Source organism: Brachionichthys hirsutus, chromosome 4 (assembly GCF_040956055.1).
Source record: "Brachionichthys hirsutus isolate HB-005 chromosome 4, CSIRO-AGI_Bhir_v1, whole genome shotgun sequence".
NCBI lineage: Eukaryota > Metazoa > Chordata > Actinopteri > Lophiiformes > Brachionichthyidae > Brachionichthys > Brachionichthys hirsutus.
Window position 1 is genome coordinate 14,505,836 of NC_090900.1, and position 137,405 is coordinate 14,643,240.

At 46.7% G+C, this 137,405-nt stretch overlaps 15 protein-coding genes across 16 annotated transcripts in view; 8 read left to right on the forward strand and 7 right to left on the reverse strand.

Annotated features, from left to right (window-relative positions):
• Nucleotides 1-744: 744 nt before the first annotated feature.
• Nucleotides 745-12,085, reverse strand: LOC137917880 (endophilin-B2-like). Of its 2 annotated transcripts, XM_068760608.1 has the most exons (12): nt 11,953-12,085; nt 10,587-10,728; nt 10,025-10,036; nt 9,514-9,642; nt 9,104-9,237; nt 8,316-8,408; nt 5,913-5,975; nt 3,782-3,805; nt 3,454-3,543; nt 3,034-3,134; nt 2,078-2,261; nt 745-1,787 (listed from the first exon to the last, which is right to left on the reverse strand). In XM_068760608.1, the coding sequence occupies exons 1-12, from the start codon at nt 12,013-12,015 to the stop codon at nt 1,680-1,682; spliced, it is 1,143 nt and encodes a 380-aa protein (XP_068616709.1). In that variant the 5' UTR covers nt 12,016-12,085; the 3' UTR covers nt 745-1,679. The 2 variants fall into 2 exon arrangements, with proteins under 2 accessions (XP_068616709.1, XP_068616710.1); XM_068760609.1 differs by lacking the exon at nt 10,025-10,036.
• A 767-nt stretch (nt 12,086-12,852) lies between these two features.
• dph7 (diphthamide biosynthesis 7) lies at nt 12,853-17,553 on the forward strand. The gene is made up of 9 exons (XM_068738323.1): nt 12,853-12,984; nt 13,721-13,854; nt 13,922-14,009; nt 14,595-14,689; nt 15,037-15,194; nt 16,271-16,343; nt 16,415-16,480; nt 16,585-16,757; nt 16,901-17,553. The coding sequence occupies exons 1-9, from the start codon at nt 12,853-12,855 to the stop codon at nt 17,272-17,274; spliced, it is 1,293 nt and encodes a 430-aa protein (XP_068594424.1). The 3' UTR covers nt 17,275-17,553.
• A 12-nt stretch (nt 17,554-17,565) lies between these two features.
• mrpl41 (mitochondrial ribosomal protein L41) lies at nt 17,566-18,463 on the reverse strand. Its single transcript, XM_068738324.1, has 2 exons — nt 18,383-18,463; nt 17,566-18,143 (listed from the first exon to the last, which is right to left on the reverse strand). Exon 2 carries the CDS (start codon nt 18,123-18,125, stop codon nt 17,718-17,720), a length of 408 nt encoding a protein of 135 aa, XP_068594425.1. The 5' UTR covers nt 18,126-18,143; nt 18,383-18,463; the 3' UTR covers nt 17,566-17,717.
• A 2,358-nt stretch (nt 18,464-20,821) lies between these two features.
• pnpla7b (patatin-like phospholipase domain containing 7b) lies at nt 20,822-38,080 on the forward strand. Its single transcript, XM_068760924.1, has 32 exons — nt 20,822-20,903; nt 22,763-22,842; nt 23,298-23,392; nt 24,548-24,688; nt 25,154-25,313; nt 25,405-25,485; nt 25,839-25,967; nt 26,134-26,214; nt 26,331-26,436; nt 26,515-26,598; nt 27,602-27,681; nt 27,820-27,969; nt 28,165-28,242; nt 29,709-29,914; nt 29,992-30,123; nt 30,260-30,383; nt 30,952-31,141; nt 31,226-31,375; nt 31,494-31,557; nt 32,708-32,876; nt 33,299-33,481; nt 33,598-33,716; nt 34,040-34,196; nt 34,289-34,405; nt 34,503-34,572; nt 34,795-34,911; nt 36,134-36,282; nt 36,435-36,587; nt 36,667-36,807; nt 37,157-37,241; nt 37,689-37,819; nt 37,896-38,080. Exons 1-32 carry the CDS (start codon nt 20,822-20,824, stop codon nt 37,899-37,901), a joined length of 3,810 nt encoding a protein of 1,269 aa, XP_068617025.1. The 3' UTR covers nt 37,902-38,080.
• An 857-nt stretch (nt 38,081-38,937) lies between these two features.
• dhfr (dihydrofolate reductase) lies at nt 38,938-43,339 on the reverse strand. Its single transcript, XM_068738506.1, has 6 exons — nt 43,215-43,339; nt 43,017-43,066; nt 41,744-41,849; nt 41,424-41,547; nt 39,720-39,835; nt 38,938-39,647 (listed from the first exon to the last, which is right to left on the reverse strand). The coding sequence occupies exons 1-6, from the start codon at nt 43,304-43,306 to the stop codon at nt 39,566-39,568; spliced, it is 570 nt and encodes a 189-aa protein (XP_068594607.1). The 5' UTR covers nt 43,307-43,339; the 3' UTR covers nt 38,938-39,565.
• A 1,742-nt stretch (nt 43,340-45,081) lies between these two features.
• On the forward strand, nt 45,082-47,477 carry LOC137918171 (phenylethanolamine N-methyltransferase-like). The gene is made up of 3 exons (XM_068760925.1): nt 45,082-45,253; nt 45,532-45,742; nt 47,030-47,477. The coding sequence occupies exons 1-3, from the start codon at nt 45,082-45,084 to the stop codon at nt 47,475-47,477; spliced, it is 831 nt and encodes a 276-aa protein (XP_068617026.1).
• A 2,216-nt stretch (nt 47,478-49,693) lies between these two features.
• On the forward strand, nt 49,694-50,934 carry LOC137918172 (phenylethanolamine N-methyltransferase-like). Its single transcript, XM_068760926.1, has 3 exons — nt 49,694-49,865; nt 50,010-50,220; nt 50,487-50,934. The coding sequence occupies exons 1-3, from the start codon at nt 49,694-49,696 to the stop codon at nt 50,932-50,934; spliced, it is 831 nt and encodes a 276-aa protein (XP_068617027.1).
• A 599-nt stretch (nt 50,935-51,533) lies between these two features.
• On the reverse strand, nt 51,534-57,778 carry gtf2h2 (general transcription factor IIH, polypeptide 2). The gene is made up of 15 exons (XM_068738322.1): nt 57,762-57,778; nt 57,110-57,263; nt 56,968-57,045; nt 56,820-56,856; nt 54,944-55,030; nt 54,799-54,849; nt 54,405-54,459; nt 53,953-54,058; nt 53,794-53,884; nt 53,519-53,714; nt 53,316-53,379; nt 53,128-53,231; nt 52,608-52,710; nt 52,497-52,536; nt 51,534-51,879 (listed from the first exon to the last, which is right to left on the reverse strand). The coding sequence occupies exons 2-15, from the start codon at nt 57,163-57,165 to the stop codon at nt 51,769-51,771; spliced, it is 1,179 nt and encodes a 392-aa protein (XP_068594423.1). The 5' UTR covers nt 57,166-57,263; nt 57,762-57,778; the 3' UTR covers nt 51,534-51,768.
• Nucleotides 57,779-58,030: 252 nt separating this feature from the next.
• Nucleotides 58,031-72,194, reverse strand: LOC137918173 (MARVEL domain-containing protein 2-like). Its single transcript, XM_068760927.1, has 15 exons — nt 72,171-72,194; nt 69,870-71,139; nt 68,647-68,682; nt 68,396-68,574; nt 67,565-67,736; nt 67,425-67,475; nt 65,889-65,978; nt 63,237-63,313; nt 62,385-63,090; nt 61,289-61,456; nt 60,462-60,568; nt 60,074-60,178; nt 59,140-59,311; nt 58,906-58,947; nt 58,031-58,806 (listed from the first exon to the last, which is right to left on the reverse strand). The coding sequence occupies exons 2-15, from the start codon at nt 71,115-71,117 to the stop codon at nt 58,708-58,710; spliced, it is 3,252 nt and encodes a 1,083-aa protein (XP_068617028.1). The 5' UTR covers nt 71,118-71,139; nt 72,171-72,194; the 3' UTR covers nt 58,031-58,707.
• Nucleotides 72,195-74,145: 1,951 nt separating this feature from the next.
• Nucleotides 74,146-76,535, forward strand: sdf2l1 (stromal cell-derived factor 2-like 1). The gene is made up of 3 exons (XM_068738860.1): nt 74,146-74,414; nt 75,523-75,719; nt 76,251-76,535. The coding sequence occupies exons 1-3, from the start codon at nt 74,237-74,239 to the stop codon at nt 76,527-76,529; spliced, it is 654 nt and encodes a 217-aa protein (XP_068594961.1). The 5' UTR covers nt 74,146-74,236; the 3' UTR covers nt 76,530-76,535.
• A 21,703-nt stretch (nt 76,536-98,238) lies between these two features.
• Nucleotides 98,239-116,234, forward strand: top3b (DNA topoisomerase III beta). Its single transcript, XM_068738442.1, has 18 exons — nt 98,239-98,419; nt 104,213-104,344; nt 105,028-105,134; nt 105,219-105,293; nt 105,642-105,838; nt 106,110-106,266; nt 106,350-106,463; nt 106,869-106,959; nt 107,251-107,405; nt 107,487-107,592; nt 108,464-108,610; nt 109,939-110,112; nt 110,412-110,540; nt 111,458-111,607; nt 112,210-112,310; nt 114,059-114,260; nt 114,911-115,098; nt 115,681-116,234. The coding sequence occupies exons 1-18, from the start codon at nt 98,350-98,352 to the stop codon at nt 115,954-115,956; spliced, it is 2,571 nt and encodes an 856-aa protein (XP_068594543.1). The 5' UTR covers nt 98,239-98,349; the 3' UTR covers nt 115,957-116,234.
• LOC137917996 (interleukin-17A) lies at nt 99,837-102,790 on the reverse strand. The gene is made up of 3 exons (XM_068760739.1): nt 102,776-102,790; nt 102,511-102,686; nt 99,837-100,059 (listed from the first exon to the last, which is right to left on the reverse strand). Exons 1-3 carry the CDS (start codon nt 102,788-102,790, stop codon nt 99,837-99,839), a joined length of 414 nt encoding a protein of 137 aa, XP_068616840.1.
• Nucleotides 116,235-117,299: 1,065 nt separating the features above from the next.
• ppm1f (protein phosphatase, Mg2+/Mn2+ dependent, 1F) lies at nt 117,300-125,598 on the forward strand. Its single transcript, XM_068761074.1, has 8 exons — nt 117,300-117,463; nt 119,433-119,612; nt 120,739-120,869; nt 121,316-121,518; nt 121,602-121,790; nt 122,336-122,479; nt 122,823-122,916; nt 124,015-125,598. Exons 2-8 carry the CDS (start codon nt 119,434-119,436, stop codon nt 124,398-124,400), a joined length of 1,326 nt encoding a protein of 441 aa, XP_068617175.1. The 5' UTR covers nt 117,300-117,463; nt 119,433; the 3' UTR covers nt 124,401-125,598.
• A 659-nt stretch (nt 125,599-126,257) lies between these two features.
• LOC137918174 (alveolar macrophage chemotactic factor-like) lies at nt 126,258-127,162 on the reverse strand. The gene is made up of 3 exons (XM_068760929.1): nt 127,108-127,162; nt 126,409-126,538; nt 126,258-126,333 (listed from the first exon to the last, which is right to left on the reverse strand). Exons 1-3 carry the CDS (start codon nt 127,160-127,162, stop codon nt 126,258-126,260), a joined length of 261 nt encoding a protein of 86 aa, XP_068617030.1.
• A 3,950-nt stretch (nt 127,163-131,112) lies between these two features.
• The window catches only part of mmadhcb (metabolism of cobalamin associated Db), a 6,977-nt gene continuing 684 nt past the window's right edge, over nt 131,113-137,405 (forward strand). The window contains exons 1-7 of the mRNA XM_068738637.1: nt 131,113-131,213; nt 132,236-132,307; nt 132,582-132,708; nt 132,775-132,965; nt 133,895-134,003; nt 134,970-135,100; nt 135,356-135,442. Of these exons, the coding sequence (XP_068594738.1) occupies nt 132,293-132,307; nt 132,582-132,708; nt 132,775-132,965; nt 133,895-134,003; nt 134,970-135,100; nt 135,356-135,442 (660 nt within the window). The 5' untranslated portion in view covers nt 131,113-131,213; nt 132,236-132,292. The remainder of the gene's footprint in view (nt 131,214-132,235; nt 132,308-132,581; nt 132,709-132,774; nt 132,966-133,894; nt 134,004-134,969; nt 135,101-135,355; nt 135,443-137,405) is intronic.

The window sequence follows — 137,405 nt, forward strand, 5'->3', positions numbered from 1 at the left end:
GCAACTTGTGGAGCCCTGCCCCATGCATGGCACAGGGGATAGTGCAGTTGCGGGTTGGATTCCTCTCTGTGTGGCGCTCGCATGTTCCCCCCGTGTCTGCGTGGATCCTCTTTGGGTTCCCCGGTGTAATTTGCTCTGTATGTACGTCCTGAACGGAGGCATGTTGTCTCTTCCTGTCCAACTCAAACCGGACGGCGAGCAGGCCGGACGGCTGCAGTCCACAATGGGACTTCATGGTATGCTTCCACCGAAAGTGTTTTTCTTTTTATTCCAATATATTTTAGGAGTGCGAAGGTTAATTATCTAGTACTTAATAATAAAAATATAAAAGGCAGCAGTATATTCGTTAAATCTCAGTCCTAGAGCTTTATCTCTCAAACTCACCAAACCAGAGGTCCGGATGTTCATGGCAGGAAAAGCTGCTCTTTTCTAGTGCTGATAAACATGAAGTACCAGCGTACTACAGATCCGTATTGTACAACACCCTTAGGTACCATCGAACAGTTCGATTGATTATCAGGATGGCATGCCGAGTGGTGCGATTGGTTTTCCAGCTATACAGACGGCCTCCTCCTCGAGGTGAAGTCAAATGTGGATTCGGATGGCGGCGCTGATCCACATCACTCGTGTGACGTCTTCTGAGTAGGTGTACTTTTTTTTTACCAACGACGTACCTGAACACGCCTCCAAAGCTTTATACGGACGTGAACAGTGGCTGATGAAATGAAACAATCTAACATTCGATCAAATCAGCCACATTTTATTTCGTCATCTTGCTTAAGGAACAGGCATTACACATTGTGATAAATCATTAACGCGATATCAGGCAGAACAGAATCAACAAGTGAAACAACTTTAGAAGCAGCGTTGTGAAACGAGCACAGAAGAGGACGTTTATCTCTTAATTATGAGAATCACTGCTGGGCTCGCTGGCTGCGAGAACGCTAGCCGCTCCCTTACTTACATTTACGTCACGCTCATTTCACAAAACATCAGGAGACGGTGACGAGATCTTAGTTTTCACCGCATCGGATCTCACATCCAATTCTCTCTCACGTGCGCACACACCTTTAGCCGGGCTGTAGCACATGCAGCAGGTGAAGCAGTGAGACGGAACAGCAACACAAAATGTCCGACAATCACAAACACGCAAAGGCGAGCGAAAGCGACACATGCAGACGCTGGGAGTTCATTCCCGTCACCTTAAGGCAGTTAGGAGGGGAGTGTCTAACGTTCACGGGGACATCTTCAGTCTTCAGGTACGTGAGGTCAAAAACTAGGAAGTCTAATCGGACAAACGGTTACAGATATGCATAATAAATAATGAGTTATTCAGCAGTCATCATAACAATAACAGTTCAGTTCAACCAACCAAGGAAACGCCACCGACAACTGTCGGGGTGCACAACGATAAATAGGAATGTTGACCGTCCCGAATGGGGAAGTGTAACAATATTTGCTGGAGTATACTCCAGTGTGTTCTGAGCGTACTTAACTTAAAACATCTGTTAGTGGTTTTTTTTTATTTATGATCGAGTTCTTCTGAAGATTACAGGTTAGTAGGAAATTCATTTCAGTGAAGTAAACATTCACATGGCTTCAGCGGTACCAACTCACACACATCCCGTGTGTGTGTGTGTGTGTGTGTGTGTGTGTGTGTGACACTGTATTAATACGCTTTAGCTGAGCAGCTCCAGGTATGTCACGGGCACTTTTCCTTTCTGGTTTCCTCGCTCTCCAACCAGCCAATCAGAGTCCATTCCTGGCACTGTGTAAACTGTAATGAGCTGCAACACAGAGGATATGGAGCACCAATGGGAACAAAGAAAGTACACGCACCCACAGGAAGCATAAAACCGGCCGAAAAATAAAAACGACCTTGTGAATAAGACAGAAATGAAGTATCAATGGCCCTTATAAAGAATAGCTGATAGCTCACTGGAATTGATAAGGGAATCATTTGCAAAGATGTCAAACGATTCCAAGGCATTGAAACAGGACAAGAGCTGGTTGTCGGTTCCCATCCCTAGCCGTACGTTAAAGACCAGAGCGTGGCAGGCTGGTAACGCAGCCTTACCTCATCAGCCAAAAGGGAGAGCTCGCTCGAGTCAGCCGCATCGTAATCGTAAAGGACCTTCGCCTTGCGGGTTCCGGTAGCCGGCGCCTGAACTTCTTCGATGGTCAGCGTGTCCGTCTCCACGGGGCTGCTGACTGTGTCTGATGCAGAGTGAACGGAGTTCAGGGCAAAAGCATTGGGAAGCCTGAGAACGGCAAAACGGGGACATACGACGGTCAGCACACAGAAAGCCAGTCTGACGCTTATGTTATCATTTTAATTAAATTATGTAAAATGTAGTATCAAAAACATGTATTTGGAAGGGGGAGGGTTGAAACAAACACTTACACACAAAAAAAGCTCCTTTTACTAACAAGCGCTGATTAAAAATGAGTTGATTTTAACCAGATTTCTATTTAATTCGTGTTTTTCAGTGAAAGTTCTTGTTTTTTTTTTTTACTTGGCTTTTTGACAGACCAAAGAGAAACGTTCTTGCTGAGGTCCTCTGGAAGAAGCTTCACTGCTATTAAACATTTAAGTTACATGCAATGACAGAGGAAAGTAGATCTATTTGCACTTTAACCCACTTCTCCAGAATATCCCAAAGAGTCCACAACCGAGGTTCCGCTTCACTGGCAAACCCTCGGGCGCCTCAGGGGGGGGAAAGCGGTGCAGCAACACCGCTTACAGCGCAGGCGGGGAGCTGCTGACCTCGACGGAGAGACTGTCTCTCGGCTGGCCTGGGAACACCACAGTACCCCCCCCCCCAGAAGAGCTGGAAGAGGTGCCTGGGCTAGAGCTCGAGGAAAGTCTGGAAATCAGACTGTTTCCTCCGCAACCGGGCCCCCGATAAGCGGAGGAAGTGGATGGATGGATGGATGGATGGATGGCTCCACAGAATAAAACGTTTACAATGAATACTGAAGATGACGCTCCAACTGAGGTCCTCATCAGAGGTGTGACGTTCTGGTCGTTACCTTCCCAGCTCCTTCTGGAGGTCTTGCATGTGGAGGTGACACCGTTTATAGTACGCTGCTTGTGCCTCCACAAACTCATGCAGGCAGCGCAGGTGGTTCACCTGTAAAAAGACAATTCAACAGTCGGGGGGGGGGGGGGGGGGGGGTCAGATTTCAGCAAGAATACACAAAAACTAGGGAATCATACATGAATACAGACTTTGACCTTCTTAAAGGGTGGTAGGAAAGGAAAAACAGTCCACATACGTTGTGATTATCTTTCTTTAAACTTCCAATTTCTTATTTATTTTCTTAGTTTTTTCCAAACTACTGAAGCACATACCCCTCCAATCCTTACAGACTGAAAACATAACCTAATAAGGTAATTATACATCTCTGCAAACTGCAAAAGCAACGTTGAACTCTGCGTGACCCACATACATGAGTGCTGCTGATGCCCTCCAGAAGCAGCCGGACGACCTCTGCCTGGCGGTCGAACTCTGTTTGGGCAACACGGAGCTCGTGTTCGGCCTAAAGCAAGAGAAAGAACAACAATGATGCCGATCCTTCGTGCTGCTCTGCGTGCGTGCCAGATTCCACAGAGGCCACAGCTGAATCTGGAGACACGCTGGAAAACTATTCCTGCTAACATAAATGTATGTGAGAGTACAGTCCAAGACATTCAAACACATCCTCTAGCAACGTCGGCGATGTCCTCGGGGGGCGCGGCCTCGAGAAAACGATGACACGAAGAACGTGGTGGACTTACTTTTTCCACTTCCTCACTCCAAAGCTGATCAGTCATCACATGCAGCAAAAGAGGAAAAGAGAGTTAATATTTCAGAAGCTCGGAGATCCTGAAACAGATGAGGCAACGTATTAATATTGGCACAGAAGCAACCCCTCTGCAGCGGCAGGCTTAAACATGTTTAAGGTACGGATGTAGTAAATACTGCGTTTCAGAATACTATTAAAAATGTGTCTATATTCAATCTGCTTATATATCAAAGAAAAAAAAGATTCAGGTTTCCACAAAATGCATGAATCGTATACAGATGCATAAAATCCAATGAACTCTTAGTATCAATTTCACCACATTGGTTCCTTTTATGTAAAAAAAAAGTCAACATCTGCAAGAATGAAAGTCATCCTGACGCCCCGTCCTACAATTTGAACGACCCGTCATCTTCCCCTTTTCAGAGTAAACGCTCAAAAACAAGCTCTTTATTTTTTCATGAACTCAATAGACACCTACAATATGTAAATGTCTTCTTCAGCGATGCAAACGTTACTGGCTAGCGTGTCTTTCACGGCGGACCGCGGTAGCGTTTCATCTTCCCTATTGGCTCTGCTCATCTCTCCTATTCTGACCAACCCCCTCTGGCTTGGAAAAGAATCAAGCGATAAATTCCACCCCCAAAAGTTGGTACTTCGGCCTTTTGGTATTTAGGGAACGTTACAAACTTATTTCAACTCCTTCAAAGGAATAATTTATTTCAGCATCTTTTATAGACTGCACTTTAAGGCATGATAGACGCCTGATAATCTTTAAAGACCTGTTCAGCGATGTTATTCTTTGTAGCTTGGCAGATCTTCCCAACTCACATCTATTTTGCTATGTGGAGCAGAACTTTGACATTTAAGCAGCATTCCACATGAAAGCTCTTGGAAACCGGAGATAGTCATCACGACTCTCTCCGGATCAACCCCCCCACAGCCCCCTTTTTTGTCCACCAACGTTGCACATATTAAGTGTCTTTGTAATTTATTGTAATTTATGTAATTTATTGTCATTCATTGTCATTTTGCACCGGTGGTGTAATTTAGTTTAAATTTATTGTTAGTTTGCATCGGTGGTGTAAAATCATTTTATTTTTCTAATGTTACTTTGCATCAATTGAGTAACTGAATATTGCTTTTATTTTTATTTTATTTGTATTGTTAAATGTCGATGATTTATGTACTAAGGACTTTCAACGGAGACAAGACCGCAAGGGCTTTTTTGAAATGCTCCTCTTAGGCAGGATGTGTGACTGTATTTGTACTGTAATACATGCCACTGTTTGACTGTACTTGTACTCTAACATTCTATCTAATAAATATATTCATCATCATCATCACCAGTGGAATAAAGGAAGTAACAGAAACACTGTTTTCATTTGCAAATGCCTGCCTTCTTTCCTTCCTTTTCCACGTTTGTTTTCCACAGAGCCTTCACTCAGGGGGTCTAGGAGCGGGGGGTGCTTGTACAAGTACACAAACTACACATTGCTGCATTTTAGAAACGGGTACAGGACCCAATTTCAAACCGTAAATACACTATATACAGTACATACATTTTAAGTGTACAGTAATAGTTAGTGTTGTAGTCGAGACCAAGACATTTTCCAGACTATAATATATATATATATATATATAATTTTTTTGAACATGGGTTTTAAACTTTGACATTTTGGTGCTTTGCCAGCCAACTTGCCGTAAACTTTCACAACACAGAACCTTCAGCAGAGCAGAGAAAGCCAGACAATGTTCTTCACAGAAGTATTAATTCTCCTGAGCAGCCAGAACAAGTTTCCTCCATAAAATTACAGCATAAATAAACGAGGAATAATTTCTGCTTCCTCTCAATGTGCCGATAAAAGTCTGATTCGATTCCGAGACAAGACCCTTAAAAAGTGGTCTGGAGACCGAGACCGATCTCAAGAACTACAACACTAGCAATAGTCCCCATGCAGAATACTCATAATCTATAGAACAAATGGCTCGTTTGTACACGGTTTGTATCCGTTATAATTTGCGTTGACCAGATGTGGACTAACTTGCTTGGATGTCTTTGTGGAGTGACAGTAAAGGCTTTCTGTCCTCCTACCTTGTGAAGTCAAACAGAACGGCCTCCTTACCGCAGAGGCGCTGGCAGACAGCACGTAGTTGCGAGGTCTGGTCTCCTGAAAATCTGGAGCCACCTACAGAAACAGTGAGGTGAAGAGCAGCATTCAAACTATCGATACGCAAGCAGTGTCCAGCCGTCCCTCGCTACGTCGCCGGTCGCTTTCCGTGGATTCACTGCGTCGCAGACTTTCTTGCCGAACATATGAATATAAAGCAGGAATCTGCGGTTGCTATAAATGTTTACACCTCCATTATTTTATTGATAACAAGCATTTTATATTCTAAAATTTTTTTTTAATGAAATATACGCTACTGTTACTTTATTAGTATTTACACGTGTGGGAAAGGGCAATGCAGTAGCGGCTTGGGTTGCTGACGGTGCAGGGAGGGGTCATAAAGGTCAAATACACGTTCCTGCCTCGGATTTTAATCCAGGCTCAAGTCATTAACATCGATTTCTGGACATGTTTTCACGTGCGCCAAACGTGCTGCCAGAACTCAGTGGCCGCTAACGCTCCAAGGAAATAAAAGATTTCTTCATAGACTTGCAGAAAGGGAAACTTTTAGCTTCTTCATTCAGCCTCAGGTGCCTATCCCAATTGACCTTGGGCAGGTTCATTATTCATGTGAAAGTGTACACACATGTCTTTGTCAATTGCACAAGATTGGAGAGTTGTTTGGCAGTTAAAAGCTGCACGTTCTTACATTAGGTGTGTCTGGAGCCATAAAAGGAAGGTGATGCAACCCAAAGTATGTAAACATCCTCTGAGTCATCCCACTCACCCACTGTAAAGAGCACAGTCAGCGATAACGCGCCGCGACAGCTTCAGTGCTAACCTCCTGCACTTTACCACACACATGCACAGACACCAGTTGGCAAAAGTCTGACTTCAGTCAGCAAAATGTTTTATGTAATCATCATCACACCTCAAGCCCTGATGAAAGTCAGACTTTTGATTTTGTTTGACATGCAAACAAAAAAACCAGACAAGCTGAAGTGGAACTTTCCATTTAACGTGAGGCGGCGGTTACGTAATGAGCAGCGTTAGACAGACACACAGACAAACAATCTGTCTGTGTGTCTGTCTGTCAGCAACGTAACACAAAAGGTTATGGAGGGATTTCTCACCAGAAACAGATCCTTACATTTTGGTGTTGATCCAGAAGAGTTTCTGGTTCACTTTGAAATTTTCATCAACATTGCAGTCGATGGAGCTTCAAAATGTGTTCCTCAGTATCTCAGTTGATTATTGACCGATGTTTAGTCATGTGGGGGGGGGGGGGGGGGGGGGGGATCTCTATCTCACCACCGAATCCAGATCAGATCCAGAATGAGGTCAAGAATAAAAAATATTTTAACATTAAAACCTCATTTCTGGATTAAAACATCAACTCCGATTCACTTTGACTTTTCATGGTTGGTGTATAAAGACACCAACCATGTGTAGGAATGGTTCCTTGTGTAGGAAGGAAGGCTGACGCTGGGGCAGCTTTGGATGTAGACCTGCTGCCACCTACTGCCAAACAAAGACATTATCATCATGATTCCGGGTGGAGTCGCTTCCTGAAGGTTTATAGTCGGGGTCGTTTGTTGATTACCGTATTTTCACACCCATAGGACGCGCCTAAAAGTCTTGGATTTTTTTCAAAATGTGCCGCGCGTCCATTTGTACGTTTGAAATACCGAAAAATCAGCCGTTAATGAGACGGCGCCGAATCAAGAGGTGCGTCATAAGGTCGTGAAAACGACGGTACTTGATCTTTAATGGTTTTTCCTGCAGGGCTTTAGTTTTGTTTGCTTTACTGGACTACCGTTCGCTCTTTGTGTGTCTCTCTCGTCATACGCAGCTGATGATTAATACGGCCAAACAGCTTTAGAGCATTCTGAAATACATTTGCATTATATATGAATTTAATGGCAAGGATTAGGCTCCAGTTTAGGTTTACTGACAAACCAAATAGAAATCTAAACATTTATTTTATCTATAGAGGGCCTTTGTCCTTTTTGCTAAGAAATAGTAACGGTATCCCACAATGCAACGCCATCGGCCATTTTGAAAGGCTTTGTTTACACTAGAGACTTGATGTCATACTCCGATAAACTACCATTAATGCTGGTCGTGTGCGTATAACGTTTTTACCTTGCAGTATAAATGCAAGATTCATTATTTTCTTGTCACCAGTAAGTGAACTAGCACAGAAAAGTAAGTGAAAGGAAATGAGATGTGGAAAACAAATCAAAGTGCGCATCACACTGAAAGCCTTTAAATGCTATAGAATACTCACGTCACCCTCGCACTGAAAAGGTGATGAATATAGAGACAGTTAGTCACTAGAGGGCTTCTAATGTTAGAAGGGTCAGAGCAGCGGGGCTGGGGGGGCTGGGGCTGGGCTGGGGGGCTCGGAGAACTCACCGAAGCCTTGGCCTCAGCCACCTTAGCCTTCTTCAGACGTGCTTTACAGGCATCCAGGTCCAAGCGAAGGTTCTCCAGGAGACGTCGTTCTTTCTGAAGTTCAAACAACGACTTAGTTAGGGACCGCTGAGATGAGAGTGACGCTAGCATGGTGCACCCCCCCCCCCCCCCCCCACTCTGTGAAAGCACAACATATGAACCATATCCCCAAATATCACGTTAGATGATTGTTTGGTTCCTTTATTTTCGCTATTTTAGCATAGAACCATCTCTATGACTTGAAAATTGTTTCTTCACTTTTACAATCCAAAAACATGCCTGGTTGGGGGGGGGGGGGGGGGGGGGGCACAAAGCTGCGGTGTCAGATCTAGGGGGATCATATCTCTCATAATGAGGTTTCTCATCAAGATTTTCTGCTACAGCTTAGAGTTCATGTTTCCCTCAATTAAGAAACTTCTCAGGAACTGGCTTCTAGAAGAGGACTGGGGGGGGGGGAGGGGGGGGCAGGTTGGAAATATAAATGATCAGGCTTCCTGTGGGAAAATGTTCAAAATAAGATGGCATTGTGACAAGCGCTCGAGCTCAAAACGAGAGGATTACCATTTCACTGAAGGCTAATATAAAACTCCAATAGCTGACTAACCAATAATAAAGTATTAAATAGAGACCGACCAAAACCCAAAGCGTTCCAACGTGTTTTACTGGAATGAAACATCGTCCAACAAACGCGTCGACAAGTCAAACCTCTGTTAAACGGTCTTTATCGCGGCGGCAGAGCAGACACTCACGGAAATGGTCCTCCAGTCTCCTTCCAGAAAGTTCCTGAGGGGGGTAAGATAGCTGATGGCCGTCGTTTGGAAGAACTCTCTCTCCGAAGCTCCTAATCTCTTCTCACATTCCCCCACCTCCAACAGAGTGCTCCCTGGAAAGACCCGTCCACCACAGCCATGTCAGCCCTTTGCTCTCTGCAGCACGACAGTCTACAACGGAGCATCGCAATGCATCCAAACTGAAACTAGACACTGCATTAAATCCGTTTGCATCTCACAAGTAGCGAGTAAAGGAGAGGACAACTATCCTCGCACCGTGAACTCGAGTAATTGATCGCCTATGTAGTTCCTTGCAGCAGCTCTATCGGTCAAAGGCCAGAGAACGCCGACAGCGTCTTGCTCTCTTCCTGGAGTGGGTGCAGACTAACCATAAGGAGTTTCACCCCCGAACTCCTTGGCTGCGTCCTGCATATATTGACCCAGCAGCTCTCCATTAGTATTTCTGGAAGGAGCCTTCCGGTCCAACTTCTCGTAAAGGAACTCTTCGATTCTGGCACCTGCAGATACAGACAAGAGTTTTAGTTTGTTTGGAGACCAACGAGTACTTATGGAGATTACCTCACACCCAATGACATGAAACGGTTACTGAAAGAACCGCAGGGGGCCCTCATAAGCCCACGCGGTCCAGGATGAATCATAAAAACATCAAAGGACACACAAACGTAAAAGGCTGTTAAACGGAGGGAATCGGTGGACTCATTCCCTGCTTGCAACATTCAGCACCGAAGTAACAGTACAGTTGTGAGTCTCTGCACATTTAAAATACATTTTGCAGCCATGAAAACAATGCTGTGCTTATTTGAGCTCTGTAGTGATAGTTCAAATAAATGAAAGAACATACTGTGGTATGTCAGTGAAGCAGGGAGGAACAATACTCACCAGTGTGGTCGACTGTAGCATGGAGAATCAGAAAAGAATGACACGTTAGAGCTCCCCGTTCCCCAGCGTGCTGCTCCGAAAAGCTGCAAAGTATCCGATCTGTTTGCTTCCTTCCACGTGTCGCGGTCCTTGTAGTATTTCATAAATATATAATATTTATATTATATATATTTATATTATTTTTTGCCTTTGTCCTATTTGTGAGCGCGTCTCATTTTTTAAAGCCCAGTGTGTGACAATTGAATTTAGAGGCATTCTCCTCGCCCTACTACGATATACACAATTTATCAGAAAAATACTTTATAATGGACATTATGTAGTACTGGAGGGGGTTGGAAAGGTTTGCAGACTTACTGTCAGTATACGCGTGTATATATAAACTACTGCTAAATGATAACCCTCTAATCAGTCACTTAATATTTCCTTTTGTAGAGTCGACATTTACTTTGTAAACAGGAATAGTAGTAGTTCTGCTGGATATATAAATACTCTAGAACAGTCACATGTCCCCCGGCCAACCAATGAAATCACTGTTTTAGGAAACAATCAATTGGTGACATACTTGGGTTGGGCTGCAGCAGAACCTCAGTCTGCCTGAATACTTTCTCGGTCCAGTGTTTGGTGCTGTCTGCGCGGATCATCAGGTTCTCCAGGTGAGCGTCCAGCTCCGTCTTCTCTGCCTGGCCCAGCTTCTCCTCTGTGAACTGAAGCAGAGCAAGGAAGCCTTCACATGCTTTGTGGAAGCGAGTTACGAGGAGCCCGCTGGAACAGTCTGAAACATTAAAACAGTCTGAAACATCAAAACAGTCTGAAACATTAAAACAGTCTGAAACATTAAAACAGTCTGAAACATTAAAACAGTCTGAAACATTAAAACAGTCTGAAACATTAAAACAGGCTAAAACAGTCTGAAACATTAAAACAGTCTGAAACATCAAAACAGTCTGAAACATTAAAACAGTCTGAAACATTAAAACAGTCTGAAACATTAAAACAAGCTAAAACAGTCTGAAACATCAAAACAGTCTGAAACATTAAAACAGTCTGAAACATTAAAACAAGCTAAAACATTAAAACAGTCTAAAACAGTCTGAAACATTAAAACAGTCTGAAACATTAAAACAGTCTGAAACATCAAAACAGTCTGAAACATTAAAACAGTCCGAAACATTAAAACAAGCTAAAACATTAAAACAGTCTAAAACAGTCTGAAACATTAAAACAAGCTAAAACAGTCTGAAACATTAAAACAGTCTGAAACATCAAAACAGTCTGAAACATTAAAACAGTCTGAAACATCAAAACAGTCTGAAACATTAAAACAGTCTGAAACATTAAAACAGTCTGAAACATTAAAACAGTCTGAAACAGTCTGAAACATTAAAACAGTCTGAAACAGTCTGAAACATTAAAACAGTCTGAAACATTAAAACAGTCTAAAACATTAAAACAGTCTGAAACATTAAAACAGTCTGAAACATTAAAACAGTTTGAAACATTAAAACAAGCTAAAACAGTCTGCAACATTAAAACAGTCTGAAACATTAAAACAACCTGAAACATTAAAACAGTCTGAAACACGAACAGTCCTGACGTCACAATCCAGTGGAGCGGTGCCACACACCACACAACTCGTGCTACAACATGAATAGTGACACTCGTGATGGCCATAATGACGTCAGCAGTGGTTTCACTCCTCTTCCTCAAAATCACAAACTGGCACAAAATTAGTGAAATGACTACAGAATACAAACAGCCGTTATATTCAGTCACTAATTGTTATTATTTCCAGTTTGAATTTATACTGTGTCAAAGTGACACAGCTGCTAGCTAACCCTAACATCAACAGCTAGCAGCCGGATAAAGCTGCTAGCCGACCGAGAGAGCTGCTATCGAAAATGTTTCAGGAGCTCGTTACGTTACGTTACCTGGACAGCCCGTGTGAAAAACAGCCCAGCACCCGAGGCTAATTTCTTTACGTTAAAATCCATTGTAGTTCTGCCAGCAAGCTAGTTTTGTTGCACTATTCGACACCCGGAGCAGTGATGTGACAGAGAGACGTGACCGCCTACGTCACAATTCACGTGACTATCACGGCGGACGCCATGACGTCACGCGGAGTGTAACGCGTCAATAATAATGATTCTTAATAATGCCGATTAATACTAGCGCATCTTTAGTAAGTGGCTGTAGCAGTATGGCTGCCTTTGAAATGTACAATGCGTCACGTTGGTGACTGAGGAACCATTAAGGAGTGACAGAAAAACAGGCCTAAGAGGAATTAAACCTAAATGCTGGCAGGATTACAGAGACACAGGAAGACACTGTTACAATACTGTAGACCAAATCAGGCTGGACACTAAGATAGACTTTTACTTAAATGTTCAGGTCGTTTAATAAAGTATTTAAAAGAGACGGGAATATGAGATAAACCGTATATCATCTATTACGCCTCCGGTCCGGCAGGTGGCGCCAATGCTCTGAATCGAAGAAGAATGCGTCCTTGTGCTGCGTAGTGACGTAAACATGCGTGAAGGGGCGGGGTCAACACTGGCTCGTATGTGAGTTTTGTTTATGAGCGTTTCTTTTGGGGACATTCACGATTACAAGAAGCTTAATTGGACTTTGGAGATTTAATAGATCGACCGGATGTCGCGTTAACCACATTAAGCGTCTCAGTGTTGACAGTTTACGCTGCGCGGGGTTACAGGCGTTAATTACAGCTAGCTAGCTAACCGAGCTAGCTAGCACATAATAGCACCATTATAGGGGTGACGTAGTTAACGCGATGCGGACTCTTTAGCTGCCGGATCCGGAAGCAGACGGCGATGGCTTCCAGGTCGAAGACCCGCAATCTGCAGGTGTTCGACACGGAGCTGAGTGCGGACGCGGTGGAGTGGTGTCCCGTGTCTCCGGACAACGACGTCCTGGTCTGCGGGACGTATGAGCTGCAGAAAGGGGTGAGGTTTCATAGCAGGCCGACCCGAACCCGAACCCGAACCTGGAACCAGCTAGTGTGGGTGGATAGCCTTGCTCAGTGGCACTTCGACCGACTCGAGTCCGCAATTGCAGCTTTAGTGGCAAGGACAAATATGAGACTAGAAGAGCGCAGACCTCCCCCAAGCCGCTCATCCCCCTCCTAACTGGACCCACACGGTGATCCGGATCAGCACCAGAAGGTTCTAGATTGTTCTTGGTGTGTTTTTAACACCAACCATGAAAAGTCAAAGTGAATCAGAGTTGATGTTTTAATCCAGAAGTTGGGTTTTCATGTTTAATGACTTCCGGATGGCGCCTCCTACGGTCACCCTGGTGCTCTCTTGCACTGCGTGGTGACGCTAGTTTACTGCTGCTAGTACACATCTGTGTAACCACTCCAGCTGCTGCTGGTGTGTCTGTACTTGTATGGTTTTTGTATTTTGTCATTCATGTTACATGTAGCACGACTTCACCGAGAAACGTTCCTAGTCTGTGAACCCTCACTGACAATAAACCACTTCTGATTCTGATTCTGATTCTGAAATGTAATATCTCTTCCTAACGACGATCCAGAATACATTTATTTCTCATGCTGTCTAACCCGAACCCCTTTATATGAATGAGTGAATGCTGTAGCTAACACGCACGCTACTAACCGTGCCGTCGATAGATAACACGGCTTGACTCTGACTGATCTGTGTCACATTCCTCCTCCAGACGGGGGAGGGGCATGCAGCCGCCAGCCGGACGGGTCGTCTGTACCTGTTTGAGTTCAGGCGAGAGGCTCAGGTCGGCCCTCCTCTCAGTGAACTGCAGCGGATGGAGACGGCAGCCATTTTGGATTTGAAATGGTCAGAAGCCAATGTTTCCCTCTGGAGCTGCTGGTGTCGCTCCCCACTGATCGACTCGTGTTCTCAGGTGCCGTGTGCCGGTTTCGGGGCGAGCCGTGCTGGGAGTGGCGGCCGCCACTGGAGAGCTGCAGCTCTACACTCTGTCAGACAGTCAGGTGAGAGGTGTGACCTCGCAACAATCCCCCGAGATGTTTACACCATTCTGTGCTTTGATCTTTGAGTGGATTCATCAAGGCCATATTAGAGCCATCCAAAGTTAGAGCGACTCCTTTTTAGACCGTCTGGGCACAAAGCCTGGTGTGAGACGCACAGACTTTAAATTTGGTCTCACTATGGGACAGGGAAGCTCCCTTCTGAGCCACACTGAGGAAGAGGAGGAGGAGGAGGAGAGGAGGGGTGCAGAACATGGTTCTGATTTATAGCTGAGAGGATGCAGAGTGAACGTTCTCTGTGATGATCGGTGAGTGTCCAGCAAGTCGGCATCAAACGGGCAACTTCCTCAACCGACTGTTTATTTCTAAAGTTCATGGCTCCACCTCTTGACCTAGCGACATCACGATACCTTCAGGGCGCACAACATCGCTGCCCACCAGATGGGGCTGTTCTTTACCTAACGGTTACATTAAACAATTGAAAATATGCAAATGACCCTATCGGCCGCTTCGTTCCCTGCTGACGCGGATCGTCTGGTTTGCTGCAGCTCGAGTTGTTCGTTGCTCATGAATGCTTGTATCCAGCAGGCCGGGGGCCGCAGCCTGCAGACGCTGAGCAGCCTGAAGGTGGGGGCGGAATGCTTGGCTCTGTCCTTGGACTGGTCCGCCGGACGGCTGGACAGGTAACAGAAGACAGAAAGCAGACCCCAAGCTGCCACCGTGTCCATGTCCCAACCCAGCACTGACCACAGGCTGTAGTTCTAGTCTGTAACATTTACAGTGTCCATTTAAATGAAGGAATCCTCCAGTTTGTGCTGTTAACTTCCAACGTCCCAACAAGGACTGAGGTTTTACCCAAACCACAAACGAGATCAAAGCCATCCTGAAAGAAAAGGAGAGGGCGACGGGGAGGAGCTTAAGTTACAAATCGGCGGCACCAGTTCAACCCCCTTCGGTCCAGTCGGATGGGGGCCCTTTCATGCTACACCGGCAGGTCTGGTGACTGAGTCGTACGTCCTGTGTTTATCAGCAGTGACCTGCGGGTGGCGTGCAGCGACTCTGCGGGTGGCGTCGGCGTGCTCGCCCTGGCTGAAGGCGCCCTGGTGTCCCTGTCCCGGTGGAACGCCCACGATTATGAGGCGTGGATCGCAGCCTTTTCCTACTGGGACACTCAGCTGGTTTATTCAGGTGACGGAAATAAAATGATGAATTATAATGTGTCACATCTGAAGCAGCGTTCGGACAAGAGCTTCTAAGTCATGAAATGTCACTTTTACGTTTACAGAAACTAGCGCTGAGAGTGGCGGTGAATAGAAATGTGAAGTTTGGTGCCCTGGAATCCAAATGACACGGATCCACGCTAGATGTTCGGACGTGTAATTCATCAGCGGAGATTATTTATGCAGCGCTGCAGCGAGCTTTCGTGTCCCTCGGAATCAACGGGGAAATATTTGTGTGTTTAAGACGCTTTAGCAAAAGTAGCTCTGATCATTTTACTTCATAAGTATTCTGTGTACGTAATAACCGAGACTAAAGCATGTAGGTCACGTCTTAAAGCGTGTGCCGGTGGCGTGGACGGACCGGTCCGCCCAGCTCGGACATAGAGGTCAGGCAGGCAGATAAATCGAGCTGCTCTTTGACACAATGAGATGAGGTATGTGTGGAATCAGATAAATCTCAAGCTGTGGCTGAACCAGAATCATGAGGAAGTGTGTGTTCATATATTTAAATGTCGTTTTGGGTGGAAATGGGCCCTAAATGTACGTACATTTGTATATATGTATTTTAATGTGTATAGTTTTGACTAGATCTGGGTAACATTCAGCTTCATGTGTCTAATTGTATAAATCCGGTTTTTCAGGAGTCTCCAAATATGATTCGGCTTTAGAGACTTCAACAGACACAATTTATGAAGTCTCCGTTGCATTCATGGCAAACCTGCCACATTTACCCAGCAGTGTAAGCAGCGTAGACTCGGCTAGTCGAGTTGGGAAACATCACGTTTGTCCCAGGAATGTTTTATTGCATGTAGAAACAGGAACTAGGGTCACAGGTGTGACCTTAAGAGGTGAAGGTGGCGACCCCGGACGGATGGCAGCGCCAGCTTTGAGCTCGTTTGACAGTCAAAGACGTTGAGTTACTGTTTACGCGCTCATTGATTCCTCGTTTTTGATTGGCAGGATTTATTTTTATGTTTTCCCCCCCCCCATTTAATTTTGCATGCTTGTATATACGCCTCTACCATTTCCTCTGTGCGCGTGTAGGCGGTGATGACTGCAAACTAAAAGGCTGGGATCTCAGGGTTGGTTCCTCGACTCCCCTTTTCACGAGTAAACGGTGAGCATTTGGCGTTCGTTTCGTCTGAACCTCCATTTTTGGCGTGTCTCATGTCATCTGCTCTCTTGAAGGCACTCGATGGGCGTGTGCAGCATTCACAGCAGCCCCCATCGGGAGCACATCCTGGCCACGGGCAGGTAGGGGTCCGACCGAACTGTGCACGCTGCCTCGCTTTAGCTCCTCTGCTTCCTCCTGCTCGTTCTACGCTTCTGATTGAAGTCCCGTAACCTCCGTTCTGCAGCTACGACGAGCAGGTTTTGCTGTGGGACGGTAGGAATATGCACCGGCCTCTCAGCGAGAGTCCCGTGGGCGGCGGGGTGTGGAGGCTGAAGTGGCACCCGACGGATCAGCACCTGCTGCTGGCAGCCTGCATGCACAATGGCTTCCATGTCCTTCACTGTGAGCAGGCTCTCGGTTAGTATGGAGGAAGGTCCGAGTCAGTAGAGAATAAATACTACAGTATTTAAAAGGTATTAAAGTCTAGAAACCTGCTTGGATCCAGCGTAGCTGTAAACGTGGTGAAACAATCCCCCCCCCCCCTCCTCGTGTCTGTCCAGGTGGAGGGGGAGGAGCTTGTCCTGTGGTGGCCTCGTACATCCTCCACAACTCCCTGGCATACGGCGCTGACTGGTCCCAGCTCTCCCTGGGGGCTCAAACGCCCCCCCCACCCTTCGGAGTGGAACCAAAGGAAGGTCTCTCAGGCGGCGGGGGCCACTTAAAGATCCAGTACGAGTCTCCCACCGCCGGCTTCGACACGTCCCTCGAGGATGATGCGGGACGATACGTCCCAGAGGCCATTGCAGCACCTTCTGCCCCCCCCAGCGGCTCCTGTGAGGATGCCCCCTCACTGTCCTGTCTGCTGGCCAGCTGCTCATTCTATGATCACATGCTACATGTGTGGCGCTGGGACTGGACCCCAGAGCGGGTCTGACCCGACGCTGGGAACGTCCTGGAGTCCCCCCGCCTCACTTCCCTGCTAGGACATCAGGACATGCAGCCTCATGGGTGGTGCGGTTAGCAGGAGCTAATGTAGCGTTGGCAGTTTCTCCCAAGCCCGGATAAATGCAGAGCGTCGCTTCAGGAACGGCATCCGGCGAAAACGTTGCAAAGATTGAACATTCAAATCACCATAATAGTAAAATCCTAACGGAGCGGCCCGGGGTCACGACCCATGAGACGCTGAAGAGAATATGAGGAGTGCCTTTTTATACAGGAATTACACTTTGATCAATAAAGTTCATTTATTTTGAATGTTGTGTTTAAACGACTTGGCTAACACAGACTAACTGATCGCGCATTGATGAGCGCAGTTTAAGGAACACAACTTGCGGTGCTTTGAGACCAAACGTGACTCAGCAGTTTAGCAGACGCCTCTCAGCGCACGTAGCTCTTGGGATAGAGCTTGAAGAGCTTCCCGTCCTGCGTGGGCTCGAACCCGTAGCGCTCCAGCTGCTCCGTGCTGAACTTGCCCTCTTCGCAGTCCTTCCTGATCTGGGGGGCCACGGCCTCGGCGAACAGGGTCTGCGCCGTCTGGGGCCGCGCCGATCCTCCCGGGGCTCGATAGGACACGTAGGCTTTGAGTTTGAACCCCTGCAGGTCGGGCACCACGAACTCCGGGATCATTGCCCGCACGGCCACGAACTTCCCGCTGGGGAGGTGCGTCCCCGCGGGCCGCGCGCCGCGGCCTTTGTTGTGCGACCTGGATCCGCGCTTGCTGGTGAACTCAGACATCCGGTCAGCTCCTCTGGTCAGCCCCCTCAGCAGGGTGGACAGCACCCCCATGGCGCCTCGGAGGGCGACCTGCAGGGGGGGGCAATACGTGATCAATCAACGTTCCGGTGAGTCCGACCGAGCCACCGTCCGAACTGCTGAGACGAGTCGCGCTATTTGTTCATAGCGTGTCGAGCTAACCGCGTCGCAAACACGTTTAGGTGCTTCCTGAAAACGCGCTTATTGATTATACTCGATATCGGAGATACCGCGTACGTTTTAAAACACCGAAACATTCAAATGTAGTATAAATACTCCGGAATTCTCACCTTGAATCCGGCGTCAGGATCTCCACAAGCTTCCTGGGTTCACAAGGTTGTGCTCAGTGATTGGCTAACAGGCGGAAGCCTCCAACCAATCAGCATGTGGCATTACTCGCGGCGTGGGAGCGGAAGCGTGGCTTCATATCACCGATAATTTACCCTTCAAAATAAAAGCTTCAAATTCACTGTCAAATGTCTAAAATATAAAATTAAATGTTTTTCTCCAGAAGATCGTCTGAATTATGTAGACACGTTAAAGCGCATTCTAGTTCTGCCCCCTTCAATAGGGGCATCATCATATCGGACTCTCTGCTCGTTGTGGTCAGGACGACTTTTATTTTGATAGCCGCAGCAGGACAGGCCACCCGGATTGTTCCCAGTCTTTACTTTGCGTCATTCTGTGACTTTCAGCTCTGCGCTGAACTTTTGGCGCATGAAGGGTACGTTGGAAATGTTTTCAGGGTCTTCAGTCTGGAACTGGAGGCTGTTTGCTTTATTCTAGGCTGTTTCCAATCGGTTATCGGTTTGATTGATCCTCTGATTGGACACCGAAAATTAATCTGTTGATATTAATTTAGCCAGTTCTTACGTTTGATACGACATACGGGCTCTTCCCGTTCTATTTCCAGCGGCGACGACATTAACATATTAAAGTAAGCAGTCATTTTAATTTGCTGAATTAACAAACGCGACTAAAGTTCTGGTGAAATAAAAAATAAACCGGGAATAGAAAGCTATTTATTCCGTGAGTTAAAATGTCTGTTGGTCTCTCAGCGTGGATTTCATGACGAGTTTTTTATTATTTTTATTTGTATTGTTAAATTTGTATTGTTAATTGTCGATGATTTATGTACTAAGGACTTTCAACGGAAACAAGACCGTAAGGGCTTTTTAGAAATGCTCCTCTTAGACAGGATGTTTGACTTTATTTGTACTGTAATACATGCTACTGTGTGACTGTACTTGTACTCTAACATTCTATCTAATACATATATTCATCATCAATATATTCATCATCAGTTCAGTCGGGAAGCGTCATGAAGGTTTTAACGCTGAGAGACCAGATCTGAGACCAGATCTACCCCTGAGACCAGATCTACCCCTGAGACCTCCTACCTGATACTACAACTACCCCAGGCGTGTCCGGTTACTGCGACTAATGGCTGCATGTAAAGCTTCATTAAACCACGGCTTTACTTTGATGCTTATATTAATCATTAATCACTAATCATTAATCATTAATCATTTCTTTCGTTCTCAGAGGTCGGCTGCTTCCAGCAGACATGGAGAACGATGAAGAGGACGGATGCAGTTTATTTCCAGTATGTCATTTCTCCACGCCGCTCCTCGCTCTTTGTCAGAATGTTCATGTAACACTTATAATAATAATAATAATAATATGCTTCTTGGTTGTTATTATAATAATAACATGGATTGCACAGACTTTGCTTTATCTTTTTATTAGTTATCAGTCTGGAGGCCTGTGTTGAGTTGAACAGAAGATTTCCGTTGGAAGCAGGAATACTAAATACACCTTTTAGGGGGACAGAAACGGAGATAGTCATCACGACTCTCTCCGGATCAAACCCCCCCTCCTTTTTTTTGTCCACCTATGTTGCACGTATTAATTGCTTTAGTAATTTATTGTAATTTATGTAAGTTATTTATTGTCATTTTGCATCAGTGGTGTAATTTATTTTAGATTAATTGTTAGTTTGCACTGGCGGTGTAATAACATTTTATTTTTGTTTTTCTAATGTTACGTTGCATCAATTGCGTAATTTAATATTGGTTTTATTTTTATTTGTATTGTTATTTGTGGATGATTTATGTACGAAGGACTTTCAACGGAAACAAGCCCGCAAGGGCTTTTTTGAAATGCTCCTCTTAGACAGGATGTTTGACGTTATTTGTACTGTAATACATGCTACTGTGTGACTGTACTTGTACTCTAACATTCTATCTAATAAATATATTCATCATCATCATTAGCCGGTCGTGGCGGCTGAACGCCCTCTGGAGGACCAGAGAGGCGTTGAATCATGGGGAGCCTGCAGCAGCCATTAGCGGCAGCGTTCTCTGATACTTGATGATGATGATATTAGATAGAATGTTAGAGCAGTACAAGTACAGTCAAACACCCTAAGAGGAGCCTGGTCCGGAGTGTCCCTCAGGACCAGGCTCTGGGTCTGCCCACATTGTTGGAAGGAAGTGATGGCTTCCAGTGGACTTTAGGATACTGGGGCCACATAAATCAGAATCAGAATACTTTATTGGTCCCAGAGGCAGATTGATCAGCAGCGACTGTGTCTGTAAATCCGGTCTCCCGGAGCACAAACGGGTGGACGGGCCGAAGAGGCGGTTCTGATATGACAGATGTGTTCTACACACGACTGGATCCTTCAAACGCTTGTAACGGTCTCTCTGCTCCTCTTCCAGTGGGCCATGGTGCCGATCGGACTTCTGACGGTTCTGTCCGTCACCGGAGTCGTCCTGTTCCTCCTTTACAGAAGATACAAGCTCTCAAGTGAGTGCCCGGAACGTTCTGGACTGTTCAAGCACGCATTTATCTTCAGATTCGTTTTCATCCAGATCCTTCCTGCAGTGTTTCCATAGTCCTGCTGACAGACAGACAGACGGATGCCATTCAAAAACATAATCCCCTTGGTGGAGGTATTGAATTAAAAAAGCTAAAACAGGAAGGACTAGTTTAGCAGTGGAGAGCACAAACCTCCGCCAAGCTGCTCATTCCCCTCTGAAGTGGATTCACAGCAAAACGTATCGTCTTATTTTTATTTAGTTTACATTTTTAGATTCAATGAACGTAAAGCTTTAGCGATTGAATTCACAATGATGTCATTCGTTTATGGTCAATAATCAAGCGAGATATTGAGCTACACATTTTTGACTGCAATGTTACTGAAAGATTCAAACTGATCCAGAATCCGGGATCTCTTCTGGATCATCGCCGAAATGCAATCGGCTGTTCCCGGTGACGTGAAAATGTCTTCAAGATCCGTCAGTAACATTTTGAGTTATGTTGCTAAGAGACAGGCAGAAAGGTAGGGAGCAGGTTCTCCCCGTGTCCACGTGGGTTTTCTCCGGGTTCCCCGGTTCCCTCCAGTGACGTGCAGTCACTGGAGGGAATATAAAATCATATAAAAATCATGTATTTGTATTATTAAAAATAATATAAAAATAATATAATATATAATATAATATCGGTGATATTATATTATATATTTTATGATTTTTTCATTTTTAATAATACAATTAGTGCGTCACGTGTTCTTGTGCTCAGCGGCATTAAAATACTGCAGAATGAGGCCATGTGTAATACAGCCTCCAGCCCATAGGAGACCCGTGAGTGATTCAGCACTCATCAGCTGATCCGCTCGTTCGAGACGGGCTTGTAAACACGGAAGCGCTGGCTGTCTGGATGTCTGGACGTCAAGCAAGAACCCGTGTTTTCTGCTTTTCTTGCCTTCTTTTCTCAACTTCTGACGATGTCTGGACTCGGATGGGATATTGCGACATGAAGAATTTACCGAGAAGCCTCCAAACAGGAGCAGCGACCGCGCGTATTCATGGTCCAATTGCGGGACCGATTCGAGCAGAACCGCGGCGGACTGGGCCTGACAGAGAGTCCATTAGATGGGAACGAGTGTTCTGTAACGTTCTGGAGAACATAAGCTGTCAAATGAAGCCCAGCTTTTCCTCCATCGCTGGCATATCTCTGCCGTTCCGTTCCGTTCTCTCTCTCTCTCTCTCTCTCCGCAGCCCCAGCAGGACAGGGACACGCCCCCTCACCCACACACAGACGCGTCTCAGAACATGTGTTTAACAGTTAAACATCAGTTAAACTTTAACTGATCAACACACACGCACCCACACACATCCAACGCTGCACGCACACTGATACGCAGGGTTGAATAATTTTATTAAATCTCTTGTAAATACGCAGATTATGTGTGGTCTCCCCTTTTTGTCATAAACTGATGAGCCAGGTTTGTGACAATATGTAAAAAATTCCAGTACAAATTTTTAAACAAAACACGTTAAATGTTGCCAATCAAATGATGAACAAGCTGTAGGTTCATTTATTTGTAAATCTGACTCTGCCTCACCAGACATGAACCTCACCGCACGTCACTGGTTCCCTCCCACCCCCGAAAACATAAAATGTATGTGAATTCATCACTCCAAATTGTCCGTAGTGCGTAAAATAGCTACGTTATTTTGTTACTCTTGGATTTGAAGCCCTTCAAACCCGGATGGATTCCTCCAGGCAGGATTCATAGCGTAGAACCGCTCGGCGCTGGAAGGAGCGGAAACGGTCCGTTGGGCGGCTTGGAACAGGTCTAACGGCGTCTTGTGGCGTTGCAGAGGGAGACGCCGGCATTCCCCGCTATCGCTTCAGGAAGAGGGACAAGGTGATGTTCTACGGGCGGAAGATCATGAGAAAGGTCAGTGGAGGACGAGGCCAAATCCTTTCATGTAATGACTTTTACATGTCATTTATTTGAGCTCACACAAACACTCCATCCATCTGTTCCTGGCTCCGCCCCTCTGGCAAATTGTAGAACCCATTGTGGCCCGCGAGTCAAAGAAGGTTGCCGACCCCTGGATTAGATGATGCTCCACACTCGGCCGTTAATAATCACGCGGCGTTTCCTGGCGCCCTCGTAATGTGCCGTTGAACGAACCGGGAGTTGGACGTGCACGTTCGACCGCGCCCTTCTCTAGACCTCATGTAGTGGAGCTAGATCATTCATACGCCTGCTTCTTGGGCAGACCTTCAGACCTAGCGGTAGCGGTAGCCGCTGCCTGTCTTTGTGGGGGGGGGGTTGCGCTTTGAGTGACTCCTTTTATAGTGTTTTGGTAATATTTTTAACTACAAACCGTGTCTTTCCTGTCGCAGGTTCAAACGTTGTCCTCGGCCCCCGTCTCTAATTCAGACTCCTCTCACCGGCAGAGAGCAAGGAAGAGGACCAAAGTCCTGTCTCTAGCTCGCAAGTAAGTCCAGCAGAACCAGCCAGAACCAAGCGTAGAGTCCGCTGTACGGGCTGCTGGTTGCATTCATTACGTGCTAGAGCAGTAAAGCCTTTAACATTGTACTAAATATTTAGGGACGTTTCTAATATAAAATCATAAAAAGGTATCAGAATAATTACATGTTATTTATTATGTAATCACAGACGTTTGTCTGTCTGTTAGCGGAATAACTCAAATAGTTCTGGACGGATCTTGATGAAATGTTGGGAATGCTACCAGGAACAGATTATTAAAGTTTGGGGATGATCCAGATTAGATCCTGGATTCCGGATCAGTTTGAATCTTTCAGTAACGTTGCAGTCAATGGAGCTTAAAAATGTGTTCCTCAATATCTCAGTTGATTATTGACCAATATTTATGTAATTGGTAACAGTCATGTAAGGTGGGGGGGGGGGGGGGTCTCTATCTCACCAACGCATTTTCATCTGGATCTGATCCAGAATGAGGTCAGGAAAAATATGAAATGTTAGCATTCATAAATCAGTTAAAACTAAACTCTGATTCACAAGACACCAAGAACAATCTAAAACCTTTTGGTGCTGATCCAGATCACCATGTGGACGGTGTAGATCCAGATAGGAGGGGAACGAGCTGCTTGGGGGAGGTCTGTGCGCTCTGAGTGCGTTTCTAGTAATAGAATGTGTTTTAATTATGTTTAATGAGAAAAAAAACCTTCATTCACGTGCAGACTGAGTAATTGATTCAAGTCAATTTAATTTGTTTAGCAAGAGGTTATGTGAAGGTACTGTAGAATAAAAACAAAGTTAATAAAGTTGTTCTTCGTTGTAAGTGGATCTATATCTTTCTTTTTAGTTTCCCTTCATGTTAATAAGGAAATAATATGCATAGGAGTATTTGGAAGGATTTTATATACACATTGTACTATTTATAGTCCTGTTGGAGGGCAGGGGGCGCAAAACGTTTCCTTCTGTCTAGGGGGGGTTTAACAGAAAACAATTGAGAAGCACCGTATTACAAGTAAAATTTAGATGTCACTCGATTATTGACCAGTTTTTGTGTCGATACTGTGAAATGAGCTTATTATTATGGGAGTTTTGCTCACTAGATTAGTCACTTTTAGCACTGACGTTTATGCGTTCCATGTGTTCTGATTAGAATCCTGCGCATACGGAGGGAGCCCCCCACCCTGCAGCCCAAGGAGCCCCCTCCCAGTCTGCTGGAGGCGGACCTGACTGAGTTTGATGTGCAGAACTCCCGTCTGCCCTCTGAGGTTCTATACATGCTGAAAAACGTCCGGTCAGTGTTTCCTAGTGAAAAGCATCATTTTCATTTAAAGTGCATCCTCCTGTCGGACGACGCAGCCTTTAATCATCCTGTTGATGCGGGGGCTGTGGTTCAGGATTTAAGAGGGGCCGGTCAGTGGTTCAATCCTGTGCCGTCTGTATGTCCAAGTGCCTTTGAGCAAGATAGTTTGGCTCAATTTTGCTCTCGGGAACGAGAACAAATGTCCCTTTCGTCTCTACTTTTTGATGTAATTCACCAAACTGAATTCTTAAATCAAACTTTCTCATGAACACGCAAGATGAACGGAAGCCCCAAAAGGTGTCCATGTCATAAATGGCTGACTCAATTTGTGGATTTATTTATTTAGCATTTCGGCCATTCGGTGCTGCTGTTGGGTTGCTATGGTGATGTCTCCGGTGCTATTCTGGCGTACCTTGTTCATCTGTATTCGGCGACTATTGTGTGTGTTGCTACCAGAGTCCTGGGCCACTTTGAGAAGCCGCTGTTCCTGGAGCTGTGTCGCCACATGCTGCTCGTTCACCTGCAGCAGGGGGAGGGGCTCTTCCGACCGGGGGACCCCGACGACAGCATCTACGTGGTTCAGCACGGCCGCCTGGAGTTGTGCATCCGTGAGCACGTACGGCAGCGAGGCTGAGCGCGACGCCCTCCGTTTGTGCTTCGACGTGTCGGCTCTTCTGCTCTAACGTTCCGATGTTTTCATCCTGCAGGACGGCACAGAGGCCGTTGTGAAGGAAGTCCTCCCGGGAGACAGTGTCCACAGTTTGCTCAGTCTCCTGGACATCATCACTGTACGTCTTCACCCTCACGTCGCCTGCAGACTCTCTCGTTATACCTGTAACATCACGCAGAGCCTTAAACGCACCCTGTTGAGGTGAAACAAGACTCAGTCCATATGTGGGCTTGAACCCAGGACCTTCCTGGGTTCCGATGACACAGAAGTTACAAATGTCCCCCCTAGTCTTCAGTCTTCAACTCAAAGTGGCCCCAAGCGATGCAGCCTGCACCAATCAGGAAGCTGCACACAGTTAGTTGTGTTTGCACTCGGATGGAGGTGGTGGGGGCTTTCAAACGGCATCATCGCGTCATTCGTGCACGTTATACGACAGCTGAGCCGACGCACGGTCTGCGTTCTGTGTTCCAGGGCCACCCAGCGCCGTACAAAACGGTGTCTGCCAGAGCTGCGGCTCCGTCCACCGTCCTGCGTCTTCCGGCTGCTGCCTTCCAGTCGGTGTTTGAGAAGTATCCGGAAACTCTGGTCCGCGTCGTCCAGGTACGCCCCGAGAAGGAGGCGCGTTTCACTCGTCAGGCGGCCGACGGCCGCCGCTCGTAACCTCTGGAAGCGATGAAGACGGGGAGGACGTATCAGAGGCTGATGAATGTCCAGACCAGAGGCCAGATTGTCCTCATCTTGTCCTGTTCCCACTAATCATCTGCAGATAATAATGGTGCGTCTCCAGAGAGTCACGTTCCTTGCCTTACACAACTACCTCGGCCTCACAACTGAGCTCTTCAACCCGGTAGGTTTTGGGGTTTTCGCTTATTTAACCAGGTTACTTGGTCTGAGGACAGTAATTCTACCTGAGTACTTGGCGACGGGCGAATTGTATGAACTACTGACTCTTGTGTGTGACAGGAGAGACAAGGCATCTCCTTGGTGTCGTTGGCCCGCGCCTTGGGCGAGGCTCCTCCTCACAAAGGTCTCCGCAGGAAACCGTCCCTCCCTAATGACCCGGCCTCAGGTAAAGGTGAGGCCCATTCACAGTTCAAGCTTCCTGGAGTGTGAATGTAGTGATTTATTCTGAACTTTCTGTTTTCAGCTAACAGAGCTTTGGAAAAGTCTGACATGCCCATACATAGATACAGGAAACCTCGCTCTCTCTCCACCCCGGTGGCTGTTACAGGTACAACACACACACACACTTAGTGTCGTTGGTGTTTCTATATATGTGATGATGATGATGAATATATTTATTAGATAGAATGTTAGAGTACAAGTACAGTCACACAGTAGCATGTATTACAGTACAAGTACAGTCACACATCCTGTCTAAGAGGAGCATTTCTAAAAAGCTCTTGCGGTCTTGTTTCCGTTGAAAGTCCTTCGTACATAAATCATCGAAATTTAACAATACAAATAAAACTAATATTAAATTACTCAATTGATGCAGAATAACATTAGAAAACTAAAAATAATTTTACACCACAGATGCAGACTAACAATAAATTTAAAATAAATCACACCACAGATGCTAAATGACAATGAATGACAATAAGTTACAATAATGTCCCGGTCAGGGCAACAATGTGCCCACAGCTGAGGCGATGGAGACTGCTAAGCAAAGGCTCACAGCCCGATCCACCCCCCCTAAAGAGGTACACAAGAGAGGTAGAGGCCAGGAGACACATGGAAACATGATGTTCTCCACCAATCCAGCGAAGGTCTACTCTGTGGAAGGGTAGCGAGATCACAGCGGACCCACCCAGGGCTGAGCCCGAACCGTCCTGGAAGAGTGTCTGGGGGAGAGAGGCAACGCACGACACTAGCGCCCAATGGAGCGTAGCAACCAGACCCAGCAGATAAGAGATAGCAGCACAAATGAATCAGCTGCTAGAGCCGGGACCCCCCCCCCCCCAGAGTGGCTAACCCAGGGGTGGACAGTCCTCGTCATGAAGGACCCCCACAAGGGAACAACACCGGCCTGTAACCTGCCTCAGCAGCACGGTGAAGCTCCTATCAGGCATCATAGCAGCTAGAATCAGCATGGGGGGGTGGACGCACACACACACACACACACACACACACACACACACACACACCTACACACGCGTGTATTTTTACCACTAGTGCCAGATTTTGCTCACATCAAGCCGTTCTGTTTAACACAATGACTTCTCGTGTTCCAGATGACATGCTGCTTGACCTCCGCAGCCTCCGTGAGCGGACAGAGGCCAGAGAGGAGGCGGGGCCTCGTAGTCCCGTGAAGGTACCTGGACGGGAGTCTTCTCTCTCGCTGTTCTGGACCAGATTAAAAGAGATGCTTTGTGCTAATCTGGGATGTCAGGCCTTGTTTAACAACTCTCCCCCTCTCTCTCTCTCTCTCTCTCTCTCTCCCTCTCCTCAGTCCATTCTGAAGAAGAGGGTGACATTGGTGCGCACACCGTCGGCTGTTTTTCACTATAGTGATCCTGCAGCAGGGAACATCCACAGTAATAAAATTCACACCATTTTCCAAGCTGCAAAGAAGGATCTGTTGCAGGTCATTCAGCTGCAGGTAGTGTCAACCACAATGACTATCTTTACGCGTGTAAAAGCATGAAATAAAAGTGTTTTAGCAAAAATAATCTTTATACAACCTTCTTTCAAAAGGTCTTCTTTTTTTGTGCTTGCAAAATGCAAACGCTTGTCTGATGGTCAGATTTTGGGGGGAAGTATAATCAGACGGACCTTTTGCTTTGTAAATGATCAGGACTCCAGCCTGCTGGAGGGGAGGGTGGAACTTCGCCAGGTCAAAGCCGGCTCAGTTCTGGCGCGCCAGGGAGACCAGGTCAGTCGGAGCCTCCCAATGTGGAGCAGACAGATTGCTGAAGCGTGTTTCTCCGACAAACTGGGACCAGTTCATGGATCTTCAGCCGGGCTGCAGCAGTCAGCTGCTCGGTGCCCGAGTGAGTGCATGAACCATTTATGAGGTTCGGCTTTTAAACAGGAAGCGCAGGAAACAATTTAACTCATTCCAACGCTTGTAACCCAGAAAAGAAAAGAGCAAACGCAGATCGAGTAACGAGACAATAAAGAAACGGTGCAATAAAGGTCAAAGAGAGACGAGTAACAATAGATCAAATATGCATATTAAAGGAATGAGAACAAACGCAATGTGCAAAATGAAATGAGAATGAAGGAAGACGACCTGTGTTACACAGAAAGTCACCGTTTTCCCACTCGATTTATTGGTCCGGTAAATGTTTGACAATGAAAGACGAAGGGCGTCTAAGTCTCCTCTGATTGGAGTAGAGCGTCTTTTCCCAGGATTCATGGGGACCGTCGTGTCCTTATCCAGCCTCCTGTGAGAACAGGGCTGGATTAACCCTAACTCCGCCTCCGTGCCCCCTGACCGGCCAGCTGTTGTGTGTTCTAACCCTAACTCCTCCTCCGTGCCCCCTGACCGGCCAGCTGTTGTGTGTTCTAACCCTAACTCCTCCTCCGTGCCCCCTGACCGGCCAGCTGTTGTGTGTTCTAACCCTAACTCCGCCTCCGTGCCCCCTGACAGACCAGCTGTTGTGTGTTCTAACCCTAACTCCTCCTCCGTGCCCCCTGACAGGCCAGCTGTTGTGTGTTCTAACCCTAACTCCGCCTCCGTGCCCCCTGACAGACCAGCTGTTGTGTGTTCTAACCCTAACTCCGCCTCCGTGCCCCCTGACAGACCAGCTGTTGTGTGTTCTAACCCTAACTCCTCCGTGCCCCCTGACAGACCAGCTGTTGTGTGTTCTAACCCTAACTCCTCCGTGCCCCCTGACAGACCAGCTGTTGTGTGTTCTAACCCTAACTCCTCCGTGCCCCCTGACAGACCAGCTGTTGTGTGTTCTAACCCTAACTCCTCCGTGCCCCCTGACAGACCAGCTGTTGTGTGTTCTAACCCTAACTCCTCCGTGCCCCCTGACCGGCCAGCTGTTGTGTGTTCTAACCCTAACTCCGCCTCCGTGCCCCCTGACAGAACAGCTGTTGGGTGTTCTAACCCTAACTCCTCCTCCGTGCCCCCTGACCGGCCAGCTGTTGTGTGTTCTAACCCTAACTCCTCCTCCGTGCCCCCTGACAGACCAGCTGTTGTGTGTTCTAACCCTAACTCCGCCTCCGTGCCCCCTGACCGGCCAGCTGTTGTGTGTTCTAACCCTAACTCCTCCTCCGTGCCCCCTGACCGGCCAGCTGTTGTGTGTTCTAACCCTAACTCCTCCTCCGTGCCCCCTGACCGGCCAGCTGTTGTGTGTTCTAACCCCTTTGGGCTCTGATCCCTTCCAGGATGTGAGTGTGCTGTTCGTCGTCTCCGGGCTCCTCCACGTTCAGCAGCGTATGATCGACCGTGAGGAGGACACGCTGCTGTTTGTCACCCACCCGGGGGAGCTGGTCGGACACCTGGCGGTCCTCACAGGGGAGCCGCTCATCTTCACTTTCCGAGCACAGAGAGACTGCGCCTTCCTCGCCATTACTAAAACCCACTTCTATGAGTAGGATCCAAACGTTCAGCGCGTCCTCTTCTCAGCAGACGGCGCGGATGCCAGCCTCCGTGTTTCCATGTGTGCAGGATAATGCGCCAGGAGCCCAGGGTGGTGCTGAATGTAGCGCACACCGTGGTGAAGCGGGTGTCTCCGTTTGTCAGGCAGATCGACTTCGCCCTGGACTGGATGGCTGTGGAGGCCGGCCACGCCGTCTACAGGTACTCAGTTCGGGCAGCCAATGAGCGGCTTCCATTGGCGTTTATGCAGCTAAGCCCCTCCCATAACCGCGTATATGAGAAACCAGAATGTGAATTCATCTCACTGTGTTTAAACGCGTAACGCTGCTGTTCCTAGACAGGGGGACAAGTCGGATAGCACCTTCATCGTTCTCAGTGGCCGACTGCGCTCCGTCATTGCAAAGGATGATGGGAAGAAGGCGCTGGCTGGAGAGTATGGCCGCGGAGATCTGATCGGTGTGGTGAGTAGCCAATAGTCCAGGGGTCGGTAACCTTTACGACTCAAAGAGCCATTTAGAGCCATTTTCCACAGAAGAGAAAACACGGGGAGCCACAAAATCCTTTTGACATTTAAAAGGAAGACAACGCTGCATCTTTTCATCATCGTTTTTTATTTATTTTCTAAAGCCACAGGGAGCCGCAGCAGAGGGATGAAAGAGCCACATGTGGCTCCGGAGCCGCGGGTTGCTGACCCATGCAATAGTCAAACAATCGTGCACGTCTGTTAACATCTACTAATGGGCCAATCATCTTGAAAGGGGAGGCGGTCTGCTGGCATTACTTCTCCATGGCAGACATTTATTACAATCCAACATCCGTTCTTATCCGACACATGCCCCAACCTTCATGGAAATAGGTTCTATTGTTTTTAGGTAAATGGGGGACATGCAAGAAGACATTAGAACCTTTCTACACCAACTAGGACCAGCGACATCCTCTCAGATCCCTGAGAAAAGGCTCCGCCCCACCCCGGCCGATTTACCTCCTCGGTAAAGACATTTTTAAACGCCCGTCTTGTGGCTTGTCCAGGTTGAGGCTCTGACCCGCATGAACAGAGCCACCACAGTTCACGCTGTCCGGGACTCTGAGCTGGCCAAGCTGCCCGAAGGAGCGCTGAATTCCATCAAGAGGAGGTATCCTCAGGTCGTCACCAGACTGATCCATCTGCTGGGCCAGAAGATCCTGGGCAGCATGCAGCAGGTCCACGGGCCGCTAGCCGGTCGGTGCGCCGCGCATGTGCTGGCTCTCATTTGCATGACGGTGAGACTGTTCTGAAGTATTGATCCAGTCGTCTGCCCTGCAGCTCGGAGTCTGGCTCTACACCCCCCCACCAGTAAGTGGGATAGTGGGAATCCCGCCTCCAACCTGTCCACTGTGACCATCCTGCCTGCGTCTGAGGACGTCCCCCTCACCGCATTCGCTCTGGAGCTGCATCACGCACTGAGCGGCATAGGTGCACGCGCACACACACACACGCACGCACACACACACTTTAGCAGGATTTAGATCCAACAACATGAAGCACTGAGCTACGCTCTCCTGAACAGCAGTATCGTATGTTTGTTTGTCAGGCCCCGCCCTCCTCCTGACCAGTGACATCATCAAACAACGACTCGGCTCTGCTGCCCTGGACAGGTGAGAAACGGACATGAACCAAAAACAATCATTACCAACCGGTTTGAACTAAAACAAGAATGAAAAGCATTTCCTTTCACTTTGATGTCACCAAATAGTAATCACGTGATGCAGCTGCCATGCCTGCTGTCGACCACACCAGCCTGTGGGGGGCGGTGTTTCGGCCCGGGGTGGTTTTATTTTGGGTGTGGAACGAGTCCGCCGGAAGTTAGAGGTTCGAGGAAAGCGCCCGCTGTGTGCTGCTCTCCGGCCCCGGTTCCCAAACCTTTATGTTTACACGCCAAGCCACCGGCCTTCTGATCGATTAGTTTAATTCAGTGATCAATAAGAAAAAACAATTTAAGATCCCTTTGAATTAATAAAAAGAGCACGTTTATTCACGGTCAATAGCACACAAAATGTACTCTCAACAAATGGCTAATTAGAAACAGGAAAATATATTTTTTTACATCTAAAATAGAAAAGTAAAAACACTTGATGAAGAATCCTCTGACATTCAACAACATCATCCTCCTTAATATCGGCCTGCGCCCTCGCAGGGGTGTCGTCACAGGCGGCCGGACCACTGTCCGGACCACTGTCTTTCTGCCAGTGAACCATTCTCAGCTCATAAAAATGTCACATTGGGTGTCAAAGGTCACAGCAGGATGCTATAAAGCAGCTGAGCAATGCCGTGTTTATAAAACCACACTTTAAGAAAAGCAGACGTCTGGTTCGGCCATCGGCTGCGAGGGGTCTGTTTTATTTTGGACACAAATATTCTGAGTAAATATCAGGAAATATTTACACTTTCTGTAAAGCAATGCATGAGTACATGAATTAGGCAGATTATATGCATGAATATTTGCAGATTACATTTATTATATTAGCAAATGTAAAACCACAAAATGAAAAATAGGGGGTCAAAGGGTTGCCGAGAGCTGGTCCTTATCTCCGTCATACAACACGGGTCCAGGCCTAAAACGGAGGTCAGCTGACGACCTGCATACACCGAAGGACCAGGTTCAGGAAGGTGGCGTTCTTTTCACTCATGGATGATCCCACATTGTAGAAGCTTATCCAAAATAACGTCACGGCGAGCGTGTGCTGAATTCAAGCTGAGGTAGCGTGCTGCTTCTGGTGCCCATTCAAACCTCTTTGTGCTTCGAAGCATCCATGAGTACCGTCTGTCCAGCTGGCTCGGACAGCAGGAGGACATCCATCGCATCATCCTCTATCAGTCGGACCCCCGTCTCACGCCGTGGACCCAGCGCTGCATCCGCCAGGCTGACTGCGTCATCATAGTGGGACTGGGTGACCAGGAGCCCTCTGTGGGCGAGGTGAGTGGAGACTGCTCGGGGCTCCGTTAGCAACGAGCGTCCCGTCGTGGGGCTCCGTTAGCAACGAGCGTCTCCGGAAAGCTCCCAGACAGGGGCCTCCCAGACAGGGGCCTCCCAGACAGGGGCCTCCCAGGCAGGGGCCTCCCAGGCAGGGGCCTCCTCTTCTGGGGATCCGCTCACAGCCAGAAATATGACCACGGATCTGAAGATGCAGCCACAAAGTTCTTAAGCCATTGACTAAAAGCTTTTATACTTTCAGTGCGTGACCCTAACCCTGTTAACTCCTTGAGTGCCGTTAATGGCACTGAAAGAGTTAAAATAGCCCCCACCACTGGCTTCATTATTAGCTTTATTCCTGCAGTAGCTCTCCACAAGGAGCTGAGGGGAGGCCCCCGCTTCTTCTCCCTCTTCCTCACATGCAGTTGGAGAGGATGCTGGAGGGCGGTGCGGTTCGAGCTCAGAAGCAGCTGGTGTTGCTGCACAGAGAGGACGGCCCCCCCCCCGGAGGGACGGCCGAGTGGCTGAACATGCGGAGCTGGATCTCCCGGCACCATCACCTATCCTGCCCCCGCAGAGTGTTCTCCAAGAGGAGCTTACCGAAGCTGGTACGGAACAACCGGCCGAGCCGTCCACGGGAATCTCTGGCCTTTCTCGTCAATGTGTGCGTGTGTGTGTGTGTGCGTGTGCGTGTGTGTGTGTGTGCGTGTGTCTTGGCTTTCAGAGAGAGTTGTACCAGCGGGTGTTTGAAAAATGTCCAGATCGTCATTCCGACTTCTCCCGTCTCGCCAGGGTCCTGACAGGAAACGGCATCGCCCTCGTTCTGGGCGGAGGGGGCGCCAGGTAGCAGAGTTTCACACGCAAACACACACCCGGTTAGCTGCAAGGAACGGGAACTCTGGTGGGGGGGGGGGGGGGGCTGCGTGCAGAAAGCTAGCTAACCCTAACTCTAGCTCCGCCCTCAGACGTCGCCGACACACGAACAAAAGCACAGAAAGAGCTTCGGGGGCTTTCATGTTAGCAGCAAGGATCAAAGGATCATGTGATCAGTTGCTGCAGGGCAGCATTGCAGTCAATGTGGGCGTTCCTGTAAGGCGACCGATCGATTGTAAATCTGCTGGTTATTGATCTGGCATCAGCTGTGCTGGATCTGTATCTCCTTTCAGGGGCTGCTCTCAGGTTGGCATCCTGCGGGCGCTGAATGAGGCGGGGATCCCTGTGGACATGGTGGGCGGCACCTCCATCGGGTCGCTCATGGGGGCGCTGTACGCGGAGGAGAAGAGCAGCAGCCGCACGGGGGCCCGGGCTCGGGAGTGGGCCGCGGTCCGTTTGCTTTTACTTCTCTTCTCTTCCAACGTTCCGAGAGAAGACTTTAAGAACTCTAATTCTCTTCCCTTTGAATGCTCTTTTCTCAGGATATGACCTCTTACTTCAAAAAGCTCCTGGACCTGACCTACCCCGTTACCTCCATGTTTTCCGGAGCCTCTTTCAACTCCAGCATCGGCTCCATCTTCAAAGGCAAACAGATCGAGGTGGATACGAGAGCTCTAAGAGAATAGAGTGTTTTTAATCCTGCAGGATTATCGATGGATCATCAGCCGGTTTATAATTCCACACTCTCTCCTTTAGGACCTGTGGCTGCCGTACTTCAACATCACGACAGACATCACAGCTTCCTCCATGAGGGTTCACACCGACGGTGTGGTCAGAGTTTCGTATTTTATTTTAAATATTTCAGTATTTGAACCGTAGCAAAACTGAAGCGAGTGTTTTCCTGGAGGAATGGAGAAACACAAACGCGTTCTCTGCTGGGATCCTTTATTATCTTGAACTTGGTCGTGACGTTTGACGTTCTCAGTCCGTCCCCGTCTTGCCCCCGTCTTGTCCCCGTCTTGTCCCCACGCCCGTGTGTCTCCTGCAGGCTCGCTGTGGCGGTACGTCAGGGCCAGCATGTCTCTGTCCGGCTACCTTCCGCCTCTCTGCGATCCCAAGGATGGACACTTACTCCTGGACGGCGGGTACATCAACAACCTGCCCGGTAGGCAGCGGGAGACTTAACCCTTTGTGTCCCGCGTTTGTCCTGACAGGATGCAGCAGGAATACCTTCTTATCACACAAAACTTCACTGTCCTGAAACATAAATATATTCACTATTTTGGTGGTTGGCGCTGTCGCCTGGTACCTTCTCGCTGTGAGGTGTCTGTGTGGGTTTTCTCCGGGTTCTTTGGTTCTTCCCGCCTCCAAAAACATGTAACTGAGGTGAACTGATCACTCTAAATCAGGGATCTCAAACTCGTGGCCCGGGGGCCATTTGCGGCTCGCAGGATGATCATTTGTGGCCCGCAAGGACAATATGAAAGTTTTAGGTTAATGCGGCCTGCGAGTTTTATATGAATTTTTTTATTCAATGAATGAATATCTCAAGAATGTCTGAGTTTTCAATTGTTAAAAACACTGAAAAGAAGGTAATATTTTAAAATTGTCTCGAAGCCAACACTTCAGTCCCCCATATTGTGATAATAATAATGGCCCTACATTTATTTTATCTCTATTTTTAAATTCCTTAACCATGAAAACAAACCTTTAGAAATTGGATTCACATTGATATCTTTATTAGTTTAGACGTTATTCACACTTTCAGCGATGGTGGCTTCTTCTGGATCTGGATCCAGAGCTTCTGAAGACACAATAAATCCGTTTGCCCACCACTGACTCCACAGCGTCTCGGTGAAGGCAGCAGAACCAGAACCTGCTTTGTGGAGAATAAGAGAGAATATATTATTTTACCTGGATCTGCTTCTTCAGGTATTAAAGGTAGAATAAATCCGTTGATGTACCACCATTTTTAGAAGAATCACGATAATGTCCCCGATTCGGATGATATTCGGTGGTGCGATAGAGGCCCCCACCCTACATGACTGTGTCAAATTCCATAAACATCGGTCAATAATCAACCGAGATATTGAGGAACACATGTTGAAGCTGCTGTGACTGTAAGGTGAACAAACATTTCAAAGTGATCCAGAATCCAGGATCATTTCGAGATCATCACCAGAATTTTAACATCTGTTCCTGGTACCCTTCCCAACATTTCCTGGAAGTTCCATCAAGATCAATCTGTAAATTCTGGAGTTATGTCACAAACAGACAGATAAACGGGGGTAAGAACAGACCGTCCTTGACGAAGAGGAGCAGATGGACCGGATCAATTATTAGGCGACTAAGATGAGCTGTCTTTCTTTGTGCCTTTCGGGGTCCAGCTGATGTGGCTCGGTCAATGGGGGCCAAGGTTGTGATTGCAATCGATGTTGGAAGTCAGGATGAAACGAATCTAACCAACTATGGCGACTCCCTCAATGGATGGTGGCTGCTATGGAAACGCCTCAACCCTCTTGCTCAGAAAATCAAGGTAATGTTCTGTGTACAATGTATTGTGTTAATATTCATGGGACCATTCAGCAGAAACATAAATCAATAAGAAGTACAGTGAAATGGGGAAACGGCCGCTGGTCTCGTTTCTGAGAGGATCCATGTGAATCGGTAACGATCTGCACCTTTCAGGTCCTGAACATGGCCGAGATCCAGACCCGCCTCGCTTACGTCTGCTGTACACGGCAGCTGGAGCTGGTCAAAGAGAGCGAGTACTGCGAGTACATCCGCCCCCCCATCGACCACTACGGCACTCTGGAGTTCTCCAAGTTTGACGAGATCGCTGTGAGTGTCCTCTCGCCGCTTGACCTCGCGTCGTCTCCACCAGCTGACCTTTAGCACCACGTCTTCTCCTGGGCTGCAGGAGGTCGGCTACCAGCATGGGAAGATGCTGTTCAGTGTGTGGCAGCGCAGCGGCGTGGTGGACAGCATGCTGAAGGACCGCCACCAGGAGGCCCGTCGGACCACACCGGGCCACGTGAGTGCCAACCACACCAGAGCTTCCGTGTAATTACCGGTACCTCCGCCGAGGCGGGGCTTGTGGAATCACCGGCGTTAGCGACATAGCTCAAGAATTTACAGGTGGATCTGTACCAGGAACGGTTGGTGAAATTGTGGCGATGATCCAGAAGAGATTCTGGATCACTTTGACATTGGAGCTTCAAAATGTGTTCCTCAATATTTCTGTTGATTATTGACCGGTGTTTATGGAGTCATGTAGTCATGTAGGGGGGGAGGGGGGCTTTATCGGACTGGATCCCTGCTGTCATGCCATTTTATTGTTGGAATGCTTGAATAATAACAATGATCTGCTCTAAATCGAGCGAGAATGAAGAGAGGCCTCTGTCTTACAGGTGCTCACCTGTCCAAACGCATCCTTCACGGACCTGGCAGAGATCGTGTCGAGAATCGAACCTGTCAAGACCGCCTTAATCGATGGTTAGTTACCGTGGCAACGGTGAAATAGCTAACAAACGGACCAATTATGTGTCCATACAATAAAGACACGGTCCTTCTGGAGGTTGGATGTGAAAATCAGCGATGTCATTCCAACACTCCATTTAAAAACACTGCTGTTTGAACGGGCCCTCTGGGGGGCCTGGGGGGGCCCTCTGGGGGGGCCCGGGGCCCCTCTGCCTCCACCTTCCACAGAGCTTCCAATTAACAGCTGATGGGTGGATGAAATACGAGATGATGCACACATGGAACATACAGCCCATTTTCATGAAGAAAAGTTTTTTAAAAATGGAAACCCTATACATTTGTGATTTTTAAACTCTTTATTTAAAACCTCTATTTTATATGAAAGTGTTTGTTATTTGTGTTGCTCCTCTTGATTTGGACCTACAGACGTCTCATGCTTTGTGTTCTTCTGTGTACCTTCAGAGGAACCGTCTGATGAATACCAGACCGACTACGACGAGGAGGCCGTGGAAAGCGCCTTCTCTGACTTCGAGGCATTTAATTCTGGCAGTGGACACACTGAGGGAGAGGAGACGGGGGACGCCGGCGAAGCGGTACGTCCAAACCAGCCTCATTCGCTCCTCGCTGCTTTCCCATCACCATCCTGGGATGACTTCTTCTCTTTCACAGGAATAGGAGTGACCGGAGAATGCTGCGTTCACTTGCATCATCAAAGCTGGGACTGCTTGCCGGGACGGCGGCCTCGAACGCAACGCACAGCACGATCTGGTGTCTCTGGTCAACGTTGATGATCCGGAACAAAGTCCTTCCTGTTTGGGATCATGCGTTCTAATTAAAAACACTTCTGGAACGTCCCCATTTGTAATCAAAGCAGGGCAAGTCTCAGGTTTGTTTTTACAAATCTGCTCTCATGTGAAAAGACGAAGTGTAGGTTTGGGAGGTTTCTATGTTACTCAATAATAAGGTCATTCATTCATTCATTCATTCATTCATTCATATACACATGCACTACCAGTCAAAGGTTGGGACACGCCTCATTCAATGTTTGGTCTTTATTTTGAAGACATCAAAGCTATGAAGGAATTCATTCATTGTCTGGACCGCTTCGTCTGTCGCCGACCTGGAGCCTATTCCGGCAGGGAGGGAGGCGGGGCACACCCTGGACAAGCCGCCAGTTCATCTCAGGGCCACACATACACACACCTTCGGACCATTTACTGTAACCAGGTCACCTAATTTGCACGTTTTTGTGGTGGGAGGAACCCGGAGAGAACCCGCAAACTCCTCACAGAAAGACCGCAAGTCGGATATGAACCTGCAACCTCGCTGCTGTGGCGGCTGCGCTACCCCTGCGCCACCGGGCTACAGCGAGATATATGGAATTATAAAGCAAACGAAAGCTTGAGGCGTCTCAGTCAACGAGGTCGAGCTCCATCAGAGCAAAAAGGAGGGATCTTCAGTTCTAAAGGACTGCTGGAGAGTCCAGAAAACAAAGGACTGAAACCACGGGGACAATAGGGTCACTCATCAGGGGTCTCCAGCTTGACTTTAACTCCTCTCAAACCATCCCGCTAAAACCTGGACATGACAAGGAAGCTTTATTTCTGTCATTGATACCCTGCAGGCACGTTTCCCTCCTGCAGGGGTCTCAAACTCTCAACCTTTTATCACCCCCTAACGTGGGCAAAGACGTAAAACGCAGCAAGCGCTATATCATCAGTTCTGATTTATTACAGCTAACAGTTCAGAATGTTGCTCATCTTTATAAATAAAGGTTTCTACATATAGAAGTAATCAACTTAAAGTTCCCTTTTGAGATTATAACAGAGATCCCGCTGGATTCACGAACTTAAAACAATTATTCACAAAAAAAGAAATCTTTAACATGAATTAAATGTTCACAACAAATCTGGATATTTCATTGTTATATTTAATCCAGAATAGAATTTAGATCCAGAAGAACCCGCCAGTACTGAGAGTGCATTTTGTGAATAACTCCTAAACTACTATACGTGTTGCTGACACATTTCATGTTGCACATCAGTACAATCAAAAGTACATGCATGTGATTTTGGGAAAACTATATTCAAAAAATAATCAAGATCAAATTCTTGTTTGATCAGGTGCCTCTGAGCTATGGTAGCACTGTCCGTTACCGGCTCACGTTCAGTCACACGTTGCTAAGGAACCGTCCAACGGTCCGGTAACCAGCAGAGTGACATCAGACACAGAACGAGCTGCTGCTGTTGACGTCTCTCTTCCCTGCTCGGTCTGCGTTCTGGTGAGGAACCGTAGAATGTTCTATGACCCACATTCTAGAGCACACGCGTTTCCTCAGGTCAAAGGTCGATGCTCTCGTACACTTCGAATCTGTACGAGATGCCATTCTCCTCCTGCAGCCCCCGAGGAACTCCTGGGAACCTGGAGGAGAAAAGTCTCGGTGAGAGTTCAGCCAATCACACGGAGGGAACAGCCAGGTGAAGCCGATCTTACTCCGGCAGCAGGCGATACCGCTCCGGATCAATCCCAGGTAGGAACGTGTCGCACTCAAACTGCGTCAGGATCCTCGTCACAAACAGCCTCTTCTTCCCGGAGCTCTCCATCAACTCCTAGAACGGAAACAGAAGCATTTCGGTTTCAGGTGACGAAGCAGGAAGCGATCCATCAACGTGGCGTCCGGAAGTGACGGGACACGCCAGTACGAGTCCGTCGACGACGCGTACGATCCACGAAGCCTTCCGGAGGCAGAACTACCATGTCTAAGTTTATGTACGAGTACCTGTAAGATACAATTACTGCATAAAGTGTCTACAAACTGTCCAACCCCCTCCCTGTTTGTCTCGAAGGTAAAGCTCATAATAAAACCACATTTTATACTACAGTAATGCTGCACATCGTTACATTTTATACTACAGTAATCCTGCACATCGTTACATTTTATACTACAGTAATGCTGCACATCGTTACATTTTATACTACAGTAATGCCGCACATCGTTACATTTTATACTACAGTAATGCTGCACATCGTTACATTTTATACTACAGTAATGCTGCACATCGTTACATTTTATACTACAGTAATGCCGCACATCGTTACATTTTATACTACAGTAATGCTGCACATCGTTACATTTTATACTACAGTAATGCTGCACATCGTTACATTTTATACTGCAGTAATCCTGCACATAGTTACATTTTATACTACAGTAATGCTGCACATCGTTACATTTTATACTGCAGTAATACTGCAAATCGTTACATTTTATACTGCAGTAATACTGCAAATCGTTACATTTTATACTGCAGTAATGCTGCACATCGTTACATTTTATACTGCAGTAATACTGCACATCGTTACATTTTATACTGCAGTAATACTGCACATCGTTACATTTTATACTGCAGTAATCCTGCACATAGTTACATTTTATACTACAGTAATGCTGCACATCGTTACATTTTATACTGCAGTAATCCTGCACATAGTTACATTTTATACTACAGTAATGCTGCACATCGTTACATTTTATACTGCAGTAATACTGCAAATCGTTATATTTTATACTGCAGTAATACTGCAAATCGTTACATTTTATACTGCAGTAATGCTGCACATCGTTACATTTTATACTGCAGTAATACTGCACATCGTTACATTTTATACTGCAGTAATACTGCACATCGTTACATTTTATACTGCAGTAATGCTGCACATCGTTACATTTTATACTGCAGTAATACTGCACATTGTTACATTTTATACTGCAGTAATACTGCAAATCGTTACATTTTATACTGCAGTAATGCTGCACATCGTTACATTTTATACTGCAGTAATACTGCACATCGTTACATTTTATACTGCAGTAATGCTGCACATCGTTACATTTTATACTGTAGTAATGCTGCACATCGTTACATTTTATACTGCAGTAATACTGCACATCGTTACATTTTATACTGCAGTAATACTGCACATTGTTACATTTTATACTGCAGTAATACTGCACATCGTTACATTTTACCATTATCAGCGTTGATTTGAGTTTTTTTAGACGGAACGGATTTAATTGTTTTCAGTTATTTTGATTCACGCGCTCGGTACAGGAACAAATGATACTCGTATGTCAAGGTATTACTGCGTACGGCTTCTCACACACACAGCAGTAATTGTGGGCGACCCCGGCGGTACCTTGTACAGAGAACTACCTCCGATGATCCAGACCTGGTCGGCCTGTTCGGCCAGCTCCACGTCCACGAGCCTGAGCGCTGACCTGAAGTCAGCAGCCAGATGGTGCGCTCCTGCAGGGGGCGCCCTGGAGGAGCACAGACAGTTACTGTAGACCAGCTCACTGCCAGCAACACCCGACGCACCGCTAGGGCGGCAAGCTGGCCACGACAACACAGAGAATTACAGTAAAACGGTATTAGTGTAACGCCATACTGAAAGTACGCAATAGTAGTAAATACAAATAAACTAGAGGACTAGAGCTGAACCAGGCAGACGCGTACTTGCACTGCCTGCTGAGGATGATGTTAATCCTGTCGTTTAGCGGCCTGTTCTTCTCCGGGATGGAAAGCCACGTGTTCCTGCCCATGATCACCACGTTCTTCTTGCCTGCAGGAGAGCGAGCTTTAATTCAGTCACTGAGACCGAACCCGAACCCGGACCCTGAGCCTAAACCTAACCCGGACCCTAACCCGAACCCGGACCCTAACCCGGACCCTGACCCTAACCCGGACCCGAACCCTCTCCTCCATGGGGCAGCTCTAACAGATTCAGTTCTTTCTCTGTGCGATGCTCAAGAATGAGGCAGGGATGAGCGGCTTCTGACTCAGGCCATTTTTAAATTCATGTCTCACAATCCACCGACCAGGAAGTCCCTCTGCTTCCTCAAAACATCTGTGGCTGATCCAACGTGCTAAACTCAGGCTAACCTTGGGCCCCCAATGCTAAACTCAGCGATGGAACCAGGACCCGTGGTGTCCGGTTAACGCAGTGGTTCTCGAATAGTGGGGCCCTAACCCTAGGCCCTAGGGAGTCGAGGTGCGATGTCAGGGGGGGGGGGCGTCTGTGACCGCAGAGAACATGCTTTTTTGCCACACTTGATTAAAGTGTAATTGCACATCCACTCCAGTAGTTGGCAGTGACGCTCTGATTGTCAGAGTGCGCGCAGGGAGAATTAGCTCTACGGTGATTTGCTGCACACACAGCACAGAGCAGTTGTAAACAAACCCTCAAGAGACAGCGTGGAGAGAGACGGAGATGATAAAACAAAGAAAGGTCGGTCGAAAGCCAAGACGAGGAAATATGACGTAGCGTACGTAGCGCTTGGCTTCACCGTGACTACGGTGGGAGATGAGGGAAGACCTGACTCCCTCATTTTGCTAAAAGAAAATCAGCACAATTGTTTTTTCATTTTGGTTTTGTATATGTTGTGCTCCTGAGTTAATGTTGCTGATCAATTTTAATTCATTATTATTTATTGATGTTATTTAATTTAATTTATTACTTAATTGTAAAAATTGTAGTTTAAGGATTAAAAAAATATTTCAGGCAAATTGATGCACTTCAAATATTTTCTGTTGCGGACTAAAAAAATGGTAATAAAGTTGTTCTTTGTTGTAAGTTGATTCATATTTCTTTTTATGTTAATAAGGATACAAGAGTGTTTTTTTATGGGGGGGGTTGCGAAATGTTTTTTCCTTCCTCGGGGGGTCGCAACAGATAATAATTGAGAAGCACTGGGTTGACGTCACGACCCACAGGCGGAACTGAAGTTACCTTCGACAGAGGAAGTCGCTGTCATTCTTCGGAAGTGTTTGAATTCGTTCCTATAAGAGAAAAATGAATGTTTGTCCACACGTTGCACGTAAATATGAGTTAATGCGTAGCCCACAACAATGCTAATGCTAACCGAGGGTTCATCCGTCCAGCGAACTACTCTAATGTTTTATTTTAATATATTATCAGAGCTCTTACTTGAGCCTGACAGGATGCCAGGGCAGGTTCCCGTTGTTCCCGATACCCAGGTCAGGACACGCCGCCACGATCCCGTTCAGGAGACGAGGCATGTCACAGACTCCGTTAGCTGCGTTCTAGCTAGCGCCGGAAATGACGTTTTCTTCTTCTGGCAGTTTAATGGCTGGTGAAAAGTATCGTTGATGGTGCATTACTGCCATCTACTGTCAGAGTGTGTGAAGTCGTTTCCGGTGTTCGTGTATTTGGTGCGTACCGGTACATTGTTGATAAATACTGTGTTCAGGAAATAAAAATACTGCAGAATGCAACAGAGATGTATATTATGAATGAATGAAGATCAATTAATTGGCGTGATGCTAATCTATGAATTAAATTTAAAGCTAGTCAGCCTACATTTAATTACTGTGTTTCAAAGAATCAGCTTATAAAGTACAGGTATACAATATTTTTAAACTATGTTGGTGTGCATTATTGCTCATTATCTGGTGATTCGATTCAATCCCGATTAATCCCAATACTGTATGTATATACTATATATATATATACAACAAGACAATTATTATGATTTCTTCGTATAACAGGCAACTGTTAGGTTTCTCCTTTTTTAAAACACTGGCTTGAAGGTGCCACATAAATATACCGACCACAGGACAAAAATTCAAGGTGGCTTTTAGAGCAGTTGTGCAAAATGACTTCAGTGCAACATACCTGTAGTGTAACTTTAACAGAGGTAGAAGTCTAGAACAAGAAATATTCACTTAGGTGTTCAAACTAAGAATGTCAATGCCGATTCCTTTGAAGGAACAGAAGCTGGTCAACATGCCCAGCTTTCAACACACTTCTTTGTGCAGTTACAATGTCTCCTGCAGTGGAAAAGACTCTCTCTGCAGAAACGCTTGTGCCAGGGATGCAGAGGAATCGACGGGCAACAGTGGAAATATGAGGATAAGCCCCCTCGTGCTCCATCCACCAATTGAGAGGATCACCCTTCAGGAGCAAGCGGGACGACATTCTAAACATCTTCACGGCATCTTCAGCAGCTTCTTGTTACCCTTGCCGAAGGGGAGGCGAGGGTATTGCAATTGGGTGCGTTTGTTTGTCTGTCTGTTTGTTTGTTTGTTTGTCTGTCCGAGCGCATAACTCAAAAACTAGGAACCCAATCAACTTGAAAATTTTACACAAGCAAGGTTCTGTCCGTGGCTCGGTCCTCCCCGAGAATGGCGTTGATCCGGATCTGGATCCAGATTCTAGAATTATTTTTACATCTGGAATTGTGCCTGTGCTGTAAACTGCCACTTTAAGAGGGAGGGACACAGCCTCAATTTGCGTGATGCCGGGTTTGAGATAAAAATGCGGTGCAATCCCGCACAATGTGGGACGCCTGGTCACCTGACTTGCAGTGGACATACTGGCCCCATTCACAGGTTCTATGGCTCGTCTTTTCTCCTCTAATGGCACTAAAGGATGAAGAGTCTGCATGTGCCTGTGTAAGTTATTTCTAGAGCCTGCTAGATATGAGATTTTTACTCAGCCTTTGTGCCATTAAAATGTGTCCAGATTGTACTACGTTTTCTATCACTCCTTCTTTCTCTTACCCTTTCTGTGTAGTTTGTCTCTGCATAGTTCTCTCTCTTTGTCTCTCGTTCGTCTGCTTGGTGTGCTGTATGTGTGTAAACCCTCCGCCCGCCCGTTATGGACACACGTCTCAACCAATCACATCAGACTTTAACAGAAAAAAGTTTTTGGCTCCCAATCGGCTCCCAATGACGTGAACCGGCTCCTGTCGCTCACTTAAAAGAGCCGGTTCTGAGAAGCGGATAATTCGCGACCGACACATCACTAACCTGAAAGCTGGACAGGTGTCAAGATGGAAGGAGCGGCGACGGAGAACAGCGTGGCGGCCATGGCAGCCTGCTATGAGAGGTTTGATCCAGAGACGTTCCTGCAGAAGTTCTGTTCTGCAGAGGAGATTCATTTGGACAGAGAAGATGGCATTACCCGGTGGGAGCTGGCCCGGCTGCATGGAGCCTTCACTGAAGGTGAGGAGAAGATTTAATATTTACTGCTTCACTAGTTCAAGTCCAAAGTTAAAAAGTATTGTGTTTATTACTTGAATGTTCAAGCTGCGCCACAAATATTGAAATAAAATGATCAAATAAAAAATAAGGGACATCCTGGATCCGTTTCTTCTCTTTTTATGTATTATAGAAGTATCTGATCGGGACTCGGTATCGGTTCAAATTCAAATGACAAATGACGGCGGCCACTGGGCTTCGGTGCTGGTGACCACCGTCTGACCCGTCGTGCTTGTTTCCAGGTGATATGAGGGGCGAGCGGCTGCTGGACGTCGGCTCCGGTCCGACTCTGTACCAGGTGATGAGTGCCTGTGAGGTTTTCAACCAGGTGATCCTCACGGATTTCCTGGAGGCAAACAGACGGGAGTTGAGGCTCTGGCTCCAAAACGAAGGGGGCAGCAAAATGAACTGGACGCCCTTCCTGCAGCACGTCTGCAAGCTGGAGGGACGGAGGTAAGATCGGACTCTCCTTTTTTTTTTTTACCTTGTCTGCATTCGTGCTCAACAGTGACAACGTACACAACGTCAGTCACTGTTAGAGTTCTATGCTTTTTAGCCTTGCCGAAGGGGAGGCGAGCGTATTGCAATTGGGTCCGTTTGTTTCTTTGCTTGTTTGTTTGCTTGTCTGTCCGAGCGCATAACTCAAAAACTAGTAACCCAATCGACTTGAAAATTTTACACAAGCAAGGTTCTGTCTGTGGCTCGGTCCTTCCCGAGAATGGCGTTGATCCGGATCTGGATCCAGATTCTAGAATTATTTTTACATCTGGAATTGTGCCTGTGCTGTAAACTGCCACTTTAAGAGGGAGGGACACGAATGGCATGATGGGAAAAAGAGTCCAGAAGGTGTCTTGTAGTACGTTCCGGAGCAGCAAGCTAGAGCAGGTTTGGCTCCTCTGATCCGGAAGCCCTGTTTACTGTCTCGCAAGATCGAATAGTCTTTTGGAGGCGAGGGTCTGCAATCTCTGATTGTCTTTCTAGTTATTCTTATAGTGATTGTGACCGTCACCTGCCCTCTTGGCAGACAAGCCTATTCATATTTTATTAGTTTTATTACCTGCTTACCGCCGTAGAGGGCTGTGCACACCGCAGTGAACATACAACATGGACAAACAAAAAGTGATAAATACACAGTGTTCTGAGAAGAAAGTGCAATGGATTTATTTGTGCTCCTTAATTCTACCCCTTTCATCCAATCATCACCAAGAGTTGTCCCAATACACCAGGTTCACATCCGTCTCTAGAGGAAAGTATGGATCACCAAATTCTCAGGAGATCTGAGGAAAAAGAGAGAGAGCATAGTGAGAGCCACAAACACTGACCCAGCAACCTCCACTGACTCAGAGATCTGTGTGCGGGGTTGACTCTCAGATCGAGTTTTGATAGGTGCTGGAGTGGTGGACCTGGCATGCGTGAAACCTACACCTAAGAACGGGGCAGCCATCCCGGACCCAACAATGGCAACATGAGCCCCCAGATCACCCCAAGCAGCCACAGCAACCCGAGAACGACCACCTTGGCCCCACCAGAGCCACACGCAGAAGAACCAACCCAGGGCCCGGGGGCGACCTACACCAACACAGCCGACGAAACCAAGGCTAGCGCAGCAGCACGGGGCACAGCAGGCCGGCCTGGCGTCCCACCAGCACCCAAAACCACGCCCCCCACAACCGTCCGGAATAATACTGCATCAATAGATATTTTAATGTTTTTTTGTCTCTGTATTCTCGTCTCTGCCAGGCCTTCAGAATGGACAGACAAGGCAACCAAACTACGCCAGGTTGTGACGGACGTCCTCCCCATTGATGTGCACCGTCCTCATCCTCTGGGACCCGATGCCCCTGGGTCGCTTCCTTTCGCCCTGGCCGACTGTGTTACCTCCTGCTTCTGTCTGGAGGGTGCCAGTCCTGACCTGGGCGCCTTCAACAGAGCGCTGATCCACATCGTGAGCCTCCTGCGGCCCGGAGGCCACCTCCTCCTGATGGGTAACCTGGGAGAGACGTACTACCTTGCGGGTCCTGGGGCAAAGATTCCCGTGGTGGCGCTGTCTGAGGCTAAGATCTGCAGTGCGTTGAAGGAGAGCGGCTGCTCCCTGATCAGGCTTGAGGTGTTCCAACGGCCATCGTACGACTCGAAGGAGCACAGTGATTCAGAAGCCAAATTCTTTCTGAAGGCAAGAAAGAATTAAAAAGTGGAGTTTAACCAAAGGGAAAAGCTTGTCAAGTCTTGGCCCATATATGACATGTTAATTATTCTCTGTAAAGCAAATAACGCATTAAAGTCACTGCATGAAGTTCTTTTATGTCTTTATCTATCTTTAGCAATGCTATCATTAAAACATCATCAAATATTCACCTAATTACACTTTAGACATGTGATTACTGTACTCAAGCCAACACATCTCAGACAAACACGACGCTTGGGATGAAAGGATGGTGGAAACGTTCCAGAAACATTCTGCTCATAGGCGGCGCCAGGGAGGGGCAGCTCCCACACACCACAGGTAACCTGCACCCCCCCATGTGCAGCTCCCACACACCACAGGTAACCTGCACCCCCCATGTGCAGCTCCCACACACCACAGGTAACCTGCACCCCCCATGTGCAGCTCCCACACACCACAGGTAACCTGCACCCCCCACGTGCAGCTCCCACACACCACAGGTAACCTGCATCCCCCATGTGCAGCTCCCACACACCACAGGTAACCTGCACCCCCCACGTGCAGCTCCCACACACCACAGGTAACCTGCACCCCCCCACGTGCAGCTCCCACACACCACAGGTAACCTGCACCCCCCCACGTGCAGCTCCCACACACCACAGGTAACCTGCATCCCCCACGTGCAGCTCCCACACACCACAGGTAACCTGCACCCCCCCATGTGCAGCTCCCACACACCACAGGTAACCTGCACCCCCCCACGTGCAGCTCCCACACACCACAGGTATCCTGCATCCCCCACGTGCAGCTCCCACACACCACAGGTAACCTGCATCCCCCACGTGCAGCTCCCACACACCACAGGTAACCTGCTCCCCCCCACGTGCAGCTCCCACACACCACAGGTAACCTGCACCCCCCCACGTGCAGCTCCCACACACCACAGGTATCCTGCACGTCCCACCGGGAGGAGACCACGGGGAAGACCCAGGACACGCTGGAGAGACTATGTCTCTCGGCTGGCCTGGGAACGCCTCGGGATCCCCCCGGAAGAGTTAGAGGAAGTGGCCGGGGAGAGGGAAGTCTGGGCTTCCCTGCTTAGGCTGCTGCCCCCGCGACCCGGCCCCGGATAAGCGGAAGAAGATGGATGGATGGAGGGATGTCATTTCTGATAGAGGTGGAACCAAGGCGATCAGCTAAAGGACATGATGCTCTGGGTCTCTTCAGGAGTGGCTGAACGTTGGGAGCAGGTCCATCTCCATCCGCTTCACATTCTACATCCTAAAACATAAAACAAGATTTTGGATGTCTCCAAATTGTCTAACCTTCGCTGTCCCTCTTATTGCCTTATTTCTAATCCTATCCAACCTTGTCTTATAAACATTATTAATAATGGAATTAAGGCGGACCATTGTAAAAGCTTACACCAAGAGTTACAATTTGTAAACATGCAAGATTAAATTACATTTACTTGTATGCTTACTTGCTTTTCCATTTCTGCCACCACAGCACCAGTCAGCCTGGGGTAGGTAAGGGCAGTCTCTTCTTCAGACAGAAAGGGTCGATTCTTGAACCGCGACTCAACGGCGGATGCCATGTACAGGGTCTCCTTCTCATTGGCATATCCTTCTGACAGGTCTTGTGCTAGAGCTGCCTTGAGTTTCTTAACTGTATCTGACTCCTCAGAGTTTCATTCTGTTCTCAGGACAAGCTTGGCATGGACTGGTGCAATGACCGACAGAGTTGGCACGCTCTCCTCAGACATCACTAATGTGGCAAGATTTCTGAATAGACATTCAACTTTCTTGTACTTTAACGACAAAATTATAAATTTCCAAGTATGTCACTTGGCTTCCATCATTAAAGGAGTCACCAGTTTGACGTGTTTAGAGAGCCTGAAGGAAAACCACAATCATGTGATCAAAGGAGCCGCAAAAATAAATGACGGAAAAAGTATGTTTCACAAAAACAGACAGTATTTCTGAGCGTGCTGCTGAGCAACTGCCTAAAGGGAAGGTAAACTCAATTAAGTTAATTATGGTGATGATGACAGTTCTACTTTTGTTCTAGACATAACGTCTCACCCTTTGAAGGTACATGAAACCCATTTGTATGATATTATCTAAATGACCTGTGATCATGAAACCAGCCCAGAGCAAACACGTAACGATCACATAGGCGGAAGCAGAAAAGGCTGGCGAAGGAGTCTCAGTTCACCTGAAAGCTGGACAGGTGTCAAGATGGAAGGAGCGACGACGGAGAACAGCGTGGCGGCCATGGCAGCCTGCTATGAGAGGTTTGATCCAGAGACGTTCCTGCAGAAGTTCTGTTCTGCAGAGGAGATTCATTTGGACAGAGAAGATGGCATTACCCGGTGGAAGCTGGCCCGGCTGCATGGAGCCTTCACTGAAGGTGAGGAGATGCATGAGACAAAGTAAATATCGGTCAAGATGAAACCCACTCTGACACTCTGAGTGTTAAAACCATTCAGATTCACGGCAGCCACTGGGCTTCGGTGCTGGTGACCACCGTCTGACCCGTCGTGCTTGTTTCCAGGTGATATGAGGGGCGAGCGGCTGCTGGACGTCGGCTCCGGTCCGACTCTGTACCAGGTGATGAGTGCCTGCGAGGTTTTCAACCAGGTGATCCTCACAGATTTCCTGGAGGCAAACAGACGGGAGTTGAGGCTCTGGCTCCAAAACGAAGGGGGCAGCAAAATGAACTGGACGCCCTTCCTGCAGCACGTCTGCAAGCTGGAGGGACGGCGGTAAGATCGGACTCTCCGGGCCAGCGCCAGTCGCTCTCTGGGAGGCGTAGCTCCAATGTCAAAACGTTCCAGCATAAATCCAAAACCACCTCCAACCGGTTCAGCAGGAAGCAGCCGGACCGCCCCCGGCTCCATGTTTGAGTTACTGTACAGTTTATTTAATGGTTTTGCCGATCGGTTTTAGGGGGTTCTGGATCTGGCTGGAATAATACTGCATCAATAGATAATTTAATGTTTTTTTGTCTCTGTATTCTCGTCTCTGCCAGGCCTTCAGAATGGACAGACAAGGCAACCAAACTACGCCAGGTTGTGACGGACGTCCTCCCCATTGATGTGCACCGTCCTCATCCTCTGGGACCCGATGCCCCTGGGTCGCTTCCTTTCGCCCTGGCCGACTGTGTTACCTCCTGCTTCTGTCTGGAGGGTGCCAGTCCTGACCTGGGCGCCTTCAACAGAGCGCTGATCCACATCGTGAGCCTCCTGCGGCCCGGAGGCCACCTCCTGCTGATGGGTACCCTGGGAGAGACGTACTACCTTGCGGGTCCTGGAGCGATGATTCCGGTGGTGGCGCTGTCTGAGGCTAAGATCTGCAGTGCGTTGAAGGAGAGCGGCTGCTCCCTGATCAGGCTTGAGGTGTTCCAACGGCCATCGTACGAATCGAAGGAGCACAATGATTCAGAAGCCACATTTTTTCTGAAGGCAAGAAAGAATTAAAAAGTGAAGTTTAACCAAAGGCAAAAGCTTGTCAAGTCTTGGCCCATATATGACATGTTAATTATTCCCTGTAAAGCAAATAACGCATTAAAGTCACTGCATGAAGTTATTTTATGTCTTTATCTATCTTTTAGGACGGGCTTGGTGGTGCTGTAACTACTCTTGAATAAGACATTTATGTGGTTTTATAATTGTTGAAAAACATTTTGACATGCCAATATACTTTTTTTCTAATTCAATAAATGAATAATGCAGCCTCATAGGTATCATATAATTTGTATATAATCTAGATTATTGTTATCACGATCTAAGAAAATATTGGTGGAATAGGTAAAATACATCAGGATACTAAATGAAAATTATAATAATCGAGTGTTTAATTATTTAATTGACACAACATAACATCTCTGCAACGACAAAAGGCCAACTCCAACTGCAACAATTATCCCTTTGAAATAAATACAAATGTATCCTGCTTTCAAAACAGGTCGGTGTCATCATCAGACCTTAACAAGGTCACAGTCGATAATACAGTAATCTCGAGCAAAGAAGAGATTATACCTTAATTTTATACCTTAATAACTTAATTTTTGCCTTTTTTTTGAAACTACAACAAATTCATCTTAATGGATTAAAGAACAATTACACACAAACGTCTGTTTTATTGTAAAGTATAAACAATGCAGATTTTTATTTAGTCAAATACAAAAGCACAGGAATAGAGTTCAGTGGCTCAGAACACGCAGGAAGCCCTCATTGGTCGAGCTCAGTTTCAGAAGCCCTCATTGGTCGACCTCTCGGTTTCAGAAGCCCTCATTGGTCGACCTCTCGGCATCAGGACGCACTCTGACTGTGGATGCAGCTGGGGCAGCAGTGCAGCGAGTCGTGGATGAAGACGTCGCACTCAAGGCAGAAAGCACTACGACATGATGGACAGCTGAATATCTGGAAACACACGAGTGGACATTTGCTGGAATAAGACACTTTCTAGAAAATGTTGTCAACTGGAAAGGTTATGGATGTAACTGCAAGGGTTAAAGCTAAGCTTCGTAGACTGTGACGCTGTCGGGCTCTCAGCTCCTGTGTGACCATCATGGAGGAAACATTCTGACTTGAAGCAGCAGCTTTTGTCTTGATATTTCCAAACATTACTTCATCGTTCACTTTGCGGCTGCTCGTGTATCCCACGTATGTCTCTCTTTAAAGCGCCTCCACCATATCATTTTTGTTACTCTTTACTAATGCTCTTATTCTGAATACAACTCAAACGTGTTGTATCTATCTGCGTGATTGATGTGAAACGGACTGGGACATGGTGGCAGGTGCTCTTTGCTCAAGCTGCAGAGCAAGAGACCAGATATCTGTGATCATTAGTCAATAAAGGTTTATTGTGAGGACAACTCAAATATTTTCTGGTCCTTTACCGAGGAGGACGAGGGACAACGTTGTCCTTTAAGAACTGAAGCAGTTTGAAATCTCTGCGCAGCCTGATGCATGCATGAAATGAATTGAATGAAAGTTCTTGGCGAAATGGAAATGGTTCTGACCCACGCTGTACTCACGCGCTTCTCCTTCAGCTCCCCTTGGCAAGCGTGACAGAATCTAAAACCCAATGACGACAGGTTTAGTTCTGCAACCAGGACACCACGCTTGTGTGCGACTGCACGAGTCACCTGTCTCCTTGAAGCTCCTCCACAGGACTCTCTACGAAGGGTTGGAGGGGGAAGAGATGGTGGAAGGACCTGGCGAGATGCGGGGCCAGCACCAGAGTCAGACCTGTGAGAGAACGGGTCACAAAGTCACGGACCTCAGGCATGGACTCGGTACCGAAACGGCATAGACGCTAAACGTATTCACGTTTCCTGTTCCGGCTCACGCGCCAGACGAGGACTTGAGGCGTGTGCTGAATACCATGCTCTCCCTTACTACCATCATGCATCTGGTTTCTGAAGCAGCAGTAACACCATGGCAACCACATCATACATATATATATACACACGCAAGGAATAAAGAAACAATCTGGGAATATGAAAGCTAGCATTAGCATCTACGGATGGTTAGCAAACATGTTGAACTCAGCTACCTAACTTTACCTTCAAACGAACGACTGGACGGCTGTTTGCCGAGTACTTTAGCTAGTATTTGTTCAAACACACACACACACACACAGCAGAAAGGTCAGATCACACGTACCGCAGACTTTACACTCCACCGGGAGCTCAGTGTACTTGGAGTGGCACTGGGGACAAAAGTACCCCCCCAGAGTGAGACCTGGACCGCTGCTGCTGTCCAGATGGCTGGGAGGCACGGCAGGAGGGACATGGTGAGGGCGTGGCCTCCCCGGAGCACGCCGGCTGCTCACACGCGTGTTCTCGACTTACGACATGCTGAATGACGGCTTGGCGTCCCGGTCCGTGAGCGAGGTGAGGGTGTGCCGGGGGAAACCTGAGGGGACACAAGGTTCAAAGTGCAGAGACGCGTTTACAGTCTGAGGGATTGGAAGCTAAAAGAAGCTATTTGTTTACGCCGCCGCTGAGCTTTCTCAGGATGTTGGCATAGAAACGGGGGGGGGGGGGGTACTGACCCATCCGTATCAGCGAACACTCGGCTGAGGAACTGGCTAGGGGAGGCTTGATGTGCAGCATCAGCAGGTCCTTAAAGTGACCCTCATCCAGGATGACATGGTACGAGCCGCCAGTCTCCCTGGTCAGCACCGTGCACACCCGGACCTCCGCCGACAGGCCGATCACCGACACCCGCACCTTCAGAGACGTGAGGGTCTGGCAGAGGAGAGACACCGTCTACACCAAGCTGGGATCAAGCACCGGGTGCGCACCTTCAGCCGGGCGGGACTCGAACCTTTATCAGCTCGCAGATGTTGGCGGGGTCACACGTGGTGAGGCTGCTGAGGACGATCAGGATCTCTCGGCTCGCATGTCCAGGCACGTGCCTTCACACGGGGGCAGACGGGTGACGTTCAGCAGCACCACAGAGAGCACGGAAGAGCGCAGGACGTACTTGAGCGTCTGCACGGCCAGGCTGAGGGAGTTGTACACGGACGGCTCGCCCCCACACACAGTCCCCACGAGCTTCTTCAGAGCAGCGATGTGCTTCTTTGGATTTCCTGGGGGGGGGGTAAACAAGACACTCACATCAGACCAGTGTCAGATTCCACAAGACTAGAAGAGGCTCCAACACTGAAGAGCGTTTAATGCACGAGTGGTCGAGGTCGGATCGTCGGCTACGGAAACTGGCCGGGAGAGGAGTGTTATCGGCAGGATATAGTCGGCCTCACCTCGACGGAGTGTCAGCTCGAGCGTGAAGGAGACACTCAAGTGTTTTATATACAATATATATATATATATATATATGTAGAGAGAAGGTAGTAACCTTCAACTTAGAACGAGGATGTACGGCATTTAAGAAAACTGAAGGGTGGAGCTTAACTTCACCAGCTGAGAGATCCTCACCTGCCAGGTCAGTGAGCTTCTCAGCCCTTTTATTCTTCGTGATGATGATGCCCACCTGAGGACAGGAAGAGACGATGCAACGCCGTAGTGTGATACAAGTGGAGGCCTTCCTCTCACCCACTGACCGGTAGCATAGCCTCTATTAGCCCAGGCTAATGATACATGTCCCAGAATGCCTCCCGATTCCACCATGCATGAACAGAAGACAGCGACCCACCCAGCGTCAGTCTATCCATGAAAGCTTTACGGAGCATTTGGCTGTTTTTGAATTTGTTTACAAGTAACATGAACTCTGCAGCTAAATCTCTAACTTTAGCCACAAGTCGTGCTAACGCCGGCTGGACAATTGAAAGTGGAAATCAAGTCTCAAAAACTCTCGCTGGCAACAACGTACCTGACTGATGGGGTTCTGGTCAAAATATTCATCCACAAATGTTTCCATCAGCTGAGGAGAGGAGAGGAGAGAGGAAGTTGCTGTGCAGCCAATCACAGCGCATCTCTGCCGTTGGACCGTGCGACGGGTCCGCAAGAGGATTTACCTTCAGAGTCGAGGTGAGGCGGTTTGGCTTCAAGTCCTGGTCCTCCATGCTTCTGGAACAGTCGATCACCACATAGAGGTGACGCATCTGTAGCGCAGAACGCTTCTCATTAGCCTTCTACAGCACCTAATGCTAGGATATTAGTCAGTGGATTAAGCAGCCTAATGCTAGGCTACTAGTCAGTGGATTAAGCAGCCTAATGCTAGGCTACTAGTCAGTGGATTAAGCAGCCTAATGCTAGGCTACTAGTGAGTGGATTAAGCAGCATAATGCTAGGCTACTAGTGAGTGGATTAAGCAGCCTAATGCTAGGCTACTAGTGAGTGGATTAAGCAGCATAATGCTAGGCTACTAGTGAGTGGATTAAGCAGCCTAATGCTAGGCTACTAGTGAGTGGATTAAGCAGCATAACGCTAGGCTACTAGTGAGTGGATTAAGCAGCCTAATGCTAGGCTACTAGTGAGTGGATTAAGCAGCATAATGCTAGGCTACTAGTGAGTGGATTAAGCAGCCTAATGCTAGGCTACTAGTGAGTGGATTAAGCAGCATAATGCTAGGCTACTAGTGAGTGGATTAAGCAGCCTAATGCTAGGCTACTAGTGAGTGGATTAAGCAGCATAATGCTAGGCTACTAGTGAGTGGATTAAGCAGCATAATGCTAGGCTACTACTGAGTGGATTAAGCAGCCTAATGCTAGGCTACTAGTGAGTGGATTAAGCAGCATAATGCTAGGCTACTAGTGAGTGGATTAAGCAGCATAATGCTAGGCTACTACTGAGTGGATTAAGCAGCCTAATGCTAGGCTACTAGTGAGTGGATTAAGCAGCCTAATGCTAGGCTACTAGTGAGTGGATTAAGCAGCCTAATGCTAGGCTACTAGTGAGTGGATTAATGGTGCCGTTAGGTGGAGTTGGTCGTCTTAAGTCTCCAGTTTAAAGTCTTTCTAGACCCGATTCCATAAAGAATCTGGACCACATTGATGGTGCATCATTGTCGCGCCAATGAACATTAGAATGTATGCAGAAAACAAAAGCAGGCAGGTTTCAGGGACCGGCAGGTTTCAGGGAACGGCAGGTTTCAGGGACCGGCAGGATTCTGGGACCGGCAGGATTCAGGGAACGGCAGGATTCAGGGACCGGCAGGTTTCAGGGACCGGCAGGATTCTGGGACCGGCAGGATTCTGGGACCGGCAGGATTCTGGGACCGGCAGGATTCAGGGAACGGCAGGATTCTGGGACCGGCAGGATTCAGGGAACGGCAGGTTTCAGGGACCGGAGGGTTTCAGGGACCGGCAGGTTTCAGGGAACGGCAGGTTTCAGGGACCGGCAGGATTCAGGGAACGGCAGGATTCAGGGAACGGCAGGATTCAGGGAACGGCAGGATTCTGGGACCGGCAGGATTCTGGGACCGGCAGGATTCAGGGAACGGCAGGATTCTGGGACCGGCAGGATTCAGGGAACGGCAGGTTTCAGGGACCGGCAGGATTCTGGGAACGGCAGGTTTCTGGGACCGGCAGGTTTCAGGGAACGGCAGGTTTCTGGGACCCTCCTCCAGGGGGCAGCCACAGACTGAGTCTGTTTTTGTTCTTTGTCCTAGTATCAAAGGGGCCGGTCTCTGTCTCCAGGTTCAGGGTTCAGGGTCTCCCCCCCCCCCCACAAGTCAGCGGTTTGTAGGGCACTTCAGTACCATGATGTCTCACGACATTTGGATTAACAGTGAGACAAGAGACCAAAAAAACAGTTGCATTTCTTATGCTAATGACTTAATCTGAAGTGTCTGTAAACGTATCAAAGTATTATTGGTCAGGGTTAGCCGTGGAGTTAGCGCTACGTAACGTAGCATCTGTCCTGTAGGAGGACACCGAAGTGGGAACTCACCATCCCAAGCCGCACTTGTCCTGGACTCTCTCTGACCCTACGAGATAAACAAGGAGCTAAATGAGACAACACAGATGCTACAGATGAGAATAACTCTCATCGTGAAGAAGAACCGAACGTTTTCATTCACTCGTTCTCATGCACGCACCTTCTGCTCTTGGACTGGAACAGGATCTCCTCCACCGTCGCTTTGAGGGAACCGGATTCATCCTCCTTCAGAACCTCCCTGGAGGAGAACCCGTCTTATCGAATGTCAACCACGAGCATCTCACGCTGTGCTGCAGCCTTACCAAGTCCTTTCGTAGCCCCCTTCCCAGCGCTTGGCCCTCTCTGGTTCTTCATCCATTGCGTGCGACACTGCTCCAACGAACCTGACAGCCAATGAACTGGGCAGTAGCAGCTCCACGTTATTGTTTATTGTCCAAGGAGGTGATAACGGAGATACTGAATAAATCAGAAGACACGACGAGTCAAAACATCCCATTATAATATCCTAGATATGTCTGGTTTCAGCGCTGATCGATCCTTACTCATGCTAAACAATTCCAGTAGCATTGCAGCCTCATAGCTAGCGTAGCTAGCACGCTTAGCTTAGCAGGAGCTAGCGTAGCACAGCAACCCCGGATAAAAGCAAAGGGTTGCGGCAGGAAAAACAAAACTTGGCCAAAATTGTAAGTTCAAACAATCTTTCAGTTTGAAGTGACGGGTGAGTTGCTGTGGCAACCCCTGACGGGACAAGCCGAAAGCAGACGAAGAAGAAGCAGAAGGCTGCTCCAGAATAGCACGGATACGTTAGCCGTGTTGCTAGTAGCCGGTGTAAACAGCTGTTAACTATTTAAACAGAAACCAGATGTTAAGCAGGACAACATTCTGTTTATATGCGTTTGAAGTGTGACTTAAATATTACCATATGTAAATTAAATATTCACTTTACATACGTACCGGTGTAGCGCAGCGTTCGCTGGTGCAACGTTCGATAGGGTCCGACAAGAAACACGATTTCCTAGATGATGTCCGCTTGCTTAGGTTCGGTTTGATCTGAGCGCTCAGCGATCATCGACGCTCCGGCAGCAACATTTACAGTGGAGCTGGTTTCTGAAGGAAACCTAATTTATTTTAATGTAGAATAATACGATTATTATCCTGTAAATCAACAAACGAGGTCAAGATGAGATTTCAAACAGTGACAAGACAAGCTCATTACTATCCTGACATTTTTATTGAAATATTAAGCCTGCTTTAAAACGTATACTATATAACAAATATAGGTCTACTTATTAAACACTAAAATATACACAGCTCATGAATCCGAATCATTTCTCCCATCATTGGAACGTACGAGGGGAAAAGTTGTTCATTTGCTTTTAAATAACAAGACAATAATAATAATGAAAGAAATACATGACAGTTTAAGTCAGATGAACGTCACAGGTTCAATCACAGGGATCCGAGCCATCGTTAATCAATTACATTTCGGCTTTTCTTAAATCCACCTCAAGAAAAGGTTTGTAATAAAATCTGACAATTCATTAAGAAAAAAAGTCTCATTAAAAAAATCAACTAAAATACAAATCATAAAAAGTACAGAAAAACATTCTTAAAAATATATTGCATAGTTTTTAAAGGATTAAAAATAACCTTGACAACAGTCATGATGCCAAGCAGATGCCTTCCTAAACCAGCAGCACCCGCGTTGTAGAATTATGATAGTTGTTTGATTAGAAAACACTTCACAGCTCACACTTTGTAATTTCAGCAGACGTATAATAAATTTGCCACACCTCGATAGTTCTAAATGAAACTCGGAGGCTGAAGAATTGACCAAATACAGTGAGGCGGGATATCGCAGACGCGTCTCTGCCCCGGCAGGAGGTCCAAAGGCGACAGGTCATGGTCTGCGGTCGTAGTCGCTGATCATCTTCTTGATATGCGACAGTTTTGACCGGAGATATTTACACCTCTTCTTTTTGATCTCGTAGTTTGGGGACTGTAGATGATAATATGATGATTTATGTTTAAAAAAAAAAGTCATTAAAAAAATGATTATTGGAACAAGCAGTGTTAGAACTCACTGTCCATCACTCACCTTCTTCAGATTCTTCAATTTGGTGTATTCATCCATGGCATCCTGAGAGAAAAGAGATGCCAATGAATAATGTGAGGAAAGCCCCGCCCCAGATTTACACGCAGACTGAATGTCTTAAATACTAAAACACGGTTCCTCCAAGGACCCATATACCCCAACGAAAGGACAACATGCTGGTTTCAGACACGCTCTGCAAAGGGGACACTTGCCGTCCTCACAAACAAGCACACTCACCAGGAACTGAGGGCTGCCAGCAGGGTGTCGGTCCAGCGCTCGGTCCAGGTCTGCCAGGTCCCGGTTTAGGCTGTCCAGGTCGGCCTGCAGGCTCTTGTACTCCTGGTGATCCCGCTCAAATTCCCGTTTGTAGTTGAGACGTTCTTGCTCATCCACAATCGAAGGAAACATACTGCAGACAAAAATATAATGGCATTCATTATTACCTCCAGGAGGAGGTTCTGCTTTCAACAGCGTTTGTGTGTTAGCAGGATTATGGAAAAACTGCTGGATGGATCTGGATTTTTTTAAATCTGAAGATGGGTGTTGGTCCAACTTGGATCCCATTAAATTTTGAGTGTGATCCAGATACCTGTCTGGATTTTTTCAAAAAGTCTGGATAAAAAAAAAATAAAAAAAAATAAAAACATCTCGTAAAATATGCAGTTCACTCAGCAAAAATCAGTCATAAAGGGGTCCGATATGAACCATCGTGAAAGATGTCTTCTGGATCTGGTCCAGAATGAGGTCAGGAACAAAATAATTAAATTTTAAAATTAAAACCCATTTATGGATTAAAAAATCATTTAAAAACGCACATCAACTCTGATTCACTTTGACTTCTCATGGTTGGTGTATAAAGACACCAAGAACAATCTAGAAACTTCTGGTGCTGATCCAGATCAACATGTGGGTCCAGGAATGTTTAAAATGCGTGCATTTTAATATATCATTACCGCCGCCGAGGAGGTTATGATTAACCACTGAAAATATGTCTACGAGAATCCAAATGTACGTTTTATTGTGATTGAATCTAAAAATAAAATCATAATTGGTGTTTTTCCAATCAAGATCGGCTTGGCGGTATTTTTCTCGTTCATCTTAACACATTCCATCGGCTGCAGATCAAACCCATTTCTGATTAGCATCGTTCCCATAACCCTCATTCACTTACACGCTGAAGTCCTCCTCCTCCAGGTCATCTCCCGACTCCACCCCGGGGTCATAGTCCTTCATCTTGGCCTTCAGCCCCCCCAAAGAGCTGCTGATATCCGAGTCTCTGTAAATGGTACGAGTGATGTCAACAGCCACGTCAACAAATAAAATGTACTGCTCCGATTATCGCCCGTCGCCTCCTGAAATGAAGTCCCTCGTCCATCTATGTTGGAAAGAATGACGGGAACTTTGTCTACTCGCCATGCTAACACCGCTGCTAAGCTAGCCAACAGTTTCGCGGTGCCGCTTCGTTCGAGCAGGTATAACTACGTTATATATATATACACCTATCTGTCCCTGTGATAAACTGGGAGACGTCGTTAAACAATGACCGAGACAGGACTTACCCTGGCAGGTAAACGGGTGTGTTGTGATCCAGAAAGTCTCTGGGCCCCCCAACATAAGGATTAGGGTCGTTCAGCATCACCTCTGGCTCTCCAGACACATTTTTCACCTGAAGACAGAGCCAGAGTCAGACAGGAAATACACGACTGTGATGCAAGTCTGAACTTTGATCTCAAACTACCCCAAACCTGTTGGGGTAGTTTTCTGGTCAGAAAGCCAGCGAGTGCCGGCCGCCTCGAAGGTTTGCAGGTCACACAAACAGGCGTAAACACCTTCCTCTTGTTGCCAGACGAAATAAACATGTCCGACTATGACAACCTTTGTTCTCGACCTCGTATAACAAAGACTAGAACAGTCTTCTCGCTCCAGGTTGCAGGCAGTTTCCCCTCTCATACCCGTCATGCTCCACATTTGGCCAGCCTGCAGGTTATATGAGCTATTCACCTGGACCGACCGGTTCCTCAGCTTCTCCCTGGAAGCGTGACTACGGCCGATACCATCGCTGCCGATAACAGGAAGTCTTTCAGAGCCAGCGCAACTACTGAATCGACAGGTCTGAATGCACAGCCAGGGACGTTCACCAAGCATGCCCTGGCATGGAAACGGTTTCCAGGGCAACACCGCATATACCCCTATTCTCCTACCTCAACCCATCCTACGTAGGGAAACGTTTATTTGCATTAATGCCCTTTCGTAAATGCACTACGTCAGAGCACATCATCTTAACAATGCAACGCGTCACGCTGCAAGTTTTACAGGCCACACCCAGAAACCGGAAATAAAACAATCCCTTCCCGACACACCCACACACACACCCACACACACTCACCCACTCCCCAACGCCGTTGCTGTGGAGACCGTCCCTGACGACCTTCACCTCCTCCCAGAGGACGCGGTCCTCACCCCAGCGCCTGATCCTGGATCGAGTCCTGGCTGCGAACACCAGCAGGATGATGAGGCCCACGATCACCAGGAAGCCCAAGACGATCGCTATGGCCTGCAGGAACATTCGGCATTAAGCGTTTGTGTAAGGAAGGAAAATAGCAGGCAAAATAGTCACATAATGAATTCACCGTGGTCTAACACTTTGAACATCTTTAATTCATAAATCCATTATATATTGTGCTTTAAATGAGAATAGTTTGTGCTTGGACTGGATTTGGGCAACTAAATATCCTTTTTGGGGGTTTTTATTCACCAGTGGATAATTACTGTTGACTATAATCTGAATAATCTGTGATACACAAATTACTGTGGTTTTAGCTGTACATTCGTTCCTCGCCTTATCGCGGTTCATTTTCCGCAAATTCAGTTCATTGCGGATTTTCTTGCCGTTAAATCGTGGAATTATTGGTTTTTATTTCCATTATTTTATTGATAAAATAAGCATTTTCTAGCCTAAGAATAATAAATCAGTAAAAACATGTATTACAACACATATACAGTACTGCAACATATAAAAAACCGACTGAGGAACACGCGAGCGACGACTCGAAACGACTCGTTCCAGAGCGGGATTTCAGCACGGATCAGACGGGGTCATTCTGGAAGAGAATGGCGTCTCGCACTTTTCGGTTTAAGAAAGAAGCTCGATTGATTGAAATGTCAAGAGCGATAACCGTATACTTCATGTAGAACTACTGTACAGCAGGAGTACTTTAGAATTAAGAGTACAGGCAGCATTGATTGGGTTTAAGAGCATTAGAAATATACGCTGCTGGTACTACATTAGAATACAAACGTGTTTGTCGGCATGTGGGAAAGGGTAATACAGCAGAGGGGGGTCGATGACAGGGCAAGGAGGGGTCAAAGTTGAAAATACGTGTTAAATACTAAAGTAAATATGGTGTCGCTGCGCCGCGGTCCCGGGACGCAAACGGGGGACGACTGTACTCGTTCAATAGAAGACAAAGAACACATCACACCTCTTGAGGCTCCACCACGCAGTAATGGTACAGGTACTGGTTGATGAAGAGGCCCTGGGCCTGGTTCTGGTTCTGGTACTGGGCACAGAGCTGGCGGATCTGGTTGTAGACCACCGATCCCGTGGACTGAGCCGTCGGGTTCACGGCGACCAGGTACACGATGCTCGCAATAAGCATCAGGAACGCCAAGATGGCGCAGATGATGATGGTTGCGAGGTAGAACTTTGCCGAGCGGGCCGTACTCTGCCGTGAAATAACCAAGACGAATATGATGAGCACGGCGATGAAGGTGATGCCCGAGATCGCGATGATGAAGCCTTTGCCCGTTTTGGGATCCACTTGCTGCCCGCCGTAAGCGTAGTTGCTGCTCCCACCAATGCCTCCACTTCCAAAACCGCCGCCGAAACTGCCCCCGCCAATGCCGCCGCCAATGCCGCCGCCGGAGACGGGAAACTGGCCTCCGCCGCCGCCGAAGCCCGGCAGGAATCCGGCGCCGCCGCCCAACAGGCTCGCGTCGTAGTCCCAAGCCAGCGTGGAGGCCACGCAGGCAAACACGGCCACACACATGATGATGATGATGATGCACATGATCTTCATCACGCCCGGCGGGGACTTCCAGGTGTAGAAGTGGAGCATCTGATCTCCTGGGTAGTAGGAGAACGCCGGGTTGGACATGAGCTCGCTGTGCCTGTTCCTGCTGCTGTGGCTGCAACAGTGGAGGAAAGAGAGAGCCGGTCAGGGTGGCGCAGCGTTAGTGCTGCTGATGTGGGTCAGGAGACGACGGCGGCGGGACAGCGTCGGGTCAGGAGACGACGGCGGGACAGCGTCGGGGTTCAACGCTGCTCTACTTACTGTTTGCTGCCACTCGAGTGGTGAGCCGGGGAACTGCGCTTCTTGTGCGCCATGCTAAAATGGGACTGGAGCTCAACCTGGAAAAAAAACACAGAAACAGAACTCTGGTTTGCATGAAGATCTTTTTCTTTCCTTTGGTGTCATGTTTCGTATCGTTGTTCTTCACTCTGAGAAACAAGAGGAGAAGGAAATGGAGGAGACGAAGACGTGATGGGGAACGTTTGGTGCTCGGGACAGGAACCCAGAAGGACAGACGGTGGAGGACGTCGATGTCATGAAACCAGACTAACGAATCCCCGGAGCCATCAGCATCCATGAGGTGAAGGGCTGCTGCCCCCCCCTCAGGTGAGATGCTGAGAACCAGGTGTGGCTGGGGGTCGTGGGTTCAGAGGTCAATCCTGCATGCATGTTGTTCATTCTGTGCGTGGATGAAACCTCAACACGGAGGTACAGAATAATCTAAATTCATTTTAAATTATATATAAACCAACATCTTCAATATAAAGTCTTTAAAACATTCAGCTTCATCTGAAAGACAGCGGACGTAAAGGAACGCTCAACGCGTCTTTAAACATGGCGTGAATAAACATTAAGAATAAAATAAATTAAACTAAACCTCCGGAGCGGAACGCGCTCAGCAGCTCCGGTGAATCCGTTTCTAGTTGAGACGGACTTACCGAGAATGATGATCCAGCTGGAGCCGCGGAGGACGAACGACGCACTGATGAGCACAAACAACACCGCGCGCGCGGCCGCGTCCACCGCCCAGGAAGCACAAAGAGACGCGCCCACAGGTGTGCGCTCATCACGTGGGTCCCTCATCACGTCAGACAGGACTAACCTGTCTCCCTGGACGCGCACAGCTCACCGTGACTCCACACCCTGCGTCCGCCGAAAGTCGTCGGGACGCGTTGCGGGACATTTGCGGGTAGATTTTCAAAGATACATTTATTTGTGTAAATAAATAAATAACAAAATGTCGCTTTAACTCTGAATGATTTTACAGGTAACATTTTCACTGCAGTGACTCACTTAAAAATCACAAGTTAGAAGTTTAAGAAATAAATATATTCCAAACCTGTAAATTCTCAAACTCATGATTCGTTTAAAAAAAAAAATCATATAATTTTTTTATTTTGCTTTTTTGTATTTATTCAAATCTTATCTAACCTGGACAGCTGTGGCATACTGAGTAACACCAAGGAAGGAATGCCTGCAGGGCGCTAAAACCTGACACCAGCGCCCGAACCTGTCCTCCCACCTGCATTCTGCAGCCATCTCACGAGTTAGTCAATAACAAGGAGAGACGTGGAGCCTGCGGGCCACTCCACGTTCAAACGACACTCAGCGTCCCTGAAATGGAGTGTTTTTGGGTCCTGGCGTAGTATTTCCTGCAGAATTCACAAAGGGTGAGACAGGTGGGACATACTCTCCGGGACACTTTCAGTTTAGAGATACTACTGCTAATAAGAGTCCAATTAGGCATTTTATGTTGTGGTTGTAACTATTCTACTTACTTTCACAATTATTTTTAACAGCCATCAAATTTCAACCACAATTATATTAATTAGATGAAAATGTATATTTTAAATGTGGATTGGCGTAGCAGTCCAAATGTATACTTTTCCCTCACTGGGTATTGACATTAATCTGAATCATACATAGCGCTCACTAATCCAAGAGTGGAAATTGTAATATAAGTTATGTCATTAAGAAAATAAAACAAATTGTGAACCGGGACTAGTTTGTGATAATGGATAACCACCGGCTGCAACTTTATTTTATACAACCTCCTATAGCGGAGGAAAAACAACTCCACATAGCTGTTACGGTAAATTCCTACCTCACTGGGACAGACGTGGATCAATAAGACATAAGTTTATGTCAGTTCTCTAAAGTGAATGCAAGAAGACAAACAATATGTAAGCTTAATAGAGGCAAAGGAATAAAAAGGTGCTTTATTGGTATGAGGTACGAGAACGGAGCACATGTGGTACAAAAGTAGTAATAAAAAAACAAGGTACATAGAGTTTAGGATTCAAAGACACACATCTGTTAAGTTCACTGCCGTTATAGTGAGTGAATGGAACCTATACATTATATACAAGCGTTTCCTATCTGGCCAGTGATAGAGGCCGTTCCACTAAACCCCTCCGGACTAACGCGCTCACATGGAAGACCCCGATGGGCTGAACGTTCTCCTATTGAACCACCCAGCCCACGTCTAAGGCGCTACGTCTACGGCGTCTGCACTCCTTCATCAACGAGATCCAAACTGCTCTAAAAACGTCTCATTTATAACCCATTTCTAAAAACTTCATTTCCCTTTCACCGATTTGTGATTGATGTTTGTCCTACGCGCACGTTTATTCTTTTCTGTGTGTGCAGTCCCTTCTTTCAAATGCATCAGAGATGTTCACCCATTTTATTAAATGTGCTAGTCTGTCACGCACACACACACACACACAGTACATAAAGGTATGACCTCATTTCTTGTGTAACTATTTGTGTTTATTTAAAGTTGCTCTTCTTCCTGATGACACAAAGATGAGCCTTTCACCTGTATTGATCCCTGTGCATGCTCTCCTCTCCGGCGACAGACCATAATGTACTCCAGGTGCGTTCATGTCTGTGGTCGCTTCAGTCTGTGGCTTTGTTGTACTCTTGAATCTTCTGTTTAATGTGGGAGAGCTTGTTCTTCAGGTACTCACACCTCTCCCTTTTTTCCAAGAATGTTGGGTCCTGAACACACAGAATTGTTTTCCTAGTGATGTAATTCTTATATATCAAGGACAGTATATTGATCATCTACAATTTCTAATCATAGATAAACCAGGAATGGGTTGAAGTTCAAAGGGCAATAAAGAGGATGAAGGCTGGGAAGGCGGTTGGCCCGGACGACACAGGTGTGGAAGTGTCTCGGAGAGGAAGCTGCAGAGTTTTTATTGTTTGATCCTAGAGAGGACGAAGATGCCAGAGGAACGGAGGAGAAGTTCTGGTACCCATTTTTAAGAGGAAGGGAGACACACAGAGTTGTAGAAACTATAGAGGGATAAAGCTGATGAGTCATACGATGAAGTTACAGGAAAAGGTGTTTGAGGCTAGACTAAGGACAGAAGTGAGTATTTGTGAGCAGCAGTATGGCTTTATATTTAGGAAGAGTACCACAGACGCAATGTTAGCGTTGAGGCTAGCAATGGAGAAGCACAGGGAATCCTCTGTGGCTATCTGAACTGGGCTGCATTTATTATATCATTCTGTGTGTGTGTGTCTATATAGCAAGTAAAAAAAGAAAATCTCCATTATTATTAGCATTCATTTTGGTGTTTTTAGACGCCAGAACGGATAAAAAATAAATTCCGTTACGGGAAAAACTGAATTGAGTTCGGAGCTCGGCCCAGCAGCGATCTCAACTCGAGGTTTTTCTGTAGAAGCATCTGGACGCTCTACTGGTCAGTTAGAACTGAAGATGAGAGGTGAAGCGTCTTCAACCAAACGTAATCAAGTAACGTCGATTCTTCGTGATTGTTCTATGACGGGGGGCCGCCAACCTAAGAGAGGCGCGTCATGGCTGGCATGCGAGGGCATTTACGTTGCAGGATTGAGACGCCATACCAGCGTCATACAATGCAGTATTGACCTCTGTCCCCAAAAACCACAACCCCCAGCCACACCAGAGACTCCTCCCCCCATCACCCACGTAGGTTTCGTTCAGCTGGTTGGTTCTACACCAGATTATGCTTTTGTCACTCGTGACCACGTATTTTTGTGCCGCTCTTGTGCTCCGTGTCCTCCGCCCGGTTTCACATGTTTTGAATGTGAAAATGTGTTTTCTAGTTGTGGCTCTGTAATTTTGATTTTGGATGTTTCTAACTGCAGCCTGCCGACCTCGGTTCCTTTTTCGTGGCTGTGAGTTTCGTGTTATTACCGACGAGCAGTTTTTTTTACACCTTGAAATATGGCAGAAAGGATTATAACATCGTATATTGTGCTTTGACAAGTCTGTCTGGTTTTTTATTTTACTTGGATAAATTACTTCATTGGTTCATACAACCCTTTTCACGCTAATGACCAAGTTTGATTTTGTGCTAGTTTTAATAGATTCTCATCACCAAAGGTTTAAAGACAGAAAACTATTTATCCAAGGCCTTACCCAGACCAGGAACTGAGGTGGCTGCGTGTACTCACAGATTTCTTCTTCCGGTACTCGAATAAAATGCCATTGATCCGCTCGTTCTCCTGAAACAGCGCACATGCATATTACTGGACAACGTGCGGTGTGTGTGTGTGTGTGTGTGTGTGTGTGTGTGTGTGAGTGCAGCTCATACCATCTGGCTGGACGACCCGGATGGGAGGTTCTGCATCATCTCGTCCATTGCTTCAAACTTCTTGGCCATGGCCTGAACCTCAGAATGCAGCTCCTTGTACTCGGCGTATTGGTCGTTGAACACGGCCTTGTACTGGTCCCGCCCCTCGTCTGAGAGGATGCTCGGATACTTCCTGTGTGAACAGGTCAGAAGACAACTCTGTGTTGTGTTTGTTCAGATGAGCATCAAATAATCGACTTTTTCTAACCCCTCATCATTCTGAGACGCTCTGTTTTCAGACAAGCAGGATGTCCGTCACCAACACGACAGGCCTGAAAATACTCAATATACAAGAACGCATACTTTGTTGAAGTGATGGAACAACACGGGACTCTACCCAGGATTAACAATGTTTTCTGGAATCCTTCTACCAGAATTTGTTGTCAAATATGAACATTTAAAATAAATATTTCCTGTTTGTGAGCATGGAGGTAGTACTAACGCCACGTATTATAAATATTTCCTGCTTGTGAGCATGGAGGTAATACTAACGCCACGTATTATAAAGATTTCCTGTTTGTGAGCATGGAGGTAATACTAACGCCACGTATTATAAGTATTTCCTGTTTGTGAGCATGGAGGTAATACTAACGCCACGTATTATAAGTATTTCCTGTTTGTGAGCATGGAGGTAATACTAACGCCACGTATTATAAGTATTTCCTGTTTGTGAGCATGGAGGTAATACTAACGCCACGTATTATAAGTATTTCCTGTTTGTGAGCATGGAGGTAATACTAACGCCACGTATTATAAGTATTTCCTGTTTGTGAGCATGGAGGTAATACTAACGCCACGTAGTCGGCTATGACAACAGGCTTGGGGATGTGTCCAGCAGGTATGTGACCGCGCAGGATCTCCGGCTCCAGCTTCATCAACGAGGCGGCTGCAGGGTTGTTCACGGAGTCCATGATGTCCGGCTGAATGGTGGGGAGGGGAGTCTGCCCGGAGGAGTTGGAGTCCCCCCCCAGCTACAGCAGAGAGCTACACGTTAGGGGCGTGCCAGGCGACATCTGCTCAGACGGCAGACGCGTGATACTTACTAGAGACAGGGGGAGTGTTGATCCGATCGTTCTCATCTAGTTTATTGTGACGGGAAGAAGAAAAAGAAAGTTAATGAGAAGTGGGTCGCGTACACAAACCCAACAGCTTTTTAAATGAACCCTTTAAATGTCTGATGGAGTAGATGATCCTAATATTTCTGACTCCCTGCACCGCTTCACCGGACAATTGAGGTGGGATGAGATCAACAAGAGCTTCAGCCAGAGGTCTACATTCGGCCTTTGGTTTGGATTTAAAACCGAAGGTTTTATCTGTTTAACCACTTTGTCCCTAATATTTTTAAATACCTGCATACATCTAGGCCATTTATACTGTACGTTATGTACGTACCCACAGTGACTCCTTGTCGCTAAACATATACTTTTACATTTCCGAAAACGTTGGCCAGGCCAACACATAAAACTTTAGGAACGATAAATTGAAAAGTTGTGTTCACTGCCCAGAAATCCAAGTATCCCACAGATTAGCCGCCAGCGCAACGTTCAGTAATGGAGAACTGGACAGTCTGAGTGAGGAAACCTAAAGAGACGCATCAAGAACTTTGACCTTTGGATAAGTTGTTCTTGGAGGAAACAGATTTCTCCACCGTTTTAACCCTCTTCCCACGACCGTAGCGCCGGCGCTATTGCCGTCTATGCCCGGTGTTACGGTAATAATGCACCGGTCAAAGAGACCAACTCTGACCAGCAGGTGGTGCTGGCGCTGCGGCCGTAAGGACAGCCGGGTGCGCCCTAACCATCCGGAGGTAAAGGGTTAAAGCATGTTAGCTTAGCATTTTTTCTAGCATAGGAAAACACTCGGCTCGGACACGGACTTCATCTGAAAATGGCTAACATGTTATTTATTATGCTAAAACAGGATGTGAGATTTTATTTATAAAACCTGAGCACAAAACCAACTGTACATGAAACCGTTACGGCTAACAGGGAAACCTTACTGAAGCCAAACACTCCGGTCGTGTCGTTACTGCGTCTTTACTGCGTCGTTACTGCGTCGTTACTGCGTTATTCACACCTTTCACAGTTATCTGTATATTTTCTTTAAATCGAACGCAGCTCTGAAGTTTTATTTATTACAGCGTTTGTAATAAATCAAACATGCAGTAAAGTGAAGTACATTTTGTAAATAGCGAGTACGTTAACAGTTCGGGTTAGCGTTAGCTACAGCGAGTCTCCAGAATGAGCGACATGGCCGTGTGTGTTACCTCGTGTGCCAACGCCTCCTTCCTCAACCTGGATGCTTCGTGCCTCCACAGCTTCAGACACACTCCGGCACTGATGAAGTAGAGCACCATGGTGATGAAGATGAAGATGAGGGCTGCTGTCTGCCCAGCCTCAGTGCGGCAGAATGCTATGTTTACTCCAGCGTTGAAGACCGGTAGGCTGCATAGCCCCCCCCGGGTGGTGTCTCTCACATAGACTATCCCTGCTGCCAGGTAGAGCACCGCCAAGACCAGGTTGATGGAACACTCTGTGAGGGGCCACCAGGAAGAGTCCAGAAGGATGGCCCTGTAGTATATGCTCATCCCCAGAACCACCAGAATCACAGTCACTATCCAAGCGAGTCCAGCCACCACCAGGACAAAAGCGGTCTTAGGGCCTGTGTATTGGCCGCCCCCATATCCATAAGCACTAGCACCTCCACCGAGTCCACCGTACAGCTGCGGCTGAGAGTATCCATACATATTGAACCACTCATTGTCCTTGTGAACATAAGCACAGACACAAGCGAACACGGCAGCTCCCAGCAGCAGTTGCACACAGCCCAGTATCCGCAGCAGGCCCGGCCATGACTTCAAGTAGGCGTAGCGCTGGTGGTACTCCTCCACCCTCTCCTCGTAGGTCAGGGCTGAGAGACTGGTAGGCACGGCGGAGGCGGAGTCCAGGGCTTCGGCGCCGAGCAGCAGTCGATCTCGCTCCTTCTCAGAGATGTAACTGCCTCCGGAGCCAACATAAGGGTCCCGGTACGAGCCCGGAACGGACGGAGAGGGAGGAGCAGAGTTGGGAGGTGAGCAGGGGACTCCTGATGTGGTGTGGCATTTGGCACTCTTTTCGGACGAGGGGGCAGGCGAGTGAGAATCGGGTAAAGGTGGTGCATTAGGGGCGGTGGGCCAACCGTTGCTGCCTCGATTATCACTATTGCCACGGAAGAAATTTTTGACAGAGTCAGGGATGAAGCGATGCACTGGCTTAATGTCCATGGCATCACGGTCCTCGTCCATTGGCTCGTCATCGCTGGGGGGTTGGAAGGATGCAGGCCCAACAGCTGGCTGATCGGGTAAAGGTGGAGGGGGAAGGGGGTCATAGCTTACAGCCGGCACCGTCTCATTCAAGGATGCCGGCGGCGGCGGGAAATCTGGCTCCCGCATCAAGGAGCCCACGGGGACCTGGTCATAGAGTGGAATCTCCCGCACCCGGTCAAACCTGGAGACTGAACCCGCACCTGAAGACATCCGGACCTGGACTCTGAGTTCACTGCAGGGAGCAAGACAGTCTGAACTGAAGCAGAAGATCAATGATGGGCCTACAGCTGTTTGAAAGGGGGTGCTGGTAAAACATTTGGGCCTTAGCTGCTGCACTTTGAGCAAATGTTTCTATTATTTATGTTACAATGCAGGTCGTAGCTGATGTACCGGTTCCATCGTACATCATATCGCTACTGACGCAGACACGGGCAGAACACGCAAACTCCTCACAGAAAGAACACAAGACGGATTTGAACCTGTGACCTTCTGACCAGACAACGTCATTTCAGCAGTCACCCAAAAGAGTGTACCTCTATGGTAATCAGAAATAAAGTTACCTTTAAGACAGGTTCAGGGGAAAAGAAATAAAAATACAGAGGCGCTAAATCTTAAACCGCAGTAGAACAAGCAGAGAACAGGTAGAGAACCGGTAAACAACAGGTAGAGAACAGAGAACCGGTAAACAACAGGTAGAGAACAGAGAACCGGTAAACAACAGGTAGAGAACAGAGAACCGGTAAACAACAGGTAGAGAACAGAGAACAGGAGGAGAACATAGAACAGGCAGAGAACATAGAACAGGTAGAGAACAGAGAGCAGGAGGAGAACCGGAGAACAGGTAGAGAACAGAGAACAGGTAGAGAACACAGAACAGGCAGAGAACATAGAACAGGTAGAGAACAGAGAGCAGGAGGAGAACCGGAGAACAGAGAACATGTAGAGAATAGAGAACAGGTAGAGAACATAGAACAGGCAGAGAACAGAGAACAGGTAGAGAACACAGAACAGGCAGAGAACATAGAACAGGTAGAGAACAGAGAGCAGGAGGAAAACCGGAGAACAGAGAACAGGTAGAGAACAGAACAGGTAGAGAACAGGTGCCTGTATGAAGCCTCCTCTACTGTAACCCAGTAATACTGAAACAAATACTCTAAATGAAAGTTTTGCGTTGATACTGAAGACGCTAACAAACAGGACGACATGTTTAACCCAGAAAGCTCGATATAGACGCGACGGCTCGGCTTTCTGGCTCCGACCTACCTGCGGAGAATCCTTCGTGTTTCTCTCGAGCAGCAGCGACATCCTGCCTGTCGCGCGCCCTTCGTTCTCCCACTGATCTCAGATCAGGCTCCTCCCAGAGCTAAAGGCCGGCGGAGGCGCTAGCAGACCAGGAAAACTGATCCCAGATCAGGACCACGTGAAACTCACCTGTCCAGTCGGACCAGCCTGAACGCGACTTCCGGGTTGGATGATTCGGTGCTTCGTTACGTCAATGAGCTCTCGCTCTTCTTCTTTTCTTCGCCACACAAATAAAGTATCTAGTATTAAAGTATATGAAAAAAGAGGACGGTGTCTTTTTTAATATATTTGCATATATGCAAATATATTGTAGAGTTTATACTCAATGTATACTATGTTTTTTTCATTAATATAAAAATGTGCAGCGTTGACTGACGCTTTTTGACATGGGCTGTCCGTTTCTCTGAAAACATGGAGCTATGGAAGCAGAATTCACCCGCAGGCTTGCGTGGGGAGATATAATCCATATATTATGGTTACCAGGTTACTATTTCATAGAGCGGTACCATTTTCGTTTGACTTCAGAGCAAATTCTCTGCACTGCTTTTTAACACTCTTGATCTTGTAGTGTCTTAGCCCCCTACCCACTTTCTAGCCCCCTACTCACTTTCTAGCCCCCTACCCACTTTCTAACCCCCTACCCACTTTCTAGCCCCCTACCCACTACCAAATCAAGACAAAGCATTCATATTTCACTTCTGTATTTCTGACAAATACAACAGTCAGTATTTGCTGCATTAATCAACACATTTCACCGGTGCCATGCACCAACCTGGAAGTTATGCTGCAGCATTTCTATTTCCAGGTCTGCCTTCCCGATCTGTCGCTCCAGGTCCACCGTTTCTTTTTGGGTCCTTCGCTGGTATCTAAGCATGAGGACGACTGAAATCTCCCTGCAGCATTGACCTGGTGTATTTACTGTGTTCATCCGTGCTGCAGAGGCTGGCGGACCCTCCTCCTGGCAATGACCAGACACACTCTGTTAAAAAGGAGAAGAACGTGCAGCTTGTTCATTCTTTCATTCTACTTGTCAAACTCCAACCTCCACACAAGAATCTAAAAACATGCGAATAAGAGGAGGACTCTCATTGGCTGCCATGTTTTATGTTAGTATGTATAGCGTCTACCTCTGTAGACCTCCCATGCCAGCAGACTCCGTGTCTTCATCATCATCATCCTGTTGAAGCAGACAAGCATTCTGCTCCAACTGCATGTGGCACCATCGGTGGAGTTCGGTGCGCTGAGAACTTCAGGGAAGTTCTGTTGAAGCAGGAGGTTCAGAGGTTCAATAAAGGTTAGTGCACTAAATACAAGGTATCCAACATGTGATTGCTGTATGATATATTATTTTCTGTAGGTCGTCCACTTCCACAAGAACCACCACATCAATACCTCGTTGAACTGCTTACATCGTCACTACGAACCTTACACTTGACTCTCACGTATTCATCCGTGATCCTTTTTTGATCAATCTCTTATCGGCTGTGAACCTCTGCATTGAACTTGACTTGATTTTTGTACTATGCAGAGCCTGTTTAATTTCATTGCATCACCGTGCGTAATGACGTCAGGGAAGCTAATGCTCCCTGCGCGCTCTAATAGTGAGACTCAATGGCACGCTGCATTGATGGAGACATGTAGGCGAAAACGCGCCACTGCCCCCTACTGTAGCGGACGTGTAATTACAATCTGTTACGGCAATTAAAAAAGTGACCAGTATCTTCGCCGTGCATGCCATAGGCATGGATATCATGGGGTCCCCCCCCCCCCCTCCGTGGTGCGCCCCGTTGGTATGATTCTGATTCTAATGTCCCCATCACCCGAGAATCACCACAATGCAACGTGTTCGATTGTTGTTCGATTGCTTCCGGCTTCCGTGGCCATGCCCATGCGTGCGTCATCCATTGACCAATCATCTATCGACACTTACTTCCGCGTGTTGGGACTTGTCAAGCTGTGATTGGCTGACCGGTGAGCGCGGCTGCACGCTTCCTCTCTCTCTGCGGGTCGGAAGCACCGAGACAACGATGGAGCTCCTCAAGGCTGCTCGCGCGCTCCTAAAATGGCTGCTCTTCCTGCTGCTGTGGTCGAAATGCGACGGGAAGGAGTCGGAGCTCAACCACGTGACCTGCGGCTCTCTGGTCAAGCTGCTCAACACCAGACACAACGTCCGCCTGCACTCCCACGACGTCAAGTACGGCTCAGGTAACGCCACCGGTAACGCCAGAGAGTAACGTAACGTAGAGCACCCAGCCAGCCCTCAGGTGGGCTCGGTGGGACAGACCCTGATCCTGCTTCAGAGAGCAGCGGGTCGAATCCCGTTTAAATACCAGCAAATATCAATCAGCTGGTTTGGACATGTATTTATTGATCAAGCAGGTCTCCAGTGTAGAAGGTACTGTGGTACTCGGGGGAACAGCCTGGTACTCCTTCTTTAAGTGTGTGTGTGTGTGTGTGTGTGTGTGTGTGGTTGTTTATTTAATGCCATTTATGTCTGATCGTCTGTATATTAAATAACAACGTCTGTCGTTGTATTTTGGCGTTGTATTCTGGTGTTGCGTTCTCCCTACACAAAGCAGGATGTACCGGTCGTTTGTTTTCACACACGTTGTGGGTTATGAGTATTTTATTTTACAAAACAATCTGTAAAAGTGTAACGGAACGACCGGTAAAATGTTTCAAAGTAAATATATATATATATATATATTCTGCTCCAAGGTTAGAAAATGATCGACTGGATCGTCCTGGAACTCTTTCATGCCAACACAACGATGAAAGGATTATTTATTCACTTTTTCACCGGCCTGTTGATCCTACGGTTTAGCATTCTGAGTCGGGCGTCGGACGCGTCCAGTCCGTGTGTCCGATGACTGCACTCTGTCAACTTGGAACTGGCATCGCTGACTTGAAGGGAAAACAGTACCTTAAAAATAACAACCCCCCCCACTGTGTAATCTTTATAATACATGTGCAAAGATCCTCATTTGCTCCACTTTACTGCATCCTCTGTTACTTCCTTTCAGTACTACAACTACACAGTTTCACACGAGTACCGGTACTACTACAATCCTTTACAACTCTGTTTAATTTGAGCTAATCCCTAATAAACGCAACAATACAAACAAAATAACAACACTGATAATTAGACAATAGCATCCACGCTAAACTAAAACAAATGCTTCTTATAAGATAGAAAAGCCCCCCCCCCCCCCCCCACACACACACACACACACACCCTGCATGGCTGTGTCAGGACACATCTGAAGCTAATGTAACTGTGTGTGTAACTGTGTGTGTGTGTGTGCGTGTGCAGGCAGTGGGCAGCAGTCTGTGACTGGGGTGGAGACGGCCGATGACGCTAACAGCTACTGGCAGATTCGTGGGCGGTCGGACCGTCCGTGTCAGCGAGGACTCGCCATCAGGTGTGGGCAGGCCGTCCGGATCACGCACATGAAGACGGGCAGGAACCTCCACACACACCACTTCAGCTCGCCGCTGTCCAATCACCAGGTCAGAGGTCACGCACACACACACACACACACACCACTTCAGCTCGCCGCTGTCCAATCACCAGGTCAGAGGTCACGCACACACACACACACACCACTTCAGCTCGCCGCTGTCCAATCACCAGGTCAGAGGTCACGCACACACACACACCACTTCAGCTCGCCGCTGTCCAATCACCAGGTCAGAGGTCACGCACACACACACACCACTTCAGCTCGCCGCTGTCCAATCACCAGGTCAGAGGTCACGCACACACACACACCACTTCAGCTCGCCGCTGTCCAATCACCAGGTCAGAGGTCACGCACACACACACACCACTTCAGCTCGCCGCTGTCCAATCCCCAGGTCAGAGGTCACGCACACACACACACACACCACTTCAGCTCGCCGCTGTCCAATCACCAGGTCAGAGGTCACACACACTCACACACACCACTTCAGCTCGCCGCTGTCCAATCACCAGGTCAGAGGTCACACACACACACAGACTCGAGGCTTGTTAACAGCATGCGTCCGTTTCGTCTGCAGGAGGTCAGTGCGTTTGGCGAGCATGGCGAGGGAGACAACCTGGACCTGTGGGCGGTGCAGTGTGACGGCTCGCACTGGGAGCGGGACGACTCGGTGCGCTTCAGACACGTGGGCACCGACGTGTTCCTGACCGTTACGGGCGAGCAGTACGGCAATCCCATCCGCGGCCAGCGGGAGGTGCACGGCATGCTCGCCGCCAACCAGCACAACTGGTGGCGCTCCATGGAGGGCGTGTTCATCCGGCCCAGCCAGGAGCCGCTGCGCCACGACGAGCTCTGAGCTTCACTGGGGGGGGGGGGGGGGTGGACCAAACGGCATGAGTCACTGGTTAATGACTCACCTGTGCACTAATGAAGAACTCGGGGTGTTATGAGATGGGGGGAGCTGTACTCGGTGTCGGTGTAAGATGGGGGGGGGGTTAGTCGTACTCTGTACGGTTTCTATGTAGTCTATTTATTCTGTTGCCCCCCCCCCCCGTTAAGAACCTCATTCAGAGGAAACAATAAACGACGGCTCGTCCGATGACCAGCGTTGGGCAGCTGTTCCCCTGAGGGGGTGCGTTTGGTTTTAATGTGGGCGCAGCGCGGTGCTGCAGGGAGCTGCTCCTTCGTTGCTCCGTATTGAACCGACCTGTTCGATGAGCTTTGAACTACAAAGCGACGCTTGAGTCGGACCGGCTTCTTATCGGGGGGGCCTCTAGAGCTCTGCATCGACACAAACTACTGGCTAGCACATTTCAAGCGCACAGATATAGGATTCGAACCCGGTACTTTTTTGATGTGAGGCAACAGCGCTAACCACTACACCACCAGGGTGACAGTTTTAACTACATTGTTCCGATTGGGATTTCCCCAGTCGGACGGAATTCCCTGATTTTTCTGACGTCACATGAATGCACCAAGAGGACACTGCAGCTAAGACAAGGTCCAAAGTACACGATTGAACTAAGAAATACACGCCAAGTTTCTATGTTACTGAAAGTGAAGTTTTCCGTCATTCCCTGGCGACGGTTTACGGTTCCCCATCAGAAAGAATCCGTCAAACACAAATGTTTGCTGTTCTTACAGAAATGAGTGAGATTGTGTCGAGTGCTGTTGCTTTGCAGGAAATCGCTTCCTCCGTGATGCTACTGGGATTTAAGAGCTCTCGTTTGTCGTAAAGGTTTTAAATAAACTGGCTCGAGAAGACCGTCTGTGGTGAACTCTCTCGGTTGTGTTTACCTGGTGCCGTGCCCTTCGTGGGTGTCCCCTGCCTCTTCCTACCAAGTCGGATAGAGCAGGGGTCCCCAACCACCGGGCCGCGGCCCGGTACCGGTCCGTGAGGCATTTGTTACCGGGCCGCAAAGAACGAACAACTAATGTATACAATTTCCGTTGTATCGATTATTGGCGTCTAAAAGGTGTTTTATTTCGAAAAACTCCGGATTTTCTCCAACGTAACAATCGCGTCTTGATACGTTGCTGGAAAAAAAACATCCGTGAACTCGCAAAAATTAATTAAAAAAGTATTTGGAGAGCTTCTTTGCTAAGGAAAAAAGTCTTACTGAGGAGGAAGAAGAGGCGCCGACGACCTCCAAGAAGAGAAACCAGGACTAAGACTTAAAACTCGGGTTTTAACAGCTGATTTGCTCCGTTAACCAGCAATGAAGGGTTCAAAACTGCTTCGGCACATTGAGACCAGAACCCGGATTAAAAAACAAGAACCCTGGATTAAAAGACAGGAATGTGGATTAAAAGACAATGTGGAATTTATGAAACAAAAAACCATGAAGGACAGAAGTAATTATTGGGACCACAATTTATGGTGAGTAGATATTGTGTAACTATTAATTATTTATTTAATTGTTATTGCAAGTGCATAATATAAAGTTTATTGGTAAGATTATACTCCTCTTTTTAAATTTAATTACCGGTATACCCCCCTCCCGCCGGTCCGCGAAAAAATCTCACGGCATGAAACCGGTCCGTAGCAGGAAAAAGGTTGGGGACCGCTGGGATAGAGGGTAAAGCAGGCTCTGCTCCAGTACTTCTTTCGTCCAGCAGGTGGAGACACATTATTATAGAAAGAAAGTCGGTGTCGCGGGGAGGTTCATCATTTACGTTGGGATTCTGAGAAACCGACCGACGTCCTGCGGGGATCTGGAGCACCGTGTCCTTCTCTAAAATCCACACCGGATGAAATTCGGTAGTGGGCAAATTTTGAAGTTCCATTAACAAAACTTTCAAAGTGATCCAGAATCCAGGATCTCTTCTGGATCATCACCAAAATGAAATCATCTGTTCCAGAAGATTTAATCAGGATCTGTCTGTAATCGTTTGAGTTATGTTGCAGAACCTCTTTGGTGGAGGTAAAAACAGTTCACCTAATTTGCATGTTTTTGGTGGTGGGAGGAAGCCTGTTCTATTAAACTGGGGGGGGGCACCACTGATGACGTGTTGAGACGTGAGGCACGCTTTCTGTTTTTTGTCTCTCCTCTTCTGAAGGACGTTTTCCCTCTTTTTTCCTTTTTTCTGCTGCTGACCTTTTAACGGGGGCCTCTGTGGTGGGGGTGGGGGTGCAGAGGGAGGTCCCGGCAGGCAGGGGCAGAGGCCCCCCACCTCTGAGGAGGAAACCGTTGTTCTATTGCCCCGGGTGAGAGGATGATAGTTCTGCCCATTTTGTCTTTCAAAATAAAAGTCAGTCGTACAACTTGATTTTTATTTAAGCTGAAAATAACGTGCAACAATTGAAGATACGAACTCTAATTCCACTCCATCAGACACAAACTCATTTCCATCTGCCTGCGTCTGCGTGGGTCCCCCCCCCCTCCATTCATTGTAGGTGAATTAGAGATTCTAAATTGCCCGTCGGTGAAATGAGCTTTCGTGCAAGAACCTGAAACAGTGCATCGCCCCCTAGTGGCTAATGTTAACGGTCCCTTATAAGGAATGACTGATCGACCCGGGGAAGGAATGCAAGCATGCCGTCGCCCCCATCATCTAAACCTCAGACATAACGGAGCTTTGATGTTCTCACCCTCATATTCCATCACCATGACGACCAGGCTCAGAATAAAACACACACACACACACCACTTCTTCATTTAATGGAGGCTTTATTTCAGCGACGGCGTGGCACCCCTCTGGGTCGCGGTGGCCGAGGGGGGGGGGGGGCCCAGCTGACCGATGCCCTTTCATTATTGCACTGCTTGCTGCAGCTCCCACAGTAGTGCAACAGGGAAAGAGTGTCAAGCAGGGGGCGTGGCCTCGGCCCAGGCGATGACCCGGAGAACCCGGTTCCCTCACCCCGACACACATCAGTGAGGATGAAGAGGCAGGAAAGCAACAAATACAGGTTGTTGTGCAGCGACAGCGAGGTTCCATTCAGGCCGAGCTGCGGAGGAGGAGGAGGAGGAGGAGGAGGAGGAGGAGGAGACACAGGAAACAGGAGAGGCGCATCAATCCCCGTTTTGAGAGGAATGTCCGTGTCGGTTCGTAACGGCGCCGAGTCGGTGACGTCAGACAAACCGTAGAATATCTACAGCGGCTCCCGGTCTCAAAGTCAAAGGGAACCGGTGACCGGACTTTACCTGCTGCCGAGGGCCCGGTTCTGTTCACCTGCTTCTCCTGCAGGATTAAACCAAATGGAGATGATGGATTAAAGCAGCATAAAAACAAAAGCAGAGCGCGCGCCCGTGATCAGGCTGCAGGACATCGTACTACGCCCCTGCATTGGAGTTTCACTCTAAAGAAGTAGTCCCTCTGAGAAGCGCCCGGCGTGTCTGACGGTGAAGATCTTTATCGCTCGGCACCGGAGCGAGAGCGGAAACAGAACCTCGGGTTCTACGTAACGGACTCCGTTCCATCATCACAATCAGTGCGACTCTCAAACCATTACATTCATGTACTTTATACTTCAGAACAAGCTGCACCAATCATTGAGATAACTAAAGAGCAGCAACAAACCTGGCCCCGGCGCGCTCCATCGCCCCAGAGAGGAAGAGGAGGAAGACCAAGCCTCGCAGCCGAGACCCTATAAGCAATATTGCACTACTGTGTTAACTCCAGTGAAAGCAGAGGCAACATTGATAGGGTCTCGTCTGTAAGGCGACACCGACAGAGAGATCTGCTCTCAGGCCGAGGAGACGGGTGGACAGACGACAGGATGATCCCTTCGTCCTCCGAGGAGGAGGAGGAGGAGGACCTGCCCACTCGGGACTTCTCTCCACTAAGGGTGCGTTCACACTGCGCCAAGAGGACTCGGGTTCAGCGGCAGTGTGAACGCACCCTAAGGGGTTAAAGAACGTAAACAACAAATATGTCATTTCACTCTGATTGGGATTCACTTTTTATCACTTGAAAAAAAAAAAAAAGGCCAACTGATCTGGGGAACAAATTAGTAATAAACTCGTGAAAGCCCCTCCCCCCTTTTTTTTATTATTAAACTAAATTAGTTAAACAGAAACTAGATCAGCTTCTTTCAGACGAGCCGAGTCACCATTCGATCTTTCCCAGGCTGCGTTTTGGACTTTACAGACGCCGCGGCGTTGAACGCTTTGAGCTGCAGAGGTGAAGATCAGCGGCGATCAAAAATACGAAACAAGTTTCACTTAACAAATCGACTAATAGAGCAACAATAACGCCAGAATGGGTTTTGGTCACTGAACATTTCATCCGGCTTTAAATTGATATTTATGACAGGAAATAAATAACATAATACATGTATAATATTTATATAATTGATATAATAAATATATTAGATGCTGGGTTTTACAGATTATTGGTGGGGCATTAAAGAACAACCACAAACAAGAAGGATTAGGATTAAAGTCAAGGTTTTGTATCATCTAATCACTGATCTACTTTTCAGTTTCAGTTCAATCCTGGGGGGGGATTTCCGCTTGATTTTCTGTGCAGTAACAAATCTTGAAAGGGACATTAGTCTCACCATGTCCCCATTTAGCTGGAGCCGTGGCTCATTCTGTAGCCGCCGCAGGTTGAGCTCGGATTCGGACCCTCATTTAAACAAAACAGATGAGATCGGTTCCCCGTCGTCGTCCTTTGAGACCTAAAGACGCTTGTTTGATCGGCTTCTTAGTCACACAAAATGACTCTTAGCGTCTCGTAATGAAAATCACTGGAGTCCCATTTAAGATGCATCTATAATCATCTTGTTAAAAAATATATTCATTCGATTCCGACCGATAAATACAATGAGAAAACGCCACCAAGCATGGCGACACATTTAAAGCATTTAAACTAGCAATGTAATTACACATTTATAAACCATTTTACCCACCAATGCCTGATGCAGATCTCTGAAGATGAAATACGCAGAACACAACATGAATTCAGCAACGTTTCCCACCAGGCCGTCGCTGAGCTTCAGCTGCTTCAGCCGCTTCCTCCCAGCGTGACTTTTCCTTTTCCCGACACAGAGCAGCCTTTTGTCGGTTCTCATCTGATCCGGTTGTGGGTTCGTTCACGCCACTCGACTTTCCTCATCCCACACGGACAGCCGTTTACGTCCCACGGAAACCCAGCGAAGACCTCCAGCTCGGGCCGTGACGTGAGCGGAACCCTCAACGTCAGAAGTTCTAACGGATCAACTTGTGTATTTACTCCAGAAGGAATGTTTGGATCTTAGATTCTAACGAGTTCGACATGTCGCCGTCATCGAAAAGAAAGAGTGATGACTTCAGGGAGGCGGAGCCTGAATCTGAGCTCCACAGTGTAATTATATTTGGCCCGCGAGGCAATATAAAATTAATATTAGAGCTGGCCCGCCGGTACAGAACAGCACATTCACCGCTAAAACTACAAATCCCATAATGCCATTTATTTTATTTGACGTTATTTATGTACACTGTTGTTTTATATATATTGTGGCAACTTTATTCTTTTGATGTGGCCTTATACATTGTCTACCTATTTATTGTGCATTTTAATGTGCAAAAAACTAATTTTTGCGGCGTGAACGGGTTGGGTGGGGGCCCCAGGGATCTCTTTCTTGCAGTCCCAAGAGACCCTAGCAATGCCACTGTATATATTAACACATATTATATAACACATGGAATTACAGCAATAAACAAATCTAAATTCTGTTTGGTTTGTTTTCATGATAAATTCATAATTGAGCAGTCATGTGACACGGGACATTACGATGCGTGCCGTGACGTTACTGAACTCAAGTCAGTTAAATAAAATGTTTGCCCCCCCGGCACAAATGTTAAGCTCCACCCAGGATGCAGGTATCTGGCTTGGGCTCATCAGATTAGATCAGTGTGTTGCAGACTGAGCAGTAATTAACGCTTTCTTTATGCACCTTTTCTTGCTACTCCAAGGCTTGAATGGTTGCTTCATTCATTGTTATTTTATTTTCGCATTTATTAGCCTGTGGAAAAGTTTATTTTCATATTTACCTCAGATAAAAAAAAACTACAATTTCTATTTAAAATGCCATTTTTTTATTTGTAATTCGATTTTGCATGTCTTCATGATTAAATTACAAAAGCGTTGCTTGTTCCAGACTCAATGTTAAAGCAAAACTTGTTTGGGTCCATATTAAAGGTTCATTTATTCAACGTTGGCCCGTGGCTTTGACTCATTTTAAATTCTGGCCCACATGTATTTGAGTTTGACGCCCCTGCCATAAATGAATAATAAATGTAGGAAATACAACTAAAGGACGTCAGCCCAGCTCCTAAGATGCAGCACTATTTATTTATTTTGCTTTAGCTGCTTCCATTTTTTTATAAACTACATTGATGCTTAAAATACTTGATTAGTAGCCCGTTCATGAAATGACATGATCAACGAAACGTTCCGGCGACGCAGACAAAGCGCTGGAGGATGCTGCGTCTCACGGCGCTCTAGGTGTTCCACTGTGGAGACATGGCCGCTCTGGCCCCTCCCACCAGCTACTCTTCATATAGACCCGGACTGCTCTGGTATTTGCCTGCCAGCGTGAGGAGAAAGACTCGTTTTTACACGCCGCGAGTCCAAATTCATCCGTCCTGCAGCATTTTGACGTTCTACTTAACGCAGTGGCTGCAGGAACAGCAGGGGGGCTCTTCCAGCGTGGAAGCCACAGAGACGGCCGCTTCACCCTCGCTCGAGTTGGACTTAGAGTCCCACGCCTCGCGTCAAAGTTAGCTTCATCATTCTGCCATTTATTATCATGGAAATGTCATTGAATCGGAAGTATCAGATAAAACAAACGACATCAAAGGAGCCAGCAGGACAACAACAACAACAAAGCCCAGATCAGGACAACGACAACAAAGCCCAGATCAGGACAACGACAACAAAGCCCAGATCAGGACAACGACAACAAAGCTCAGATCAGGACAATAACAACAAAGCTCAGATCAGGACAATAACAACAACAAAGCCCAGATCAGGACAATAACAACAAAGCTCAGATCAGGACAACAACAACAAAGCCCAGATCAGGACAACGACAACAAAGCCCAGATCAGGACAACGACAACAAAGCTCAGATCAGGACAATAACAACAAAGCTCAGATCAGGACAATAACAACAACAAAGCCCAGATCAGGACAACAACAACAAAGCCCAGATCAGCGGCCCCGTTTTGCATCATGATCGGGTGGATGCAGTTCGATCGGCAGAAAAAAGACGTTGTTACCCGACATGTCGCCCCCACTAAAGCACCCCTAAACACACACACACACACAGAAAGGGAAAAACCGTGAATGATGACCCCCCCCTCATTGCGGCCCTGCCCTCCACATTCCTCGCAGGGAGCCCCATCCCCCCTACGACCTGCCCCAAAGAGGAAACTTACCCCACGTTTCCCACCCACACCGTGACTTCAAGCTGCAATGTGCAATAACTAATGTACTCTACTTCCTCATGCAAAGTACTGGCCAATCGCACTGCATGCACTGCTCACTTTAAATATGTCTTTTTTTTATTCCGTGAATTTTCTGTTACATTTACCTGCATTTTCTGATATTATTGAACTGTATGTTGTACTACGCACCGGACGGAGCAGCGCCCCTAATCTCTTTGCATAGCCACTATGCCAAGACAATAAAGGCTTTCTATTCTATTCTATTCTACACACACATTCTCCGCACAACAATCCCAAGAAAACGTTTCTATCAAATAAAGAGAGCATTTTAGAAATAAAATATTGTAATTGTATTTTTCACACATTAAATGTTTTTTTTATTTACTGTTTAATTTGTATCTTAACCGTCTTTATTCGTGTTTTCTGATCAGTAGCAATCAATGATTATTTACTGCTATAAACAGATAATTGCCAGCGGCCGCCAACCGTTTAAGTCTCTAATATGGGATTAGGATTTAAATAAAAAGGATAGTGTGTGTGTGTGGGGGGGGGCATGGAAAGGCCCGCCTGCAGGACCACGGCGACCCGGAACCGGTTTCACCACGTGCTGTAACACAAACACACGGTTTAGGACATCGGGTGGAAAGTTGAGAAAGTTGACCTCAAAGCGAGTGACGTCATCGGTCACGTGGTCTGCGCCCCCCCCCCCCCTTCCATGGAACCCCATCCTAAGAACTGGGGGCTCCTGAAGGGAGGTTCCAGCAGGTTTGATTGTTTTATCAGAGGAGCCCCAATGACAGAACGTTTCCTTTGGACTGTCTCTGAAATGCCCCCCCCCCCCCCCCCCCCCCCCCTCTATAACAGAGGTGTTGGTGACAGGATTTCCACCTCGTATTGCGTTAATTTACAGGAAAGCAAAGCGCAGCCGCTGAAGATGGCCCCTCGGCTGTAAGCCTATGGAGCCCCCCCGTCACGTGACCGGCGCTGTAACGGGGGGGGGGCCGAGGCCCGACGCTATGACAATACTGTTGCACTGCTTGAGCGGATGGTACAGTAGTGCAACATGTCAGAGCAGCTGACCTCTGCGTGACGTCACGCCGGGGCAGCCCGTGCGTGGCTGACGGGGACGGGAGGGAGGCATGGTGTGTGTGTGTGGTGTGTGCGTGTGTGTGTGTGCGTGTGTGTGGGGGGGGGGGGGGGGGGGGGTCGTCAGCCAATGCCCTTTTAATATTGCACTGCTCATCTGATTTCACAGTAGTCCAACAGGAAAAGGGCTTCGGATGACAAAGCTGCTTCAGAGACGCGGAGCGGAGCGGACAGGACCGGACCGGAACCACCACGCAGGATCCCCCCCCCAACCCACCATTAACAGCCAAGCAGCAGCCGTGAAGCCGCCTAACAGGCTTAATAGGTTTGCAACACAATATAGTTTATACGGCGTAAAATACATTAGCAGGAAAGCCTGTAATCTGGGGGGGGGGGGCACGCTTCACCGTGACAGAAACAGCTTCACGCAAATGAAACTGAGCTTCATGCGGCCTCGCCGGAAACAGGAAGGAAACGTTTCAGGGCAAAGAGCCCAGAAACCCGCATCGAAACATCATTATGGGATGGCTGTGATGGAAACATCATTATGGGATGGCTGTGATGGCAACATCATTATGGGATGGCTGTGATGGAAACATCATTATGGGATGGCTGTGATGGCTTCCTCCACGTGTTCCTGTTGGACTTTACATCAGCACATTCCTCCACACCGCAATGCACGCAGATCCCGCGTCCTGCTGACGCCAGCGACAAATACAGGATTTAATTCAACCGGAAGTTTACCCAGAAAATAATAATAAAAACAATAATAATCACAATAAAAATAATAATGAAAATAATAATGATAATTACAATAATAACAACAATAATAATATAATTATAATTACAATAATAACAACAATAATAATGACGATAATAATAATATTGATAATAATAATACTGATAATAACGATAATAATAACGATAATAACAACAATAATAATAATATTGATAATAATGATAATAATAATAATATTGATAATAATAATGATAATAACGATAATAATAATGACACGCTCCCTGATCAGCTGTCTGTTGGTAATAAATACATCATTGATGTATTAAAGTATCATTTAAAACTCATTCGTGTGTTTCTTGGACCCACTGGGCCGAACCTGTCAATCAATCCCTTTATCAACGCGTGGCCACACGCGCACGAGCATGCGCTCGGCTTCCACCTCTCTCACACACACGTACACACGCGCGCGCGCACACACACACATTTTCAGAAACAGGAGCTCGCGGAACCTCTCCGCGGCCAATCAGACCCGCAGCAGCGGGCGGAGGTTCTGGTACCTGACGGAGGCCGGTCCGGTCCGGATCAGCGCGCACAGGAAGCACAACGGAGCCAAGGTGCCCGGTCCGGCGGGTGGGAAGCTCCCACGCGTCCGTCCGGTCCAGCCGCGCTAACGGGACGCGACGCGTAACCGCGCCTCGGTTGGAAGAACGCGATCCGGTTCCGCTGGCCGCCTCCCGGCCTCCCGGCTCCGGTTCCGCTGGCCACCTCACGGCCTCCGCGCTCCGGACTCCATCTTTGACTCGTTGACATTCAGCTCCTGCCGAGACAAACGCCTCGTTTGCTTCCCGAACCGCCATTGGTGCGTTTCTGCGCTTGTCTCTGTCCTCATTGGTGAAAATGTTTTCTCCCAGACGTCGGGATTGGCCGCTTCCGGAGGTGACGTCATGGTAGAGTTTAATTTTAACAATGAACACAAAGCCGTTCTTCCATTCACAAATTTCTCGAAACCCGCGTTGGAGCAGCTGCAGCGAGAAAAACGCTTCAGGTGAAGGAAGAAGAGAAACCAGAGAGTCTGTCTCACCTGCAGGCGAGAGACACGAAAGACGAGCCGCCCGGTCCACGCCGGACCCGCCCGGTCCCACCCGGTCCACGCCGGTCCCGCCCGGTCCACGACGGACCCGCCCGGCCCATGCTGGACCCGCCACCGACGTACCCACAGGTGTAACCTGACACCACGCCCACACCGAGCCTCCGAAATGCAGGATTCAGAATATCCTGTTTTAAGGTTAAAGACAAGAGGTGCTGCGGTTAGCGCTGTGGGAGGAGCGCAGCGGCCTCTGAAATCTGGAATTCCTGACCAATGGAGCCGAAATAATGTCCACGCCCCCAACCGAGGGGACGATGTCTCCACGCCCTGCAGCAGGCGGTGGGACAGAGGGGACAATGTCTCCACGCCCTCAGCAGGCCGTGGGACAGAGGGGACAATGTCTCCACGCCCTCAGCAGGCGGCGGGACAGAGGGGACGATGTCTCCACGCCCTCAGCACGGGACGATGTCTCCACGCCCCCAGCAGGCCGTGGGACAGAGGGGACGATGTCTCCACTGTCCCACATCAAGCATCTTCACCCGAACTCACACAAGAAGCAAATCCTGAAAGGTGTGAACAAGAGAAGCGTCTCCGCGGTGGCGCGCGCTGAACACGCCCGACTGTGGAACTCCGTGCACGAGATCCCACGACCCCCCCCCCCCCCCCGTGAACCCGCCGCTCTCCTTCACTTTCTTTACTTTGCCCCCGAGTTTTCAGAATAAACCTGTCTGCCATGACGTGCTTTACATGCTATGGGTGGAATGCGCGTTCACGCGCGCCTCCGCTCATGCGTGTGGTGCTGCGCGCCCGTGCGTAAAGTGGCGGTGCCGAGCGGCGGATGTGGGGCCGGCCGCAGGAAGTGGTATGCCCATATTTAGCCGAGATGGCTGCATACTACTGGATACCCGTTACTCATTCAGTACTCCTACTGGATACCCGTTACTCATCCAGTAAAAAATATTACTTGGATCCACCCCGAAATTTAACAGTTCCATTTTTGGCACATGCTGAATGAATACAGAAAATGTGCTCCTGGCAACACAAGCAAACAAACAGACAAACAAAAACGTGCGAAAACTTCTTTTCTGAAGATGAAAGAAGATGGAAAAAAATCCTGATCCATTTTTTTTGTCTGGATCCTCTCCAGAATTTAATGAAATCTTCTTTGCAACAAACTGATTTGGATGAAAATCTGTTTCATATTTTTGTCCACCCCTTCATCTTCATGGGGAATCTAAAAATGACAGACCTTGTGCCTCAAAGAGTCCAGAGTACAAGATTTCATCTGAAATGCAGTAGAAAATGAAAGCAGTACATTAACTACTCAATACTGTATAAATGAGTATCTCACCGAATCGTATTTAAACGACATGAGACAAGAAACCATCTGAGCAGAATTCATGCTTATTTAAAACGTGATAAATCGAGAGCGGCGTACGGAAACGTCAGATCAGGTCCCACTTTCATGTTGTGAAGGGTTCGCATCTCTTTCAGGGTTTCCTCACTCTCACGAGAATAAACAATCATTCAATAATTCCCCATGAAGCTGAAGATTTTTATGTATTAAGACATAAAGTAGATCAATAATTTTCATTTTGTCTTCTTATCTTTAACTATACATTTTTCTTTTGTTCAGACAAAAATATTCGGAAAAACATCTAAAAAACACTATTTTGTCTGAACAAAAGAAAAATGTATCGTTAAAGACATGAAGTACTCGTTATGCAGAGCAGCCCCTATTAATACGATTAAATATACATTTTTAACTGGATTTTATCGACTAATACACCAATGCAGAATGTATTATTACTGCAGTAATGAGATGCATCTTATTCTGTCAGGTCATCATGTAATGTAATATCTTTGCTGTACCCTGGCAGTGACATCACAATGAGGTCATCGATCCAATCATCCAATGAGAATGATTGGATCTCATAAGGGAAATGTGCAGAGAGAGTTTCTAATCATCATCTCTGAGAAGTAAATTAAAACACAAGTTTTAGTGTCAGGGCCACGAAATCCCTCTAATAAAAGGATAATGAAATATCCACAATGTATACTCCTACTTCAAGCCCTACTGTCACCATTATTTATTTGATTCTTCAGCGACTTTTTACTACTATTTATACTGGGTTAGTATCACAGCTGTACTACGTTGCTATGGTATCGGCTGTCGTTAAAGCTAACGCTCCCACTTCCTACTTACTGTGAGTATTAAAGGAGCAGTACAAATAAGTAGTAATTGCAGTAGCGCTAAGCGTTGGTATAAATAGTGATAACAGTAGTAATTGTAATTTGTAACAGTATTAGTACATGCAGTAGTCGAGATGGAACTACATGCCTATAGCAGTAATATTGTCTTTATGTGTACTTGTATTACAGTAAGTATTCAGTAGTGAGTAAAACTACTCACCCACAGGACCTTCTCGTTGCAGGAGCTACTCCTGCTTCCTGGAACTACCGCCACTGAGTAGAATACTACTTACTAACACCCCCACCGCCTGCCCCTCCCTGGTCATGTGACCTGTGACCTCCAGGGGTCAGCAGCCACATAGGAGCCAGATGTCGGGATGGGGGGGGGGTGGGGGGGTTGCTTAGCGACTGGAGAGGCAGCATGGTGCCATGCCTGATTGTGAGGATTGTGAGTTTGTGAAGCAGGAAGTAAAAGTGAGCATTTATTTGATTTTTTTCAAGTACAACATTAAATACTTAAATTAATATTTGTTCAAAATTTCTTTCATATATTTTAGTATGTTTGAATAATTCCATGTGATGTGACTCGTTTCTGACGGTGCCATGCCTCTGAGGAACATTTATAAGATCTATCTATCTATCTATCTATCTATCTATCCATCCATCTATCTATCTATCTATCTATCTATCTATCATCTATCTATCTATCTATCTATCTATCTATCTATCTATCTATCTATCTATAAATACTATAGGTAGGTAGTAGGTAATGTGACCGTTTTAATGTTCCTGCTGTGATTTTGAGGAAACAACACCATTACAGATACCAAAAGGGAGCGGCAGTAAGAATCAATCTCTTCTTCATCGCTAACCAGACGAAGAGCTTCGTTAGATCAAACAGATGATTCCATATTTATATCACTCTGAGTTTAGACAGCAATTCAGAAAGGAATGAAAAATCATGTAATACACAGTACAGAGTAAATATTCAGCAGCCGCTCTAAATCCTATAAATATTAATATTAAATAGTAGTCGGTGTTAATAATAAAATGAACTCATGTATTCAGATTAATTTATTTTAGAATATGGTGTAATATGTTGTTATCGATCATCTATTGGTTTGGACCTTTATAATCTGTCACACAATCTATGCATTCAATAACTCGATAATTCCGTGACGTCAGTCCTCCTCGCGCGCGTGTCGGTGTTTCTGAATGGCGCTCCCGCAGAGGGGCGGGGTTCGGCATTCTTGCATTCCATAGGGCGGAGCCTCACGCTGGAGCGCCGTGCTGCATTCACGTGACGTTAGAATGATGGGAAATCCCCGTTTTCCGAGCCCTTTGAACCCGTTTCCGCCTCCAGCGCAGCGGAGTGATTTCCGACCACAGTTTGTGTGTCGCCCAGTCATATAAATAAAGGAAGTAGAAAATAAACTGGAAATGAAAGAAATAGATTTAATTTAAACTCAAGTTTGGTGATTTATTTATTAATTTAGGCTAAATTAATTCCGATAAAACTGCAGAGAAGAATTTGTTAGTGGATCTATTGCGCTCAATTACTGATGTATGGGCTGTTACCATAGCAACATTACGAAATGGCCAAAAGCGCCAAGGGACTATATTTCCCTGCGGAGTTATCGGCCGAACCACCGCCGCTATTCTCCAGCTCCGCGTGGATTATTTAAAGGAAACTCCGGTCCTTTGCTTGTTGGTGTGAATTGATCGATTCCGCCTGAATGACAAACATCTACCGACCCGCCGCCGGGAGGCTGAAAGGGTTAAACCAACCCGCCGCCGGGAGGCTGAAAGGGTTAAACCGACCCGCCGCCGGACCACACACGGCGGAAGGAGCCGAACGGGTTCGGATCAGCCGGCGCGTCACGGAGCCGCAGACAGGCCAAACTAATGGACCCGACGGGATTAGCGCCGTGAATGGATCCAGAAACGGTGAAGAAATCCTCCCCGCAGCGCCTCCGCAGGGGGGGTCAATATGTCCGATTGAATTATTTTTAACGAATTTCCAAACGCCAAGAGGCTCGGTCCGATCATTTAGTTTAGATAACTTTCTATTAATTTGAATTTATGAAAAAACAAAATACTTCTTTTATTTTTGATTCACTTCTGACGACGTGTTCTTTATGCCTTTATAATAAATAAATACCGAATAATGAACATGCTTCTGTTAATTATTTCTTGTATTGCAGCAACCCTCTCTGTGGGCCCAACGCAGGCCAAGCAGGATCAGATTACAGTTTAATTCTCTGTTTTAAATCTGTTCATCAATAAGGTGAGCACATTTCTGTAAAGTTGATCTGGAGTCATTAATGGCTCAGCTAACCTCATAAACGACCGAGGTCCGTGAACCAGGCACCATTATGGATCAATATTCCTCTGCTTGTGATCATTATTTAGCAGCCATAGTCTTTAAATTAATTTCTATTTTATCACAGGAATGATTGTGATTGTGTAACACGACACCTCTTAGAAAAACATCCACGGAAGCCTAAAGAGCTACAGCGGTGTCGATTCAATCACATTCTAAATTATAACTATTGTTATTGTTAAAATCACGAATGAATGCAAGGAACAAAATAAAATTCAATAAAAAGTACATATATAATTTAAACACTGATCGTAGCACGGTGAAAGAATGGCTTCATGGCCTGTTGTTGTTTGTTCTGATCTCATTACAGACACCAGTGGAAGGAGATTCATGTAAAAATGAAAAAGTAATTTCATGTAAAGATCCTGCTTTCGATGTTTTAAATGGTACATTTTAAACGACAGGCGCTTTATCCTTCACCAAAAACAAACAAACCTGATTTGTGTTTTTATCGTTAGTCATTTTTTAACTTTGTTGCTTGTTGGTAATTTTCCGTATCTTATATAGTTTAATGTTGTAATGGAACATTAAAAAAACAAAACACTTACAATGTAACTGCATTGTAAAAGAGAGAGAGTGTGTGTGTGTGTGTGTGTGTGTGTGTGTGGGGCGGGGGGGATAATTCCTTTATATGGATCTGCACAAAAATGAAAGATATTTATTTGAGGTGTCGACATAATCTCCGTCACACTTCCCTCTGACTGCGTTCCGCTTTTAAATAGTCGACTTGACTAAATGCACTACCCACTGCACCACTGCACGGAGCAACGTGGCTTCACGAGATATACGAGAGCAAACGCATGTTGGACCGCGTCGACCGCACGCCATTTTGAGCCGTACCCGAAATGAATCCTCCTGAACAGGTTGAAGCGTGTTTCTGTCAAGCTTCCTGTGATTCTCCAGCTCAGAACGTTCAGCCATAAGGCCTGCACACCTCGTTCACCATAAGGTCACAGGTTGTCTGTGGCAACGGAGGCGGAGCTCTGTTCAAACAACCCTGGAATCCCAGGTTGGGAGGAGGAGGAGAAGGAGGAGGAGGAAGAGAAACTGGAAAGCAGCCATTAGGAGAGCTGGGCTCAGAGGGGTGCTGGGTGATAAGGTACATCATCATCATCATCATCATCATCATCATCACCAATCCTCCGAGCAGCGAGCTCTCTGTCACAGGGGAAATGTTGAAGAAAAGGCTGAAACATTCCCGCTCCAGTTCCACAGAACTTTGCCACAGCGCAGCCACGCCACAACATGATGTGAAATTTGGTTCATAAAATATTAGTAATAATCCTGGCGATAGACCAACGACCTTCGTGGTGGAGAGAAGACATCTCAAGGTCATATTCATATTAATATTACGCAGTTTGAACTGAAACGCTGCAGATAAATAATTACACAACACAAGAACATACATGAATTAGTAACAGGTTTGTTTTTCCAGTGTAGTTAAATTTATTTCGTTTGTGTTTTCTGTTGTTTTCAGTTTCCAACTTCATTGAGCTGGCGACTCATCCGGGGTGTGCCCCACCTCTGGCCCGCAGCCAGCTGTGATGGACTAGAGACGAGACTCTATTATTCAGTCCATCATGCAGGAAAGACATGGATAAATGTATAAATGTATAATAAGATGATTTCTTTTGAATAGTTTGAGATTCCATTTGATAATTAAACCAATCAAGTCATTAATCCCCCCACCCAAAATAAAGAATATTATTTAGTTCTAATGTTGCTTAACTTTTCATAGAAATTCAAGTGAATGTAGATAAAAAAAGAAAGAAATCAAAACAGCTCAATACAATTTATTAATTAACATTGTACACCTTTTTAAGTAGATGTCTTATAAAACGGTGAGAACACATTTGTTTGGTCAATCATTTATTATTGATTAATAATGAAACATCATTTAAAATTCTTTGTAAACAAATGCTAAACGTTATGATCTGTTTTGCGTTGCTGAATAGTTCCAGCTGGGCTTCTGCTTTGAGTCTGAGTCTGACTTTACCTGCGGAATGTGAGCGTTTCCGTCGTGGCACAGAAAGATGTGATAGATACTAAACACATACCGGTACCGATAATGGATTGGTACTTTTACTGTTTGATAAACCTCAATTAGCTCACAGATATTTAATCATCAATGTGTTTTCTATCGTCAATCACAATTCATTCAGAATTAACGCTGCAGTGTGGAACAGGTCCGCTGTTCAGCCGGTGTCCCTGCATCAATTCCCTTTGATTGACTTGTGTGAGCACATTTGCTCTGCATGCTGGGTAAATGTATTTTTAGTGTGTGCGTGTGCGTGTGTGTGTGTGAGTGTGTGTGTGTGTGTGTGTGCGTGTGTTGAAATCAATGCTTGCCTGCTCTGGATCTCAGCTTTCTATCTTAGCACCATTCCAGATGAATCCAGCATAAGGGAGAAAAAAAAAGGGGGTGGGAGCGTGTTGCCATGGCAACACCTTCCACAGTCATCTTGATGGCATAGAGAGGAGGAGCGGTGCAGGTTACATACATTCAGTGCCAGTTTCATCTGAGCAGCTCCGTCACGTGGACGACAAGAAAATGTCAGGAAAAGTACGAGAGGAGAAATAAGGGCCAATAAAGATGCATTCTAATATTCCAGAGCAGAAATAAAGGCTAATAAAGATGCATTCTAATATTCCAGAGCAGAAATAAGGGCTAATAAAGATGCATTCTAATATTCCAGAGCAGAAATAAGGGCCAATAAAGATGCATTCTAATATTCCAGAGCAGAAATAAAGGCTAATAAAGATGCATTCTAATATTCCAGAGCAGAAATAAGGGCCAATAAAGATGCATTCTAATATTCCAGAGCAGAAATAAGGGCTAATAAAGATGCATTCTAATATTCCCGAGCAGAAATAAGGGCTAATAAAGATGCATTCTAATGTTCCAGAGCAGAAAATGTTCATAGTACTTCATTTGCAATCAATACTAAAGATGGATGGGTACCGGGGGATTCCTCAGCCAGGTGTTGAGAGCTCTCAGCCGTACTACAGGATTTTTTAGTGTATTTATATGTTGTGTATCTCATATATGTATGAGTATATGAGTGTATGTTGAACTTTAAGAGCAATAGGTCATACCGAATTTCCCTCGACATAGAGTACTTATAATCCTCCTACCTACCTGCCCACTGGGGATGTGGGAGAAAAAGGTTTTGTATCGATACACGATTATGCACATGTGCGACGCGAGTGCATCGGCGGGGCAGTGACAGATCGATTCATTTCAGAGTACACCGGATTTCAGTTTACTGTATCGTTAATCGCGATATATAGCTTTAATAAAAGTGTATATTTCCATTTTCCACAGCTTTCACCGTGGATTGTGTGAAGGGGCGTGGAGCAGGGCGGAGGCATCGTGGAAATGTATCGCATCGGAGGTTGTAACAGATGTATCTTGAATGAATCGGATCGGACAGAGACCAGACATTCCCAGAGCAATGATAGATTAGCAGAGGGTCAGAATCAGTGCCACGTTATTGCTTGTGCCTCCTAGAGCACATATGTCAAAGTCAAGGCCCGCGAGAAGGTTTTCTACGGCGCCTGGGATGATATTGATTTATTATTGGAACCGGCCCGCAGCCCGCAGTAAGCCTCAAATCTTGACAGGCTCTGTTCAAAAAAGCCAAATCACAAAGCCAGGCTGTTGTCAAGACCAGTTTTAGATCGCTAAATCAGCCCGGCCATTTACAGAGGGGGGATTTCATCAAAAACTGTATGCTTGTTTGCTCAGAAATAAAGCAACTCTTTTTAAACGTGAGCCTGAGCACAAACACCGTTGCCGAGCGAATAGACCAGTTGTCCATCAATCTAAAAGAGCAGCTTGACTATATGTGGTCATTTAAAGAAAAATCAATGAGCATTCGATCAGTCCGGCCCTCGGCTTGTAGCAATTTTTTTTATTTGGCCCTCTGTTTGACACCCCTGTCCTAGAGGCTTACCCAAACGTCGTAGTCCAGCGTAACCACGCATATAATTAACTCACATTGTCTGGGTGGAGACCATGAGGCCACTCGGTACCTACTACCACTAAAGAACAGCTTAAGACCCCCCCCCCCCCACTTTCCAAAACATCCCAACAGAGTCATGACCACAGGCCTGCATCTGCTCAGGGGGCCACAAGGAGGGGGCGAGGGCAGGCGGTAGGGTGAGGATGCATTTAATTGATTGCCAACTTTGAAGTTTGGAGGAGGGGATGAATAAAGCCACACACACACACACACACACACACACACACACACACACACACACATCTCTTCACAAGCCATCTGCCTAGGGGTCAACATCCCATCACCACTCCAAAAGACTTGGCTCCCCACCCCCTCTGCCTCACACACAGCTCCATCTCCTCCCCTCAGTGGACGGCTCCCTGCAGCTGTGACTGTAAATAGTGAACCACGTTGTGGCCTGGGACATTTTTTCAACCCGGAATGTCTTTTTCTGAAAGTTTGTAGTTTACATAAAAAAAAGTAGACTTGAAAGTCAAAGGTTTTGCCTTGACTGTGGAAGTGGACGAAATCATGAATGACTTTTTATTCTTTAATGTCCTCTATTGCCACCTAGTGGGAGATACTGGCGCAATATCTGAACAAAGTCCAACACATGATCATACCAAGTAGTTGGATAGATAAGAATCAGTTATTGGTAAAGTGATCAACCGAGACTAATAATGATACTAGATAGATTATATTTCTATGGCCGGAACAACATTCAGGTGCTCTGTTAGCCAATGAAATGTGTCCGGGGACTGCAGGTGAAAAATGGCCGCTGGACTGCGGTTCATTTAAGGAAACATTTATTATGCATTGTCGCTGTTAAATAAGCCAATTTACAAAATAAATAAATAAATGACTTTGGCCTAAAGAGCCCCTCCACGCATTTATGAAACTAAATGGCAACGTTTCATTTCATTTATCCGTTTATAACTGAAGGCGTTTAAAATGACATCTTTTTAGTTGGACACAAGATGTATTTTACTTGAACGTAAACGTTGCTAACACTTTCATATTTTTTATGATGTAATCAGACTGTAAACTGACACCTGGATTTTAATTCAACATGAATACATTTGAGTTTGATCAGAAAGCGTTAAGTGTAAACATTCACCCAACACTAACCCAACATGATGATATCTGATATTAAAATAAATCTACAATCCTTCTGATATTATCAGTGTATTGATCATCAATAAATGTCCGTGTCTGCAGCATGGCTGTGTACTGAAAGAATATCTGATGGAGCAACATTTTTAAACACCAAATACAGTACTGCAAAGGAAGCAATCTGCAGTCGTATAGTTAACACAAAGTACATGCATCTTTTAGCCAGTGACTATTATAATCAGTACTCACTAATGATCACAAATTACATAATATAAACTTTATTTATTCGTGGAAACGGATGCCATGACATTGGGACACTTTATCATTGTGGTCCAGTGTTCTCCAAAGTGCCTTTTATTTTATTTTAGGACCTTTATTTTGCTTTGATTTCCCAATATTAGCACTGATTAAATTCATTTTGATGGTTAGACTGGTCCCTCTTCTTCTGCACGAGAGCGGTACAATCACACAAATTATTTTTTTTACTGTCTGAATCCTATTAGTTCACAATGTGACGTCAGCTGCTTTTCAGGGGGACAGAAACGGAGATAGTCATCACGACTCTCTCCGGATCAATCCCCCCCCCCCCCCCCCCCTTCTTGTCCACCTACGTTGTACATATTATGTGTCTTTTTAATTTATTGTTATTTTACATTTGTGGAGTAATTTATTTTTATTTTATTGGTATTGTTAGATGTCGATGATTTATGTATAAAGGACTTTCAACGGAAACAAGAAGTCCTCTCCCTTCTTTACGTCTAGTCCTTGTAGCTTCACTGTCCCCCCTGGGACCTTCTCATGTACACACATGTACTCTGTTTTACTCCTGCTCACCTTCATCCCTCTCTTTTCTAGAGCAGACCTCCACTTCTCTAGATTCTCCTCTACCTGCTCCCTGCTCTCACTGCAGATCACAATGTCATCTGCAAACATCATATCCCGAGGAGCTTCCTGTCTCACCTCACCTGTTAGTCTATCTCCAACCAACAACCCGTCACTGATGCAGCTAATATCGGACCCACAATTTGCTGAAGTCTGACTGTACAATGGAATAAAATAATACTGTCTGATACCCAACATCAAATGGACGAGGGTAACAGAGATCGCTCTACAGGCCAGTTTAATAAAGACTACACTGCTAAAGATAATATCAACAACATATAGAAGCGTCTGAAGCTTCTTATCTCGGCATTGCAATAAATAAATAAATTAAAAATGCATCCTGAAACTGATAATCCTTTTTTATAATCCTCCTGTTAACAACAGCAGGATTATCTCACAGTAGTATTACAATTAAAGTACTATATCTTCAAACACATTATCAGTATAAATACTATTATGATACTTTGCTCTGTCATCAAGCACAAACCAATTGATTTTCAACTGCAGTTAATTTGATGCGATGCGCTTCATCGATCTACCGGGAAAAACATCCGGTAATTCCGACAGCAAATCCGCATCTGGGCTCATACGATTACCGGAAGTACGTCATCGTGACACCGGAAGAGAATGGTGTGTTGACTGTCATGTCTGCTCTCCTGCTTCAGAGCGGTTTACTTTCTCAGAATTGTGTATGAATGTAACGTTGTTAACAATACAGTCGTTAATGTATTGATGAGTAGATCGGATATTAGCGACGCGACGCTTTCAGATCCACTTCCTGCTGAAGAACCGAAACCGGAAGCGCTCGTTCAACATGAGAACCGTTTTGATGGTGGCAGAGAAGCCCTCCTTGGCCCAGTCCATCGCCAAAATCCTCTCTAAAGGTCTGTACAGATTATATTCATGCCGTGTTCATAAAGCATTCTAATAATAATATTAGGGAGCACAATGTTGCTATTTAAACTCTGAGTTCTACGACCCTTGGGGATTATTTAAATCATTTGGGAATGATATACCAGGAGAGTTATTCCCTTACGGACCACCGGCCTACAGTCTAAAGCTAAATTAAGATTCTGACAAATGTTCAATCTCCATTGGGTTTTATGCTCATTTGCAAAATCTGGAATCTATCAGCTGTAGCCAATAAATTAATTAGACGATAACAATTTAAATATCTCAATACAGTACAACGAATATTAGGTGCCCCCCCCCCCCAGCACAAAATGCTACTTGTACAAACTTCCAGGACCCCACGTTAGGTGAAAATCCACAAAGTAGCAACACCGTATTTATTTTCCGTGTATTTGTACCTTTATGAACCCTCCCTGCACCGTTATCAATCCACCCTCTACTGTATTACCCTTTAACACATGCCTACACACACTTTTGTATTCTAATACACTAACAGTAGCGTATGTTTCAAAACGTTCACAAAAAACACAAGCGCAAAGTAGACGCAACGCGGACGACTCGCACGCTGACGCTAACTGGATGAGCGAGGCGCGACGAGGGGAGGCGCTGGAACGCACCTACGGGTGTTTCCTGAACACATCTCATTCACTATGTACAGTACTGCTACTGTATTATATATGTTGCAGTACTGTATATGAGTTGTAATACGTGCTTTAATTTGTTTGGACTATCTTCTTACTGTTTTACTTCTTAGGCTAGGAATGCTTATTTTACCAAGAAAATAATGGAAGTGTAAACATTTATACAAACCTCAGAATCCCGCGGAACATCCACGGTAAATTAATACGTACGCTCGGCACGAGAATCTACGGAAAGTGAACCGCGACAGAGCGGCGGACGGATGTCGACCCGCCAGCTGCTTTGACGTGTTCTCATCAATATGGGCGACTATGGGCGAGAGGCGGGGTGCACACCCCGGGCACGTCGCCAGCGCATCGCGGGGTCACACATGGACAGACAACCACTCGCACCTACGGACGGTTTAGGAGCAATCAGCTCACCTTTAATACACATTTTTGGAGACACGGGGAGAACACACAAACCCCACACGGATGGGAATTAAACCCATAAATATGTGTTTATTGAATGATTCTGTTTTCATTTGCTTGCTTGGCCATCGATGGAATACACAGTGCGGTTAAATGGTTTTGCGTCTAGCTCTAAGATGAATTCTAGCTCTGAGGTTTGTGTTTGCATTGATAAATGTAAACGTTGACAGGAATGCATTGGTTCAAATTTTCAAAGTGTACTTGAACGCATTATTATACTAACTGTGGTTCAGAAAACGCGAGGCTCATGCGCTTCCTGGATGGGCGTCGGTTGACGTGCTCATTGCAGCCTGGAGAAAGCACAAATGCAGGCGATGTTGATGAGTTCGTATTCCAGAGAGTAGCTGCCCGTGGGGAAGCAGCTGGGGTTTCTCTTTAGGACGGGCATCCGGAGAGACACAGGAATGGTCTCCAGACCAAAACCATTGTCCAGTCCCCTGCAGGAGTGGCTGCAGCTGGCTTCATGAATGACCTGTGGCACCCGATTCAAGTTGATGTTCTCCCTGGTGAGACGGGAGACGTGAGAGACGTCATCAGAGACGGCGTTGTCTCAAACGTTGGACAAAGATGAGCGTGTTCTGTTATTGGCCGCCGCCACAACATGAGAGCTGGCTGTGTCCGATGGTCGGGGGGCGGGGCTGTCCACATTAAGTGTATATATATATATATATATTCATTGGGTTTGCAGATAAGGTGTGACACTGTTATTAATGGATGTAGAAGGAAGTCAACTTGAATTGCAACTCACTTTTAAGATCATTTAAGGTTTTGGTGATCATTACATTTAATCCAAAATGTGAAACAGGAAGTGGAAACAGTTGGGCAGATTATTTATTCATCCAATCATTAGGGGATTATTAACTGGCTAATTGATTGAAATGACAACTCAAGTCGAATCCTGTTGATTCAGTGATGTCATCGCTTCCTGCTTCTTAAGTGTCTCATTTTTTGGCATTTAAGTGAAAGTAAATAAATATTTTCCCTACGGCAGCCGAAGTTGATTCTTAAACTGGTCAGCCTCTAGATATTATGCTTCTTCTTCTTCTTCTTCTTCTTCTTCTTCCGGCTCGTCCCGTCAGGCGTCGCCGCAGCAAATCGACCTTCTGGTCGACTGCATGCTTAATGCAGGCGAGTCGATCGGGTCGTTTCTCGCTTGAGAAACGACCCGATCTGCCTCTGAGGGTGTTTTTTGTTCCCGTCCAATTCTTATCAAAAAGATATTGTAATCTTTAAAATATTTCGTATTGAAAAGGAATTGATACTTGGATACTTTTGAAAACTTCAATTAACAAAAACGAGACAGGAAATGGGTCCAACTTCTAATTGAAGGAAGTCAGACTCAATGCATTTGTGTAAGTTTTGTATCAGAATAGACATTAATGCAACTTAAGTACTGAAAAGGAAGTAAAAGTCTCTGAGTGTAGTCTTTTTTATTTTTTTTTACACTTGAAACTCGCTCTGACAGTCTAAACTCTGCAGACCCATGAAGCAGGAAGTCCCGTAGCTCCTCTCTGTACTCACACGTAGTTCCTCTGTACTCACACGTAGCTCCTCTGTACTCACACGTAGCTCCTCTGTACTCACACGTAGCTCCTCTGTACTCACACGTAGCTCCTCTGTACTCACACGTAGCTCCTCTCTGTACTCACACGTAGCTCCTCTGTACTCACACGTAGCTCCTCTGTACTCACACGTAGCTCCTCTGTACTCACACGTAGCTCCTCTCTGTACTCACACGTAGCTCCTCTGTACTCACACGTAGCTCCTCTCTGTACTCACACGTAGCTCCTCTCTGTACTCACACGTAGCTCCTCTCTGTACTCACACGTAGCTCCTCTCTGTACTCACACGTAGCTCCTCTCTGTACTCACACGTAGCTCCTCTGTACTCACACATAGCTCCTCTGTACTCACACGTAGCTCCTCTGTACTCACACATAGCTCCTCTGTACTCACACGTAGCTCCTCTCTGTACTCACACGTAGCTCCTCTGTACTCACACGTAGCTCCTCTGTACTCACACGTAGCTCCTCTCTGTACTCACACGTAGCTTCTCTCTGTACTCACACGTAGCTCCTCTGTACTCACACGTAGCTCCTCTTACTCACACGTAGCTCCTCTGTACTCACACGTAGCTCCTCTCTGTACTCACACGTAGCTTCTCTCTGTACTCACACGTAGCTCCTCTGTACTCACACGTAGCTCCTCTGTACTCACACGTAGCTCCTCTGTACTCACACGTAGCTCCTCTCTGTACTCACACGTAGCTCCTCTGTACTCACACGTAGCTCCTCTGTACTCACACGTAGCTCCTCTCTGTACTCACACGTAGCTCCTCTGTACTCACACGTAGCTCCTCTCTGTACTCACACGTAGCTCCTCTGTACTCACACGTAGCTCCTCTCTGTACTCACACGTAGCTCCTCTGTACTCACACGTAGCTCCTCTGTACTCACACGTAGCTCCTCTGTACTCACACGTAGCTCCTCTCTGTACTCACACGTAGCTCCTCTGTACTCACACGTAGCTCCTCTCTGTACTCACACGTAGCTCCTCTCTGTACTCACACGTAGCTCCTCTGTACTCACACGTAGCTCCTCTGTACTCACACGTAGCTCCTCTGTACTCACACGTAGCTCCTCTCTGTACTCACACGTAGCTCCTCTGTACTCACACGTAGCTCCTCTCTGTACTCACACGTAGCTCCTCTGTACTCACACGTAGCTCCTCTGTACTCACACGTAGCTCCTCTGTACTCACACGTAGCTCCTCTCTGTACTCACACGTAGCTCCTCTGTACTCACACGTAGCTCCTCTCTGTACTCACACGTAGCTCCTCTGTACTCACACGTAGCTCCTCTCTGTACTCACACGTAGCTCCTCTGTACTCACACGTAGCTCCTTTGTACTCACACGTAGCTCCTCTGTACTCACACGTAGCTCCTCTGTACTCACACGTAGCTCCAGGACGCAACGCTCCGCTCGTTGATGCTGCTGGGCAGGTTGACCAGCTGGCTGTAGCAGTCCTGCAGGCTGTAGGCACAGACGGACTCCTCCACGCACTCCGAGCCCAGCGGCGTGGCCACACCCCGGTGGAGCGCCAGCAGGCACAGCAGAGAGACGCGCAGCAGCTGGACACAAGAGCAGAATGTTGCTCTCCAGTGGTGCATTTATGGTCTGTGTGAGGCCAGCCATGTGTAAAGCCTCCATCACGTCTTACCTGCAGCTGTTCCATGGCCGACGCTTCTGTTGTGCGTTTGATGCGTGAACTTCTCTTTGGGCTTGAAGTTGATCCTCACCCCGTGTCTGGACCTGGCTCTATTTATGTGACCTGCTGCCATCCTTGTGTGACTGCGTGTGTGTGTGTCCTACGTGCTTGTCATTAGCATTTAGCCTTGGGTAGTATTCGGTCGCGGACGTCAGCATGGGGTTGAACCCAGTTAGCCCAGAGAGGACCCTCCTCGCCGCCACGCACCCGAGCACAGGCCACGCTATCAAGCATCCGGTCTGGATCATCAAATCGATGCCCTTGAGTCTCCAAATTTGAATTTTACTTTTAAAATGTTCTTTTTTAAAAGTCTTAGTTTGCAATATGTGAACAATTAAAGCAAACTGCAGTAATGTAGAGATTCTCTTTGGGTTAAAAATTCATCCTATTTAGAATTACTTTAATTTTAAACAATAGAGGTAAAAATAAGCAACAATGTTACAAAGCTTTGTTTCTAGTTTCTTCCCCTCGTTCCGCCTCTGAGGATTCGTTCGTCACCCAACCCTTGGAGGCAGCGTTCTGAGTGTCTAAACCAGAGCGTGGCCCCCCCCCCAACGGGCTGCGTTGGCTCATTCACTCAAAATGCTACAAACGCTGTGGGTGTGTATGTGGTTAGGTATAATATAAGTAAAAATCTGATTAACTTTCGTGCAGTTAAATATTATTGACAAGTAAAAAATCAAGAAAGAATTGTGATATTAAAACACATTTTTCTCTCTAAATTTCTCCCCAAGAAGGAGAACATGTCCAGCATCCTGCTGATGATGCAAATTCGTCTCGTATGGTGAATACTTTCGACAATGCACTGATCGAACTTTGCGTTGACTGGGCGGCCCGGTGGCGCAGTGGTAAGCGCTGTTGCCTCACAGCGAGATGGTCGCGGGTTCGTCTCCGACTTGTGGCCATTCTGTGAGGAGTTTGCATGTTCTCCCCGTGTCTGCGTGGGTTCTCTCCGGCTTCCCACCACCAAAAACATGCAGCCTAGGCTGATTGGTGGCACTAAATCGTCCGTAGGTGCGAGTGTGTGTGTGGCTGGTTGTCTGTCTCTGTGTTGCCCTGCGATGAACTGGCGGCTTGTCCAGGGTGTACCCCGCCCCTCTCCTATTGACTGCTGGGATTGGCTCCAGCTTGGCCCAATGACTGAATTAGCGGTTAGAAAATGAATGAATGCGATTTAGATCTTTCTTTTGATCCTTTTGCTTTTGGAAGCCGAAGATCTTGTCGACTTGTCCTCATCCCTACTGGGCGGTCGGGTGGTTTCTCCTCCAGCTGCACGATGCTGCTTCAGCGCTACGCAATGTGTCAAAGTGAATAGTCCCACCACATATTAAAAGCTACAGAGTCTTCCACATCCCAGTGACCGTCTCCGTTGCTGTCTTTTGCCCTCAGGACAATGTACCAGTCGGAAGGGGCTGAACAGAGCATGCTCGGTGCACGAGTACACCGGCAGCTTCCAGGGCCAAAACATGCACTTTAAGATGACGTCTGTTTGTGGTCATGTGATGAGTCTGGATTTCATAGGTGGGCGTTGTCTATTTCTTCACTTTTTTATTCATGTCATTGTTTAAATAATTATTTACACTTTGGACATTTTTTTTTGAATTAATGGAAGGAAAAATACTGTTTGTATGTCCTCATAGTATAATATTATAACACTCCCCGTTACAGTTGTCCATCTGACAATGAAGAAAATATCTGTGTACCTTAACAAGCTGCAGAATTAGATTGAAGTACATGGCGAGGGTGGTACTGCTTATGAATGCAACTGAGTATAAAAGAGCCCAAACTTCTACTCCTTGTCCTCTTGATTACATCTAGAGATCCAAACTGTCTAATTATTGTTGGCCCCTGGCAAATAAGATGATCAGACTTTACCGATTAGGTTTACTGTCCTGATTTTCATGCCTTAAACTTTAAGACGGTCTTGTTTTCGCCGGCCTGCAGTGGTTTCACATCTGAGATGCTTCAGAGAGTCAAAGACAGAGATCCTCCATTGGGGGGTCCTATCAGATGCTAAATGTACCTGAACTCGTTCTCATGTCGTGCTGTCGAAAGCCGGCCTGTTCGGAGGAGAAACACTTCAACCAGAGAATTGCTAAACCTTTCCACCACTGACCAAACTCCTGATTTGGGTTTCTTGTATTTTTCACTAAAATTAGTGAAACAATGTACCGGTAATGTATTTATTTATTTATCTTTACAAGGAAAGTACAACAACTGGGATAAGGTGGATCCTGGAGAACTGTTCAGCAAAGCGCCCACAGAAAAGAAGGAGGCCAACCCCAAACTCAGCATGGTCAAGTTCCTTCAGGTCAGCTGCTGAGGTCAACCCAGTAACGACCCCACGCCGTCCTAACACGGAACCAACAGCGTTGTGTCTCTGCTGTCGCCTCAGGTTGAAGCCAGAGGCTGCGACTACGTGGTTTTATGGTTGGACTGCGATAAGGAAGGCGAGAACATCTGCTTCGAGGTAATTCCCTCACCGCTAAAGGGACAGTTCACACAAACATGTCTGTTCCGGTTGGATCCACTCGACTCCATGTCAGACTCCGTTCACCGAGGGCGTGCGCTAATGGTTTCAGCTCAGAATTGATACAGTGGAGACCTCGTCTTCCTGGAGTCAGGACCTCAGCGCCTGCCTTCACTCGGAGGACGACATAGTTTAGTGTCATTCCTGCGTTATTCAGTTTAATCGTGATCGTGTCCTGGATGCGGGTCAGGCCCGAGTCTTTGGCGAGTAACTCGAGTACTTACCTGTAACCCAGCAGCAGCGGTGCTTTATGAAAGCGCGGTCGCGTCTCCTTCTCTTGCCTCCCAGGTTCTGGATGCCGTTCAGCCAGTGATGAACAAGCTGAGTGTCGGGGAGCAGAGTGTTTACCGTGCCAAGTTCAGCTCCATTACTGACACCGACATCTGGAACGCCATGAACCGGCTGGGAGAGCCCAACCGCAATGAAGCGCTGTCGGTGGACGCACGGCAGGAGCTGGATCTGCGCATCGGCTGCGCCTTCACCAGGTGCGTGCTCCGGACAGCCCCCCCCCCGGCTCTGCAACACACAGCCGACTGGATGCATGACGTCTCATCAGAATAGATTATTCTCTGGAGTTTGAAACGTTGGCCGGTCCGTCTAGCCCAAAATCTTAGAGGCCAGATTCCCATCCATGACAGATTCTATTGATCCAACCAAACACAAGACTATTTGATTGGTTTTTTTCTAGATTGACTTTTTGCGCTGCAACTTTTCTTACAGCTGATCTAAAGTAATACTGTTATCAAATACTTCCAGGTTCCAGACTAAGTATTTCCAGGGTAAATATGGCAACCTGGACTCCTCCTTGATCTCATTTGGACCCTGCCAGACCCCGACCCTTGGCTTCTGTGTGGAACGGCATGACAAGATCCAGTCCTTTAAATCAGAGACCTACTGGGTCCTCCAGGCAAAGGTGAAGCCCGCGTTTCCTCCCCCAACGGTGTGAGCGAATGTCTTTCTTCTTGCTACTGTACATGCTTTGGTGTCCCGGATCAGGTGTTCAAAGGAAAGGACAGCCCGCTGACACTGGACTGGAAGAGGGTCAGGGTCTTCGACAAGGAGGTGGGCCAGATGTTTGCCAACTTGGCCAAGACTTCAAAGGAGGCCCAGGTATTCATGAATATGTTATGCTAAAAAGTAATGTGTCTGCACTAAGCTGATAAAGTAAGCTATCTGTAGGTATACAGTATAAAAACACGTTATCTTTTCTCTGATTGTAACTCAGTGGGTTGTAACTAGACGTAGATGGAATAACAGATACGAGCCTATCACAGCTGACATTGTTTATCTCAGGGCCACATGAAACCGACCAATCACGTTCATGCCTGTGGGCTGGAAATGTCATTTTCACTCTGAACCTTTCAGTGTCTGTGCGAACAACGGAAAACGGACGAGCGTTATTTCCCGACCTTTAGCGATGTCAGTTTAGGCTGAGCCAGACTAGCCGTTTCCACCTTGTGCTATGCTAAGTCGCTCAGAATCAGGACTCGCCCCGGCTGACCTCTGTCCCACCAGGTGGAGTCAGTGAGTCAGAAGGAGAAGGCGAAGCAGAGGCCCCAGGCCTTGAACACGGTGGAGATGTTGAGAGTGGCCAGCTCTTCGTTGGGTATGTTCACATCAGCTTCAGCAGCGTTTCCCTTTTTCTCCTCTCTTTATTGGCTTGTATTTGGTCGTAGAGAATGTGTGTATCCAACTGATCAGGGTTGCAGCTCCTGCAGTTAATCTCAATTTACTTATATTTACAGAAATGTAAGTGGGTGGTCTAAAATCTGTAAATATGACGTTCACCACACAGCGACCCCGAACCTGTAAATAAAACCACGTATTCTCAGTAAGGATGGGTTTCCTCAGGATGTCGGAGAAGCAACTAAACTTCTGATACCTGCTGATGTCTCAGGCATGGGTCCTCAGCACACCATGCAGATTGCAGAGCGCCTGTACACGCAGGGCTACATCAGCTACCCCCGCACTGAGACCACCCACTACCCAGAGAACTTTGACCTGAAGGGAGTCCTGAAGCAGCAGACCAGCAACCCCATGTGGGCCGAAGAGGTGAGGGCTTCCGTGGTGCCGAAGACGCGTGATGTAAAACAGATCAACTGGATTAACACGTTGTACTTTCATGTCCAACAGGTTCAAGCACTGCTGTCAGCGGGAATAAACCGACCCAGGAAAGGATCTGACGCAGGAGACCATCCGCCGATCACCCCCATGCGCGCTGCCTCGGAAGGAGAGCTGGGTGAGCCATTCAAGCAGATACAAAAGAATTCCTCTCATTTTAACGTCGATCAATAGAAGCACTCCTTCATTTTACTGATTAAAGTTACCGTTAGAAAACAATCCATCAAAGATCCTTTCAATGGCCGTGTGTATTAGCTGCCGTCCAGTTAGCCGTTTGCTTCCTGCCTTAATGATGCAATGTCTGGATGTACAACAACAAAACATAAAGCTACGGGTTCTGGAGAAACTAGCGCATCGTGCGGTGACACATCTATCGTTGCTATCATTAGCCATCCATTTATATCATTGTGCTTCAAATCACAGTTTAAAGCAATAGATGATGAAAACCTGACTCAAATAGCTCCGTGATTTCAACCCACTCATTCCAGCCGGGACGACATGAGGCCAGTGTGCTGATTGTGGTGTAACGTCTCAGTTAAATGTGCGTCTTCATTGTTTAAAAAGACCGCCTACAGTCGTGGCTCGCTGCCAAGTTGTTGCCCCGACATGAATTGACCTGGTGATGTCATCGGTATGTCTGTCCCTCAGTGATAACATTTATCTGAAGCTGCAAAATTAACTTTTTAAACAAATCTCAAGCTTATTACAAGGAAAGCTGTTTTTACGGTGGCTCTGAAGGTTGGCCATCTTCTCCAGAGCACCCATTTATAGCAGCCACTGCGCCAGGCTAACCAAAGACATGCAGCGATCTCTACTTGTGCATTTGTTGAGGGGATATGTCATCTTTCTATGATAATCTTTAGATGGTTTTGTTCTTCTGATCATATAAATAAAGCAAAAATAAAACTATTCATAGCCTTTTGATTCTAACATGTACCCCTCCTTGTTCAACCGCTCACCCACTTTCTTCCTTTCATGCCGTTCCACAGGAAGTGATGGCTGGCGGCTATACGAGTACATCACGCGCCATTTTATTGCCACTGTCAGTGAGGACTGCAAGTACCTTCAGACCACCATCGACTTGAGAATCGGCACAGAGGAGTTCTCATGTACCGGCAAGACCCTGATATCAGCAGGTGAAGTCAGCTGGTGGCGTGTTCATTCCCAAGCTGCACATTGGAAGCTCCAGAAAGCAGCAACGGTGGCAGTCGTTTGAAACACTTTGATATTTCATCTCTTATAAAGTTGTTCAGATTTCGGCTTCCTGTGAGCGAAATGAAGCAACTTTCACACGATGTAGTCGATAGTAAAGATGAAGTATTGCTTTGTTGTGAGATTAAAATGAAAACATGTTTACTTCTTCCAACCATGAATACCGTCGTTCTGCTGAGACTGCGAAGTTTTTAATCAACGATACAGACAATGTTAAGCTATCTTTTTGATGGCATTTTTGATTATTATTTATTTAGAATTGCAGAATTTTCACATTGATCAGTCAAACACTGAGAAGAGAGGTGTGGTGAGGCACCAGCCAGCTGTGCCTCACCATGGATTGACAGCTAATTGTGCTACATGCTAGCAGTGAGACTGTAATCCTCCATCTCTCTGTGTGTCACTGTTTACTATAGCTAAATGAACTACATTGCCATAGTTCAACAACTGCGTGAACATGTTTCCTGTGCTCAGCAATCAAGGGAGGCACTAGGTGAGGCAAGAAAATGGCATGCCTCACCTAGTGCCTCCTTTGATCGCTGACCACAGAAAACATGTTCACGCAGTTTTCGTGCCTCGTGGTAGGAGGCACTAAAGATAGGGTCTAATAGGTGGAGCTGGCCAAGATGGAGGATGTATTTTCTTATCTCTGGGGCATCTGTAGACAGGCCGGGGCAGGTACTGCACATTTATTTGAAAATCCCAGAAAAGTCTCACATTAACTGGTTTGCTTTAGTTTAAATGGTGAAACCTGATAAATTACTAGTTTAACATTCTGGAACTAGAAAACGACAATCAGAGATTGCAGACCCTCGCCTCCAAAAGACTATTCGATCTTGTGAGACAGTAAACAGGGCTTCCGGATCACAGGGGCCAAACCTGCTCTAGCTTGCTGCTCCGGAACGTACTACAAGACTCCTTCTGGACTCTTTTTCCCATCATGCCATTCGTGTCCCTCCCTCTTAAAGTGGCAGTTTACAGCACAGGCACAATTCCAGATGTAAAAATAATTCTAGAATCTGGATCCAGATCCGGATCAACACTATTCTCGGGGAGGACTGAGCCACGGACAGAACCTTGCTTGTGTAAAAATTTCAAGTCGATTGGGTTACTAGTTTTTGAGTTATGCGCTCGGACAGACAAACAAACAGACAAACAGACAGACAAACGAACACAATTGCAATACCCTCGCCTCGTCTTCGGCGAGGGTAATGATGAACAGCTAGTGACTCGGTGTGTGTTCTATTCACAGGTTACACGGAGGTGATGCCGTGGCAGGGCATCCCTCTGGAGGAAGCCATGCCTGTTTGTGAGCGCGGAGACACGTTCACAGTAGACGAGATCAAGCTGGTGGAAAAGCAGACGGGCCCCCCGGACTACCTGACCGAGGCGGAACTCATCACCCTCATGGAGAAACATGGCATTGGTATAATAACCTACCCTGTTGAAAGGGGTGGCCATATACATCTTCTGAATGACAGTATTTGTAACTGAGGACGCCACCTGTTGTCCGCTTGCACATTCATCAGATGCAAAGCATCAGGATTTGGTTGTGCTCCAAATGGAATAGAGAATAGAAAGCCGTTATTGTCCTTGCATAGTGGCTGCACAATGAGATTAGGAGTTCACATTCTGTCTCCGAGCACTGAACCGATGTTGTTCAGCGGTTTAATCAGAGCTTTTTAGAGTTGTCCACATGTGCTGCCTCCGTCCTCCGTCCTCCAGGGACCGATGCCAGCATCCCCGTCCACATCAACAATGTCTGCCAGAGGAACTACGTGACGGTAGAAAGCGGCCGCAGGTTGAAACCAACCAATTTAGGTATTGTCCTGGTTCATGGCTACTACAAGACAGGTAATTGGCTTTTGAATATGTATTCTGTTTATACTGAATGCACATCTACCATATGAACGGCTGCAAAGAGTCCAGGCAAATGTAATGTACAGTCGTCCCTCATTTTACGCGGGGGTTGCGTTCTAAAAAGAACCGCAACAAGTGAAATCCGCAATGTAGTAATTTTTATTTTTTTACAATTATTATACATGTACATAAATGTTTTAAGGCTGTAAAACCCCTCACCACACACTTTATACACGTTTAACAGTCAGGCATTAATCTAAATAGATTGTTTCAGTATTATAGAATGAAACCAAAGATCAAAACCTTTTCAGAACTAAACATTTGTTTGAAAAATAAAAATATATAGTACGTACAGTAAACGTTTTCCTGTTAATAATGTTAAGGCGTGCAGGTCGAGGAAAGAGCCGCTTGGAGTGCAAAAGAACAAATATTCTACTCGTGCTCTCTTTAGCCTCTCATGGGCTGCTTTACTGGATAGCTTAGCACAGCGGAACGGCAGCGGCTACATGTATCAACAGGAAGAAACTAAAAGGGACGTGACGTGTATGCTCCTACAAAATAAAAGCCTCTTTTTACACAGAATAAGAGTGCTATAAAAGAAACGCTTAACAAATAAATATGATAGCTTTTAGAAATAACAAATGTAATTTTAATGATCAACCTACGATGAGAAATGATTAATAGCGCCTCGCGCGTATTTCACAGTTCCTCCGACCGCGCCTCTTCGTCCTTGGCCGCTTCAAGGCGCGTTCAAGTGCAAAAAACAAAATCTGAAATTGCAATAAAAAACTCAGCGAAGTCGCGGAAGATGGACCGCATTATATCGAGGGACTACTGTATTCGTCAAGTTACTAGTTCATATGTGTTCATGGATTAAAAGCTGGATAATTAGTTGTGTTTGTGTTTTGCAGATGCGGAGCTGGTGCTGCCCACCATACGTAGCGCTGTCGAGAAGCAGCTAACCCTTATTGCCCAGGGCAAGGCAAACTATCAGCAGGTCCTGCAGCACACGCTGGATATATTCAAGAGGAAGTTTCACTACTTTGTGGATTCCATCCCAAGTGAGTTCACTGGAGCCCTGTCGTAAAAAGGGTTCAGGACGTAGCGGGCAAGGAGGTTTTTACACTTTCAATGGGTTCAACTGGGATTGAACCTGTAATTCAGGTTGAGACGGCTCACAATAATTGTGTAAATCATTCATCCAAGAATAAAACCGACACTGAAAAAGTTTTCACATTTTTCAGTGTCTCAAATGGAACTTTCTTTTGTCTTGCATTAAATACTGTATAATGAGTAAAGGGAAGTTACGGACTTGAGAGTGTAAATGTCACCTCCATCTTTAGAAGCAGCTGCTCTTTAGTCAGTACATCCTTTTGGATTACCTGAATTATCTAAATCCAAGAAGATTATCAATTATGAAAATAATGATGATTTTCAGTCATCTTCAAATGATGGTCTGACTAAATTTTCATTGTCTTAGATCTATATGCATCTGTAGATTCTCACCATTGACTCATTAATGAATAATAATTATTATTTTTATTCCAATGCGTAGCCTGTGATGAAAGCGATGGTCAAAACGTTGGCTCATGGCGATGCAAGCGATTCCAATAGAAGGGTTTGAAGGTTGGACACAGCTTCATCTGTCTGTTGTGTTTTACAGGCATGGATGAGTTAATGGAGGTCTCCTTCTCGCCTCTTGCTGCCACCGGAAAGCCGTTGTCCCGCTGTGGCAAGTGCCATCGCTTCATGAAGTACATACAGGTCAGCAGAACTCGGGCTCCAGTTTGCATTGGGGCGTTGATTTTTAAAGGGATTTGAGAGTTTCAGGGGTGAACGATGCCCATGTCAGAACATAAGAATAAGGATTTAAGATGTTAAGCTACAGGGGTCCTTTATAGATGTGATCATTTGTGTTTGATGGCTCGGGCCACGGCTAGTGTTGGGTCGCTGCGAGTGCAGCTGTCATGGCCAAATATCGGGCTGGAGCATCGATTGCTACCTTTTAGAAGGGACATGAATTATTGCCTGCTGCTTCCTTATTGGCTCCGTCACCAGTGTTGAGCAGCAGGACACCCCATTATGCGGGGCAAAGTGGGAGCAAAGGGTTTGCTTTTAAATGATCAGTGTACCATTTGTCTTTGGCTTCTTCACTCTGTGACCTCCGATTGCTGGTCTTCAAAGTTTGAAATACTAAAGTGCTCTCTTGATTACCATTTCCATTTAATGACTGAACCATTTTACATTTATGAATAAATCATGAGGCTGCCTCTCTTTTGACCTTTGGATTGGAATACAGGTGCAGTTAGTGCCATGTGTTCTGTTGAAGACTACAAATTAAGCTCCATATGACGGTGCGGGCAGGAAGAGTACCACAGGCGCAATGTTAGCGTTCAGGCTAGCAGTGGAGAAGTACAGGGAAGGTCAGAAGGAGCAGCATTGTGTCTTTGTAGATCTAGAGAGAATGCCTAGGACAGGGTGCCCAGAGAGGAACTGTGGTACTGCATGAGGAAGTCTGGAGTGGCAGAGAAGTACATCAGAGTAGTTCAGGACATGTATGACAGTTGTACAGCAGTGAAGTGTGCAGCAGGAGTAACAGGGGAGTTAGTGTAGAGGTGGGATGGAGGTGAAGATGCTGAGGTTCTCCTTGGGAGGGACCAGGTTGGACAGGATTAGACATGAGACAATAAGAGGGACAGTGAAGGTTAGACGTTTTGGAGACAAGGTCAGAGAGACCAGACTTTGATGGTTTGGACATGTCCAGAGGAGAGACAGGGACTATATCGGTAGAAGGATGCTGAGGATGGAACTTCCAGGGAACAGGACTAGAGGACGACCCAGGAGAAGACACATGGACGTAGTGAGGGAGGACATGAGAGTGGCTGGTGTAGGGGAGGACGATGCAAAGGACAGGGTGAAGTGGAGACGGTTGATTTGCTGTGGCGACCCCTCACGGGACAAGCAGGAAGTAGGTAGGTCGTAAGGCTGCTTAGAAGAGGAGCGCACGTGTTTGAATTGCTCAACATGGGATGAACATTTGGTTGGTTTGACCATCGGTTTCCTGTCATTGTCATTAAAGGTTAAATTATGAATGTACTACTTATTAGTTACACAGTGTCACTGTGCTTTAAATATGTCAGTATAGATACAGTGGCTTTGGACAGTATGTAGACCAATTCATGTTTAGCATCATTCACTGTGTTGTAGATTAAATTAATAGATTTACAATTGTTTCCTGTCTGTCCGATGTAGAACGCTATGTAGCTCGAGTTCAGCACTGCTTTAGAAATTAGCATAATCATATATGGATGGAATTAGAGCAACTGTTTGAATGATTTCGCCTGTAGTGGAGTGATATAAGAGGTTAATGAGGATGCCGGGTCTTCTGGGTCGCTGGAGGTTCCAGTCTTTGGCTAAGCTGTTCCATAGTGAAAAGGGTCCAACCAGATGGTCTCGTCAGAGAGAACTCTTGTTGTGACAACCGTCCACTTGCTCTGGTCCTGAATCCGCAGGCCAAGCCCAGCAGGCTTCACTGCTCCCACTGCGACGAGACCTACAGTCTCCCCCAGAACGGAGCCATCAAGCTGTACAAGGAGCTCCGCTGTCCGCTGGATGAATTTGAGCTTGTGTTGTGGACGTCTGGGGCCCGGGGCAAGAGCTACCCCTTGTGTCCCTACTGCTTCAGCAATCCACCCTTCAGGGACATGAAGAAAGGTAGGACTAAAGACGTCCTCTCAATGTAATGCGTTAGAAAGGATTTATTTAAGCCAGTGCTTCTCAATTATTCTCTGTCACGCCCCCCCCCCCGAACACTCTTGTATCCTTATTAACATACAAAGAAATATGAAAAAGAAAGAAATATAGATCAACTTACAACAATGAATAACTTTATTACCATTTTTTTTAGTCTGCAACCGAAAATAAGGAAGTCAGGTCAAGTCTTCTTCTCCCACTGTAGATTGTTTATAACCGCTCTTCTTCTGCTAATCCTCCCTGCGCGCACTCTGACAATCAGGGCGCCACTGCCAACTACTGGAGTGGATGTGCAATTACACTTTACTCTCGTAAGGCAAAAAAACATTTTCTCCGCGGTCACAGGCGCCCCCCCTGACATCGCACCGCGCCCCACCATTTGAGAACCACTGGTAAGCAGGTAATAAAACTAGTATAATAAGCCTCTGAACGTTACCGGGTCGCGGGCCAAGCTGGAGCCAATCCCAGCAGTCAATGGGCGAGAGGCAGGGGACACCCTGGACAAGCCGCCAGTTCATTGCAGGGCCTGAATAGTAGTAATAGATTGTTACCACTAGCTAATGATAGCATGAATGTCGTTTTGACCCTTCTTCTCCATCTACCTTTCTCAGGTATGGGATGCAATGAATGCACCCATCCATCCTGTCAACACTCGCTCAACTCCTTTGGCATTGGACAGTGTGTGGAGTGTGAAAGTGGAGTTCTGGTGCTGGATCCCACCTCTGGACCAAAATGGAGGATGGCCTGTAATAAATGCAATGTGGTGGTGCACTTCTTTGAACATGCACACAGAGTGCAGGTAAGACAACAGTTCTTCTATACATGGAACTGTTTATTGTTCGGTGTCTCAATGGGTCAGAACTTCAAACACGTCTTGATTTAAAGACCCGGACAAAAGAAAAGCCGACTTTCCTGACTGTCTGTGGAATTCTGCATCTTCTGGTTCCTGTTGAAGTATTTTCCAATTCTTCACAAACCACGTGGTTTCATAAAAACCAACTTAAAAAAATAACAATTAAGTGCTTCACTTTAATTATTTTCAAATTTTAATTTTTTCTCACTTTTTGGAAATCCATCTAGTTTTTTTATTTTTTTTAATAAGCCTGATAACAACCAACCAAAACAGCTAAAGACAGCCGAAACTGGACCATTAGTGAGTCCTGAGTTCATGATTTCCCTGCTGGCAGTGACAGTTTTACAGTTGTCTTCTTATTACAGCCTCATTACGGTCTTATTGCCGTCTCATTACGGTCTCATTACAGTCTCATTACATTCTTCTCGTCTTCCTCTTCTCAACATGATTGGAACACTTTGGACTTCAGAGTGTTTGGCACCATTTCCTCTCTGAGCGCAGGCCTCGGCTTCCTCTTTGCTTCCCTAGGTTTCTCAGGAGAGCTGCGATGCCTGCGATGCCTCTTTGGTCGCGGTGGATTTCAACAAGACGCGCACGCCGCTCCCTGCTGGTGAGACCCAACACATCGGCTGCGTTTTCTGTGATCCGGTCTTCCAGAACCTGGTTGAGCTCAAGCATGCAACCATGAGGCACCCCAGGGCTGGCGGTGCTCGGCGAGGAGGGCGCGGGCGAGGACGAGGTTGCCGTGGCAATCCTAAGAAACCTAAAGACAAAATGGCTGCTTTGGCTGCGTACTTTGTGTAAATATACATCTATAAATATTTGCTTCCTCTTGTTATAAATGTGTATTTTCATTATACATCAGTAAAGTAGCTCCTGTCATTACGTCCGTGTTAAATTACGCTGAAGTAAATTGTGTATCATAAACCTTTGCTGCAGAAATGTTTGTTCAGCATCAAATTTCGTTTGTATCATCACCTTTTTTCAATTAAACAGAATAGTGTGTCAAAAATATTGCAGTGCCATCCATCATATGTTTAATATATTTCTGTGAAAATCTTTTATGAAAGTAATGCGAGGTAATAAAAAGAGTTTAAAAAGAAACAATGTACCTATGAAGCAAAGACTAGCAAAAATGTTCTAACAGATTTGTGTGTTTCCTGATGATAGTTCCGTTTAACTTTTTCCATGTTCGATCAGCAGTATTTCAATGTACCGGTAATTATGTCTTCACTTTTCTTACATGCTTTAAAAGACGATGTTGGGGTCTAAAATCTGATGATTTGATACTTTTTGAATTATAGATTTATAGACACCCACCCAAAACACGTGTGGACTAAAATGAAAATGAACAAACATAATACAACAAATACGGTGACAATTTTCAGCAGGCTTGAGGTGTATGAAAATTTGGAGAAAGAAAAAAGACATATTTACAGATTTAAACAAATTTGAAAAACACGTTTTTGCTTTCATTGCTTTTGTGTTCAAGGTATACTTCAGGCAACTCAAATATGAGTGTAGGTAAGGTAGAAAAAGAATGTTAGGTTTTTGTTTTGTAAATTTGCTGGCATGAATACGGTGTTTGGCTAGAAGGACGATGATATTAACAATATAGCCCTTCTCTGGGGGAATAATATTGCAAGGGAATACAAATTATATATTCTATTTTGAGAGCAATAGTAATATTAAATTTTCCACTGAAGAGTTCTATATTGTGCCAAAAGGTTATAATAAAGCTACATTCCCAGAAGATGCGGATTATTGTCTCGTCCTTAAGGCAGAAACGGCACAAAGAGTCAATATTTGCATAACATTTAGCTAATATCAAATTAGTGGGGTAACATCTATGTAATATTTTCAAAGATACTTCCCGGATTTTATTTGAAATAAAATATTTTCTTGAAAACAACCATATTTCTTCACAATTTATATCCTGGTGTAAATTATTCCACACAAACACTGAAGCAGGTTTGCACGTAACGTTTCTTAGAATTCATTCCCATATAACTTTGTTTTTTGTTTTTGTTTTTTTACTGCCTGTCAGCCAACCATCCGTCGTGATGACGTAGGTGGGCGGAAGCGTGATGACGTAGGGTGGGCGGGCCAACCCCCTCGGAGTAAGGCGTAGGCTTGGGGCCGGAGTCTGGTGCTCCTCGCTGGGGTGTTGGCTGTCCTCTGTCCGCGCCATCACGGAGGCTCTTTGACTCTTTGTGTCGCTCCGGGCCGGGTTTCCTCCAACTGTCGGTGTCGGTGCCGGTGCGACATTACCGAGCAGACACTGCTAGCTTAGCTCGGCTAAGCTGCTAAAGTAAGTAATGGCTATAACAGCCAGTAATTAGCTTAATCTTGTGTCGGACGGGATCCACGACAAAGGAGCTAGCTGGTTACGAGCGACGGTCTCTCCGGTGACGTGAGAAGTTATCCGGTGACTCGGTGTTAGCTGTTTACTCGGTGCTAGCTGTTTACTCGGTGCTAGCTGTTTACTCGGTGCTAGCTGTTTACTCGGTGCTAGCTGTTTACTCGGTGTTAGCTGTTTACTCGGTGCTAGCTGTTTACTCGGTGTTAGCTGTTTACTCGGTGTTAGCTGTTTACTCGTTGTTAGCTGTTTACTCGGTGCTAGCTGTTTACTCGGTGTTAGCTGTTTACTCGGTGCTAGCTGTTTACTCGGTGTTAGCTGTTTACTCGGTGCTAGCTGTTTACTCGTTGTTAGCTGTTTACTCGGTGCTAGCTGTTTACTCGGTGTTAGCTGTTTACTCGTTGTTAGCTGTTTACTCGGTGCTAGCTGTTTACTCGGTGTTAGCTGTTTACTCGGTGCTAGCTGTTTACTCGGTGTTAGCTGTTTACTCGGTGCTAGCTGTTTACTCGGTGTTAGCTGTTTACTCGGTGTTAGCTGTTTACTCGTTGTTAGCTGTTTACTCGGTGCTAGCTGTTTACTCGGTGTTAGCTGTTTACTCGGTGCTAGCTGTTTACTCGGTGCTAGCTGTTTACTCGGTGCTAGCTGTTTACTCGGTGTTAGCTGTTTACTCGGTGCTAGCTGTTTACTCTGTGTTAGCTGTTTACTCGGTGCTAGCTGTTTACTCGGTGTTAGCTGTTTACTCGGTGCTAGCTGTTTACTCGGTGTTAGCTGTTTACTCGGTGCTAGCTGTTTACTCGTTGTTAGCTGTTTACTCGGTGTTAGCTGTTTACTCGGTGTTAGCTGTTTACTCGGTGCTAGCTGTTTACTCGGTGTTAGCTGTTTACTCGGTGTTAGCTGTTTACTCGGTGCTAGCTGTTTATTCGGTGTTAGCTGTTTACTCGGTGTTAGCTGTTTACTCGGTGCTAGCTGTTTATTCGGTGTTAGCTGTTTACTCGGTGCTAGCTGTTTACTCGGTGTTGGCTGTTTACTCGGTGCTAGCTGTTTACTCGTTGTTAGCTGTTTACTCGGTGCTAGCTGTTTACTCGGTGTTAGCTGTTTACTCGTTGTTAGCTGTTTACTCGTTGTTAGCTGTTTACTCGGTGCTAGCTGTTTACTCGGTGTTAGCTGTTTACTCGGTGCTAGCTGTTTACTCGGTGCTAGCTGTTTACTCGTTGTTAGCTGTTTACTCGGTGCTAGCTGTTTACTCGGTGTTAGCTGTTTACTCGTTGTTAGCTGTTTACTCGTTGTTAGCTGTTTACTCGGTGTTAGCTGTTTACTCGGTGCTAGCTGTTTACTCGGTGTTAGCTGTTTATTCGGTGTTAGCTGTTTGCTCGGTGCTAGCTGTTTACTCGGTGCTAGCTGTTTACTCGGTGTTAGCTGTTTACTCGGTGCTGGCTGTTTACTCGGTGCTAGCTGTTTACTCGTTTTCGTGTTGTGCAGAAGTTAGTCGACAAGCTAAGATGATGACCAACACAAACCCGGTGTTAGCTAGCATGCTGCCACTAAAAATACAAACAATCATTTTACTCTTTCCATTTACTTCGACCGGAATTTTAGTCCAATCCAAAACTTGGATTTACTGCCTTCACGAATGCAATATCTAAAATACAAATACCAAACTGGAGGAATAGCATTTCTCTTTCAGCATTGGAAACATCAAATAAACAATACAATCCTCAGAAGTCTGAAAATAGACTGAAGAGAGGCTATTGTACTTTATATATATATGGCTGATGCTATGCTGGTTTACTCTTGTAATGATATTGGGCTATTGATTGGTTTATGCATGTGCTAAATGCTAATCCATAATGTTCCATCAAAGTGTCAGATTTGAAGCCTTCCTCGTCTCCACCTCTGATCTGTCCTCCGCCCCTGTCGGCAGGATGGAGGAGGAGGAGGAGGAGGAGGAGGCCCGGGGCTTCCTGGCCAGGTTCGTGGGGGAGTTTCCTGCTGCTCTGGAGGAGGACAGCCGGCTGCCCATCAGCCCTCTGAGCCGTAAAGCCTCCCTGGAGGAGCTGCATGGAGAGAGCCTGGAGCTGGGCCTGAGGCTGCTGGCTGCCAGGTACGCCCGGGAGGGGGAGGAGCCACACGCAGCCGCCACACTTAGTCGGCATGAACACAGCTCAATCTAAAGATTCAATTTAAGAGAAGGCTCCATGTTTGTTTGTTTATAATGAATCGGGTGTAATCAATACTGAAAGCAACCCGATAAATCCGTTCTACGTCGCCCCAAGCAACGAACCAATAACATCGATCACACCACACATATCGCACAAAATAGATATTCCAAGAGCCATAGAACGGAACAGGGGTCGGCGACCTATCAGGGCGCACGCCACTTTACAGTATACTCAAGCCAACACTTATTCTTTCATAAAATCATGAGTAAAGTATCTGTTTTTACCGTTTTTTGCAGTATTTAAACACGTTCACTGAACTACCAGGCGCCTTAGTTGATCGTTATATGTAATAGTACACGCCTATAAATCAGTGTTATGACTCCCCCCCCCCCCGTTCCCTGGTGTTTAACAGACACAAACGTCTTTGAAGGTGCTGCAGACTAGCATACATGCTAGGTGGGACGTTCGCTGCTGCTAGCAACAGCGGCCGAACCTCAGCGCTGATTTCCTCACCAACTTGATCCTGAATTCATTTTCCAGCGTTTTCTTCACCGACTCCACAGAGATAGGAAAACTAACCCCAGAGCAGACGTCAGAGAATTCCATCAGAATGTTAAAGTTTAGTCACACGTGCTGAACTTCAGCTAAACCATCAGATCTAAGCTGCTGTGGAGTCTAGTTTCTCCAGGCCGTTCAAAGATCTTGTCAATGCTTGCCTGAATTCCTCCCGTTCCTGCCGTTCCTGCTGTTGCCATGTTTGTCTCACTCCGTAGCAACTTGTTCTGTAACAGTTTACCGGCGAATCCACCGTGTCCACCTCGTATCCGAGGGTTTACCCCTAACCCTAATATGCAGTAAGGATCCTTTTGGTTTGAACTCAGAAGTCGGGTCTGCTTGACAGGAAGTCTTTACATCCTGTGTGGAGACATCATTGTTCTCCCCACTTCCCGTTTCCTGAGTTCAGTCTGGCGGAATGAGCGCTGAGCTATTCTATTCATAGTTTGTCACCTCTCAGCTGAAAGTCCTGGCTTGACCCACGTTGACTTGTCCCTGTCCTTGTTGGTCCAGGGGGGCTCCTGCGGGACTTGGTGCACTCTTGTGCCAGGCTGCTCTGTTCCAGCTGCTGCAGAGTGACCTCTCACCTTTCCACTGCCCCCAGGAAGCTGTGGCCAATGGAGAAGAGGAGCAGCAAGTCGTCTGTCAGTATTCAACTCATGCTCAGTTTGGAAACTATTGTTTTGTGACGCTATCCTGTGTTCTGTATGGAAAGTGAAAGATAAATATGACGTCATTGGATCAGACGGGCCAGGAAACGCACTAAACTTAGACGTAAACTACGAAGGTTTATCCTCCTGCTCTCTGCTGGGATAGTGATTCTCATTTTCCAACGCGGAAGCTGATTTCCTTTCTTTATAAGAGGACCATCTGTCCAGTAAATCAGGTTTTGAAAGTGTATCTGGGTTTTCTGACCATCGTCAGCGGCTAATCTGCTCCCTGTCTCACCTGAGAGGTCCGTTAGCGGCCGGGCTAACAGGTGACAGCTCCTCCACGAGGGTTGCTCCTTCCTTCCCATGTTGGCTAATGGGAATGGGAACCGAATACAAACCTCATCCGCGAAAATCCCTTTCTTCTTTTTGCTTATCAGTGGTTCTGTCGGAGGCCGTTCAGCGTCTCTTCCTCAACAAGCTGATCGCCGTGGCGACGACGTGGCATCACAACCTCCCCAAGCTCCCGCCTGCTCCCGCTCGGCTGCTCCGCTGCTCTGTTCATGCCATTAAGAACACGAGGAGGAAGATGGAGGACAAACACGTGGTCCTGCCTGAGTTCAACCAGCTCTTCGGACTCCAGGTTCCCGCTCTTGTCCCAAAAGGTCCATCCCCTCGCGGATGAATAAACATCCAGACATGTATCTGTCTCTGTCCACGGTGCAGGACGGAGTGGACCGTGCCTACTACGCGGTGTTTGATGGACATGGAGGCGTGGACGCCGCCACCTATGCTGCCACACACCTCCACGTTGTTCTGAGTAAAGAGAGGACTCTGCAGAGTGACGCGGCTGCAGCCTTTAAAAGTGCCTTCAAGCGCACGGACGAGACGTTCAAGGACAAATCCAAGAGGGAGGTACGGAAACATCAGAGGTACACCCTGCTCTGACAAGCCGCCAGTTCATCGCAGGGCCACACACACACACACAGACAGACATTCACACACACTCACACTTTTAGTGTGGGAGGAAGCCGGAGAACCCGGGGAGAACCCACACAGAACCCACACAGACACGGGGAGAACACGCAAACTCCTCACAGAAAGGCCCCAAGTGGGATTTGAACCTGTGACCTGCTTGCTGTGAGGCTACAGCGCTACCCACTGTGCCACCGTGTACTTCGCTACCGTATTATTAAATAATTCACACTATACTAAGTCGTAACTTTAAATCAGTTACTTTCAAAGTACTGAATTTAAATCCATCCGTCTTCTCTCCAGACGCTTATCCGCCTTGCGGGTCGCGTCCTGCCGGAGCCTGTCTCAGCTGGCTACGGGCGGGGTCCGGGCGGGGTCCGGGCGGGGCGGGGCGGGGCGCACCCCGGATCATCGCAGAAGTATTTCATTGATGCCTTTTTAAACTAAATAGTCTGAATTGAGGATTCTGTCTTTATCGTGGTCAGCGTCTGCGGAGCGGCACCACGGGGGTAGCGGTTCTGATCCAAGGCCAGGAGCTGGCTGTCGCCTGGCTGGGAGACTCTCAAGCGGTGCTGGTCAGACGGGGGCAGGATGTAACTCTCATGGACCCCCATAAACCAGACAGAGAGGTAAGGATCTCACACACAACGCTCCCTGCTGGACAACATGTTTCTTTCTTATTTCTGTGTGAGGCGAGGCGAATCGAGACCCCGCCTTCCGTCTTTGATTGGTGGAAAAAGTCAAGAGATTTCCAGATAAAGTTTGCCCTTGACTGAAAGCATTTGATTTTGTCCTCTAATGTCAAAGGGGGGGGGGTTACGCAGAGCTTTCTCACAGCCAATAACAGGGTGAGAGAGAATCCCGTCACCATCATTTGGGTCACTGTTCGGATCACAATCATTTTACCGGATTCCTTGCCGTGTCTTTTTGCTTTAACTACAAGGACACTAACGAGAGCTCTGCTTCATCCAGGATGAGAAACGGAGGATTGAGGATCTCGGCGGTTGCATCACGTTCATGGGTTGCTGGCGTGTTAACGGGACGTACGCTGTCTCTAGAGCCATAGGTAAGATCACCACAACCACAGCTCCACTGGCTTCTAGTTCTCTCACTAGTAGAGACCGCTAAAGCACTGCAGTATGTGTATTACATTCATATTCAATATAATAATAATATAATATATATTTCCTCACCATGGCGATACCACCATGTTCTTCACTGTGGTATCAAGGTGTACTGTATTATTGTTCCTAGTAATCTTTTGTTTTATACCTGTTCTATAAGTCATATTTGGTGTAGATGACATTTTATGACTCGATCACAAGATTATTATTTTTATTTATTTGCACACAACAAATCGAACAGTCAGACAAATAAAAAAAGGAAAACAGACTGTGCAGGTGAGATCAGAAAATCCCATGGAGCTTATAACTTTGATCTCACCTCATTACAATATTAGTAAATCAAAAGCAATAACATAAAACTATAATAATTGATTGCTTTTGGAGAGTTTCAGTAGCAGCTTATTTAGTTTTATCCAGTCAAATGCCGTATCTAACTCGGCTGATAAAACCCCATCGAGTTCCCTGACAGTTTCCTCAACATAATGCAATGTGGAATGATTGTCGATCATTTGTACAGCTGCTTTAAACGAAACTGATCGTAAATCATTCGTGAAGATGGCGTATAAGAGGGGTCCCAGGCAGGTTCCTTGCGGGACCCCACAGTCCAAGACCTGAGAGTGAAAACCAGCTGCCAGAGTAATAAACCCTTTGCTTTCTACTTGTGAGATAAGTCTTCATAAATTGGATGCTAATGCTAAATCCTCTTAGCATTCCAGTTTACCGATGAGTGAATTATGATCTGTGACATCAAACGCGTTGAAATAAAGTAAATTGTAAATAGACTACACTTGTATAGTGCGTTTTACAGTGCCCAGAACGGGCTGGGGTTCAGTGTCCTTGACGTGGACAGTCAGAGCAGGCCTTCGGACCGGTCACCGGACGGCCCGCTCTACGACTGAGCCGGTTCAACGGTTAAGTACGTCAGCGTGTTCCTGTATTTGTGAGGGGACGACTCTCTCCGTGAGTTTACTCAGGACCGGGAGGATAGCTGCGCTTTGTGTTTAGCTCCAGCTGCTAATCAAACCACGTTTCTGGCCCAGGTGACTTCGACCAGAAGCCTTATGTGTCCGGAGACGCCGACTGCTCGCTGACGCCGCTGCTTGGCAACGAGGACTACGTGCTTCTGGCGTGCGACGGCTTCTTTGATGCAGTCAAACCTTCGGAGGTCCCGCATCTCGTCCTGGAAGCGTTGAGACAGCTCGGTGACGCTGACGGCGGCGGAGACTCTTCACGGGAACAGCGAGCCGTCGGACTGAGAGTCGCTCAGAAGTTGGTAGCTCATGCTAAGGCCGGCGGCTCTAGCGATAACATCACAGTTCTTGTGGTGTTCCTGCGTCCGCCGGAGCAGCTGCTGGTTCCAGACGTCACGACGGGAACTCCAGAAGCAAAGCGGCGCTCTGCTTCCCAAGACGAGCCACAGCAGTGAAGGGGGGGGCGATGGTTTTTACATGTCACAGATGCGTCTCAGTGTCGCTGCTTAACGGGGAAAGTATCGATTAGGGAGGCTCTGCAGCAGGGCCGCATTAGCCTCCTGATCTCTGAGGGCAAAAGGGGACCCAAACATGCTCCTCCCACCCCGGAATACTGCCCGCTTCAGGTTTGCTGTGTGACGCTTGCTTTGCGATTGACTGATCGAATAATTATGAATTTTTTAAAGTGTATGAAACAGATATTATTTGTGTTTGTGTGCGACGAAAATATTTAACCTCAGTATTGGTTGTTCGGTCATGTGACCCTGACCTGTTTAAAGGGCTTTGTTTCTTAAAACCTGTGTCCAAAATATTCTCCAAAAACACTAACAAGCACCACAGGCTGTTAACTTTGATTCTGGTGCATGTCGGTGTGTGATGATGAACTAAAGGCCTTTATCTCAGCAGCCGATGACGAGTCCGGAAACTCGTTTAAGGAAACTCATTTCCTCTGTTAACCTTTTCCACTGTGGGCTTCTGTGGAACACGGGGGATGTGGGCACGTATGAAAGACTCGGTAGTAACGGCACAATGACTCTTTGTTTCGCAGGACGAACCCACGACGAAAACAATGTTTCATTTTTCGGCCAGGAGGCGGAGCTAGAAGTGGAGGAGATGAAGATGCTGAGGTTCTCCTTGGGAGTGACCAGGTTGGACAGGATTAGAAAGGAGACAATAAGAGGGACAGTGAAGGTTAGACGTTTTGGAGACAAGGTCAGAGAGACCAGACTTTGATGGTTTGGACATGTCCAGAGGAGAGACGGGGACTATATCGGTAGAAGGACGCTGAGAATGGAACTACCAGGGAACAGGACTAGAGGACGACCCAGGAGAAGAGACATGGACGTAGTGAGGGAGGACATGAGAGTGGCTGGTGTTGGGGAGGACGATGCAAAGGACAGGGTGAAGTGGAGAAGGTTGGGTTGCTATGGCGACCCCTCAGGGGACAAGATATAAGTACAGTAGCAGATCCCATTAAATCCTACAAACTGGACAGACTTTTGAATCCTTTTTCTCGGTGTGTTTTATTTTTACTCCATCCATTCATTTTCTTCAAAGTCTATGTGATCAAGTCCTAGTCGATCAATCTTTTTAGGGTCCAGGAACACAGTGCATCCGATCATAATTGTATTAAATAAATGTTGTTCATGTAAACACGGGGCTCCATTGTTTTTGGTTTAATGTGTTGCTAGCGTACCCAACGGGTTGCAGAGCCTTGACTCACATCAAGGTGTTGTTGTGGAATGTCTGGTTTTATTATGAATATTCTGATATTCTAAAATACTGCGGTGCGGTTTATACATTATTCAGTATCACTGACTACAGACCAAGTCGAAGATATTTCTGATAGTTTAATAAGAATTGATATCAAAGTCTCGATCCATAAAAGTGGATTAGAATATTTTGTTTGTTCGTCGTCATGTTTCGGCTACGTGAGGCTGAGCTACACCGTTGTGTCGCCGGCTTGTTTCCTGCTGCTGATACTTTTGCACCAGCGCATCCTCATTGGCCACTGCAGTAAAGAACATTTGAACACTGTAAAAATATGTTCGAACTAAAACCCTTCCTGGAAGCTTGAAGCTGACTAAAACGAGTTTATTCCTGGTGTCTGTAACGCATGAAGCGGTCCCGTGAGGAGAACTTCTGTCGGTCTTCAGCGTGCCGTCCTGCAGCCCGGATGCTTCACGGTTGAGCTTGAAGCCGTCGTCGATGTCACGCCATCTTTCCTTTCCTTTCTGCATCAACACAGGACACCATTTGTGTAAACAGCAGATCTGGAGGTCGCAGCAGCGCTTCTTCCTGGAATCCACGGCTTACTTTCTCAGAATGCGCCGTCCGAGCTCTGACTGCGGGTTGATGCACTTCTCTTTGTTATTTTTCAACGTGACGCTGCGACAGAAGGAGGATCCCTGTTAGAGGCTGAACCCCAGAAGCTTCGCGAGTCGCTTCAGCTCATGTACTCACGTGATCTCCGTACGTCGGCAGAAGATACTCGGGCCGTGTACCACCGGCCCCGCCTTCACGAGCCTCGGGTGGACCCTGTCGATATAACCCTTCAGACAGGAGCATCTCCCAGATGTGTGACCGAGTTCGCCTGCGGAAGTAGAGACTTATTGTTTGGTGATCAGACCCAACAACGAAAATGTACCACGAGGTTTCGGGAGGAGGGAGGAAGCTGGAGAATGGGGAGTGAACCCACCCAGACACCAGGAGAGCCTGCAAACAGACAGGACTCGAGTCCGGTTACCGTCTCACTGTGAGGTAACAGCGCTATCCACTGCGCCACCTGTTTTAGTTTTAATGCCGTTTCTCTTTTTTTTTTTTGTCTCCGCTGCTATCATTCTGCCATTTGTGCCTCAGAGCCTTTGGCTAACTCCCCAGTTATGCTGTAGGGGGGCTGGAAACCACTGGGACCCTCGCCAAGACCTAAACTAGTGAATACATTTCAGAACAATATAATCCTGTGTTTTCAGATTCAAGAGTTTAAATCACGACAAATACAGAACAATTTGAAAAGCCTATTCCAAGCACAACTGATCGTCCTCCTAAACAACCAAGACTCGTCCTACAATTCACTCAAAATGACGCCTAAACTGCCCTTATTATATTAAGATGAGTATCATCAGCATTAAGACGGGACATGCGCACCAATTGTCACCCTACCTTGTACATGGAAGACAAGCAGGCAGCAAAGGAAGGCCAGAACAGCTGGATTCATGGTGGCTCCGGCTCAGGCACCGCAGTCTCTGCGGTCTCAGTGAACCTTCAGGGCCTGTTTTATACGCTGGGAAACACCCACAGGGCTGCTTGGAGCAGTTTCAATTTCACTTCCGATCCATTCTCATGGTTTCCCAGAAACACTGAGGATCATTTCAGGCTGCAGAATGGATCCTTTATTTCAGCGCTCCCCAACCTTTTCCTGCCACGGACCGGTTTCGTGCCGGGCAATTTTTTCAGGTTCTTGTCTTTTAATCCAGTGTAGCGTCGTGCATATGGGGCTAGACGATGGTTTGCCAACAACGCCACTTTAGGACTTTCAACCTAAAGATCTCTTTTTTCCTTTTGGTGCCCAGCTCGCTCTAGCGGGTTTCCCGACGGCACTTACGCACAGGCCCGCTCACACCGAAGACCAGCACGGCATTAGGAATTCAAAACATTTATTTACACTCTAAAAACAACTGAAAAGAGACAACGCAGTGACAGTCTATACGGCCAACCTGCCTTCGAGACGGGGAAAACACAAAATGAGAACCTGGAACGAGGGAGGGGGAAGCACCTATATACGCCCCCCCCCCCAATCAGCGGTAAATGGGCCACAGGCGCTCCCTCCCACACCTGCCCAATTAACCCCAATCATCCGGTTACACCAGGTTCTTGTCTTTTAATCCAGGGTTCTTTTATTTTAATCCAGGTTCTTGTCTTTTAATCCAGGTTCTTTTATTTTAATCCAGGTTCTTGTCTTTTAATCCAGGGTTCTTTTATTTTAATCCAGGTTCTTGTCTTTTAATCCAGGTTCTTTTATTTTAATCCAGGTTCTTGTCTTTTAATCCAGGGTTCTTGTCGGGTTCTTGGTATCTGTGCCGAAGCAGTTTTGAACCCGTCATTGCTCGTTAACGAAGCTAATCAGGTGGACATAAACCGAGTTTTAAGTCTGACTCCTGGTTTGTCTGTTAAAATAAATTTTATTTTCTTGGAGGTTGTTGACTCCTCTTCTTCCTCCTCAATTGGATTTTTTCCCCTTAACAAATAAGCTCTCCAAAGACCTTTATTTTTTAGACATTTTCGCTAGTTCACGGATGTTTTTAGTAACGTATCACGTGACCAAGAAAATTCACAGGCGAATGTTACGGAAAAAATCCGTTCACCCTTTAGATGCTAATAATCGATACAACGGAAATGGTATCAATTAGTTATTATTTCTGTGCGGCCCGGTAACAAATGCCTCACGGACCGGTGGTTGGGGACCCCTGCTTTATTTGACAAAGGAAGAATCCCATGATTCCATAACACTCCAAAAAAAAAGAAATTGGTCTGATTGGGTGCAGTGGGTAGCGCTGTCATGAATTAACTTCAGTGAGCCCTTTGAAGAGGTTCGTAGATTATGCATAAGGCGAGAAACATTTGGAGCTGAAAGAAGAAGCTGTCGTCACCGAATCGTGATTAATCGGGATGTCTCTGTTTCTGGGAAATGGTCTTACAGGAGAAACAGGAAGTGTGATGAAACGGATGAGGATCTGATGACATGAAGGCGAGAGAGGATGCAAAGTAGCCGAGGAAAGTTTCATTTCTCTGAAGCGTCTATGAGTGGCGCGGCCCGGTCTCTGTTAACCGGATCAAGCGTCGCTGTTGGATGTTCCAGACGGGAGAGTCAGCACATCTGCTCTGAGATCTGCGATGGCTTCTGTGCTGCTCATTGGAGGAAAGTATTAAGGATGAGAGACAATTACCGGTGCTTCGGTTTCACTTCTAAGAGGGTTCTATAGTTGAATGAGTGCAAGTTCCTCGGAAACCGACAAAAGAAAAGGGAACTGTGGGGGATCCGAATCAAAAGAACTGAAACCGAAAGAGGACCTGGAGAGTTTTCTATTTTTAATTCCTTCCTGTGTTTCATGTGCCTCTGGGTAATCCTGAACTTTTATTCTGACTATTCTTTTGCAGGACAGCATAAATGGATTCTTACATTCAGGCTCTGTGGCAGCCGCCTGGCATGCATGACTGGATGGAGTCAAATCGTACATGGACTAATCAATCCAACGTGGAACCTGGACAACGAGGAAAGTAAGAATAAAACAACAAGGTGCACACATTTAATCGGATTAAAAGCCTGATCGGAATAAAAAATGCTTCACGTACACACCCAAATCGGATTAGTGTGACCTAATCGAGCTCAATCCGATCAAGACTCTATTCCGATCCGGAGGGCTGGTTCATAGCGATTGATGATCCGATCAGGGCGCACGATGTTTCGGTACAAGCCGTCCTGCAAAGCGCAAACGGAGAAAACGGAAGGCGCTACGGCTTCTTCTACTATTTCCGGTATATTTGGTATAAAGTGCGCGTCAAAATAATTTATTCCGAAGCCCTAATCGGATCAATATTCTTAGGGTCCAGGAACACAGTTCATCCGATCACAATATTACTCCGAACTTAATTTTACTTGTGAACTTGGGCGACTCTGAGCCCAGGGACTTGTGTTCTCTTATGATGGTACCATTTTGACGCTATTGATGAAGATCTGTCGCCGGACCGTCAGCAGATGATCCAAACTGCAGTTTAACAGCAGACAGACGGCCTCTGCCGGACCCTGATCTATGGGTCACCACTCTGTCTCCCTTTAGCAGCTACTTTAATGAACAGCTGGTGTGACAAACGAAGAAAAGCCTGGATCGATGCTTCTGATTCGTGCATCCTGGCTGATCCGCGCTGGCCACGTACGTCTACCAATAAAGAAGAAGAAGTCTCACTCGTTGCTTCATCAATTCGCTCAGGCAGTTTTAACTCAGTGTTTAAGGGAGTTCCTTCCATGACACACTGAGCTGAGCTCCTCCCTCTGCTTCTGTTTATTCACAATCCATCAATACATGTTGATGTCAAAGTGTTTATCATTAATTCACCAATCAGTAGCAGTACCATTTATAACAAGCTGATCAATCAGAGATTGCAGACCCTCGCCTCCAAGTGCCCTATCTCGCAATGTTAAAGAATGCTTTAAAACATTCTGAGAATCGAGGACGAAGCTAGCAGCTCCACTCTCCCTTGCTGAAAGAATGAATACTATAGTCTCGTTTCTTACCGCAAGTCAAGTAAATGTTTACTGGGTTGAATCTTTGGTGTTGGTTCTGATTTTCTCTCTTTTACAGCCACTAACCTGGACCTGTGACTCTAATTGTAGCTTGCTTTATGTCCTGTCTTGTCCTTCTGTGTCTCTCTGTCACCAGAGTAGTGGGACTGGCCTGGGACCAGGTTGTTAGGCAGGAAGTGACATGAGAAAGAATCATGGAATGCGTACATCAACGACGCCCCTCTTGACATGTAATCTCTAGTGAACCTGAGTTTAACTGCTACAGACCTTTTTAACCTGTTTTTTTTTTTAAATTAAGCTGTGAACCGATAAGGACTCCGAGGTACTTGTATTCGGAAACAATCTGCACCCTTTCTCCCAAAACAAAGACATCTGGGTCAGCACCAGAGCACTTTGTTTTTGTGAAAAACGTTTTCTAGAAAACTATAACTTAATTCATGCTCTTTCCCCGCCAGCTCATACGTACCAAGATGCAAAAACACACTACAAACAAACAAAGAATAAACACCCATAAAGGAACTGAGAATACAATAATTAATAAATTAATACAATTAGGCGCTTAATCGTTATACATGAGTGTTTTAAATTGTTCTTTTTGATTTAATTTAAGTTATTTGCTTTTCTTTTCTTTATCCAGTTGCTCTGCTTTGTAATCTTTACTAAAGTGACGTATGCAGCCGGTGACCCTCCGGTCCAGTAGGTGGCGGTAAAGCTCATAAAATCTCTTTGACAGCCGCCAAGAGAAAGAGAGAATCGCGCAGCCGCGCATGCGCATCTTCAAGGTTAAGCTTTAGCTTTCATAGGTGACGCCGAGAGTCGGTGTGTTTCTGTCAGGACTTGGGAAACTATTTAGTATTTATTTTGTTCAATATTTAAGTAGCAGCGTGACGCAGTAAGCCGGACGTCGGGAGTTACCGCTTCCGGTTCTTCAGGTGCACAACGCGCTAACGTATGGTCGCCGCGACAGGTACGTTAATACGTCATCGTCCCTTAATTTAGCGTCCGCGTTAAGATCTTTTCTAGATGGTTCCGACGTTTGGTAGCAGCTCCTCCTGAAAGGACTGTGTTCTGCAGGGTTCTGTTGCGGTACTGGGTCCGTTAACATCTGCAGGACCATCAGGTTCTGCAGGGTTCTGTTGCGGTACCGGGTCCGTTAACATCTGCAGGACCATCAGGTTCTGCGGGGTTCTGTTGCGGTACCGGGTCCGTTAACATCTGCAGGACCATCAGGTTCTGCGGGGTTCTGTTGCGGTACCGGGTCCGTTAACATCTGCAGGACCATCAGGTTCTGCGGGGTTCTGTTGCGGTCCCGGGTCCGTTAACATCTGCAGGACCATCAGGTTCTGCGGGGTTCTGTTGCGGTCCCGGGTCCGTTAACATCTGCAGGACCATCAGGTTCTGCGGGGTTCTGTTGCGGTCCCGGGTCCGTTAACATCTGCAGGACCATCAGGTTCTGCGGGGTTCTGTTGCGGTACCGGGTCCGTTAACATCTGCAGGACCATCAGGTTCTGCGGGGTTCTGTTGCGGTCCCGGGTCCGTTAACATCTGCAGGACCATCAGGTTCTGCGGGGTTCTGTTGCGGTACCGGGTCCGTTAGCATCTGCAGGACCATCAGGTTCTGCACGGTTCTGTTGCGGTACCGGGTCCGTTAACATCTGCAGGACCATCAGGTTCTGCAGGACCATCAGGTTCTGCACGGTTCTGTTGTGGTACCGGGTCCGTTAACATCTGCAGGACCATCAGGTTCTGCACGGTTCTGTTGTGGTACCGGGTCCGTTAACATCTGCAGGACCATCAGGTTCTGCAGGGTTCTGTTGCGGTCCCGGGTCCGTTAACATCTGCAGGACCATCAGGTTCTGCAGGGTTCTGTTGCGGTCCCGGGTCCGTTAACATCTGCAGGACCATCATTAGAGGCTGGTTTGGTGTTTTCTAACTTTGTGTGACATCAGAAGTGTTTCTGAATATTTAAGGCTTCGTGTACTCTTACAGAACCCGAGATAAGTACTACAAGAACCGAGCTAAGTACTACAAGACAACCGACACCAGATGGCCACTGCAACGGTGAGAACCCAAGTGAAATGTAGAACTGAAACGTACTAAATGAGTTTTGTTCAGACAAATATTACTCCTGAATTACTTGTTGTTATTTTTTAAATAGATTTAGGATTTTTGCCTGTTTGCGCTCACTTTTTTTTGCCGCTAGCGATAGAAATAAATGTAAATGCAGCTTAAACCTGTGAAGTTACCGACGCTCTAATTTCAGAACCGTTTGATTGGCCGGTTCTCACCAGTGTGTGGACTGCAGGTCACATGACTGTCTTGTCCTTTGGCCCAGGTGCTTTGCAGGCGAGCCAGGCGGGTCACTTTCCTCCCCGGGCTTCACGTGTTGGTGCGTCGTGTGACCGGAGCCAGACTCGCTAACGCTGCGGGATCCAACATGGCCGCCGCCCCCTCAGACCCGGGTATGTCCCGGGCTTTTTGTTGAGTCAACGTTGTAGCCTGCATCATCAACTGCTCGTACTCCTCAGGACTCCGGATGGACTTGTCTGATGAGGGCGTGGGTCCAGTGGGTCCAGTGGGACGTCTGGACCACCGCCTGGAAGCGCGGCTGGAGGAGTGGAAGAACACGCCTCTCCGACCGGTCCCCGGTGGAGATTCTGCCTTGTCTGGCGCCGAGAGACAGAAACTCATGCTGACCCAGTACATGGACGAGTTCTGCGTAAGTGTGATCAGTACCGTCTCTGAAAATGGATAAAGTCGCTTAAAGACGAGTTAAATGAATATCCACTTAAAGACGAGTTAAATGAATATCCACTTAAATACGAGTTAAATTAATATCTGCTTAAATACGAGTTAAATTAATATCCGCTTAAATACGAGTTAAATTAATATCCGCTTAAATACGAGTTAAATTAATATCCGCTTAAATACGAGTTAAATGAATATCCGCTTAAATACGAGTTAAATTAATATCCGCTTAAATACGAGTTAAATGAATATCCGCTTAAAGACGAGTTAAATTAATATCCGCTTAAAGACGAGTTAAATGAATATCCGCTTAAAAACGAGTTAAATTAATATCCGCTTAAAGACGAGTTAAATTAATATCCGCTTAAAGACGAGTTAAATTAATATCCGCTTAAAGACGAGTTAAATTAATATCCGCTTAAAGACGAGTTAAATTAATATCCGCTTAAATACGAGTTAAATTAATATCCGCTTAAAGACGAGGTAAATTAATATCCGCTTAAAGACGAGTTAAATTAATATCCGCTTAAAGACGAGTTAAATTAATATCCGCTTAAAGACGAGTTAAATTAATATCCGCTTAAAGACGAGTTAAATTAATATCCGCTTGAAGACAAGTTCAAGGTTGGAATTCAGGAGTTGCCCGACGCCTCCTGAGACCCAGCCCGTTGACATGCGTCCTCTGTAGTGGACAATCAGCCTCGTCCAACATGTAACGTGAGAGACACTTTGGACAGAGCATTAAGGCCACGTCTTTGAAGCGCTGCTGGAGCTTTCGATCCTTTTCTTCATCGTTCCGTTGAGACTATCGTCCAAGTTTGAAGTTGATCAGGTGAATATTGCAGAAGTTGGTAAAACGAAACTGGAACTGTCTCGCTTCGTGTCTTTTGTGTGTCCCAGGAGAAGGACGACGGCGTTCTGTCCCCAGATGTCGGTAGAGCTGGACAGTGTTTTGACATCTCCACTGTGGAGTGTGCCGTTCAGTCCTGCCCTGAACCTCTGAAGAAAGGTGTGTCTCACTGCATTCCTTATACGGTGGAACTTCGGTTCTCCAACGACTCGGCCCTCGAACCAAACATCTAAAATGCTTCTGAAGTTGAACACACGAGTGGAGCCGAAGACAGGTGATCGAAGGCGGAGTCTAACCGGAGGAGGAAGACTCTGTGCTAATGTTTGTCTTTGTTCTCTTTAGCTCTTAGTCATGGATCCAAAGAAAGGCAGCAGTAAAACTACTGGAACAGAACAGAGGAAAGTAGAGAGAACAACTGTTGAACTAAAGGAGGAAATAATCTCCAGAAATGGAAACGGCGTCCGTGTCTGGGATCTGCTGCAGGACGGGACGGAGGAATCAATGATTTAGACTTTACTGCGGAAAACTGAGCTAAAGAGAAGGAATAAAACCCAGGAAGACAGTTACCCAGTCACTTAATGGAGGAGGACTCCCTTTAAAGGAATAGCCCCTCCCCCTTCTTCTGTCCCTCCCCCTCCCTCCCGACACCGCAGCCTAAACGGGGTGTAAATGATACAGAACTGTGTTAAATTAACTTTATTATGCTTTCGTTTCATACTATTTACACTTTTATGTGTTATCTGTTGTTTAGATACACGTAGTTACACATTAATATACCTGTAGCCATGGAAACGGACATTTATCTGCTGCGTAGGAACGGATTCATCCAGTTTACATTATTATGGGAAATTTTTCTTTAGTTTTGTTTTTCAAACATTACAGAACGAATTATGTTGGAGAACCAAGGTTCCGCTGTGCAATGCTTGATGACATCTGCTGTCGCGTATCCAAGATTTCCTTGTATTGATTAGTGATTGAGAGGCAAGGTAATGGCCTATAAACAGGCTACATCTAAGCTTATTGTGCCTCTGCTGGTCCAATCAAATTAAACAATCAAATAACGCTTCAAAGCCGGAGCATGAAAAGCTTTCTTCGTCTGCATGGTTCCTGATAATGTGCCGATAGATTTCCGGTCCATGTTCCCCGAGGCTCCGTCCCCTGACGTGACGGTGGTGACGGTGACCCAGAAGACCCAGAACGACATGACGTCCTGGTCGAGCGACGTCGAGGAGGAGAGAGAGCAGCTGCTGGACAAGGTGACGCGTCGCCTGAGAACATGAGGAGCGTTGATGCCGCAGCCCGAGAGGAGATTTAGTTCTGCTTTAAGAAGTAAACGTTACAGAAACTAAGGATTGAGCTATGAATAATAATATGACCCCGAGTGTGGTACACTGTAAAAGGTTTTCCAGTTTGTGTGTGAGAGACTAAAATGCAGTTCTGCTTTCACACCGAAGTGTCGGACGCTGAGGATGAGTGAAAACCGAGTGACTTTGTTTTTCTCCCCTGTGCAGTTCATTGCTGGAGCGAAGCAGATCTGCTGCGCCCTGCAGAGAGAAGGCTTCTGGGCCGACTTCATCGATCCCGCGTCGGGCTTAGCGGTGAGATTACAGTCACTGACGGCGGAGACACAATCAATGAGTATTGTCACGTTAGGGAGCCGCGTTCTGTTGTAAACGACCACAGACATGTTTGCGTGATCAATTGTCCAATAGCCGTTAAAAACCTTTGTTTTTGTCGCGTTGGTTAATCCCGTTCTGCTTCCTGACCCGAGGAACCGAAACGTCCTGTTAAAGCAAACGCAGCGTCCGTCCGTGTGTACAAGTAAACGTCCTGTTAAAGCAAACGCAGCATCCGTCCGTGTATACAAGTAAACGTCCTGTTAAAGCAAACGCAGCGTCTGTCCGTGTATACAAGCAAACGTCCCGTTAAAGCAAACGCAGCGTCCGTCCGTGTATACAAGTAAACGTCCTGTTAAAGCAAACGCAGCGTCCGTCCGTGTATACAAGCAAATGTCCCGTTAAAGCAAACGCAGCATCCGTCCGTGTATACAAGTAAACGTCCTGTTAAAGCAAACGCAGCATCCGTCCGTGTGTACAAGCAAATGTCCTGTTAAAGCAAACGCAGCATCCGTCCGTGTATACAAGTAAACGTCCTGTTAAAGCAAACGCAGCATCCGTCCGTGTGTACAAGTAAACGTCCTGTTAAAGCAAACACAGCGTCCGTCCGTGTGTACAAGTAAACGTCCTGTTAAAGCAAACGCAGCATCCGTCCGTGTGTACAAGTAAACGTCCTGTTAAAGCAAACGCAGCATCCGTCCGTGTATACAAGTAAAGGTCCTGTTAAAGCAAACGCAGCGTCCGTCCGTGTATACAAGTAAACGTCCTGTTAAAGCAAACGCAGCATCCGTCCGTGTGTACAAGTAAACGTCCTGTTAAAGCAAACACAGCGTCCGTCCGTGTGTACAAGTAAACGTCCTGTTAAAGCAAACGCAGCATCCGTCCGTGTGTACAAGTAAACGTCCTGTTAAAGCAAACGCAGCGTCCGTCCGTGTGTACAAGTAAACGTCCTGTTAAAGCAAACGCAGCATCCGTCCGTGTGTACAAGTAAACGTCCTGTTAAAGCAAACGCAGCGTCCGTCCGTGTGTACAAGTAAACGTCCTGTTAAAGCAAACACAGCGTCTGTCCGTGTATACAAGTAAACGTCCTGTTAAAGCAAACGCAGCGTCCGTCCGTGTATACAAGCGAACGTCCTGTTAAAGCAAACGCAGCGTCCGTCCGTGTATACAAGTAAACGTCCTGTTAAAGCAAACGCAGCGTCCGTCCGTGTATACAAGTAAACGTCCTGTTAAAGCAAACGCAGCATCCGTCCGTGTGTACAAGTAAACGTCCTGTTAAAGCAAACGCAGCGTCCGTCCGTGTATACAAGTAAACGTCCTGTTAAAGCAAACGCAGCGTCCGTCCGCGTATACAAGTAAACGTCCTGTTAAAGCAAACGCAGCGTCCGTCCGTGTATACAAGTAAACGTCCTGTTAAAGCAAACGCAGCGTCCGTCCGTGTATACAAGTAAACGTCCCGTTAAACCAAACGCAGCGTCCGTCCGTGTGTACAAGTAAACGTCCTGTTGAAGCAAACGCAGCGTCCGTCCGCGTATACAAGTAAACGTCCTGTTAAAGCAAACGCAGCGTCCGTCCGTGTATACACGCCACACCTTTAACTTTACACAGGCTTTAACGAAAGACAGTGTCTCTAACGGGTCTTTAGGGGGCCGGGTGTTGGCCTGGATCAAGGGACTGCCCGACTTACAGAGACTGGGGTCTCTGCTCGGCTCCCGAAAGAAATGTGGATTTACTGAGGACCGACTGAATCTATTTCGGTTTGGATCTGTTTTCGGCTCCCTGTGACCTTCTGTTGGACTCGTCCTAGAAAATGGACGTTTTTGTCCACTTGAAGGTTTCATGGATGAAACGTTTCTGAAGGGTAACACAAGGGTTAAATGAACGTGCAAGTAAAATGTTCATTTATTGCTAAAGATAATTAATTCTCAATTAACTTACCTGGTTA

Excerpts from the sequence above, each read along its gene's own strand:
- LOC137917880 (XM_068760608.1), bottom strand. The coding sequence starts at position 12,015 with ATGGATTTTAACGTAAAGAAATTAGCCTCGGGTGCTGGGCTGTTTTTC. Across the intron at positions 8,409-9,103 it reads GAGACTGGAGGACCATTTCC|AAAGAACGACGTCTCCTGGA; the intron begins GTGAGTGTCTGC and ends TTTGAACTTCAG. Across the intron at positions 5,976-8,315 it reads TGGCTGAGGCCAAGGCTTCG|GTGGCTCCAGATTTTCAGGA; the intron begins GTGAGTTCTCCG and ends CTGTTTCTGTAG.
- dph7 (XM_068738323.1), top strand. The coding sequence starts at position 12,853 with ATGGCTTCCAGGTCGAAGACCCGCAATCTGCAGGTGTTCGACACGGAG. Across the intron at positions 13,855-13,921 it reads GCCATTTTGGATTTGAAATG|GTGCCGTGTGCCGGTTTCGG; the intron begins GTCAGAAGCCAA and ends TCGTGTTCTCAG. Across the intron at positions 14,010-14,594 it reads ACACTCTGTCAGACAGTCAG|GCCGGGGGCCGCAGCCTGCA; the intron begins GTGAGAGGTGTG and ends TGTATCCAGCAG.
- mrpl41 (XM_068738324.1), bottom strand. The coding sequence starts at position 18,125 with ATGGGGGTGCTGTCCACCCTGCTGAGGGGGCTGACCAGAGGAGCTGAC.
- pnpla7b (XM_068760924.1), top strand. The coding sequence starts at position 20,822 with ATGGTGCCGATCGGACTTCTGACGGTTCTGTCCGTCACCGGAGTCGTC. Across the intron at positions 25,486-25,838 it reads GTCTCCTGGACATCATCACT|GGCCACCCAGCGCCGTACAA; the intron begins GTACGTCTTCAC and ends TCTGTGTTCCAG. Across the intron at positions 25,968-26,133 it reads CTCTGGTCCGCGTCGTCCAG|ATAATAATGGTGCGTCTCCA; the intron begins GTACGCCCCGAG and ends AATCATCTGCAG.
- dhfr (XM_068738506.1), bottom strand. The coding sequence starts at position 43,306 with ATGCCTCGTCTCCTGAACGGGATCGTGGCGGCGTGTCCTGACCTGGGT. Across the intron at positions 41,548-41,743 it reads ATCCTCAGCAGGCAGTGCAA|GGCGCCCCCTGCAGGAGCGC; the intron begins GTACGCGTCTGC and ends GTGCTCCTCCAG. Across the intron at positions 39,648-39,719 it reads CGGTATCGCCTGCTGCCGGA|GTTCCCAGGAGTTCCTCGGG; the intron begins GTAAGATCGGCT and ends TTTCTCCTCCAG.
- LOC137918171 (XM_068760925.1), top strand. The coding sequence starts at position 45,082 with ATGGAAGGAGCGGCGACGGAGAACAGCGTGGCGGCCATGGCAGCCTGC. Across the intron at positions 45,254-45,531 it reads GCATGGAGCCTTCACTGAAG|GTGATATGAGGGGCGAGCGG; the intron begins GTGAGGAGAAGA and ends GCTTGTTTCCAG. Across the intron at positions 45,743-47,029 it reads TGCAAGCTGGAGGGACGGAG|GCCTTCAGAATGGACAGACA; the intron begins GTAAGATCGGAC and ends CGTCTCTGCCAG.
- LOC137918172 (XM_068760926.1), top strand. The coding sequence starts at position 49,694 with ATGGAAGGAGCGACGACGGAGAACAGCGTGGCGGCCATGGCAGCCTGC. Across the intron at positions 49,866-50,009 it reads GCATGGAGCCTTCACTGAAG|GTGATATGAGGGGCGAGCGG; the intron begins GTGAGGAGATGC and ends GCTTGTTTCCAG. Across the intron at positions 50,221-50,486 it reads TGCAAGCTGGAGGGACGGCG|GCCTTCAGAATGGACAGACA; the intron begins GTAAGATCGGAC and ends CGTCTCTGCCAG.
- gtf2h2 (XM_068738322.1), bottom strand. The coding sequence starts at position 57,165 with ATGGATGAAGAACCAGAGAGGGCCAAGCGCTGGGAAGGGGGCTACGAA. Across the intron at positions 56,857-56,967 it reads TTCCAGTCCAAGAGCAGAAG|GGTCAGAGAGAGTCCAGGAC; the intron begins GTGCGTGCATGA and ends TTTATCTCGTAG. Across the intron at positions 54,059-54,404 it reads GAAGCTCACTGACCTGGCAG|GAAATCCAAAGAAGCACATC; the intron begins GTGAGGATCTCT and ends CCCCCCCCCCAG.
- LOC137918173 (XM_068760927.1), bottom strand. The coding sequence starts at position 71,117 with ATGTCTTCAGGTGCGGGTTCAGTCTCCAGGTTTGACCGGGTGCGGGAG. Across the intron at positions 68,683-69,869 it reads AGGAGGCGTTGGCACACGAG|ATGAGAACGATCGGATCAAC; the intron begins GTAACACACACG and ends ACAATAAACTAG. Across the intron at positions 67,737-68,395 it reads GTCATAGCCGACTACGTGGC|GAAGTATCCGAGCATCCTCT; the intron begins GTTAGTATTACC and ends CTGTTCACACAG.
- sdf2l1 (XM_068738860.1), top strand. The coding sequence starts at position 74,237 with ATGGAGCTCCTCAAGGCTGCTCGCGCGCTCCTAAAATGGCTGCTCTTC. Across the intron at positions 74,415-75,522 it reads CGACGTCAAGTACGGCTCAG|GCAGTGGGCAGCAGTCTGTG; the intron begins GTAACGCCACCG and ends GTGCGTGTGCAG. Across the intron at positions 75,720-76,250 it reads CGCCGCTGTCCAATCACCAG|GAGGTCAGTGCGTTTGGCGA; the intron begins GTCAGAGGTCAC and ends TTTCGTCTGCAG.
- top3b (XM_068738442.1), top strand. The coding sequence starts at position 98,350 with ATGAGAACCGTTTTGATGGTGGCAGAGAAGCCCTCCTTGGCCCAGTCC. Across the intron at positions 106,960-107,250 it reads AGTGGCCAGCTCTTCGTTGG|GCATGGGTCCTCAGCACACC; the intron begins GTATGTTCACAT and ends CTGATGTCTCAG. Across the intron at positions 112,311-114,058 it reads GCTTCATGAAGTACATACAG|GCCAAGCCCAGCAGGCTTCA; the intron begins GTCAGCAGAACT and ends CTGAATCCGCAG.
- LOC137917996 (XM_068760739.1), bottom strand. Across the intron at positions 100,060-102,510 it reads GTTGCGTCCTGGAGCTACGT|GGAGAACATCAACTTGAATC; the intron begins GTGAGTACAGAG and ends CCGTCTCACCAG.
- ppm1f (XM_068761074.1), top strand. The coding sequence starts at position 119,434 with ATGGAGGAGGAGGAGGAGGAGGAGGAGGCCCGGGGCTTCCTGGCCAGG. Across the intron at positions 119,613-120,738 it reads CTGAGGCTGCTGGCTGCCAG|GGGGGCTCCTGCGGGACTTG; the intron begins GTACGCCCGGGA and ends TTGTTGGTCCAG. Across the intron at positions 122,480-122,822 it reads CCCATAAACCAGACAGAGAG|GATGAGAAACGGAGGATTGA; the intron begins GTAAGGATCTCA and ends TGCTTCATCCAG.
- LOC137918174 (XM_068760929.1), bottom strand. The coding sequence starts at position 127,162 with ATGAATCCAGCTGTTCTGGCCTTCCTTTGCTGCCTGCTTGTCTTCCAT. Across the intron at positions 126,539-127,107 it reads GCTTGTCTTCCATGTACAAG|GCGAACTCGGTCACACATCT; the intron begins GTAGGGTGACAA and ends CTACTTCCGCAG. Across the intron at positions 126,334-126,408 it reads TGCCGACGTACGGAGATCAC|CGTCACGTTGAAAAATAACA; the intron begins GTGAGTACATGA and ends CTTCTGTCGCAG.